At 39.0% G+C, this 144,179-nt stretch overlaps 4 protein-coding genes and 1 non-coding gene across 6 annotated transcripts in view; 4 read left to right on the top strand and 1 right to left on the bottom strand.

Moving 5' to 3' along the window:
• ATG10 (autophagy related 10) overlaps positions 1-12,321 on the top strand; it is a 134,914-nt gene extending 122,593 nt beyond the window's left edge. The window contains exons 6-8 of the mRNA XM_070743103.1: positions 6,045-6,142; positions 7,641-7,756; positions 12,103-12,321. Of these exons, the coding sequence (XP_070599204.1) occupies positions 6,045-6,142; positions 7,641-7,752 (210 nt within the window). The 3' untranslated portion in view covers positions 7,753-7,756; positions 12,103-12,321. The remainder of the gene's footprint in view (positions 1-6,044; positions 6,143-7,640; positions 7,757-12,102) is intronic.
• A 10,177-nt stretch (positions 12,322-22,498) lies between these two features.
• Positions 22,499-22,613, top strand: LOC139163313 (U5 spliceosomal RNA). Its single transcript, XR_011558465.1, has one exon. It is a non-coding gene; the product is annotated as a U5 spliceosomal RNA (small nuclear RNA).
• Positions 22,614-48,245: 25,632 nt separating this feature from the next.
• LOC139162566 (small ribosomal subunit protein uS12) lies at positions 48,246-54,949 on the bottom strand. The gene is made up of 4 exons (XM_070743078.1): positions 54,849-54,949; positions 53,137-53,296; positions 52,134-52,254; positions 48,246-48,436 (listed from the first exon to the last, which is right to left on the bottom strand). The coding sequence occupies exons 1-4, from the start codon at positions 54,850-54,852 to the stop codon at positions 48,290-48,292; spliced, it is 432 nt and encodes a 143-aa protein (XP_070599179.1). The 5' UTR covers positions 54,853-54,949; the 3' UTR covers positions 48,246-48,289.
• Positions 54,950-55,345: 396 nt separating this feature from the next.
• LOC139162567 (small ribosomal subunit protein uS12-like) lies at positions 55,346-58,513 on the top strand. The gene is made up of 4 exons (XM_070743079.1): positions 55,346-55,447; positions 56,521-56,680; positions 58,067-58,187; positions 58,319-58,513. Exons 1-4 carry the CDS (start codon positions 55,444-55,446, stop codon positions 58,463-58,465), a joined length of 432 nt encoding a protein of 143 aa, XP_070599180.1. The 5' UTR covers positions 55,346-55,443; the 3' UTR covers positions 58,466-58,513.
• Positions 58,514-62,781: 4,268 nt separating this feature from the next.
• LOC139159002 (V-type proton ATPase subunit S1-like protein) lies at positions 62,782-93,978 on the top strand. 2 transcript variants are annotated; one of them, XM_070736345.1, is made up of 7 exons: positions 62,782-62,903; positions 78,508-78,548; positions 81,878-81,939; positions 87,542-87,774; positions 89,319-89,369; positions 90,335-90,578; positions 92,789-93,978. In XM_070736345.1, the coding sequence occupies exons 1-7, from the start codon at positions 62,809-62,811 to the stop codon at positions 93,089-93,091; spliced, it is 1,029 nt and encodes a 342-aa protein (XP_070592446.1). In that variant the 5' UTR covers positions 62,782-62,808; the 3' UTR covers positions 93,092-93,978. The 2 variants fall into 2 exon arrangements, with proteins under 2 accessions (XP_070592446.1, XP_070592447.1); XM_070736346.1 differs by lacking the exons at positions 62,782-62,903; positions 78,508-78,548 and having other exon boundaries at positions 81,891-81,965; positions 92,789-93,163.
• The last annotated feature ends 50,201 nt before the right edge of the window (positions 93,979-144,179 follow it).

Here is a 144,179-nt window from a genome sequence, read left to right as displayed (position 1 = left end):
AGGAAAGTGAACACAAGAACAGGGGGACACAATCTGAAGTTAGTTGGGGGAAAGATCAAAAGCAACGTGAGAAAATATTATTTTACTGAAAGAGTAGTAGATCCTTGGAACAAACTTCCAGCAGATGTGATTGATAAATCCACAGTAACTGAATTTAAACATGCTTGGGATAAACATATATCTACCATAAGATAAAATACAGAAAATAGTATAAGGGCAGACTAGATGGATCATGAGGTCTTTTTCTGCCGTCAGTCTTCTATGTTTCTATGTTTCTATAATCTGAATTGGTGAATTAAAATATTGAGAGAAGCAAGTTTACAAACATATAGTGGATAGGCATTATAAGAAAGCCTTTTTGATTTACCATATTTTTTGCACTATAAGATGCACCATCACCCATCAAAAGTGGGCAGAAATATCTGAGGGTTGGTGTTGCGGCGAAATTTGCCGCCACCACTGCCTGTCACAGCTGTCATCACCTGTCACCACTGCTACGTTTCACCGCTGCAAGGGAATGTTAGAGCCTTTCCTGCCGAGCAGCTGATTGACGATTGGATCGGCCTCCCAGAATACCACCAATCAGCTGTTCTAGGTGCAGGGATTGTTGCCACTGCCAATCACTGCCACTTTTTACCACCACCACCGTTCGCCTTGGTGGTGGTAGCAATAGATTATGGCAGCGAATGGCAGCAATAGGCTGTAATCAGCTGTTTGCTGAAGCTGACCAGTTTGTTTGTTGTTTGCTGTAAGGACACTAGCCAGATAGATGCTGGGAGGCAGAGGCAGATATTTTTTCTTGTTTTCCTCCCCAAAAACTAGGTACTGGTCTTATGTTGCCGAGCATCTTATACTGCAAAATACACACATGATAATTACGCACGTGTAATTATCCACAAAATGATTCCATTCTAGTAGAAAACATAATATTTGATATATTTATTCCTGTCCACAAATTATTTTTATTTTTCAAGATATCGGATTGCCTCAGCCAAATTTCAGATAGATATTAATCAGGAGATGATCCACTGAAATAGCAATTTCACTCACAAAAAGTTTAAATTATGACTAATTATTTTCAATTAAATGGGCTTGTGCTTATTGTATATGGATCAGCGTGAGTCATGTTTCCTTTCTGTAACATATACGCAAATCTGACATATGGAAACTATATTTTAACAATTTCTGTGTGTGGAGAATTATTGAACTTGTCTGACACGAATAATAATAAAAACTTAATTTGTTCCGTGACCAGGTTCTTAAATAGAAACGTTCTTAAGTAGAAGCAATTTTTCCCATAGGAATCAATGTAAAAGAAAATAATGCGTGCAAACCCATTAGAAAATAAGTAAAAGCTCAGAATTTGGGTCCAAAACTTTAAGGCTTAAAAAAAAAAGAGGGACTCTGAGGCGGCAAGGAGGAGCACGTGCCTCCAATACACCCAGCGTGAGGCTGCCTCCCATACACTGCTTCCCATATACTGGCTGCTGCTACCTGTGCCTCTTCCTTCCCATGCTGAAGGGCTCCCCTCTCCTTTTGCTCGCTCACTTTGTAGCCGGAGCCTTTCCTTCGCTGTGGTGACTCTTCGGCTGCCCAGAGCGAAGGGAGCATTTCTTTTCTTTGGGCGCTGGCAGAGGTTTATTCCCTGTCCAAGTGCCCAGAGATAGGAAAATACTTTGCTCGCTCTGGACTGCCAAAGCCTCCTTAAGAGTCACCAAAAGGCTCCTCTGGCAGCCCAGATGGCTGGGATTAAAGGGGGAATGGCAGGAAACTGGCCGGGCCTTCATGCCGCTCTCAAATTTCCTGGGAAATATTTCCCGGCTTGGGTTCTTAAGTAGAAAATGGTTCTTAAGTAGAGGGGAAAAATCTTGACCACCTGGTTCTTATCTAGAAAAGTTCTTAAGTACCACTGTAGTTGATTTTCAGTTTTGTACTTTGGAACTTTTAAACCAGTTATATACTTTTCTTTCCTGTGCTGTTATTTGCTTCTTTGATTCTCACCTTCATAGGTAGTTTAGGCAAAAATAAAGTATAAATAGTTATTTCCAGAGATATTTCAAGAGCTATTAGTGCATGGAGGAGCAGAAGAATATTGAAGAATTATTAGAGGATGAACCATTTAATGCACCAAAAGCTCTTGAAACATCATCAAATATTTAGAACAGCCCAATTTTCTACCACATAATACTTCACTAAACATGGGGATCTGGCTAATAGCACAGGCCATCTCACTGTATATGTTTTGATTCTTGCACATTATTTTCTTTCTACAAGAACAGAAAAAGCCATTCTTTTTTAACCTGGCAGTATCTAAGCATGTTAAACAATAACTTTTTCTCCAGTCAGAACAGGAATAAGGGAAAACTGCCTCAATACATTTGAATGGTGCCAGATTGAAACAAGCTGATTGTTAATTTCAATACACTGTCAACACACTGGCTGTTTAGCTGTATCATATTATTACACAAAGGACAAGTCTTGCTGTTTTAGATGGACTGTTAAGAGTAAAAGATGTAGCACTAAACAAATACACACTAATGCTTGGCATGAAAACATAAAACGATATTCAGATGCTGTCATCTGTCTATTACCTTACAGAGATCAAACTTGCACAAGCAATGATTTTGTCTGTGAGACTGTGTAGCAGCAAAGTGGGTCCTTCATGAAGTTTGATAGAAAGACTATTGATGAGTTTGAACTTTTGTGTTGGAGGAGATTCTGAGAATACTGTATATGGATATCCAAGAAACAAAAAGCAATCCAGACTTGTCATTCAAGATACAAATGGCCAGAGAGAAATGATCATATTTTAGATACATTATGAGCAGACCTCTTTCTCTACAGAAAAATATCAGTATAGGAAATGTGAAAAGAAAGGGAAAACAACCAGTATCCAGATGGATAGACTTTATTAATGTGGCAGTGTGTGTATCTTTAGAGCAGTGTTTTTCAACCAGTGTGCCGTGGCACACTAGTGTGCCGCGAGACATGGTCAGGTGTGCCGCGAACCTCAGAGAGAAAGAAAGCAAGAGAGAGAGAAAGAGAGAAAGAAAGAAAGCAAGAGAGAGAGAAAGAGAGAGAGAAAGAGAACAAGAGAGAGAGAAAGAAAGAGAGAGAGAGAAAACAAGAGAAAGAAAGCAAGAGAGAGAGAAAGAAAGCAAGAGAGAGAGAAAGAGAACAAGAGAGAGAGAAAGAAAGCAAGAGAGAGAGAGAGAAAACAAGAGAAAGAAAGCAAGAGAGAGAGAGAAAACAAGAGAAAGAAAGCAAGAGAGAGAGAAAGACAGGGAGGGAAGGAGAGAGAGAGAAAGACAGAGGGAGGGAGGGAGGGAGGGAGAAAGAGCAAAAAAGAGAGGAAGGAAAAGAAAGAAAGAGGGATGGAGAGAGAGAGAGAAAGAAAGAGGAAGGAAGGGAGAGAAAGGGAGGGAGGGAGAAAGAAATAGAGTGAAGGGGAGGAAGAGAGAGAGAGATAATTTTTTTGTCCAAACTTTTTTTAGCCCCACCCCCACCCCCGCTCAATGTGCCCCAGGGTTTCGTAAATGTAAAAAATGTGCCGCGGCTCAAAAAAGGTTGAAAATCACTGCTTTAGAGGACTGAAGGGTCAGGTTGGGTAATCTCTCAGCCTAGAAAAATTATCTCCAATTTTTCACTAAGAGTTGACATTCATTTGATAATACATAGTTAATAATAGATAATGGATGAAATGTTGATAATAGAAAAATTATTGCCAATTTCAAGACTTGGTTCTTTTCCATAAATCTGTCTTTGCAACTTTTAAAAGTTTTTCTGATGCAATAGTAAAGGTTTTTTTTCCAGTTTGGCACTTATTTCATAATGAAAAATGACATCAGTTCATTTATATGAGTAACAGATGGTAATATTTTTGCATGAATTTATAGTTGGGATCTACAGAATTAAAATAAAAGGAACTTAAAACATTTAATATTCTTCTACCTTCAGTTTGGTAACTGTTATAGTTTCAATCTATATTTTTGCACTATATTGCATATCTTTATAAATTCATTGTTAGATTATGTTTTGCATAGTTTTAAAGATGATAAATTTGTCTTACTGACTGGTTTGTTAATTTCCAAAATCTCATTTTTTAACTCTATTGGACTTGTATTCTATGTATTGTATTGTCATTACAGTATTATTATTTATTAGATTTGTATATGCCGCCCCTCTCCGCAGACTGTTGTTGTTGTTGTGAGCCGCCCGGAGTCTTTGGAGAGGGGCGGCATACAAATCTAATAAATCTCAAATCTTTCAGTGTTTCAGATTTTAAATATAAAGCTATAGGATAAGAAAATTTTAATTTCTAGTCAAGTTGAGTATGTTTGATGAGAATTGAAATTGATGAATAGTGATGGCTAACTTTTTTCGATTGTGCACACCTGAACCTCCAAAATGCAATGCGTGCACCCTTGTGCATGCGTCCCTGGAACATGTACACATAACCTGCATGAACCTGCATGCCCCCTTCATGCATGCGTGCGTGACATCCCCACGCTCCCCCATGCATGCACATGTGACCCCTCTGCATGTGCCCCACTCCACACATGTGGTGGGGCCCCACATATGCTCCCGTGCATGCGCATGTGACCTCCTGCACGCACCCCGTGACCCCACACATGCACATGCAACCTCTCCCATCCGTCCCACCCTCATGCATGTACGGCAGAGACCTGAAGACCAGTTGGCTGGTGAACATGCGTGGTACAGCTGAACTGGGGCGATGGCTCGCACGCCACCAAAGAGGGCGCTGTGTAGCACCTCTGGCACACGTACCATAGGTTTGCCATCGCAGATCAAGAGAATCATATATGCTCACCATTTCCAGATAGTGATGAGTTTGTTTATATATTTCAAAATAAAAGACCATTTGATTTGTAGAAAAGGAACAGGCAAAAGTCTGGTGCTGAAATAAGCTGGTAAATGTAAAAATAGTAATCCTATACATAGCTAAGATTATCTTAAATACATTAAATTCATCTTAAATATATGATTATAGTTATATTTTCCATTCTACTTACTCAGTTAAATTATATTTCTCACTGCTATGCTTTTGGGGGTCCAGTTTTTAAAAAGTATGTGAAAAAGGTTTGTGACAAAGTAGCAAATATTTTGTTAGTGCTACCAAACTACAGGAACATAATCAAAATATTTATGAGCCAAATATAAATTCTGATTGCCAAGCCCAATTATGACTAATACAATTTCAATAACACCAATATTGGTTTAGCGCTTAGCAGTAGGTCTGGCCTGAAAGAACAGTAAATCATTTATATTCAGAGTTAAATTTATTCATCTCTGCAAATCCTTTCGCGAATATAAAAAGAAAGAAAAAAGGTAGCTTGGAAATTATTTTAGCAATTATTCTTATTTTAACATGTTATGCATATCCTGCCCAACCCCTGGCATTACTTTCTTGTCCTGGCACTACTTTCTTGTGTGATATTTTAAAAAAATGATTTAAAATGTTGTATATTTGGAATTTACCCTGAGCTTATAATTTTGTTAAACATCTTTAATGTTAAAATGCTAAACAATTTTTTCATGAGTAATTTTTTAACAGTAATATTTAGATGGTACATTTTTAAGATAAATGCAGTATTGTATGAATGTTATCATTATAATTCCAACTTGTATACATTTATAGTTACTTAAATTTTGTTATTTAATCGTGTTTATACTAATATTGAATAGGTTCAGTAGTCTAGGTTTCATGCTTCAGGCTTATTAGATCACCAGTCCTCAACCTTTCAGGCTTGGCAGCCCAGCAGATGGGGGAGAACAGATGGTTCAATGCGAATGGTAGGCTCACTCGCACAAATGGAACTTTGCACATGATCACAAGTGCCGACGTCTTTACATGGGGGACTCCTGTTATTAGAAGATCTTGAGTAATTCAACTTCACTTCATTTCCATTCATTGAAAAAAAAAAGTATATTTTAAAAAATTATTATGGGACAACTTGTGAACTATAAACAATTTTATATACTAAAAATATATTTACACACTTAACCAGATCACCTCTTTTCAGGAACATCCATTACTTGGTCAGCCGTTCTTTGTACTTCATCCCTGCCGGACAAATGAATTTATGTCTTCAATATTATCCAATTTACATAAACAAAAAAAGTGAGTAACATCAGTGTACATTCTCAAACCGAACTTTAAATATTTCATGAAAAAAAGTCAATAGCGTATTTTTGGTGATGAACTAATGCCAAAGAACCATACATGTTTTCTATAGTTACAAAATAAGATGCTTATTCTTAAACTTATTATTATAATGAGTATATAATTTTTATAGTTCCATAGTTCCTACAGTTCCACTGTCATAACTTCAAACAATTGCTGAACGAATGGTTGTAAACCAAGGAGTAATTGGATAGAGTTTCTGTTTTTATAGTATATTTTCTTTTATGTACGTTGAGAGCATATGCACCAAGACAAATTCCTTGTGTGTCCAATCACACTTGGCCAATAAATTCTATTCTATTCTAGTATTTCTGCTATAGTTTGAGCAGCTTGATTTTTGCTTTTTGTTCTTTGCTGGTTTAACACATTCTGATCTTTCTTTCCTTGGCATTATTTCTACAAATCTAGAATACTAGTACACAGTCTTCCTTAGTGACCTCACTTAATGTCCTTACCTATATGTCTTTTTTCCAGATTGTCACTTACAGTTTTATCCAGCTACATTGGCTTCTGTTGCTTTTCTTTTTCTTTGTTAAATTTAGTTACAATTGTGTTTTGAGCATCTTCCCATTTTCTTTCTCTGCCACCTAGTATTGCTTTGCATTGATTAAAGTCTGTTTTCTTAGGTTCAAAATAAGGGTTTGACTATAATCTGATTCTGATAGTAGGGAGCCACCAAGTACAATTCCCCTCTTTGTTATTTTTGCAGTTGGCAGTTCAGTCCTACTGCTGTTCAGGGTTGAGAATTTGAGCTTTCTCATATTTCTCAAACACTAAAAATTTCATTTGAATGCCTGAAATAGAGAAATGTGAGAAGAAAATAAGCTATATTCTCAGTTCATTGTTAGATCATTCATCTATTTGGGTTACTTTAAAAATAACTGGATGCCTTTTAAAATTCATCGAAGTACATTTCTATGGATTTTAAACAATCTTTCCAACATTCCCTTCTAAAAGACATTCAGTAATATGTGACTTTTTGCTTTTATTATATTACAGGCTCCCTGTAGCTTTCAGATCTGTTGAATTTCATTTACAATTTTTGCAGGTTTTTAAAATTTAGAATGGTTTCTTTTCGAAACCCATCCTTTTAGAAACGCCTCCTCCGAGTTGAATGGTCTTCTTATACTTAATTTAAAGTATAAACAATTATAGTAAAACAATTTCACAATCATCAACTAAAAGAGTATATGGTGGTACCTCTTGCAATTAACTCATTCTCTGCAGAGATGTCTAAGAACTGTGTCTATCTCAAAATACGCTGTACTGGAAAGTTTGAATTGCCAATAACATAAATCATTTTACGAAATGTTCTTTTTTATAAGCTGTATGTTATACTATTTTAATAAAAATAGTGCCCAACTTTCAAAGATACTTGGAATATCTCATTACTGCTCCCCTAAATAGAAATGTGCATTTTCTTTTTTCGTTGTAGGAGTGCAAACTACATTATTTCATGGTTGAGTGCTGTTGGCCCAGTAGTGGGTCTCCATCTGCCTTTGAGTTATGCAAAAGCCAGTTTGGAAGAGACTACAGGTGCTGATTAAAGAGGTAAAATATAAGAATGCCTTTCTTCCTTCCTTCCTTCCTTCCTTTCTTTCTTTCTTTCTTTCTTTCTTTCTTTCTTCAGTCATTGTCTGTCTGTCTGTCTGCTTGCTTGTTTGTTCATTCGTTTATTTGTTTATTTTTATGCCACAAGAGACAACTCTAGATGGCTTACAACTAAGAAAACTATAAGATAAAATATTAAAATAAATATTAACATTAAAATGATTAAAAATTATAAAAGATGGGAAGGAACAGAGCAAGACAGTCTATCAGCCACTTCCAGTATGACACAAACAACCCTCATTGGTTCCCCAGGCCAATTAGAAAAGCCAGCTATTCAAACTCTTTCAAAAGGCCAAAAATGTCCCAAAGGTTCTTTTTTAAGAGAGTATTTGGTGGTACCTCTTGCAATTAACTCATTCTCTGCAGAGATGTCTAGGAACTGGATGTTTTTGTTTTTCTTTAAAGACTTTTCACTTCTTATTCAAGAAGCTTCTTCAGCTTTTATTCTGATTCTTAATCTCTGGATGGTGGGGAATGGAAAGATTCATATTAGTTGCAGACATCTGGTCATTTGCATTCTTTTAGAGAGCAGTTGAGGCCTCCTGGAAGTTTATCTGTATTGTCAGGGTCATCTGAATAGTGCAAATGGGTGTGGAACCTTCTTGGAATTGTTGAAAGGACTGTGTTGTAGACTGGAGATAAATTATATCATATCCCTCAGCTCTGTTGAGAGAGGGCTGTTCAATTTTGACATATATGGCCTCTATGACTCCTCTTTCAAACTAAACTGGGGCCAGTGAGGGGTCAAAGAGGTCAAAGAGGCCGTCTATGTCAAAATTGAACAGCCCTCTCTCAACAGAGGGGGAGGCATACAACATCATCTATATCTAAAATGGGAGTATGGATTTTCTAAAATGTGATCTTCTGAGTTTATTGCTTTTATTTTTATTGTATGGATGATATATTTTGTATCTTTCCATTGATTTTACACTTTTTGTTAGAATACTATACACTGATGATTTTTGTGTGAACACTCAAGTTCTCTTTCTGGTGAAGATGAAATTAGAGATAATTTTCATTATGGTTGAGAAACCAGAATGAGATATTTTCCCTGTTTTTCTATAGAGAAAATTTCTTTCCCATGTTATATATAAATGTTATTTATGACACAGTACTTATCACTATGACTAATAAGATTAGTCTCACTTAAGACGAATAAAATCTAGGATGTGAACTGTAATAAAATAAATGAATATGGAAGGATCCTTATTTTTGTCTAGGAAAAAACAAACACATATTGAAGTGATAACTGCCTCTAATCTAAAATTGCTTATTTTTTCCAGAATATGTTTTCAGTTATAGAGTAGAGTCTCAATTATCCGACATGAACGGGCGGGGTGATAGTCGGATGCTGAAAATGTCAGATAATCCAAACTCTATTGTATGTGGCTCACCTTCCCGCTTCACTCCTCGGCTCTCTCGCTCACCCGCTTCACTCCTTGGCTCTTGCTCGCTCACCCGCTTCCCTCCTTGGCTCTCTCTCTCGCTCGCCCACTTCCCTCCTTAGCTCTCTCACTTGTTTACTCGCTTCACTCCTCGGCTCTCGCTCGCTCGCTTTCCTCCTCCCAGCTTGCTTCCCTATCGCAGCTACCATGTTTGGGAGCATGTCTGGAGGGCACGGAAATGCCTACAGACACGCCCCCAAGCATCCGCGACGTTGAATAATCTCAAATGTTGGATTATTGAAGGACGGATAACCGAGACTCTACTGTAGTTATTTCTCTTAAATATTTATGCAGTGAGAAACCGTTTTCAAATGGTAAGGGTCATTATTCTAATAAAGAAAAAGTAAAATTAAAAGTTATCAATAACAGTTTAGATTTATCATTTTCCTCATGTTTTCATTTTGATCTCATTCAAACCATAGTTTCTGATTTTTTCCCCGTTATTTCAGATAATGGAAAAAAATATGGATTTGGGTGAAATATAAAGTGTTACAAGTCTTGTAATTTAATTTATGCTTGAAGCTAAGAATAATACAACAATGGAGACCATGTTGCATTGATATAGTCTAATGCAGTGATTTTCAACCTTTTTTGAGCCGCGGCACATTTTTTACATTTACAAAATCCTGGGGCACACCACCAACCAAAATGACACAAATCAAATAAATAAATAAATACATACATACATACATACATACATACATACATACATACATACATAACCCCCTCGTATATACAATCCCATGTAACATCCCCTTATAAATACAGTCAATCATCAATCATCCCTACTCAAATTTATATCTCATTTCTGGGTACTTCTGTCTTTCCCCCTTTTCTCTCTCATGTTTGTCATTTCTCTCTTCCTCCCTTTTCCCCTCATTCCTTTTCCCTCTCACTTCTCCTCTTTTTCCATCCCTGTCTCTCTCCCCCCCTTATGTGTGTGTGTGAATACACACTGGAACCATTTCCAAAACCAGTTGAGGGCTGGGTTTTTTTCTCTTTTATTCTTTTCAAAAACAGGTGTGGGCTGGGGGGCGTTTCTTATTATTTGGGTGCTTTTTACCATATGCTTCAAGAATCACCCCTCTCTCTCTCTTTTGTTTCTCTCTCCTCTCATTCTCTGCCTCAATCATTTCTCCTTTTTTCTCCCCTTTTTGTTCTCATTTCTCTCTCTCCTTTCCTCTCCCTATCTGTCTCTCTTGCTTTCTCTCTCTCTTGCTATCTCTTTTTGTCTCTTATTTTCTTTCTCTCTCTCTTGTTCTTTCTCTCTCTCTCTTTCTCTCCCTCCCTCTTTCTCTCTCTTTTTCTCACTTTCTCTCTCTTGTTTTCTCTCTCTCTCTCTTGCTTTCTCTCTCTCTCTCTCTTGTTTTCTTTCTCACACTCTTTCTCTCTCTTGTTCTCTCTCTTGCTATCTCTTTCTCTCCCCCTTTCTCTCTCTCTCTTTCTCACTTTCTCTCTATCTTGCTGTCTGTTGCTCTCACTCACTCTCGTTCTCTCTCCGTTCTTCTCAGCGGAGGCTGGCGAAGGTGATATTCAATGTCGGAGGCACGCGGGCGGTTGCGCGTGCTCCCTACCCCCCTGCTAGCCGCTCGGAATATTCAAAATTTAAAAAGCCTTCACCGGTGAAGGTTTTTCTTATTTTGAATATTCCGAGCGGCTAGCAGGGGGGTAGGGAGCGCGCGCAACCGCCCACGCGCCCCCGACATTGAATATCACCTTCGCTGGCCTCCGCTGAGAGAACGCCTGCTCCGTCTCTCCTGCAACCCCCTTGCTGAGAGCCCGGGACGAAAGTGCTCTCGGCAAAGGTGAGACGGGCAGGGCGTGCATTCCGGGTGCGGGAGGAGCCACGCCGAAAGGCAGGAGACAGCGGAGGAGGAGAGGGGGCGGGCGGGGGGCAGCGCCGAAAGGCCGAGGGGGCTGGAGGCACCGTGGGGAGGCAGGGGCGGCCGCGGCTCCCTTCCCTTCTGCTGCCGGCGCCTCCCCGCCCCCCGCGGGCTGGCAGGGGGATGAGGAGCGCGCGGTCGTGAAAAAGGGTGCACGCGGGGGTATTTTGGGGTGCGCTCGCGCACACACGCGCAGCTTTCGGGGAAGCGACGAGAAGCCATGGGCGCGAGGGGGCCGACTTTCAAAGCAACCTTTGCCGGCCTCCCGCGGGAGGGTGCCAATAGCGGCGGCGGCGGGGGGCAATAGCGGGGGGGCGAGCCGCCTTGCGGCACACCTGACCATGTCTCGTGGCACACTAGTGTGCCGCGGCACACCGGTTGAAAAACACTGGTCTAATGAACATCTGAGCATCCAGTTTACAAATAAGTTTTCATTTCAATCAGGAAACATGCTGCTATCGGAATACAAATATTTATTCATATTATAATTTATTTGACTGTGATAAGTGGGGGGAAAGATATTCCTCCCCCAAAACAAGTAAGAGGACTTTATTGGAACAAGATCTGGACAAGTGATTCAAATCGTAGAAAGAATGTAAACAATTGTCAAAAATGTCTGAAACCAGGAAGTTATAACCATTTCTCTATCTTGACTGCTGTTGGAGCTTATGCAAATTAATGAAAAGGAATAATTTGTGTGAACAGTTGCCTTGCTGCAGGACTCATGAACAAAGCTGATAATATAACTTAACATTCTTCTTTTGAAGATTTAGTATGAAAAGTAATCATACAGAATGTTAATAAGCCAGCGCATACATAAGGAAAATTATTATTGGCTACAGCTTCTATTTATAAGCATTATAATATATTGAAAAAGGCTAATATTTATATGACTTATGACCAATTTTATATCATGGTAGGGAATTTTATTTTTCAAGTGTCTTTCCTATTCCTGTAGAAAAAAAGAACTTTGGTATAAAAATGAAGAAAGGGATGCAGCTTTCACCAACTTATAATTTATGGTCCATCAATTAAATGTCTTAGCCTGGGTCCCATACCTGAAATAACCCAGACCTGGAGGAAAGTGACTAAGGAGTCAAAATTGGGTGTGAAAAGAATCTGTTACTTTGTCTGGATGTCATTCTCATAAATAAAGTGTCCACTGCTTTCACACCTACTTGTCTTTCTGTGTGCTATTTTTTTAAAGAAAAACATTGGACCTAAAAAGTAGTATATGTAATAGTCCAATCCAAACCATCTGAAATTTAAGTCCTCTAAATAACATGCATCTTTGTTTTCTGATTTTTTTTCCCCAGCTGGTTTTCTTTTCAACAGAGTTGCATAAAGATAAACTGTGCTTAAAAGTTTACATTATGAGTTCCATGGTTTTATTTACAAGTCTGCTTCATGCCTACAACAATCTAGACAGGCGCACACATGCTTATGTACGGTTGCAGATTACTCTTTCAAGAGGTTAATTAGCAGTCGATGTATGAAACCAATTAGCAGAAAACGGCCAGGTTTTTATTTCAATTATCTTATTTAATTAGTCACTGCCTGATTAATGTCAATTATTTGTCTGAGATGCACCCTTGCATAGTATGTGCCTTCCACTTGGTTTTCGTTTCCATTAGAATAGTATCAGTTGTCAACAAAGTCTGCCTGTTTCTTACTATAGTAAATTGCGTTGATATTCCAATATTGTACTATTCTGATTACAAGTTAAATTTCAAAAGCTCAGTGTGTTTTGAAAATTAAAAAGACAATTCATTAGCCTATATTAGGATGTATTGAGAAGTGGCGGGTTCCATTTACCTGGAAACTGGTGCGCTATGCGCACATCCTCTTCATTCGGGCACCCCTGCACCTGCACATCCTGTGTGCAATTTTGCTTCTGTGTATGTGTAGGAAGCAAAATTGTGCCAAAATCTCACAAGAGGAGGCTCATGCACACATGATTTCAATGATTTATTTATTTATTTATTATTAATTTATTTATTAGATTTGTATACCGCCCCTCTCCGTAGACTCGGGGCGGCTCACAACAATAACAAAGACAATGTAAGAACAAATCTAATAATTTAAAAAACACTAAAAACCCCATTATTAAAAGCAAGCATACACACAAACATACCATGTATAAACTGTACAGGCCCGGGGGAGATGTCTCAGTTCCCCCATGCCTGACGGCAGAGATGGTTCTTAAGAACTTTACGAAAGACCATTTAATCTTCTTGTCATCATGTCCATTTCAGCGCAATCTAATATTTTAGCTATAACCTCTTCTTCCTTGGGGATTTCCTCCCCTTTCCAATTTTGCGCATATATTATTCTAGCCGCAGTTAATATGTGTATAATTAAGTAAAGAATTTCTTTCTTATAGGTCTGATTGGTAACTCCTAATAAGTAAAATTCCGGGGTATTATCTATATCTTGCTTTATTATTTCTTTTAATATTTTCTCAATCATCTTCCAATATATTTTAGCTTTACCACATGTCCACCATTGATGGTAATAGGTTCCTATATCCTTCTTACATTTCCAGCATAATGGGGATGTTTTGGGAAACATTTTTGCTATCCTATTTGGTGGGAGATGCCATCTGTAGAACATTTTGATTTGGTTTTCTTTTAATGAAACTGATTTGGTCATTTTCCAGTTATTAATCCAAACTTTCTCCCATGTATCTATGTCTATTTCCTTACCAATATTTCTACACCATCTTATCATAGTATCTTTTAAAGTCAACTCTATATTTTTATGAGCGATAAGAAATTTATATATTTTCCCTATCATTTTTATTGAATTAATAGTAATTAGATTGCTTAAAAGATTCTTACTTTTATTAAAAATATAAAGAGTTTTATCCTTCTGGTATCTAGATCGAATCTGAGCATAATGCCACCAGTCTATTATTATCCCTTCTTCTTGTAATTTAATCCTAGATTTTAGCTTCATCTGGTCATTTAATAATTCTATAAGTTATTTTCTTGTCTTTTATAGACTTTGGATGCGTTATTGCTTCTAGGGGAGCTAGCCATTCTCGGATATTTAAAAAGTGATTTTTCTTTATGTCTTTCCAAACTTCTAGTAGATACTTCCTTAATGTATGCCTTTTAAAATATGAATGATTTTTTTCCTTATCGTACCATACAAATGCGTGCCATCCAAGCATAAGATCATGTCCTTCTAAGTTAAGTATTCTTTTGTTCTCTAGAGTTATCCACTCTCTAAGCCATGTTAATGCGGCAGCCTGATAGTATAATTTCCAATTTGGAAGGCCAAATCCTCCTCTTTCTTTGATATCTTCTAAGCAGTTCATTTTTATCCTTGCTTTTTTCCTTTGCCATATGAATTTTTTAACTAGGTTTGTTAAAGTTTTAAAAAAAATTCCCCATGGATTTATTGGAATTACCTGAAAGAGAAATAAAACCTTGGGTAAAATATTCATCTTAATTGTTGCAATTCTTCCTAAGAATGATATTTTCAGATTATTCCACATTGCTAAGTCTTTTTTAATTTCTGTTAATAATTTTGTATAATTATCATTTTTTAATGTTATTGTTTTCGCTGTTAAATTTATTCCTAAGTATTTTACCTTTTTTACAGTCTTTATTCCAGAGATGCTTTCTAGTTTAGTTTCTTGTGTTTTGTTCATATTTTTAGTCAAAAAATGTGTTTTGCTTTTGTTTATCTTTAAACCTGCTACCTTTCCATATTGTTCAATAGCTTGCAATAAAGTAGGAACTGTTATTATCGGTTCTTCAATTATGAACGTTAAGTCATCTGCAAAGGCTTGGACTTTATATGTTTCATCTCCTACAGTTAAACCTTTAATTTTAGGATCCGCTCTTATTTTAATTAATAGAGTTTCAAGAATCATGATAAATAACAATGGTGATATAGGGCAACCTTGACGAACTCCCTTATTTATATCAAGTGTTGGTAGTTGATTGTTGTTCAATATTATGTTAGTTGTTTGTTTTGAATATATAGTATCTATTAAGTTAACAAATTTTGGGCCAAATCTCATTTTATTTAGTTGCATTTTTATGAATATCCAATTGACGTTATCAAAGGCCTTTTGAGCGTCTAGAAACATTAAGGATGCTGTCTTGCCTGGATATTGTTCATAATACTCTAATGTATTTATTACTGTTCTAAGATTGTTTTTAATTTGTCTCCCTGGTAGAAACCCATTTTGGTCTTGGTGTATTATTCCATTTATAACTCTTTTGAGTCTGTCTGCATAAATGGCGATAAATATCTTATAATCTACATTTAGTAATGATATGGGCCTATAGTTTTTAATTTTTTCTGGGTCTGTGCCCTGTTTATGTATTAAAGTTGTCAGTGATTCTGACCAAGATTTAGGAATTTTACCCTCAAGTCTACATAGATTGAAGGTTTCTAACATATGGCTTCTTATTGTGTCATTTTCTATCTTGTACCATTCTGCCGGTATGGCGTCTGGGCCTGTGGCCTTGTTGCTTTTCTGTTTTTTAATTGTTGTTAGGAGTTCTTCCATTGTTATTGGTCCATCCATGGTGGCCTGTTGGTCTTCTGTTATTTGTGGTAATTTTGAAGCTTGTAAATAGTTAAAGACTTCATCTTCACTAACATTATCTTTAGCATATAGATCTTTATAAAAGTTATACACAATGTCTGCCTTTCCTTCTGTATCATATTTTATTGTACCATCTTTGTCTTCTAATTTTTTAATTAATTTTGATTGGCGCTGTTTTCTAAGTTTATATGCTAACCATCTGCCTGGTTTATTTGCATGTTCAAAGTAGTATTGCTTTGCTCTTTTAATTTTTTCAGTTATTTGGTTTTGTTCTATAATTCTAATTTTATGTTTAATTACATTTATTTCTGTTTTTAAGTCTCTGTTCTTAATGTGTTGCTGTGATAAAAATTCTAATTGTTTCAATTCATTTATTAATTGTGCATACTTTAATTTATTTTCCTTGTTATATTTTGCAGTATAAGATATTGTTAATCCTCTTATATAAGCTTTAGCTGTATCCCATAAGTTCTGTGGGGTAGTTTCTGAAGTTTTGTTGATTTCAAAAAATATTTTTAATTCCTTTTCGATCCAATCCTTATATTTCTTATCATTCAATATATTTCTATTCATCCGCCAATTATTCTGTTTGTTATTCATTCTCATAGAAACCACTATTGGATTGTGATCGGCCCACGTATTGACGTCTATCTCTACATCTCTTATTTGTTCTGCAACCGTTTTTGGTGCCCATACCATGTCTATTCTTGTCCATATTTTGTGGGGGTTAGAGTAAAAAGTATATTGTCTCTTATGGGGGTATCTTTCCCTCCAAATATCATTTAACAATAATTCCCCTTTCATTTTTTGAAAAGTACTAGGTAGCAAATTCCTTCTTGTCTTTTTGTTTCTTTTCCTTTTATTGTTACCTCTCCCCCCTGAGTGGTCTAATTGTCTATTCGCGATAGCATTAAAATCACCTATTATTAATACATTTTCAATAGCTAGGTCTATTATTGTTTGATGCAAATTTTTATAAAATGTCATTTGATCTTCATTAGGGGCATAAATAGAGACAACAGCTAAAGGTCTAGGTTCAATATCAACTTGTACAATCAATATTCTACCCTCATTATCCTTAAATATTTGTTTGGAATTTATAGAGTTCTCAACATACATCACTACACCTCTTTTTTTTTTATCTGCTAATGCAGCATACATTTTTCCAATTTTTGGATTCAACAGTAATTTTTGGTTATTTTTTTTAAATATGCACTTCTTGTAATATTGTAATTTGAGCATTTTGATTTCTAATTTTAGAAAAAATTTGTTTCCTTTTCCTTGGTTCATTAAGTCCATTGACGTTTACAGAAAAGATTTTTAAATCTTTACTTGTTGTCATTTAGTAGGTTTTTTGGTTTCTCGCTGAGGTTGAACTCTTCTGGCACCTTGGTCCTGCTCTATTACCTGAGCAGTAGCCCCCAGATCTTCTTCTTGCTGAGTTGTTAGTTTTTCCCCTGGTTGTTGTTGAACTAGTTGTTGTTCAACCACTTGTTGCTGGTTTGCATGGTCCCGGCGGCTGATGCCACTATTTTCAAAAAAGTACATAGCTCGTTCTACATTTTCCAATTTGTATCTTGTAGAGCGCCATGTCAGAGAAAGACCTTGTGGGATAAGCCAACGATAGGTTATATTTTCTTTGATCAGAATTCGGGTTAGAAAGTGGTAATCTCTTCTGCTTTCTCTGACACTTCTTGGAACTTGTTTTAGTATTTTTATTTCAACTCCTTGATGTTGGAGTTTGGCAGTTCTTGACCAGTGAAGTATGTCATCTCGCAAAGCTTTTCTTGTGAATTTAATGTGTATCTCTCTTGGAAGATTATGACGACGGATGTAGCTATTCGAGATTCTGTATACTTCATCAATTTCTTTCAGTAGGGCTGTGGGATCCTCTTGGAGTATTCCTCCAATAGTTTCAGCCATAGTCATTTTTAAATCTTCATCTTTTTCCTCTTTTATATTCTGAAATCGAAGTCCATACGAAGCTCGTTGCATCTCCAACTGAGTGATTGATTCGTCATATCTTCTGTATCTTGCATCAGCTCTCCCTTCAAGATAGTCCATTCTTTTTTCATTTTTGTCAGATTTCTCTTCGACTTTTTTGACTCGGTCATCACTTTCTTGTAATGTTTGTTGAATCTCCTTTATCTGGTCTTTCATCTCACCCACATCAACTTTCAATTGGGCCATCTCCATTTTAAATTCCGCCAGGTCTGCTTTTATAGCTTCTCTTTGTTGTGTTGCATCCTCTTTTATGGCCTCTCTTTGTTGGGTGGCTTCCTCTTGAGATTTAAACATAAAGTCCTTCAAAGTGTTCAAAGTTTCTTGTAATGTTGCAAAATTAGACTGCATTGTTTTTTCTTTGTCTTTGTCCTTTGTAGACATGGTTAACACCTGGTGCGACGGGGAGGGGTGCGGTGACCCTTGTGGAGAGGGAATTGTTGCTGTAGTTTGTTTTTTGACCGTTTTGACAAAGGTTGAAGTATTTGACATTGTCTAATTTGAATCCACTCTTTAAAATTTAAAATTAAAATTTAAATTGGTTTAAATTATTTTCCAATTGTATGTAGTAAAAGGAAAAGAATTCCTATAAACTCCAAATCTGTCAGACTATTTTTAACAATTACCCTTAAAATATAATTCAATTACCAACAATTGCCAACAGAATTATTATAATTTTTAAAACTCTAAATATGCAATGCCAAGAAGAGCAGGTGTAAAACTTTTTTTTAAAAAAAAAAATAAGTAAAAAGTAAGAGTTAGAAATGGGTAATCTAGTAGGAGGACAAAGTAAGTAAAAGAAAGGAAAAATATTAGCTATTCATAAAAAATAAAAGAAAGCAGGAAAAAGAAAATTTATGGAAAGGAAAAAGGAGAGGGAGAGAAGAAAGGGGAGAGAATTAATAAAATTAATAAAAGAAGTGGAAGAAATTGTTTTAGGGGAAATAAGAAACAAAAAGGAGGTAATATTTTAATTCAACTAATTAAAATAGAGCAGGAGACCAAGGTTTGTTAACAATGCATATGTTTCAAATCAGGTTTCTTTTAGAATTGGCAGTGCACAGGGGGGAAAAAGAGTCAAGGAGAGATCAAGAAGGAAGGAATAATTATTCAAGAAACACAATATCAATATTATATACTTATGTTCTTCTTATAGGTCCTGTAGTTTTGCTAGAGAGTAAGGATGTAAGTCCAGGTCTCAAAGGATAAAGTTATGTTTAATTTCACTTTCAAGTTCAAAGGGAAAGACAAATTAGTAGTTTTCTTATATTTGAAATGAAGTCAGTTTATTTTCCAAGTTCAAGGCAGGAGCAAAGAAACAAATCCCAAGATGGAGTCAGGTTAAATTTCGTACAGCAAGGCAGATGTTAAAAAGTTCTCAGCAAATAATCCAAAAGGAGTCAGCAAATAATCCAAAGAGGCTCAGCAAGTAATCCAAATAGGTTAATCCAGGAGTAAATAGTCCAAAGGAAAGGTTTCAGTCACTTCTAATTTCCATTTATTTTGTGGTTATTGAGTTATTTCATTGTTGTGGAAAAAAAACAACAAGATGGAAAAAAAAAGGCAGCAAGAGTGTGTTCCTCCGCCTTCAGAATTTAAGCCCGGAACACTATGTTTTTAGCAATCTATCAAAAACAAATTCTAGTCATAACTACTGATTTCCTTTAGCAATTTAAATTTTCTAAATAGTCATATCAAATTTGAGTTATTTTGTTAATCCATAAAGTAAAAAAAATTATTTTTTAAGTTCCAAAGTTCAAGTTCAAGATGGAAAAAATGAAAGTGAAAAAGTTAGATCCGGCTATTATGTGCGGATGAATCCAAACAGGAAAAAACTTTCACCTTCGCCTTATTGAAAAAAAAGAACTTTCACTTAGAACTTTCACGATCCAATCTTCTGCTTTTAAACACGAAACAAGAAGGGTTTTTTTTACCTTAGGTCTTTACTCTGCTGTATTCTTTTCCAGTCAAATTGATTTAGCACTTTCACTTCTTTGGCTTTTTTCTCCTTCCCGCTGGGTGAGGGGAGAAAGCGCTGGCCGATCCTCTTATGGAAAGAGGAGCGGTTCTCCCGTCTCCGAAGCTGCGGGGCGAACCGCTGCCTCCGGAGTCTTGGCGACGGCTCCTCGGGCAGAGGGGAGCCCCCTGTTCTGGGATCGGGCCATCCGGGCCCGATCCGATTGCAAATGCGACCTTCGGAGGGGGTAGAAAGGATCCCAAGGCAGAGCTCTGCCGAAGAGAACCCGATGCGGTCTCCTCCAAACCGGAAGATTAAATGATCAAGAAGATACTAAATTTTATGAAACATGGAACAATGTTTATAAATGGATAGATAAGAAAAAATAAGATATACAGTACACACTTATTTCTAGTTAACTTTTTGTATGTGTTTTTACTTAGGTGATAACAATATCAATACTAGCTTAAATGCATTTTTTGATGATTATGACATAGTAGTTTATGTATAGGTATAAGTATAAGTAACATATTAAGAACTTTGGTCTATATATGTATAATAGTTGAAATTAGTTTAAATGTTTTGTTTGATGAATATGGCATTTTACTATAGTAATTAAGATTATACTAAAGGTATTTTTTTTCTTTTTTTTTTATGACTATTCTATACTAATTTTACCTAATATTCACATTGTATTCAAGATTTGTAAAACTTTAATTCAATTTTACTAAACCTTTTAACATTTAACATATATTCAATTATGTATTCTTTTTCTGTACTTGAATGTACACTTTCAAAAGAAGCGGGGGAAATACACCCCCACTCTATGTTTAGTGTTTGTATGTGTGTCTGTTTATTTTATGAAAATTAATAAAAAAATTGAAAATAAAGAACTTTAAGAAAGACAAGGAGGGTGGGGGCAGTTCTGATCTCCGGGAGGAGCTGGTTCCAGAGGGTCGGGGCCGCCACAGAGAAGGCTCTTCTCCTGGGTCCCGCCAAATGACATTGTTTAGTCGACGGGACCCGGAGAAGGCCAAATCTGTGGGACCTAACCGGTTGCTGGGATTAGTGTGGCAGAAGGCGGTCCCAGAGATATTCTGGTCCGATGCCATGAAGGGCTTTATAGGTCATAACCAATACTTTGAATTGTGACCGGAAATTGATCGGCAACCAATGTAGAATGCGGAGTGTTGGTGTAACATGGGCATACCTTGGGAAGCCCATGATTGCTCTCACAGCTGCATTCTGCACGATCTGAAGTTTCCGAACACTTTTCAAAGGTAGACTCATGTAGAGAGCATTACAGTAGTCAAACCTCGAGGTGATGAGGGCATGAGTGACTGTGAGCAGTGAGTCCCGGTCCAGATAGGGCCGCAACTTGTGCACCAGGCGAACCTGGGCAAACGCCCCCCTCCTGAAAGATGTTTCTCTAATGTGTGCTGTGGATCGAGGAGGATGCCCAAGTTGCGGACCCTCTCTGAGGAGGTCAATAATTCCACCCCCCAGGGTTATGGATGGACAGATGGAATTGTCCCTGGGAGGCAGAACCCACAGCCACTCCGTCTTATCAATGCATGCATAAAAGCAAAAAATCACCAAAATCTCATGCGTGAGAGTGTCCCCTCGTGTGATTTTTGCTTCTGTGCATGTGAAGAAAGCAAAAGCTCCAAAAACTCAAGAAAAGATGGTGCCGCCCGACGGACCGGCACTGGAGCAGTCCCACGCAAAAAACACTAGTGGTGCAGAACCGCCTGTCACACTGGTAGGAACCCACCACTGGTGTTGAGGTAATTTATAGGGTACAGTTAAGACTTGTTCTTAGCTTTATATCTTTTCCTCATATAAATAAAGTTACTATTATATCAGTATGAAAAATATTACACTAATATAATATCTATATAATTTTCAGCCCAACCTTTTCATTTTTCTTCAATTTTTTAATTTTATATTTTGTTATAGAAAACAAATACATGCAAAGCTTACTATTTAAAATATTTTAGAATATCTCCTAATTAGTAAATATATATATATTTGCATCCTTTAAAAAGCTACAGTACAGTTTAATAATTTTGTATGATATATGTTTGCCTTTTTAAACTGAAACTTGTATTTTCTGCCTGTACATACATATTATTATTATTATTTATTAGATTTGTATGCCACCCTTCTCCGAAGACTACATTAAAATACATAGAAGGCAACTTAGAATTGTGATATCAGCGTAGTTTTAAAAGTCATATTTTCATTACTTTGATCTAAATCTGTACAGTATAAGAAAAAAAATCTCTCATATTAGTGACACTACTCATTATATATTCAGGAGGCATGTTGTCTGAATGTCACTTGGTATCTTAATTACATTTTATTGTATAAAATAATTGTAATATGTAATTATGCAATTATTTAACCTATAATGAGCCGAAGTGGCGCAGCAGGTAGAGTGCAGTACTGCAGGCCACTGAAGCTGACTGTAGATCTGCAAGTCAGCGGTTCAGATCTCATCACTGTCTCAAGGTTGACTCAGCCTTCTATCCTTCTGAGATGGGTAAAATGAGGACCCGGATTGTGGGGGCAATATGCTGGCTCTGTTAAAAAGTGCTATTGCTAATATGTTGTAAGCCACCATGAGTCTAAGGAGAAGGGTGGCATAAAAAAACTGAATAAATAAATAAAATAAAATAAATAATTATTTAATGTACTTGAGCCTGTTTAACTATTTTTAATGACAGAATTTCTATCATGATACCTGGCAAGCTAAGTTGGGTCTATCAGTGAATTGCCACCAGATTGCAAAAATTCCTGGCTGCTTAACAGAGTTAATATTTCACTCGACTCTGGTTTCTCTTCAGATCATGCAAATCTTTTGCCTTTTACTAAAGATTTCCGTGGAGAGGAACATTTATGAGTTACGATTAATTTTTTGCAGCTCTGCTTTGGCAGAGCTTAAAAAAAAAATTCAGTGTATGGTACTAGAATTTCAAGGCAGTGTGCTGAAAAAAAGGATGAATATTTCAGTAAATGCAAGGAAAGTATCCAAAACATTTCTATTTTAATACTAATACAAGACTAAGAACCATCTTCTAGAAATACGCTACTTAATTTTACCAGTTTCTGTTAAAGATTTAGATTTAGATTTATTATTAGAGTTGGAAGGGACCTTGTAAGTCATCTAGTCCAATCCCCAGGAGTTCCTACACCATTTAAGACAGATGGCAGTCCAATCTCCCCTTGAAGGTCTCAAGTGTTGGGGCTGTCACAACCTCCGCTGGCAAGCTGTTCCACTAGTTGATCACTCTCACCGTCACAAAGTTTCTCCTCACTTCCAGGTTGAATTGCTAACATGTCAAATATCATATAGCGTATATAATATCTAATAATCATGAAGATATTAGATCTATAAGGGCATATGGCATCGGCCTTACATGGCATCAGATCAGAATACCTACGAGACTGCATTCTGCCGCACGAATCCTAGCGGCCGATTAGGTCCCACAGAGTTGGCCTTCTCTGGGTCCTGTCGATTAAACAATGTCGGTTGGCGGGATCCAGGGGAAGAGCCTTCTCTGTGGCGGCCCTGGCCCTCTGGAATCAACTCCCTCCAAAGATTTGAACAGCTCCCACCCTCCTCGCCTTCCGTAAAATGCTGAAGACTCACCTTTGTCGCCAGGCGTGGGGATGATTACCTCCCCCCCTTCGTTGTTTCTCTGAATTCTGTAGTATGATTAATTGGGTTGAGTGTGTACGAGTGCGTATTTGTGATTTTATGATATTGATTATTTTATATTAATGGGTTCTTTAATTGACTTTTTAAATTTTAATATTAGATTTGTAATGCATTGTACTATTGTTATGTTGTGAGCCGCCCCGAGTCTTCGGAGAGGGGCAGCATACAAATCTAATAAATTATTATTATTATTATTATTATTATTATTATTATTATTATTATTAATCATCATTATATTAGTAGAAATATTTTTTTAGTTATTATCCATCATTCAGGAAATACAGATTCCAATCATAGAGGTCAATATATACAATATGACAAATAGCTGTATACAGAGGTGGGCTCCTAAGATGGAACGGTGATGTGTGCTCGCCCCCGTGGCTCTGAGTGCTAGCGGAGTCCAGTGCAATTCTACTACTGTAGCTGTGCAGGTAGTAGAATCGCGTGTGCCCATGGTTGGGCGCAGTATTTTGCTTCTGAAAGCGGAGGCGACATACGTCACCATTCCACCTTAGCAGCCCGCTTCTGGCTCTACAGTATCTAACCAACGATTAATTTGTTGATCTATTCTACTATTTCTTTCAATATAGAAATACAAAATACACATATATAGTAATATTTATGAATGTTTTTAATCTCATGACTTATTGTTTTATCTAGATAAATACAAAGAAATTAGATTAAATACAAAATAAATTAAAAATAGGAAATTAAGGGAAGGAAAAAGAGAGGGGGAAGGAAAATATGAGATACAAGGGAAGAAAGAAAAAAGCGTTGACTTCTGACTTTTTAGCATAGTACAAGATAACAACTTCATCGCCTCAACTTTTTACTTTTACACATTAGTATATACAGTAATTATCCATTTCCCTAACAACAAATTAACTAATTGTCACAAGTTCAAAGTTTCACTTTTTTCACCCCAAGCAAAAAATCCATAATACAGTACTGTATATCCAAATAAAAAAACATAATTAAATATATTCTCCCCTTTGAATAAAACAATCAATATAACCATTTCATCTTTATCTTCCTTGCTGTGGTAATATGTATTTCTATTTGTATTTAGTAATCTTTATTAACAATTACTATTTACATTAACAAAAATTAGTGTATTCTTTCAAATTATTTAATCCTAAATGTTTTTTTCAAAAAAACACTGCACAATGCTTCTAGATAAAACAATAACATGAAATGTGCTTTTAATGAACATACGGAAATTGTGAATAGGTTCATTCTATGAGATCACTCATGATATACTTATTTATAAATAAATAAATATACTTATAGTGTTCTAGTCACTATAAAATAAAATTCAGTGAAAACTGAACATTAGAAAACTTCTATTTCTATTTTAGAAATATTTCTAAAATATTTCTACTAAGATGAAATATTAAGACCTCTAGGATTTTTAGCTTGGAGTAAAAGTAGATTTAGATAGAGATAGAAAGATAGAATTCTTTATTGGCCAAGTGTGATTGGACACACAAGGAATTTGTCTTTGGTGCATATGCTCTCAGTATACATAAAATAAAATATACATTTGTCAAGAATCATGAGGAACAACATTTTATGATTGTCATAGGAGGTCAAATAAGCAGTGAAGAAACAATATTAATAAAAAATCTTAAGGATACAATCAACAAGTTACAGTCATACAGTCATAACTGGGAGGAATGATGAGAAAAAAAATAGTAATAACAGTAGTGCAGACTTAGTAAATTTAAGGAAGTTTTTTTAAAATCAGGAATAGAAAATATACTCCCACTCTCGTTGAAAGTAAACGCAGCGGACTGAAAAAGGAAGCACTTTCGTTTTTATACAAATGATGATTGGACAAATTAATGTTGGGTCAAACAAATCAGTGGGTAATCATCTCAATGGCTATTTGCCATCTCTGAAATTATGACTGGTCTGGGCTTAAACCCCAATTAGTGTGTAAGATTGTTACTGCTGGCCCTTGGTTATGAGCTTTCTAAATTCCTGTTTGGCCATTATGGGCAGACATATTGTGCAGCAATTGTATAAAACACAGCTTACAATGCAAAAATCAATTACCAACATTTAAGCTGTCAGTAAACATAATTAATTCTTCCTGTACATAGTGGGTTAACTTTTTCTGTACAATGGTTCAGTGTGCACAGAAGAAATATCAATTCATTCCTAGGTCAAGTACAAAAAAATGTAAACAGTTATCAAAGACATTTTACTTACCACTGTGCTATAATATACATTGGATTGTCAAACCACCTGAATTTTATATTTTATTTATTTAACAAATTTTGAAACTGCTCATTTCTCTCATAGAGTAGGCAAAAGGGACAAATTTGCTCAGGAAAGAGAAGAAACAAAACAAAATAATAACATCTAAACATTTGTGTATGTGTTCCATACTATGTGGATGGCTTAAGAGAAAATACATATGAAATACCAGCTAAAATATATTCACAGTATTATTAACAATATTATTAATAGCCTCAGGTTTCAGGAATTAATTATCAAAAGTGAGTTAACTTTAAAAAATTATTAGTAAAACAGAATAAAACTACAGTACCAGTAGGGAAAAAATGACAAATAATAGTTACATAGTGAACAAAATGAAGCTAAATATGTTATTACGGTGCTTAAAATAAACATGACAAAAAATAAAAGCAATTAACAAAGGGAAAGAGAAAATACCTTTATAGTAACTATCAATGGTAATATTTTATTTCATTTATTTTGTCAAGTACACATTGGGTAATTACATAAGTATAACGGTAGGCACGCTGGTACACTTATGCACTCCATTTATTGACCTCTTAGGAATGGGGTGAGACCAACAGTTGACAGTCTAAGAGTAACGTTTTGAGGATTTGGAGAGGAAACCACAGAATCAGCGAGTGAGTTCCAGGCATTAACCACTTTGTTGCTGAAGTTGTATTTTCTACAGTCATGTTTGGAGCAGTCCACTTTAAGTTTGTATCTGTTGTGTGCTTGTGTATTGTTGTGGTTGAAGCTGAAGTAGTTATTGACAGGAAGGACGTTGTAGCAGATTAATTTTATGAACTATGCTTAGGTCATCCTGAAGGTGACATAGTTCTAAATTTTCTAAGCCCAGATTTTCAAGTCTGGTTGCGTAAGGTATTCTGTTTGTTTCTTTGGTGGTTTGTTTGTTTGTTTGATTGATTGATTGATTTTTATGCCGCCCTTCTCCTTAGACTCAGGGCAGCTTACAACATGTTAGCAATAGCACTTTTTAACAGAACCAGCATATTGCCCCCACAATCCAGGTCCTCAATTTACCCACCTCGGAAGGATGGAAGGCTGAGTCAACCTTGAGCCGGTGATGAGATATGAACCGCTGACCTACAGATCTACAGTCAGCTTTAGTGGCCTGCAGTACAGCACTCTACCTGCTGCGCCACCCCGGCTCTGTTGCGAACAGTGGAGTGGAGGACTCTTCTTGTAAAATATCTCTGGACACGCTCTATTGTATTTACAGTAGTCCCTCACCTATCGCTGGTGTTACGTTCCAGACCCGGCCGCGATAGGTAAAATCCGCGATGGGGAATTTATCGACTGATAGTACTTATTTAAGTATTTATATTGTAATTGTTTGGTAACTTTTCATTGTTTTAAGTGTTTATAAACCCTTCCCACACAGTATTTATTTTAGATACAGTATTTAAATACAGTATTTACAATTTTAGATATATATTTTTTGAAAAACCTGCCGATCGAGTTCGGCGGGCTGTTTAAATCTGCCGATCGACTTCCTCAGAAACCCGCGAACCAGTGAAGATCCGCGAATGATTTTTCTCATTAATATTTCTTGAAAACCCGCAATGAAGTGAAGCCGCAGTAGGTGAAGCGCGGTATAGCGAGGGACTACTGTATTTCTAATATGCAGTATGAGTTCCAGAGAGATGAGCTGTATCCAAGGATTGGTCTGGAAAATGTTTTGTGTGCTCTGTCTAGTAATGTAATATTACCCAAGAAGAAGCTATATAAGATTAGGTTAACAACTCTTCATGCCTTTTTGGCAGTGTTGTTGCAGTGGGCTTCGGCACTTAGATAATTAGATATGCGTACTCCAAGGTCTTTGAGAGAGTGAGGGTTGTCTGCAAAGTCTGTCCATTCAGTTTGTATTGGATGATTTGATTCTTTTTGCCAATCAGTAGGCCAAAGCATTTGTTGGTTGAGATTTGGAGTTGCCAGTTGTTCGACCATTCTGACACAAATTGGAGGTCTTTTTGTAGAGTAGCAGTGTTGTCGGTGGTGTTAAAAAGTTTTACACCATTGGCGAAGAGAACACAGTTGCTTATAATGTGATCACAAAGGTAATTTATATAAAGTATAAAGTGTTGGTCGTAGTACGCTGCCTTCATTAAAATAAATTTAGTCTGTAAGGTTATTTTTAAATGCAGAGCACAGAAAATGTTGCTTTACTTTACAGAGATAATTTTAATAGACTCAAATCCTGGATCCATTTCTTAAAATCAGGAAGGTAGGTTTCTTTCTGATGATATAAAATCATATTCTTTCCTATGCCCCAGGCTTAGTACAGCCCAAAACTATTAACAAGATGACAGAGTCCGTGTTTTAGAAATATAGTTCAACATAATATTAAGGTTCTTTAATATTTCTTCCCCAAGTGGTGTTAACAAATGCGTTTATTTGAAACCAAACCAAAAGGTTTGACAAAACCAGCTCACATGAGTTAAATTTCGGTTAGATTTCTGACAACTAGCCCTACATGGCATCGGACCAGAATACCTCCGAAACTGCCTTCTACCCCACGAATCCCAGTGGCCGATAAGGTCCCACAGAGTTGGCCTTCTCCAGGTCCCGTCGACTAAACAATGTCGTTTGGCAGACCCCAGGGGAAGAGCCTTCTCTGTGGCGGCCCCCGCCCTCTGGAATCAACTCCCCCCCAGAGATTAGAACTGCCCCCACCCTCCTTGTCTTTCGCAAATTACTTAAGACTCACCTGTATCGCCAGGCATGGGGGAACTGAGGACCCCCCCCCCCGCTTTTATATTTCATGTTGGTATGTGTGTGTTGCATGGTTTTAAATGATGGGGTTTTATATGTTTTTAATATTAGATTTGTTTCATTGTAATATTGTTTTATTATTGTTGTGAGCCACGCCGAGTCTTCGGAGAGGGGCGGCATACAAATCTAATAAATTATTATTATTGTTATTATTATTATTGTTGTTGTTGTTATTATTATTATTATTATTATTATTAACTCCAACTCAAAAATCTGGACATTAGTTTGTGGTCACGCTAGATTATGCTTTAGCTTCCATTCTGAATGCCTTCAGCCAAATAGCTTTCTACTTGTGGTTCAACATTAAGAGCTTCTCTCTGGTTTTGAAACACTGATCTACATTAACATTTGCTGTTATCTGTAACTGTAGTAGATAATAACAGAAATAAAGAACTAAGAGCTGGCATTAAAAGAAAAGGTGAAAGTTTGAAAACATGTATTACCCTCTTGGGTGGCATAAAAACGCAAAATGGGAGATGTTTAGAATTATGATTGGCTTTACATTTTGCACAAGGATTATCACAGAATATAATGCGAGACAAAAGTGCATCTAATTAGACCCACAGACTACAATATAAAGGAGTTTTATTGCTAACAAAGATTATGGTTACAGTTGCTAAGGCAAGCAAGACTTTTGGCAACTTCCAGCAATAGAAATGAAACATAGAAACATAGAAGACTGACGGCAGAAAAAGACCCCATGGTCCATCTTGGTTTGTATATTTTGATTGCAGGGCTACTAGAGAATACTAAGCTGGGTGGTATGTGAAACTAATAGTGAAGACTGGACTTAATCCCTGGATAGTTCAATGGATTTGCAGCTGGCTGAAGCATAGACATCAGAGAGTTATTGTTAATGGCGAGTATTCTGAGCAGAGTCAGGTTACAAGCGGTGTGCCACAAGGGTCTGTTCTGGGTCCTATTCTTTTTAATATGTTTGTGAGTGACATAGGGGAAGGTTTGGTAGGGAAAGTTTGCCTATTTGCCGATGACTCTAAAGTGTGCAATAGGGTTGATATTCCTGGAGGGGTCTGTAATATGGTAAATGATTTAGCTTTACTAGATAAATGGTCAAAGCAATGGAAACTGCAGTTTAATGTTTCCAAATGTAAAATAATGCACTTGGGGAAAAGGAATCCTCAATCTGAGTATTGTATTGGCAGATCTGTGTTAGCAAATACTTCAAAAGAAAAGGATTTAGGGGTAATGATTTCTGACAGTCTCAAAATGGGTGAACAGTGCAGTCAGGCGGTAGGGAAAGCAAGTAGGATGCTTGGCTGCATAGCTAGAGGTATAACAAGCAGGAAGAGGGAGATTATGATCCCGCTATATAGAATGCTGGTGAGACCACATTCGGAATACTGTGTTCAGTTCTGGAGACCTCACCTACAAAAAGATATTGACAAAATTGAACGGGTCCAAAGACGGGCTACAAGAATGGTGGAAGGTCTTAAGCATAAAACGTATCAGGAAAGACTTAATGAACTCAATCTGTATAGTCTGGAGGACAGAAGGAAAAGGGGGGACATGATCGAAACATTTAAATATATTAAAGGGTTAAATAAGGTCCAGGAGGGAAGTGTTTTTAATAGGAAAGTGAACACAAGAACAAGGGGTCACAATCTGAAGTTAGTTGGGGGAAAGATCAAAAGCAACATGAGAAAATATTATTTTACTGAAAGAGTAGTAGATCCTTGGAACAAACTTCCAGCAGATGTGGTAGATAAATCCACAGTAACTGAATTTAAACATGCCTGGGATAAACATATATCCATCCTAAGATAAAATACAGAAAATAGTATAAGGGCAGACTAGATGGACCATGAGGTCTTTTTCTGCCGTCAGACTTCTATGTTTCTATGTTTCTAATATATTGATCTTTGAGGAAAAAGTTTCGGGATTTTTTTAGTGTTTCGAACACTGCAAAGTGATTGTTCATAATTGGCCAGGGGGTGTAACTGAAGCATTGCTCAACAGATGGGCCAGGGAGCATAACAAGAGAGAAGAAGAAAAAAATGCAGAACCAGAGAACAAAGTTTAATATTGACGTAAAGAGCTGCAAATGAAGAAGACAACTGCACTGGTGGCTATGGGATCTATATGACTGATTCTAAAAAATAAAAAAATGTTCATCAAGCAAACAAGCAAAAATCTGAGATGTCCAATAGCTTCAGTGGATACACACATTGCTTTGGACTTGATTCAGTACAAAGAAGAGCTTCAGAATAAATGAAAGGCACAAATGTTGAACTCATTAAAGCAGTTACATTTGTTTCTAGGAATACATGGTCATCACTATAGGGATAGAGAGAACCTTTCTAGCTGTGGCTTTAGTCACAAGAAGTGTCATCATATTCATCCCATTTCCCTGTGTCTTGCTTTTACATATATTTTTTAGTAATCTTCTTGAACCAATCAGAGCTCAAAGGTTCTCAGGGTATCTCACTATTGCATCTGTTTAACAGAATTAACACACTACTTACCTAATACACAATCACTTTAGAAAAGGTCAGTGAGGATGAATAGGAAACCAAAATCTAAATCCTAGGGAGAAAGATAAAAGGAATTGACATTGTTTAACCATTAGTAGAAAAGTGGGGGCAGGGACATGATAGTTTCATTTTTTAGTTTCAACAAAGAGACTATAAGTGCTTATACAACTTTCAGGCAAAATGTAAACACATGCAGATGTTTGTAGTGGTGGTGCTTGCAGAGGTACTAGATGAGAGAACACATTTTGGAGGGGGCTCGATCAAAATACAACCAAGAAGAGGAAGCAATGGGAGGTACGAGGAGAGCTGAGACATACATTATTTTTTGGACTATAAGATGCACGGGAGTATAAGACATACCAAAATTTCAAAGAGGTAAATAAGAAAAAAAAAGTTTTTGCCCTCCCTGGACCCTAGGAGCATTCTGAAGGCCTCCCAACTCTCTGTGTGTCCTGTTTCTCACAAAACTGGGGCATGCAGTGGGTTTGGGAGGCTGTAGAGTGCTCCTGGAGGGCAAAAACACGATGCGAGGAAGGTTTGAGAAGCCAAAAACTGGTCCTTCCCCGTGCCCCCCCCTTGCAGAAATGGGCCTGTTGTTTAGCAAAAATGGGGGCGCAGAAGCTTTGGGAGGCTTGCAGAGTGTTCATCGGGGCAGGGGATGACAAAAAGGTGATGGGTCCAGGGTTTGGGAGGTGAAAAGCAATGGGGTGCACAGAGGCTTTTGGAGGCCTGCAGAGTGCTCCTGGGGCTGGGGAGGGCTAAAACGTTCCCATTTTGTGGAAAAATGGGGCTATTTTCATGAATAAAGGGGGCCATTTTTTGCCTCCCAAATCCCATGTGTCATGTTTTTGCCCTACCCAGCTCCCAGGAGCACTCTGCAGGCCTCCCAAAGTTTCTGTATGCCCAATTTTTGTGAAAACAGGCCCATTTCCACCTCCGAAACCCACCACACATTGTGTTTTTGCCCTCCCCAGCCCCCAGGAGCACCCCCACTGCTCACTTCTAGGATGTGGGTGAATTCGATGACCTGCTTATTTTGAGTCCATTGATATGGGTGTTGTTTTGAGGTTATTGGAAAATCCTTGGTCAAGTCACATTTATTTATTTATTGAATTTGTATGCCGCCCCTCTCCGAGGACTCAGGGCGGCTCACAACATATATAAAAGCATACTAGTACATCTAATCCAATTAATATAATTAAAAAACCCTAAAAATCCTAAAATAATTTAAAACATTCATTATCATGCACTTCATAAAACATACTAAAAATATTCGTTGGTCAGGGGGAAAGATCTAATGACCCCAGGCCTGGCAACAAAGATGAGTCTTTAAACTTTTTCGGAAGGCAAGGAGGGTGAGGGCAGTGTGAATCTCCGGGGGAGCTGATTCCAGAGGCCCCCCCCCCACAGAGAAGGGTCTTCCCCTAGGTCCCACCAGCCGACATTGTCTGGCTGATGGGACCCTGAGGAGACCAACTTTGTGGGACCTGATCGGATGCTGGGATTCGTGCAGCAGAAGGTAGTCTCGGAGGTAATCTGGTCCTATGCTATGATCATCAAGCTACTCCCACCTAGTCACATGGCAGGCAAGCCATTCCTACCTGGTCACATGACCATCAAGCCACATCCAAAAAATAAGCCACACCCACGGGTGGTAGTAAATTTTTTGGTAGCCCTTCACTGGTTGGGCGCATTATGTTGATTCTGTAAACCGCTCAGAGAGGGCTGTAAAAGCACTATGAAGCGATATATAAATCTAAATGCTATTGCTATTGCTATCTTCGAAGGCCACATAGCCTACAGCATAGAAAAGAAAGAAAACAAAGGCTGAGAACAAAACTTCTATTCTGTGAGTACTTGGGATGGGGAGTCAGGCAAGAGCATTAGATCTTTTATTTAAAGATGAGATGGCAAAATGAAAATGTTTCTCAGTTCATGTAAAAAAGAATAAACATCTGAACTAATAAAGAAAGTAGGCATGAGACCGGTTAGGAAATGATTGAACATCTAAAAAAAGGATTTGTAATATCCTTTTAATTGTTTAACGCAATTATGGATATTAGAAATAAGGGGTTATGAACACCTGTGTGTTTTTGAAGGTAGGTGATGCTGCAATGTTGTTGGATAACAGCCAGAATAATTTGAAGATAATTTTTGAGTATATGATTCAGAACAAAGTATATTATTTTTAATCCTTATATCAAAACATCAAGATAGTTTGAAAGAGAAAATGTAACAAATGATTGTAAACTATATACAGTGATACCTTGTCTTACAAACTTAATTGGTTCCAGGACAAGGTTCCTAAGGTGAAAACTTTGTAAGACAAAACAATGTTTCCCATAGGAATCAGTGGAAAAGCGATTAATGCGTGCAAGCCCAAAATTCATCCCTTTTGGCAGTGCCCGTTTTTGCGCTGCTGTGATTCCCCTGAGGCTCCCCTCCATGGGAAGCCTTACCTCCGGACTTCCATGTTTTTGTGATGTTGCAAAGGAATCCCAGCAGGGGAATCCCAGCAGCGCAAAAACAAGCGCTTCGCTGGCAACGAAAGTCCGGAGGTGGAGTTTCTCAGCAAAGGGAGCATCCATGAAATTGCAGCATCGCAAAAACACCAGAGTCCTCAAAACCCCACCTCTGGACCTCTGTATTTTTGCGATGCTGCGATTTCACTGAGGCTCCCCTTGCTGGGAAACCCCACCTCCGGACTTCCATTGCCACCCAAGCGCCCGTTTTTGCGCTGCTGGGATTCCCCTGCTGGGATTCCTCTGCAGCATCACAAAAACATGGAAGTCCGGAGGTAAGGTTTCCCATGGAGGGGAGCCTCAGGGGAATCCTAGCAGTGCAAAAATGGGTGCTTCGCTGGCAACAGAAGTCCGGAGGCGGGGCATCCCAGCGGTGGCGGTGGGTTTGTAAGGTGAAAATAGGTTGTAAGAAGAGGCAAAAAAAATTTAAACGCCGGGTTTGTATCTCAAAAAGTTTGTATGACGAAGCGTTTGTAAGACGAGGTATCACTGTACCAGCTAACATTTTTTGGACTGTGGCCAAAGCGTGCACCCGCGCCCAAACCCCTAAACTGCAATGCGTATACGCTACACGTGCCCGCTGCAAATGCATAGCAGAGACCTGAAGACCAGCTGACTGGCAGGAGGAACGCATGCACATATGCGGTGGAGCTGACCTGGGATGATGGCCCCACATGCCCAAAGAGAGGATGCGGAGTGCTACCTGTGGCACATGTGCCATAGGTTCGCCATCATGGCTATATACAGGTGAGGAAGAACTAGCAGAAGCAGATAAATTTGGGTATCTGAGGAAAATGGATGGGCAAATTTGAATATATTAAATTGCTGGTGGGAAGATAGTGAGTAATTTGTTTGTTTGTTCAGTTTTTATGGCTGTCCATCTCAGTCAATTACTCTGGATTCAGAAAATGTATTGCAACCACAACACCATGCAGAAGACATGAACATCCCATTATCTCACAATACATGCATAGATTCAACTATAGTTTCAACCAAGCTAAATCCAAAAATGCTAGGGAATTCCTGGAAATTTGGCATTCAGATACATCAGTCATCAATAGACATGTAGCAATAAATCATTCAAATGACAATGAAATACTAAGAATGAAACAAACAGACTAGAACCCATCATCTTCATCAGCCAGCACTGAGATAAATAGGGATTAACATAAGACAAACAAACACAAAATAATATCCTAAGAGTTTTCCTAAATCCACAACTATATTTCTTACAGTATGGGGAAGCCATGGAGCCTTTGCTCTACTTTGGATGGATAGGCATGGTGACCCCTTCTGAACTAGGAGCTGTCAGTGTCAGTAACTCAAACTCTCATCAGATGATTAAACTACTATAATGCACTGTACTTGGAATGACTTTGAAGATGACTCTGAAATTACTGTTAGTTTAAAATGCAGAAGCTTTCTTACAAGTGAGCATGAGTCATTTTAGCAACATAATACAGTAGTCCCTCGCTATACCGCGCTTCACCTACTGCGGCTTCACTTCATCGCGGGTTTCTGAGGAAGTCGATCGGCAGATTTAAACAGCCCGCCGAACTCGATCGGCAGGTTTAAAAAAATATATATATCTAAAATTGTAAATACTGTATTTAAATACTGTATCTAAAACAAATACTGTGTGGGAAGGGTTTATAAACACTTAAAACAATGAAAACTTACCAAACAATTACAATATAAATACTTAAATAAATACTATCAGCCGATAAATTCCACATCGCGGATTTCACCTATCGCGGCCAGGTCTGGAACGTAACACCAGCGATAGGTGAGGGACTACTGTATACAATGCTACTGTGCTGTTTTAGTTGCCAATAAGTCTCTGAGTTCAAAGTGCTGGTTTTAACCTATAAGTGTCGTATACTTTAAGGATTGTCTACTCCAAATTTGATTCTACCATCTAATCTGCTGTGTGCGTAAGAGAGGATATATTTGTGATGTTTATATATCTAATGTTTATGATTGGAAGATTTTATGTTATAATCCTCCTTGAGTTGTATCAAAATTGGCAGTATACAAATAATTGTAATAATAATATGGAAATAATCAATGATGGTACATGAATTCCTGGAAAGATGTTAGGATGAGTAATAAGCTGTTCATTGGTAAGCATCTTTAAGGTAATTTCATGATTGATAACAGCCAACATGGCTTTATCAGAATAAATCATGCAAGACTAATTTTGGCTCCTTTGCCAAGGTTCATTCTAACTGAATTCTAATTCTTGTTCATTCTAAATGAATAGCATAAATGCTATGGATATAATCTTTGATTTCAGTAAAGCTTTTGACAAGGTTCTATGGGGCATTCACATTGACAAGCACTTAAAATATGTGTTGGAAACCATTCAGGACAGATGGTCCACTCCTGTCTAGCTACCTGCAGACAATCAGCATTGATGCTCTATGTCAAGTGGAAAAATGGAAAATAACGGGATTCCATGGGAAATCAGTCTCATTCAATATTTTTATTATTGACCAGGATTTTTATCATATTGGCAGTTTACATAAAACTGTTTTGTCTGGCTAACACCTAGAATGAAACAAACTTGAAATTTAATCTGGTTTAAAAGGAACAAGAAACTAACCTGAAAACAAGTTGAAAATAAATCAGGAGTGTGAAACAACTGCTAGAAGAGCTCATACAATCTGAGTTGCATTAGAAATAAAATGCTACCAATGATACATGAAATCATTACTCTTTACATAAGAAGGGCGAGAATGTGTAGAGCAGTTGTCTCCAAACCTAGCCGCTTTAAGATTTGTGGACTTCAACTCCCAGAATTCCCCAGCCAGGTTTGCTTGGAAACTTTGCTGGCTGAGGAATTCTGGGAGTTGAAGTCTATAATTCTTAAAGCGGCCGAGTTTGGAGACCTCTAGTGTAGAGTATTGTGTATGATTCTTAGCACTCAATTGCTTCCCCCCAAAAGTATTTCCACATAGGAGAGGATACAGCAGCAAAAATGATACAAAGACTTGATAACATAGTATGTGAGAATAGTTTAAAAGATTTTGGGATATTCATTCGTAAAGTACTCATTTCAAATGATCTAAGCCCCAGAGCTCACTGTAACAGCATTATCAGAAAGGCATTAAGAATTGTTAATCTATTCTTGTGAAGCTTCTTCTCTGGTAACATTGTATTGCTAACTAGGGCATACAAAACCTTTGCCAGACCAATTTCCTGAATACAGCTCATCCACCTGGAATGAATCCACACTATATATTGGACATTAACACTATTGAGCGGGTCCAGAGGTATTTCACGAGAAGAGTATGCCATTCCTCTAATAATAGAATCCTTCATGCCACCAGACTTGAAATTCTGCGCTTGGCAACCTGGAACTCCACCGCCTGCAGTCCGATCTAAATACACAAAATTATCTGCTACAACATCTTACTTGTCAACGATTTCTTTAGCTTCAACCACAATAATACATGGGCAAACGATGCAAACTCAAGAGCTCACCCCATACCTAAGAGGTCTGTAAAGGGGGTGTGCATAAGCACACCAGCATGCCTACCATCCCTGTCTTACTGTCCCCATTTATCTATACTTACTTCCATTGTTTGTTTATACCTATACCTGCTATCTTGTACATGTTTGACAGACAAACAAACAAATGAACAAATAAATAAATAAATAAATATTTGGCCTGAAGAAAAGATATAGGGGAGGTGCAATATTTATGTTCAGACACACAAACGCACACACTATTTGCAGATTTTACATAATTGATAATAAATTATATATTTTGAGTAATGACTCCTATGACAGTCATTAAGTTTTGTACCACGATTCTTGACAAATGTATCTTTTTCTTTTATGTACACCGAGAGCATATGCACCAAAGACAAATTCCTTGTGTGTCCAATCACACTTGGCCAATAAAGAATTCTATTCTATCCTATCCTATCCTATCCAATCCTATCCTATCCAATCCTATCCTATCCTATCCTATCCTATTCCTACACAAATGATATAAATTGTCACAAATACTTTAATATTGAAATACATTTAGCTGTTTGTCTGGAATACATTGGATGCAAAATATTTGTCTATTTATGTCCAAAGGAAATCAGCTGTATAACAGACTGAAATGACAGGGTGTTTTTTTAAAAAAAAATCAAGTTTTGATTATAGCTGTTAAAAAGGGAACAGGAACATGAGTACAATACATATTTAGATCTACCTTCAACACCCTTGCTTATTCAGTTTTTATAGAAAATGGTGTACATTTTTGTAAAGAAATGAAATGGAGTTGAAACAGGCTCTAGTAAAATGTGCTTACAATGCTGATCATAATTGGAAACTAATTGGACAAATATGGGCCTGAAAGGGTATTCAGTTAAAGATGTTTGTAAGTCCCTTTCAGAACTTAATTCTAAACATAAGATTAAAGTATTATTGAAACCAAAAGAATTATTTCTTTTGAAACTAATAGGCAAGCAACTAGAAATAAGTCACGGAACATTGTTTTTATATATGACAGTTGACATGAGACTACTATATGCTTGAAATGGAAAAAATTGACAATACCCACAAAGGAGGAATGGTTGGTGAAGATGATAGAATTTGCAGAGATGGCTAAACTGACTTCTTTGATTAGAGGGAAAATATTATTTACATTTATGGTTGACTGGAAATGTCTTACAGACTTTTTACATAAAATGCAAAAAATACACGTATGATTGGTGGTTTTGATGATCAGAAAAAAACAGATAAAAAGAATGACTTGTTTTGTTAGTTATAGAATAAGAGTAACTTTGTAATTGTACTTATATTGTCCCAAAGGAAATTGTAAACTATTTTCTTTCTGCACATTTGTCTTTTATTATTTGTCTGCTTTTATTTTTTATTAGTTCATTAGTTTTTATGTTCTTTGTAAAACTTTCGGTAAAGAGCTATATAAAAAATGTACATGCAAAATTTTCTACAATCCACAGGTTTATAGATTTTAAAGTGTGCATCAATTTTATAGTTAGTTTAGCCGCTGTATGGCTAATCCATGAGTGGCTTGGCTCAACATGTGTAGATGTTAACCATTTTCTGAGAGCAGCAATGCAAAATGCTATCTTCTACCTAACTTGCAGAGAGATACAGAAAGAGTGTAGGAAAGGTGTAAACAATTGTTGAATGTTGAGTATTCTTTTGTGTTCCTTTTGAGGTTTGGATTTTTAGGAAGGTGTATATATTGAGATTATACCAAAGCAATGTTTTCAAATTTTCACACTGGGAAATCCTAGGGATTGAAGTCCACATGACTCAAAGTTGCCAAGTTTGAAAAGTTCTGTGCTAATGGGAGGTGTGACAGCAGAATGTTCAGGAATCCCTACTTTACATGCAGTCCACAGAGAATGTCAATTGTATCATCTACTATATGTTCTCTCTGGGTCCCCCCAGACGCCAACACCAACCAAAAAGAGTATCCAGACACACTGGTAAAAAGCAAAGGCAGTTTATATACTGGAAAGCAAACACAGGTAACAAAAATTGTTCTTACAGACAGGAACACGATGAAGCTTCACAGAGGTTTCACGAAGGCCAGGCAATAAAACAGGATTCTTGCTGGCAAAAACAACACTGGAGATAATAAAACCCACGCCTCCCCCAAGTCTTTCAGCCTTCTAGGCCACAAGCCAAGATCAGAGACGCCAAGAATCGAAGCAAGGTCACAGGACTCCCAGTTGATAACTCTCCACAAGACTGTAAGGACGGGCCTGCCTTTTCAACCCTGCTGAGGAGAACCACATCCAAACCCAGCTGTTGCCAATTCAGGGATGGAAATACCTTTCTAATTGGCCCCTTCTTTGAGCTGCACGTCTCTGCCTCATGTTTATTATAGCCTGTGCGTCTTCATCCAATGAATCCAGGCTACTAGCTGGGGAGAGGCCCCCCCTGGGGGTCTCAGGCTGCTCTCCCTCCTCCTCTTCCTGACGTTCCTCTCCCCCGTCTGCCTGGTCCTCCCCCTCCTGGTCACTGTCCTCCTCCTCTGGGCATGGATCCAGCAGAGCTCCAGCCGGTCCCTGAGGAGCCTCAGGCTGAATAACAACACTATATAACAAAATAATGTGAAATTTAATGCATTCCTGTACTGGAAAACTTGCCAATAAAATTATTTTTTTATTTTTACATGATTATAACTACTGATACAAGATAGGATTATAAAACTATATAAACACAGTCTTTTAAAGTAAATACAGTGATACCTCGTCTTACGAACTCCTCGTCATACGAACTTTTCAAGATACGAACCTGGGGTTTAAGATTTTTTTGCCTCGTCTTCCAAACTATTTTTACCTTACGAATCCGCCACCACCACTGGGATGCCCTGCCTCTGGACTTCCGTTGCCAGACGAAGCGCCCGTTTTGGCACTGCTGGGATTCCCCTGAGGCTCCAATCCATGGGAAACCCCACCTCCGGACTTCAGTGTTTTTGTGATGCTGCAGGGGAATCCCAGCATCGCAAAAACGGGCGCTTCACTGGCAACGGAAGTCCAGAGGTGGGGTTTCCCAGCAAGGGGAGCCTCAGGGGAATCCCAGCAGCGCAAAAATGAGAGCTTCGGCTGGCAAAAGGGGTGAATTTTGGGCTTGCACGCATTAATCGATTTTCCATTGATTCCTATGGGAAACATTGTTTCGTCTTACAAACTTTTCACCTTACGAACCTCGTCTCGGAACCAATTAAGTTTGTAAGACAAGGTATCACTGAATCTACAATCTCTTGGAATTTTGAAAAAATACAACTTCTATATGTAATTGAATAAATGGAAAGGTAAGGGAGCAAGTTAAAATATTGAGGGGAAAGAAACTGAGATGTTCTTTTGTATAGTAAATTAGCTGGGCCGTAGGAAACCTGTTCACTGCAGTTCCAATTTAGAAGCAATATTTGTATTCAGAGCTGGTCTAAAGGAAGTAAGAAACAAAAGGAGACAAGGGGTAATTTTTAATTATCTGTACTCTCATATGTACTGATGAAAATGTTACATAATTAACATTGCTGTAAGGAGATAGTTTTGGAATACTTTGAGACAATGCTCCTTCTACTGATTAGAATTAAGAGTATCACCAACAAAATGCAGATGAATGCAAAAATTTGGTTCTAGTAAGAAATATCCAAAAAGACATACAGTGGTACCTCTACCTACAAACGCCTCTACTTACAAACTTTTCTAGATAAGAACCGGGTGTTCAAGATTTTTTTGCCTCTTCTCAAGAACCATTACCCACTTACAAACCCGAGCCACCGAAACTGTAACCGGAAAAGGCAGGGAGAAGCCTCCGTGGGGCCTCTCTACGATCTCCTGAGAGGAAAAATGTCCGGAAAAGGCGGGGAGAAGCCTCTGTGGCGTCTCTCTAGGAATCCCATGGGAGGAAATGGCCAGAAAGGGTGGGGAGAAGCCTCCGTGGGGCCTCTCTAAGAATCTCCTGGTAGGAAACAGGACTTCCAACCTCCCTGTGGTTTCCCCAATTATTTGCTTTTACTTTGATTCCTATGGTAAAAATTGCTTCTTCTTACAAACTTTTCTACTTAAGAACCTGGTCACGGAACAAATTAAATTTGTAAGTAGAGGTACCACTGCAATTCAAATTTCCACGATCAACTCCTGTGATGGTTGCACTAGTTGTGAATGAATTCCAGCTTGACTGGAATTATAGTGAAATGGTTATAGACATCTGCTGAAGTACTGTATATGACAAGAATTCCTTGCCCTTCCTTCTGCCAAATTTAAATATGAAAAAACCCCCCACTATGGGCCAGTTAAAGCATATTTCAGGTATGGAGTAGATTTTAACATTCTATTTAACCTTCCACCCATTAATCCTCTAAAAATAAACCTTCTGAAAAAAATAATCCTATTATTAGAGATTACAAGATGTACCTAGATTGTATGCCACCGCTACAGTATTGTTCATATTGTCCATCTTGGTGTCTCAGTCTAAGTTGATAAGCCGAAGGGTCACTCATAAAGAGTTTCTGAGCATCCCATTCACCCGAGCATTTATGCTGGACCCTGGGATGAGTTTAGCCTTAGAGGATAACAAAGTACCTGCTCACGGTGTTTTCCCTGAGGTGGCTTGTGGTCATTACAAAACATGTCGCTGTATTTCCTGTTTCCTAGCTAGCTTTTTTTTCTTTTCTCTCCCCCCCCCCCACCCCCCCAATAAAAGCTCAGCACATAATTGACTACAAATCATGCAGCTTAGATCATAGTAGTACTGGGACTGGACTACAGTAGATATTTCTATAGGAAGTAACCATGGTTTGATGCTGGGTTTTTTTTTAAATTGAAATGATCTTAGCAGCTGGGGAACGTGACAGGCAGAACCTCAGGGTAAACTTCTGTGTTTATTTTTATGCACCTGTTTTACAATCAAAATTTTTGATAGGTGTTAGAACTGAATAATGAAATCATCACTTTGTAACTTTAACATTATCCTTTTGAATCTCTTTGTTTTAGAATTACATATGCAAATATGAGATTTTCCTATAAATTAATAAAGATCTATAAGAAGGTACAAAACTATTAGATGAAGGTCAAACAGCCAGATCATTTAATTAATTTATTTTGGCTTTGTAAATCTCCACTTAGCCTCTTTATGTCTAATTCTATCAAATAAAAACTGTGAACTTGGAGAAAATGTAAATAAAAGTGCTCATTGATGGATGCAATATGTATTGGTCGGTTGAAATTTGCTTTCAGTGTAGAGTTAATCTGCTTTAATTTAATATTTTTAAAAAGGGGAAGAGATTACACAAGTGTTACAGTGGCATGATACAAACCAGGAGATAAGCCTCCTAACTTTAGAGTAGGGGATTGGACTAGAAGACCTTTAAGGTCCCATACAATCCTGTTGTTCAATGTTTTATAATGTAAGATGAAGGGACTGGCCTTAGTGATATGGATACTTATTTAGTCAAATAAAAGCTCTGCATACCTCTGCACATTTTTATGACAAGATTGGTGGTGCTAATTAAAAGAAAATTGAGAAGATAAATCTTTCCTTCTTCTTCTGCAAACTGTGAATAAAACCATCCTTTTATTTATTCTGTTATTACACAGATATTACTTCAGTAGTTTTTTTTTACTGAAGCCCAGAGACAAAACCCTAGGATCAATGGTAGTGCAATATTAAGTTTGCTCACCTGAGTGGAAGTAAACCCTAGTTCAACATTTCTCAGTAACAATTACTGTAATAGAATCACAGTGTATTTTTCTGCATTTTCCTGACAAGCATAGGAAAAAAATTGAGCATTGGACTTTCTGAGCTGTTCTGGTTCTAAAGAATAGTATGTCTTATTTTGTTTGTTAAGCTAAATTTGTATAAATGCAATTTAAATGAATACATAATTTCAGACTATTAGATTTGCTTGAGCAAAGGAAGAGAGCTACAGATGACAATAGAAGGCATTATCTGTATCACTTTGCTTCATACAAGAGTCTTGTGGATTGTTGACCATCTGTATATGGTAGCCCCAGTATAAATTAATCCCCAGGACTCAGTTTTAATGTCATTACAGTAAAAATTATTGTATTTATTAAATACATACTTTCAATTTTGGTATCTTTGTTATTCTTTCGTTAAGCAATACATTTGTTCATCTGCAAAACCTTTTCCAAAAAATCAACAATTAACCTTTTGGCTTTCTTTCTTACCTTTATGAAGTTTCCCTCAAATCATCTAATTTGTTACCGTCAACAATATTAGGAAAAGCCCACTCTCTAAAAGATTCTGTTTCCTCTGTTTATAATATGGGTTGAATGGGAAGTCTTATATATTCTTCAAGGTACAGCTGAGATTTTTTTTTCTTTTTTCAGAGAAGGAAATATGACACCACCCAGCAGTAAATGAAAGCTGTTTAGTCCTTTGGTGGATCAAAGTTGAACCGTTGACATCTTGCATCAGTTTCGAATTTTCTCTCAACCAGAATATTAACATTTTAGTCAACAGCTTATGCTTCTTAATATTTCTCAGCACTTTAAGAGTGGCATCTAGTGGTAGGATGCTCTCATATCCCTAACCACAACATTGCTACAAACATTGACAACTTTTACTTGATCGAAGGGTTATGAGCATAAACCCTTCACAGAAGCATGTATGCTCTTCTTACCATTTACATTTTGATTTATAGTTTGTCATACCTGATTGATTTAGGTTAATCAACACATACATCTCATGTAGGGTTGAAGAAAAATAACATTAATTTGATTAAGCAAATAGAAAAGAATTATGAAGCACTATATGCAACTATTATGAAAAAAAAATGAGAAAGAACGGAATTTAATTCAGAAGGAACTGAAAGAAAAAGGCTAGTAATCTGAGCCATTGAGTAGACACTGGATATACAGTGGCAATGAAAAAATTATTGTTTTGGTAGTTTCCAGAAAACTAAAATAGAACACTGTTGATTACATGTGGGGTTCATCCATTCTGATTTCTGAAGGTAGTAATAAAACCTTAAACTGATGTTTGTCTTTAGTTGAGATTCAAATATTTCTGATAGAATAGAAATAATTTAGCAAGAAAATATTATGGTAGGTTGTGAGTTTGGTAGGCAAATTTCCTAAGAATTTGGCAGCAGTTAAGACAGAATCAACCTAGACTACCAGATCAGTTTGCAGTATCTATCCTATAGCCATGGAAGACCTATTTAAGCACCCGAGAGATAGTTAAACTAATATGGCCTCCAATGGAAAATTCAGAGGACAGACCAAGCCAGGAGTAAGGGAAATTTTCTTACCTTGGTTGACCATCAGATTGTTCATAGCGTTTACTTAATTTACTCTTGTTAACTACAGGCCTTTTAAAGTTTGGACACCATGTGGTATGGTTTCCTGCTTAAGCAGGGGTTGTATCAAGACCTCCAGGGTCCCTTCCCATTCTTTTATGTCTATATTCTGGTTGTTTTTGGCTAGAAAAAAGGCATAGCAAGACATTTATCTGCTAAATGTGGCAGTTGCTCGGTGGGAAAAGGACATGAGGTCTCACTATGTTGAATACTATCATGACCGTCTTTTTTAAAAAATGAAATAAGCCCTCAGATTACAGCTAATCTTTAACATAATTGAGTCAGAATTATGGTTGTAAAACATTGTGGTCATTAAACAGTGACTTTAAATGTGACTTTGCTCAATTTTACGATCAAAAACAAGTTCCTTAACCTATAACCTCAGCAATAAGTTGCCACTCTGGATTCCTGGATCCACCAGACCCACTACAAGTAAACTTGCAAACTTTTAAAAACTTCTATTGCAAATATGACCAGAATAATCACTACCTCCTTTTCAAATAGGTCAAGATGATATTCTGTTCCAAATTCTAATGAAGTAGAAGATGTGATAATGGAGACAAATACATGCTCTTTTCTATTATCTCTAAATCAGGGGTGTCACACTTAATTTCATTGAGGGCCACACCAGGACTGTAGCTGACCTCGGGTGTGGGGGGGGGGGGCATGGCAGACTGGATGGATGTGTCCATTTCCCCGCAATGTTTCCTTTTTGCATTGGGTAGACCAGGTTGAAGCCACCCTGGGCTAATCTTTCCTCTTCGCACTGAGCAAACTGGGCTGAAGCTATGCTGGTCTGATCTTTCCTCTTTGCGTTGGGTACAGCAGGACAGCCTTGCAGGCTGGATTCAACCACATTGTGGTCCAAATCCAGTCTGCAGGCCTTAAATTTGACACCCCTGCTCTGAATGGACAAGTCACAATTAACCCTGCTGTTCTGTTCGGGTCGTATGTGACCCGAAGCCAAGTTTGAGTCCCTGTAAAAAATTTTCCCTGCATATCTGAAACTTGAAATTTCATGACTATCCATCACTTCAGGGGTTCTCTCTATGAGAATTTTTTTTGGGGGGTGGGGGGCTTAGTTTTTGCTGGGCAAAAAAAGTTACAAATCTTCTGTTCGGGTCACATACGACCCGGACCGAAAACTCTTCATTTGAAGTGCTTATGTTTGGTCAATTTGAAAACTTTTTTCACTTGGAAAGTAGTCTGAACATTTCTGCACACAATGATATGAAAATTGAAATGAAAAAAGTAAATCTTATTGGTTTATTTTGCAGATATAATGCACGCCCCCCCGTTTTTGTGATTTTTTTTTCAATTTATGGATAGTTTTGCTTGCAAAATGCATTCTATTTTACTAAAGTTGGTGTGGGATTGGTAGCTTGAACATTTCTGAATATAAGAAAAATATAAAGGAACTGAAAAAAATGATTCTTATTTGGTTTTTTAATATCAGAAATAAGGCCTCCCCCCCCCCTCGGCTGCTTGCAACCATTTTCACTTTTTATTTTTTTATCCTCCAAATCCGAAATATTCTTTAAAATCTTAGGCATTCATTTACTCAATTTAACAATGCTGATCATCAAAAAATATTTTTGGGGTGGTGGCTAATTGTTTTCTGGGCAAAAAAAAATCATAACTTCGAGTCTGTTTCTGTTCGTATATGACCGGACCAAAAATAATTTTTTTAGGTACTTGAATTTGATCTTTTTGAAAACTTTTTCAACTGGAAAACTAGTTTGAACATTTATGAACATAATGATATGAAAATTGAACTGGAAAAATTGAGACTTATATTTTTATTTTGATCAAAAAGCCCCTCCCCCCCCATCCTTTTTTAATTTCGTGTCAATTTCTATTTTTTTAAGGCTACAAATCCCTAAGGAATTTCCCCCCAAAAGGTTTGATATACTAAATTGAACATTTCTGAATATAAGAAAAATATAAATGAACTGAAAAAAATGGTTCTTATTGGTTTATTTTTGCCACAAAAAGGCCACCCCCCACCCCCGGCCTTGCTATGTGCCATTATTGTCACTGTTTATACATATTTGTCTAGAAATATTTGGAATATCCTTTTGAAAATCAACCACATTGTAGCCAGAGGACTAATTTTATGAAACAAATCCATTTTACTAAAAAAAAGTATGTAAGTTTGAAATTAACAGCATAATTTTTATATAAATTGAAATAATTGAACACGGGGGGAGGCATACATTTATGTGCAAAATAAACCAATATGCATCAATTTTTCCAGTTCAATTTTCATATCATTATGTTCAGAAATGTTCAAGCTACCAATCCCACACAAACTTTAGTAAAATAGAATGTATTTTGCTAGCAAAACTATCCATAAAGTGAAGACTATTTAAAAAAAACGGGGGGGCATGCATTTCATCAACAAAATAAACCAATATGCATCAATTTTTCAAGTTCAATTTTCATATCATTATGTTCAGAAATGTTCAAGCTACCAATCCCATACCAACTTTAGTAAAATAGAATGCATTTTGCAAGCAAAACTATCCATAAATTGAAAAAAATTTCACAAAAATGGGGGGGGGCGTGCATTATATCCGCAAAATAAACCAATAAGATTTACTTTTTTCATTTCAATTTTCATATCATTGTGTGCAGAAATGTTCAGACTACTTTCCAAGTGAAAAAAGCTTTCAAAAAGACCAAACATAAGCACTGCAAATGAAGAGTTTTCGGTCCGGGTCAGGGTGACCCGGGAACAGAAGATTTGTTACTTTTCTTAAACAGAACAGCAGGGTTAAGGAAACCAAAGTAATTAATTAGTATGCATGTCAACATATTCTACAATAGAGAAGCAATTTTTATTTTAAGAGCATGAAGTGTATCTGCATGTGCAGACTACGTAGTTTTATATAAGTAAAAACAAATTGTTAAGAAATGGACACATTACGCTATTTCTAAGTATTGGAACCACCCCAATATTAAATGCTCCAATATGAAAATCCAATGATTATTATTGAATAAAGTCTTATTTCTATCTGTTGATCTCAACTAATTGGCCATGGCTTCGTTATTCCAGAAATGAATAGGTGTAAACTTACCTGTGTAAACTAGATTTCTTTTTCTATTTCCTGTTTTTAATTACATTTATTCATTTCTTCCACTGTGAGCTAATCACAAAGAGAAATAGGCAAGTTTTGTTGTTGTGCCATCCTGTGGTTGGCCAGATTTTTGCAGTCAAAGATACTAACTATTTCTCTTGCTATCTAAATTTTTTTTTGGCTTTTCCTCCTGATGAAATAAAGGACATGAAAACTTGTGTTGTTTGCTTCCCTTAAAATGTAACTGATCTTCTATGATTTGACAGAATTCCAGTACAGTATACAATATATTCAACTTTGTGATAGAAAAAATATTTTCCATTTCATACATAACCCCCCCCCCCCCCCCAAAGCAAATGGTTGAGCCTGTTCTCTGCTTATAGCTTCATTGGTTCTTCATGGACAACGGCATCCGTGTACATCTTTATGGAGTTTATATATCTTCCCATCACTGAATGATTGTAGGAAACAACCAAAACCAACCACCAGTCACAACAAATGTAACCCTGAGACTATTTTTTTTTTTTAAATTCCAACTTAGAAAACTGGAATAAAATATATTTCAAGCATATCTCAGAAACCTTAAAACGATGGTTAGATTTCTATCTTATTTCTCCTTCAGGAACCAAAGCATTCCAACCTCCATTCCCCATGACAGCTCTGTGATATAGGTTAATTGTAAAATTGTGACTGGCAAGTCATCCCAGTAATCTTCCATGATTGAGATGAATTTGAACTGGGCCTCCTAGGTTCTGATCAATGACTAATATACAACTCTGGTATTGTACTACAAAATCCAATGTGACTGGAATTTTCCAGATCAACTACTGATTACAAATATTGAGCCTGTCATTTGTATAAAAGGTATAATGTTCAAACTATAAAATCTGGCATAATAAAAGCAATGGCCATTTCTTAGGAGCAATGTTTATTATTTTAACAGCAAAAAATATAATTATGATCTGGGTCTCTCCTTTTTGCCTTTGTACAAGGCTAACAAGGAAACGTTTGCCACTTTGACAACCTTGAAACGAACTCCAGGAATGTCACCAACAGCATGTCCTTTTCGACCAAAGCCAGCAACTAGAACCTCATCATTCTCCTAGAATTCAATGAACAAACAAACAAACAAACAAACGTTAATGTCACTCAATCAAAATTTACTAAACATCTAAACAACCTTGAATCTTATGAAGGCTCATTTTGACACATAAACAAAATCCATTACTTATTTTTAAAAGTTGAGAAATGAAAGAATAAGAAAAAACAAAACTTCAAATTTTCTTTTCTTGAAAAATTCTGAATATTAGAAACCAAGTTCATGGTCCAAATAAATATCCCAATAATTGTCCACAGTACTAAGCCTCAGGAAAATGTTTTATTTCAGGGTCCATTGTTCCCCTTCATATAGTCAGCTAGTTATTTTTCTTCTGCTTCATTTTATCCTCTTTATACGTATATATGCAGGTTGCATTGTACATTTGTGTGCGTATAAGAAAGTTAAAGATATTAGTTTATCCATGTACTTTTCTAGGTACCGTATATACTCGAGTATAAGTCGGGTTTTTTTAGCCCAAAAATGGGCTGAAAAACCCGACCTCGACTTATAATCGGGTGACTGACATGTCACCACAAGAGGGCGCAAGCGGCTGAGGGAAAGACAGCCGTCTGCCTTTGCTTCAGCTAGAAAGAAGCGGCAACTGCCCGGTCAAGAAGCAAGAATCCACCTAGCCAAACGGCTTTTTTCTTGTTTAGCGCGGCGTTCAAGTGGTTGGCAGGTTCCTTTGCTTGCACGCAAGAGCCAACCACTCGAACGCCACGCTAAACAAGAAAAAAGCCGTTTGGCTAGGGGGTAGATTCTTGCTTCTTAACCGGGCAGTTGCCCCCTCTCCCAGAACTTCTTTGGAGCTGAAGCAAAGGCAGACGGCTGTCTTTCCCTAAGCCGCTTCCTGGAGACCGCTAAAGATATCGCTCTGGGAGAGGGGGCAACTGCCCGGTTAAGAAGCAAGAATTCCCCCCCCCCCAGCCAAACGGCTTTTTTCTTGTTTAGCGCGGCGTTCGAGTGGTTGGCTCTTGCGTGCAAGCAAAGGAACCTGCCAACCACTCGAACGCCACGCTAAACAAGAAAAAAGCCGTTTCGCTGGGGGGGGGGGGGATTCTTGCTTCTTAAACCTCTCCCAAAGCGATGTCCCAAAGCGGTCTGCGGGAAGCGACCGAGGGAAAGGCAATCGTCTGCCTTTCCTTCAGCCCGAAAGAGGAGGCAAATGCCCCGCCTTCCCCCAGCCGGTTAACTTGAAGCGCTCGGTTAACTGGCTGGGGGAAGGCAGGGCATTTGCCTTCTCTTTTGAGCTGAAGGAAAGGCAGACGATTGCCTTTCCCTCGGTCGCTTCCCGGAGACCGCTTTGGGACATCGCTTTGGGAGAGGTTTAAGAAGCAAGAATCCCCCCCCCCCAGCGAAACGGCTTTTTTCTTGTTTAGCGTGGCGTTCGAGTGGTTGGCAGGTTCCTTTGCTTGCACGCAAGAGCCAACCACTCGAACGACGCGCTAAACAAGAAAAAAGCCGTTTCGCGGGGGGGGGGGGGGATTCTTGCTTCTTAAACCTCTCCCAAAGCGATGTCCCAAAGCGGTCTCCGGGAAGCGACCGAGGGAAAGGCAATCGTCTGCCTTTCCTTCAGCCCGAAAGAGAAGGCAAATGCCCCGCCTTCCCCCAGCCAGTTAACCGAGCGCTTCAAGTTAACCGGCTGGGGGAAGGCGGGGCATTTGCCTCCTCTTTCGGACTGAAGGAAAGGCAGACGATTGCCTTTCCCTCGGTCCCTTCCCGGAGACCGCTTTGGGACATCGCTTTGCTTGCGCCTGCCCCTCCTACAGCGGAGAGAGGCGGCAAATGGCCAGCCCTTCCCCCACCCGCTTAGCTGAGCCCTTTGGGAAGGTGCCGCCTGTCTTCGCTGTAGGAAAGGCAGGCACATCCGAAGCGCGTGGGGAAGTGGCTGTGGGAGGCAACGACATTCCTAAGCCGGTGAGGTGTAGGGGGGGGGGGGGTGGCGAGAAGATAGAAGCAAGAATCCACCCCCCCAGCTTTTCCCCCCTCTCCCCGCAAGAAAAGGAGCCAGCCAAACACTCCAATGCCGCGCTAGAGGGGGGAAAAGCCGATGAGGTGTGTGTGGGGGGGGGGGGGGTGGATTCTTGCTTGTCTTCTCAACACCCCCTCACCCCACCTCTCGGAAAGAGAGCAACAGGAAAGGACGCGGTTTTCTTCTGCCGGGTCGAGGACAAAGCGGGTGTTGAGGGCGGCGGGCGAGCAACATTTCAGCGGGGAGAAAACCCCAAGCTGAGAGTGCCTTTTAAAATCACTCTCCTCTCAGCCTCGGCAAGCTGCCGAGAAGTGGGGTTTTCGGAGTGGGGAGGCAAAAACGCTCAGAATGTCACCAACGAGGCATTTCTCCAAGGGGCGGGGGTCCCTAAACTTTCCTTTAACCCCAGCGGACACAAAGATGGGAATGCGTGGTCCTTGCCAGTCACCCATCTGCGGGGGCTGCTCCGTGCCAAGGCAGAATTAAATTCAACAACCAAAATATTATATTTTTAAAAAACATACTTTTTTGACAGTTTGTTTGCCTTTTAAAACATCTCTCTGGCTGTGCCTAATGTCAACAATAAAATTTTTTGCCAGGTGAATTTTTTTTGGCCAGATTAGCTATGGATCTCACTGAAGAAATTTTAAAGAATACTCAAAATGATTCTTCATTTGCTTTGTAACCTTAAATAAAAAAACAATACAGTATTGACTCTGTAATTTACCCGGGGAGGGGACAGGAGGGGGGCGCAGACAGACAGGAAAGGAAGACAGACAGACAGACAGACAGATAGAGACCTATGACCACAATTGAGCTCAAAATTTGTTGTTAAGCAAAAGCATTGTTAAGTGAAAATCACCACATTTTACTCAATCCATGACATTTCCTAGCTCTAACAGTGATGTGCAAGCTAGGGAAGTACCGGTACATCTGAAGACATGTGTAATGTTCTAGTTATGGTTAACTGTGTGGCAGAAAGTGGACTCTGGGTTTGTTTTCCTATTACAGTGAGGTTGAATGTACCATATATAATTTTACAAGAGCTCTCTCTCTTTCTCTCTCTGTGTATACACATACAGTTTATATAGTAGATAATGTACAGTATATTTTTGTGTGCCTGTGTGTAATATTTATTTACACATATGGCATATATACATAGAATTAAGTATATTTTGGATGTTCAGTAATTGTAAATATAGAGGGAAATTGTATCTCTTTGAGGCAAGGAGAGGTCAAGTATCCTAACCCTAACCCAAACCAGCAGGAGCAGGGGATTAAGGTAAGTACCTAGGTACTTGCAATTTTTTTGCCTATACCTGCCTTGGGGGATATATACCTGTTTACCCTCTTTTAAACTTACAGAGCTAGTTTACTGGCTTTCTTTGAAATAAATATTCTAAAATATTTAATCTACTGATGCCTCAATTGATGTAATTTTATTGGTTTCCATTTTTATAAGTTACCAGTAGCCGCTGCAATTTCCACCCTCGACTTATACAGGGGTTTATAAATTTTCCCAGTTTTTGTGGCAAAAGTAGGCGCCTCGACTTATAGTCGGAGCGACTTATACTCGAGTATATACGGTAGGACATTTTTAGTTAATTGTCTCCCTGTAACTTTTGACAATCTTCTGTTCAAATGTTATAAAGAATTTGAGTCCCAATTATTGTGAAAACACTTTGCTATTTCCTATAGTTATACAGACATTAATTATTAATGATTTACCTCAATGAAGTTCAAACAACCATCATTAGGAACAAAAGCTGTAATCTTCTTCCCATTCTTGATGAGCTGGACTCGGACGCACTTTCTAATAGCAGAATTTGGCTGCTTAGCCTCTACACCACTAAAATGAATATAATGAATGTATGTTTTATTTTTTTTACCATCACAAGCTACATATATTCTTGGCTATGATATGAAAAATATTTTATTTAATGAAAGCATATTTTGCAATCCCCACCACTTTGCACTATGCCTAACTATTTTAGACATGGGTCAGATTCAGCTTCTCTTCCATTGGTGGGAACATTTCTTAAAATCTTTGCAGATTTCTTTTTTTTGTATCTTCCAACGTTTTAGAAAATTCTTCAAATTTCTGGAGCAAATTTTTAAGGAAGGAGAGCACACAAAACTGCAGCAGAAACTGCTGTTTTCCATTCTTTCCATTAGATTTTCTTACAGATCAAAGTATTCCCCAACTGAATGAAGATTTCTGTCTAAACTAAACTGAGCTTTAGTTCAATCCCTCCTATTGATGGGCTGCATGTGAGAAAATAAAAATAATTATGGAAACCCAATCTCATTTATGACAGAAACAGTGAATTGCAAACCAGGCACAAGAAGTATGTCCATGGAACAAGTAATGCCTAATGTAATTTAAGTCTTCAACAGAAAAACTAATATCAAATGTCACTTTAGTCAGAAGATCTGACATTAAAGAAAAAATCCCAGTATTTGATGCTATTTGTATTCTTAACAAAATATATTAATACTTTCAAAAATATATTTCCTAAAATTCTGCTTTGATTACAAAACTAAAAGAGTTAATATTCCCAATATTTGCCTAAGTGCTAGTAACCGGAATGTATTAGAAATATTATTCAGCTAAACAACTGCATTTAATCCATTTATCAGTTCTGCTAAACAGCACAATACACATTAAAAGACACAACATAAAATCTCTTCAATCAAAATCAAGATTCAATGAATTCATAGTGAAACTCACACTTTTTCCAGAACAATTCCCTTGGCATGAGAAGCTCCCCCAAAAGGATTGGCTTTCAAAGCAGTACCCAAATGGGCCTTCTTATATTGCTTGTCATGCCACTTCTGTTCACGACGGTGACTGCGCAGCTTCCTGGCTGTACGAAGTCCACGACACTTGCCTAGAAAATGGTATAATAAGAATTATTAGGAATTACAATTAAGTCTGTACTTTCCATATTTAAGTATAATTTATAAGATTTATTTTTTAAATCTTCTCAAAACTGCACTAAAATTTTGCACAGTATTTTCAAATACTATATCCAGGATTTTATTTTATTTTTTGCAAATTTTAAGAAAGCCTGTGATACCAAAAATGAAATACTTTATGTGAAGTCTTTATAAACAACATCTGGAAGATCCTGTGCTTCAATATCTCACGTTTCCCGTGTGTATATGCACACAAATGCACATAACAAATCTTAGGACTTTTGATCTGGTTTTCTTTCTTCGTAACATTCTAAATTTATTTTAATTTTCTTTTATTTATAAGACATCTACCTACCGGTAGTAACAAATGGGAATTTGTATCATTGTTCACTGCAGAATAAATGGGAATGTCCACATTAACATTAGAGCAAGTCCTGAGTTTTGTAAGCAATCTCACTACGTAAACCAAATATGATCATTTAATTCTTTGTTTTGACCACCCTTCCAAAGCAGCCTGGAATTCCAAAATCCATAATCCAAACCCAGGTTTTTACATAACCAGTTCATAACCCCAATTTCTAAATATTTACACTATTTACAAGGGATTGGGTGGCATAGAAGTCGCCCAATCAGACTTCAAACATAGAAGTCACCCATAGAAGAAGAAAAAAGGGAAAAAAATCTTGTTTTTTAGCAAAGTCAAATTTTCTGTAGGGTGTAGGAAGAGAGAGCCAACCTGTAACTAAGGAGATATTTCCTGACACTGAGAACAATTAACAGGCATTTGTTTTCAAAGTTACAACTGCATTGAAAAAGGGGATATAACTGGGGATTTACACACTTCCAAAAAAGACTCAGCACCTCTTCATCAGCAATCCAGATAATTTATTTGATTGACTGATTCTCCTTGCAGACTCAGGGTGGCTTACAACAATAAAGCCAGTCAGTCAAATAAGTAAGTAAATAAAATAAAATAATGATTCAAACAATATCTAACATAGCAATGTAAAACTAGTAGGCTGATAAAATAAAATTTAAAAAAGCTGTAGCAACGGGTAGGTTGGCAAATGTGTAAATTGTTGAGTGTTTAAGACTTGATATATAATTTTAACTATGAAAGACGATATCTATAAGTTTGTATAGGTCGCGTTTTGTTTTGTGGTATTTATGTATTTTTCTTAATGTAAATAATAAAGTTTATTTAAAAAGAATTAAAAATAAAATAAAGATTCCGAGAATTAGGCCATCCCTGCTGGCAGATTTATTTATTTTTTTTAAAATCTACCATCTCTGACATCTCGTATCAGGGAGCTCTATAGATTAACCACACGAAGGACTAATGTCGGGGCTCCACAAGGAAGGCCTCGTGGTCCTTAAAACAAACGATCGAGCGACGATCGCTCTGAGCAGAGAAGGCGTGAGGGGGATTTTTGCCTGCCCGCCAAAGGCCCTCATCCACCCTCGGGTCCTTCTCCTCTCCCCCAGTTCAGCCTCAATACGACGCCCAAACCCGGAGCACCTCACCCATCGTGTCGTCCGCGGCTCCAGAGGAGGAAAAAAGGAAGGCCCAGAATGCACCGCCTTCCAGGACCCCCTCAATTACCAGGGAGGGGGGAGGCTGTCTAACCGAGAGCCTGTTCCAAAAGCGTCAAGAAACATGGTTGACGAAGCGCGGTGCATGGTGGGAAATTCCGTTGGCGGCCTCTTTTTTCCCCGACAAGCGCCTCATTCCCTCAAGCGTTAGAAACCATACATTTCCAAACCCCTCTTGGCAACATTGGTAGCCGTTTAGGACGGCTTTATTTTTCCAAGGTAGAAATCCAGATTATCTGTGGTGTGTGTGTATGTGTTGTGTGTATGTGTATTTTTGAGGCGTCTCTAAATTTATTAGGGTAACATGTCAGTGGCGTAGTAATCCCACACAGCCCCTCCGCTCGGCCTAACGCGCCCCGGTGCCGTTTCCTCTTTCTTTTCTCAAGTGTAAAAGATAGAATAAAACCCGGCCAATCAGGCTCGGGGAAACGCATTTAACGTGAGGTCTTTGCCTCCGTTACGTAGCGCTGCCGCAAAGGATGGCGGGTCTTTTTTGTCGTCTTTCGGATTCGGGGGCGGCAGCGCGATGGGTGAGCAGAACCGTGACTTTTTGTGGTGCCCCGGTATAAGCCGTCCGTCCCAGTTATCCGGGAAGGAGGAGAGCCGGGACGCTTTAGGGGAAAATTAATATCCCATTTGGTTGCTATCTCAAGCATACGTATACATATACAATCCGAATAAACTCTCAGCTTTATTGGCTGCCTCGTTGCTGTTCTCTTCAGATTTAATTTGTTTAAGCGTCAATAGTTTGCGGAGGTTTCCTTCGTATCCAGCTCGATCTCCCTGCAGCGCCTTTTCGGTTTCCTGGCAGGGCTCCGAGGGAATCTGACTTGGCCGTTTTTTAAAACTTTTAAAATTTAGAATAGGATTAGGATTAAGAATAGTACAGAACAGAATAGAATTCTTTATTGGGCAAGTGTGATTGGACGCACGAGGGATTTGTCTTTGGGGCATATGCTCAGTGTACATGAAAAAAAAATACATTTCTCAAGAATCATGAGGTACAACACTTAATAACTGTCATAGAGTTCAAATAAGCAATCAGGAAACGATATTAATTTAAAAATCGCAAGGGTACAAGCAACTAGTTACAGTCGTACAATCATAAGTGGGAGAAGAGTGATAGGAATGATGATAGAAACTAATGGTAATGCAGCCTTAGTGAATATTTGACAATGGTGGGGGAAATATTTGTTTAGCAGAGTGATGGTGTTCAGGAAAAAAACTGTTCTTGTGTCTAGTTGTCTTGGTGTGCAGTGCTCTAGAGGGTAGGAGGAAGAGCTTTTAGGGTAGGAGTTGAAACAACTTATGTCCAGGATGCGAGGGGTCTGTAAATATTTTCACGGCCCTCTTTTTGATTTGTGCAGTATCAGTTTTCCTTCAAGGAATCCTATCTGTTAATTAAGTTTGACTGCAAGGAGGTTTTGTTTGTCACCACAATAAGTTTCACCAAAAGATCAAGGGTCATCGATGGACTCCAGAATAAAAACTGTGTAAAAACCAACAACCCATAAATATCAGTATTAAAAGGTCCATTGAAATGAGGTCTTTCGGATGAAATCCAGGGGGAAATCCCTCTTGATCTTTAAATTTTCTTTTTTAGGTAAGTGTCGTGGACTTCGTACAGCCAGAAAGCTGCGCAATCACCGCCGAGAACAGAAGTGGCATGACAAGCAATATAAGAAGGCCCATCTGGGTACTGCTCTGAAGGCCAACCCTTTTGGGGGAGCTTCCCATGCTAAAGGAATTGTTCTGGAAAAAGTGTAAGTGAGATCTCACTATTATTAACTAGTATGGGATGTAGTGGCCACCTGAAAGCACCCTTGTAATTATTTACAATTTGATTGTTGTTATTAGAGGTGCTTGGGTACCCTCTGATTCTCCATAAGAATTGCAGCCTTAGGGAGACGATTTGTATTGGTTGTTGGAAGTGAATATTTTTGTACCAATACCTTCAAAAAAAGTCCATAATAAAACGTACATGTTTTTTTAAAAAAATAAGATCTCCAAGGTTGCTGTCTTATCCCAGTTTTTCTAAATGATTTACTTCTCTGTTCCAGTTATTAAAATTAGAAATTACTGTTTGATGTAGGTAATTTACATTTTGGTCTCAGGACCTTTAAATCATTGTAAATCATTGAGAACTCCAAAAAAATTGGTTCATGTCAGTTATTTCAAAGTCTACTGTATTAGAGATTAAAATGGAATAATCTAAACATATTTTACTTATTTGACCTTCTGAAAGGGTCTCAAAAGACCTCTCAGAGTTTCCAGGCCAGTCTTTGAGAACCACTGGTCTACTTAGAACTAACCGTAATAGAACTTTTGCATCTTTTTAAATGTTAGATTTCTTTTTTCTTTTTAAAGCAAATGACAGACTGTTATTTGCCTTAGGATACTTAGAAACAAGCCCCATGAAAGTCAGAGATTTCAGTTTATCTTTTTGAGTTCCATGGGTTTTGTGATATGGAAGTGGCATAGAACTATGGCCTTACCTGTGGTAAATATTTACCTAATTGTATAATTAGATTTTTATGCCGCCCCTCTCCGAAGACTCGGTATCTTTTTCTTGCACAACAAATGAAATTAACATTTCAGCTTTATGCACACTTATTTGGAGTAAGATCCATGGGAAATAGTAAAGAGATAGAGTGATTTCTGGATTTTGCTGTGATTCTACTTAAACAGGACAAGCTGAAAATTGTGCTTTAGTTTTGATTGTCATTTGCACATTGAAAGACAACCTCCAATAAAGGAGTGAAATGCTTCCAGTCCAGATGTGCCTGTTGGTCATCGGAGAGCTGGTCGCAAAGACAGTGCGAGGCTTGGGCCACATACCTGGATGCTGACATTTGGGTTCTTTTACTCTCTGCGCATGCACAAACCTCTCTGTGCATGCGCAGCGGGTAAAAGAACTCAAATGGCAGCGGGTGGGCAGAGCCTCATGCAGCCTTCATGACTGGCTCTCCGACAACTGACAGGCACACCTGAACCGGGAGCATTTCACCCCTGCCACAATATAATATGGTATTATGATCTTATGATTTTGAGTTAAGAACATAAAGATTGTATAATTAGTTGCTAAGCATTATTATTGTACTTTAGAAATGTATTATAACAGCATCTTTATTGTTCAATTCATGTTTTAGTGGTGTAGAGGCTAAACAGCCAAATTCTGCCATCAGGAAGTGTGTTCGAGTTCAGCTTATCAAGAATGGCAAGAAGATTACAGCTTTTGTCCCCAATGATGGCTGTTTGAATTTTATTGAGGTAAATACATTGATGGATATAATTTGGCACATAATTAAAGTGCAATCATTTTTTTTTCTTGAAACCAAAAATTGTAAAATATGATCATGCTTTTATCATCAAGCATTAATTGTTGTCTCATTTTAAACTAGGAGAATGATGAAGTCCTGGTTGCTGGCTTTGGTCGAAAGGGTCATGCTGTTGGTGACATTCCAGGAGTTCGCTTCAAAGTTGTTAAAGTAGCCAATGTTTCTCTATTAGCCTTGTACAAAGGCAAGAAAGAGAGACCCAGATCATAATTCCTGTGATGCTGTGAATGGATCTAATAAACATTTTTACTTTAATAAGTTTGTCTGTTGAGTTTTTCATAAAATGGCCCAGAGTATATTCCTGTAAATTTGTCATGATGCTTTTGACTTGATTCTTACATAATATCCCAGAGTTGCTTTGCTTGTAAGTAGATTCTGCTGAGTTTAGGAAATTTTCATTTGTTTACATCAATCTGAGTACACCTTCTGTTATAAAAGTGGTCCATTTTGAATAAAAAAAACCATTTTATTTATCATTTATTTGTTTAATTTGACTTCTATGCCGCCCCAATCCCGAAGGACTTTTACAGTTTATTTTTTAATACTAATGATTGCTAAGCAAACTATTATATGCCATCCCTCTCTGAAGACCCTATAATATTATAAGGGACAAGCAGGGGTAAACAGAATAAACCATTTAAGTAAATCAAATCTCTATTTTAAACTTTCCATAGCAGATTCCAGGTGCTCGTGGGCCCTGTTTGCATGTGAGCAAAAAAAGTAAAAATATTAGGCAAAAGAGTAATTTTTAGTCTAATATTGATTACACTAATTCAAATTAATTGTTCAAAATTAGAATTTAAATTGGTAGACTTTGACACCATAACTGCCACTCTAACTTCAAAAGATCACTAAAAACAGTCATAACTCGACTACCTGGTCTTGATTTTTTTTTTAATCCCATGTCTATTATTTGAATATTGCAAGGTGGCAAATATTTCTGATACTCCTTCCTACTTTTTCCATCCAACAACCCTGTGACATGTTGAAGTAAGAAAGAGAATAGCCAAACCTGTAGCCAGGATATTTTGTTGTATATCTATACTGCGGCTTCCTGTCTTAGATAGATTTAGTACAAGATGTTTGAGGGTTCCTGTTTTCCTGAGGACATTCCACAGCTTGACTCAACACAATTAAAGGCCTTTCTACAATCAATAAAGCATAGATTGACTTTCTTTCTTTCTCATTTATCTAACTTGCATTATCAAAAACGTGTCTTGTTCTTTGGTCTTTTCTAAAAGCACTTGAATATCTTGTATCTCTCCTCATCTAGGGACCAGTCTATGTTGGAGGATCATAAGTATTATTTTGTAGCATGTGAAATTAAGGATATTGTATGATAGTAGGAGACTCCAAAAACTAAGAAATCCATGTAGAGTTATATCTAAGTAGTTTTCTATATTCCTCCTCACCTGTAGACAGAAATCTTGCCAAACTAAAGTAACTTCTTTCATAATTAAAGAATCTACTCTGAGAATTGCTATGGAGGAACTATCTTGACTCTCCAAACAAACTATACTGTATAAACCTAGCTGTTTCTTGGTCCTCTGGAATGCAGATCATGGGAATCCAGACTACATTCCTTCCTTCCTTCCTTCCTTCCTTCCTTCCTTCCTTCCTTCCTTCCTTCCTTCCTTCCTTCCTTCCTTCCTTCCCTCCCTCCCACTCACCCACCCACCTACCTACCCACCTCCTACTTCAATCTATCAATCATTGGGTCATTCTCTATTCTGTTGCCATAGTGTAGCTTGGGTCTGCAACCCATAGCTCTGGAACCACGTGAGGCTTGCTTATCCCTCTGCTGTGGCTCCCTGTATGTGTCTCAACTGCCAATGTGCAGTACCCATTGGCATGCAATTTATTCAGTTTTTTTACCCCCTTTTTTAGTTCAAAATGTTTTTGTTGCGTGCAGAAAGAAAAAATGATTTTCTCTATAGCAATTCATTGATTTCATAAATGCAACACTTTGTTTTTTTATACCTAGCATAGAGGTATATATATATATATATACAGTATATATATATGCAGTGCTATCTTAGTTTTAGATATCAAAAGGGTTTTGTGGCTCCTGGTGTTTTCTGTGGGGACAGGTCCAAATGACTCTTGAGTGTTCGATCCTGGTCTAGCTAGAGCTAGAACCTTTTCTAGTCAGACTATAGCAACAGAATGGGAGAGGGACACAGTGGCCAAAAGACTGAAAGAGCTAGAAGCTTTGCTAATTCTTTTTTGTTTCTTGCCACATTTTTGTAGATATTCCATTAATTCCGGTAGGTGTCTAATTTGGGAATGACGACACTGCTGATCTAAGTCTTTTGGAAGATTTCCTCTTTTTTCCAAGTCTGTCCATCCCGTGTTATATGTTGTTTCTTGTTTATTCTAACTGAATTTTTTTGTCATGTTACTTTACTTTTTTTGGCTTTGGCTTCTCTTCCCTTTTGTACAATTTCCACCATCTGCTCTGACATCAAAAGCGCTTTCTTTTTTTTCTTGGTCTTTCACAATCTGTTTTCACATTCATCTTGTATGCCCATGATAAGTGTCTCATAGAACATATTTGGCTTTTTATTTCCATTTTAACCATTTGGAATTTTGCATATGAACTGATCTGCTCAAGTCACCAGACTACATCTTCCTATTATGACTGAATATGCTCTGTTTTAGTTCTCAGATCTATAGTGTTTTAGCAAGAGAAATTGGGCCAATCTCTTCTTCCCTCCATATTTGCTTTAATGACTCTAAGCATTATATGCACTTTCATCAAATTCAGTTGGCAGTAAAAGTTTAAAAGGAAAAATATGACAATAGGTGCTCTGAAGAGTAAAACTTATAAATGTTTGCAATTTTGGTCACAAGTATTTTTGTTGCCAGGTATTTTCTGGCATTAGTTCAGATTATTGGCTTTGGCTGCCTAAAAGGATTAGGATCTGTTCACCTGAAGGGTTATTTATTTATTTAGCATGGTAATTGTCTATCTCAACTCAGATTAAGTTATTAAACCACAAGTAATTGTTCTGGGGTCATATGTGCTTTCCAAAGTCTTGAGTACAACCTATAAAGCTTTCCCAAAGTTTGTCAATTTTTAAAAGTATAAAATCTGCAATTGAATTTGATATCTGATGACATTAACTATTTCCACAATAATCATTTAGAAGTATTCTACCATAGTATCATCCAATCATCATTGTGTTAAAATATTAGTAATAAAGGAATCAACTCCCCCCAGAGATTAGGATTGCCCCCACCCTCCTTGTCTTTCGCAAACTTCTCAAAGCCCACCTCTGTCGCCTGGCATGGGGAAATTGATTCCTCTGGGCCGTGTCCGCTTTGTTTATCATTTGTATGAAATGCATGAGTGTTTTTTTATATTAAGGGTTTTAAGTATTGGATTTGTACTGTTCTTGTTGTGAGCCGCTCCGCGTCTGCGGAGAGGGGCGGCATACAAATCAAATCAAATCAAATAAATAAATAAATAAATAAAATATTTAAAAGGCTGTCTATTACTAATATTTTAACACAATTATGATTGGATGCTGGGGTGCTAATATAGTATCTTTTTTTCTCATCTGGGATTTTATTGTAATACTTAACCAAATAATTGATTTTTCAAGTTAAATTTGATTGGCATGCATAGACAATGTAGGCAGAAACATTAACTCTGAAACAAATAAGTACCATTTTTCATATGGCAATTTTTGAACCTTATCCAAATATCTATTGATTAATAATGTAAATTGTTAGATGGCAATATCCGAGAAAAAGAGAGGGAGGGAGGGAGAGAGAGTCTTGTTGATTTTATCATCTTGGCAAACTCAAATATATTGTCCTATTTCATTTTGCTCATAGGCGAGGTGAGTTGACAGATTTCAACAGGAGGGCATGGAAAGTTTTTGTTTGCTAGAGAGGGATGGGGATGGATCACGGAAATTAAAGTGAAGCTGTCCTACTCCATGAACAAGTATATAGAAATATAGAAGTATTTATAATAAGTATTATAATAAGTATTTAACCTTTGCATTGTCCCTTTTTATTCAGTTGTTTTGTGCAGGAGATATATCCAACAGTTTGTATTCATTTTTAAAAACCCACTTTTACAAAAATGTTCCTCCCAATAATCTCCAAAGTAGAAAAAATTGCAGCTAAAGAAACAGTGATCTCACAACTTATACTTTAATTTTATGCACAGGGAAGAATGAAGATAATGCTGCTGTCATGTAGCCTTAATTTAGACAGCTATCTTAATATTAAAATAGAATTTCTGTTAAAAGCTATCTTACGTCTTAGTGGTGGTTCTTCAAGTATTCAACTGCATCTAATCCTCCTCGGATGTGAATTTTAAAGCAGAAAAGGAAGGTGACTGTACGTTCAGTAGAAAATGTCCAAGACAGCCTCTTATTTTGCATAAGGGAGTACATGACAGCTCAGATGGTGCTGAGCACCGCTTCCTATTGGTTGGGTCGGCTGTCTATCTCTGGCTGCTGAAAATACTGGCTCTTGTTTCTTTGCTACACACATGAACAGATGTGCTGGGTCTGGAGGGTCTGATTTATTTCTCAATGGAAAGCAGTGCAATTTTTAGATTTTTATTTCTCCTTTTCTGCGTGCAATTTTCATCATCTATGGACCAATTTCCTGGAAGAATGGAAAGGAGGTCAGTGATTTTAGGAGTGCATGCAAAAAGTGTGGGGGCAGCTGAATGAAAGGTTTATATTTGTGCTTTGGAAGGGTAGTAACAATACTAGTAGCTTGTTCATTCAGGTGTTGATGATTAGGTCAGTGGGGTTTTCCGTTTCTGTTTTTGATGTGTTAATCACAGGCAAATAGTTTCAACATTCAAGATGCTGAGCTTATTTGCTTAAAAACAGCCATCAACCAAAATAGAAGTTCTCTTGATGAAATTGTATTATATATATATGAGAAAATAAACAGTCCTGTTGTGTACAATCTTATACTTAAAACCCAAAAGCTATGAGAGAGGTTAGTCTCTGTTGTACGATTCCTCTTTTGCCTTGATGGTTTGATTTTCTTTCCTTCCGCACTGTTAATAACAGAGATATAAATAAAATAGTGTAGGTGTAAAAGACACAGCCAGAAACAGTGCTGATGATGCTGAAAAAAGAATTTAAAAAAAGATGAAATGAAGCTCATAATATGAATTTTGAGGGAAATTCAGGTTTACCAGAAAATATGCAATCTCATTCTTGTCCCCTGTACACAATTTTATTTGTGCGACATAAAGCACCCTCAAATATTTCCCCAGGGACTTAAGTTGAGGAAAGTTAACAATTATAGAAGGAAAAATAGTTACATAGAGAGATGTGCTTTGCTTCACCATTAAAATGCAGGTCACATTAAGATGAGCCTCATAGCTGTGCCTTGGGGATGGGAGAGAGGTAATGGACAGGTGTTTGTTTTAATCTGTGTTGAATTGTATAGATCTGTAGTTTAGTTAAGAGATGAATTTAAGTACCAGATAGTACTAAAGTACTAGATAGTACTTTAGTTTATATTATCGGGTCAAAAATGCAAGCAGGGGAAAAAAGCCACATGAGTGATGTGTATTAACTTATTGCATTAAATTTGTTTTCAAAAACCTGTCCACTTTTAGGAAAGTATTTCTATATATACATTTAAGTCTCTGGAATGCAGGATTTCTTTAGTTCTGGGCTCATGATGTAAGATAGTTTTTCCTCTTTCTAGTCATTTACTAATCCAAGGCTTAGGGCAGTGATGGTGAACCTTCTTTTAGGTGCAAAAAGTGTCCACACACATTATTTAACGCCCCCCCCATATGTCCCACCCCAGCACATGCCCATGCATCCCCCCCCATACTGCCCCGCCCACCATCCATGCGTTAGATCCATTTGCACCCTCCCAGGCTGTAGAAACTTTCTTATAGCCTAGGGAAGGTGAAAATGGCTACCCCTGCCTTCCCGGAGGCCCTACTGAAGCCAAAAACACCCTCCCAGAGCCTCCATATAGGCTGAAAAACAGCTGGCCAGGACATACATGTGCACAGGAGCTGAGCTAGGGCGACGGCTTGCGTACCAACATATATGGCTCCACGTGCCACCTGTGGCACACGTGCCATAGGTTCGCCATCATGGGTTTAGGGCATGGCATGGGCAGTTTGTTGCAAAAGTGGTTGGGAAAGTGATAGTTTTGGGAATAAATTCTCGTCTGTAGAAGTGACTTGGTAGTTTCTGTACTCCCCTATGTGGATTTTGTTAGTAATTTGGGGGTAATAAAGTACCATTGACATAAAGATTAACAGCGCTATCCTGCAGAATGGCAAGCAGACCGATTCTGTCTATTATTTTTCCCTCTGAAAAGTTGTTATGAATGAAAAATGAAAAAAAATCTGTTGATACTAAATTCTTCTAACTATGTTTTCTCTAAACACAATCTCCAAATCATAAGTGGATACTGGAGGTGATTATTGGTGTCCTTTCTTTACTTTGGTATCTACTCCTGTTCTGGTCTCCAATATCTGAACAAATCTGAATGATTTTATTTGGGGAATATACTTTGTAATTAATGGTGTTTTTGTTATCCTAAGCTACATGAAGTCAGTTTACATTGAAATATCATGGATCTGAATTGTAACATATTTTGCCAAACCCAAGTATCACAAAACTTAATTTTCATCATCATCATCATCATCATCATCATCATCATCATCATCATCATCATCATCAAATGTTAATGCCACGAATGACCTTTACAGATAATATAGTGTGCTCCACTTGTATCCAAATTTCAGGAAAGCAAAGTTTGGCCATGTTTTGTTTTAAGAAGAATTGATTCTAGTTCAGTGATGGTGAACCTATGGCACGGGTGCCACAGGTGGCACATGGAGCCATACCTGATGGCACATGAGCTGTTGCCCTAGCTCAGCTCCAATGTGCATGTGTGTTCTGGCCAGCTGATTTTTGGCTCACACAGAGATTCTGGGAGGGCCTTTTTGGCTTCCAGAGAGTCTTCAGGGGGATGGGGGACGGTAGTTTTACTCTCCCCCATCTCCAGTGAAGCCTTTGGAGCATGGGGACGGTGAAACACAAGCCTACTGGCCCACCAGAAATTGGGAAACAGTCCATTTCCAGCCTCCAGAGGGTTTCCGGGGAGCGAGGGAAGCTGTTTTCGCCCTCACCGGCATTGAATTATGGATATGGGCACTCACGCATGTGCGATAGCCACTTGTTTTTCACCAGATGTACGTATATCCATTTGATTAACCTCCTTGCCTTTTAATTTGGTGCCTTATATAGAATCACTCTGAGCCTTAGCCAGAATACAATATTCCCAAGTACTGACAGCTCATCCTATTCAATGGCATTTGTGCAATTTGACATCTTAGTTCCCTCCTCCAACAGTTCTTGTGACTGACATAATAAAATAATACTTTTGTATACAGTAAATGCTCAAAATTTGGAAAGCTTTTGCATATAGTATAGAAAAATTATACTATAGAAGAATTATATTGTTTCAACATAGATTGACACTATGTCATCAACATAGATTTTAAAAAGTGCACAAAATCACATTAACACATTGAACAAGAAAGAGGCCAAAAGATACCCAGGCTTGATTTATCTAAGTATAGTTTCATATAGACTCCCAGTCGTGATTAATTTAACTTCATTAACTAATGAAGTACTAAGCAATTTCACTAGAATAGAATTTCCCCCCACAAACCCCATTAAAATCAAAAGAGGTCTTCAGGTCAATAAAAATAAGCCTTACATTATGTATTTATTACATAAAGAAAGAAAAAGATAAATGTAAATATAGTTAGATGCAAACAATATTGTCAAATAGTTCAAGGCATGGTTAATAAGAATAGAGGCAAAGAAAATATAATGTAATAGAATCATGGAGAAAATTTTTCTGTGTGGTTGCTAAGAGCTGACAACGACTTGATGGCATATAATCAATCAATCAATTTTAAATGGAAGTCATACACTGTTTTGGTTAGAGCAGAATCATGAAACTTCTATAGAGTAAATGGAATTAAAAAATAAAGTACTGAAATTATTTAGGGTGAAATGGTGTAATAGTACTTTGTCAATTTGCATGAGAATTATAGTAATGGGTTGAAGATTTGAAACAAATGATAAAAATGTAAATGTTCAAGAAAAATCATAAAAATGAAGTCATCAATACCGTATTTTTCAGAGTATAAGATGACCCGGAATATAAGACGCACCTTAATTTTGTGGTAGGAAAACAAGAAAAAAACAATTTTGCCTCTGCCTATTAGCATTAGGATTAGCAGGATCTACACTTCCACTCGGATTTTGATAATGAGCAGCATAGATCTTTTTATCTTTTCTAACAATAAAAATGAATTTTGCTTTCTAAGATTACAGAAATATGAAGTGAGTAAGAAATTACAAGTAGTCATATATGATTGCATAATCTTCTGTGTTTTTGTATTATTAATAAAACATATTAATAGCAGACATTCCTTGACTTTTCATAATCCACTTTTGTTGCATAAGGCAGTTTTCTTATATAAGGTGACTAAGTAAATTTCCCGAGAAATTCCTCCTCGGGTAATCTAGGAACGCTTAGAAGAATAATGAGATTTCTTTCAAGCACATATTCTTCAAATCTTTAATTAGACTTTCTAAGATAAAATACAAGAAATAGTATAAGGGCAGACTAGATGGACCATGAGGTCTTTTTCTGCCATCAATCTTCTATTTTCTATGTTTCTATGTTTTAACATGCATTTCTTGACATTTTTTTCTGCAGAAATTGGGATGGAATTTAACTGGAGTGGGTGGGACGAGGTATGATTTTAATAGAGGCATAAGACAGATTTATCCACACCCAAAATGTCCTAGTCTATAGCCGGAAGCATTGAAAGCTGGGCTTTTTCACAGCAAAGCTCGATACAGAGCCCTTGTATTGGCCCAAAACACAATGCAGCAAAGCCCAATACAGTGGCAGCTGAAGCAGCCCAGGGAACTACCGGTACATTGAAAGTCTTTAAAATGAAATAATTTTCAAATTGAAGATCCACCTCCCAACTGCAAAAAGGGTGTCTAAAATCAGGCTCCAACCAAGGCAGCAAAGGTGCAGGGGCTTGTTTGAAAGCCCAGTAACATGTTTATGAAATGACAGTTCCAGCAGGACTGAAGTGCTGTCTCTTTATCAGGCCTTTCTGAGAGAAAGCCCTGCTTTCAATGCACTTTCCTGCAATGCTTTGGCAATCAGGCTCTATGTCAGTGGTTCTCAACCTTTCTAATGCCGTGACCTCTTAATACAGTTCCTCGTGTTGTGGTAAACCCCAACTCTAAGTCTATCGCCAATTCTTACAACAGAGCTTTAAGCTGATTGGCAGGAAGATCAGAGCGACACCCACACTATAAACGCCTGATTGGTCAGATTGTAAAAATATGTTTCAAGGCACTGGGAATACAGTGGTACCTCGGTTCTCGACCACAATTCGTTCTGGAAGTGTGGTCGAGAACCGATTTGGTTGAGAACTGAAACAATTTAAGATAAATTCCCCTCCTCAGTTGTCTCTCCCTCTAGCTTTCCTGCTTCTGTCCCCATGTCTCTCTCTCTGTGTGTGTAGTTTGCCAGCTTCCGGCTTCAGTTCTCTCGATCGCCCGCTTCTGTCCCTGGCTCTCTCTCTCTCTCTGTGTAGTTTGCCGGCTTCTGTCTTCAGCTCTCTCGAGTGTTCGAGTTCCAAATATTTGTTTGGATTTCAGGGCAAAAGTTTCTTGAATTTCCTGGTCTAATACCAATTTGTTCGAACTGAGAAGTGTTCGAAAACCGAGGTACCACTGTAGAAGCTTTATTTCCTAACACCATGGGAAATTTGTCTTTTTCCATGGTCTTAGGCGACCCCTGTGAAATGGTCATTTGACCTCAAAAAGGGTCCCGACCCCCAGGTTGAGAACCACTGCTCTATGTGGAAGTGAGGATTGCCGCTGCCTGAAACCACCCAAAAATGCAATGCGCGGAGTGGCTGGGCAGGGCTACATTAGGAGTAGAAGACACACTAAGATTTTCACCCTCTTTTTGGGAGGAAAAAGGTGCATCTTATACTCTGAAATATATGGTAGTGTTAGTGTTAGATCCTTGGACACAACAGTTAGAAAGTTGAAAATGCTAAGGTTGCAGCTGTAGATGATATAATTGGAAACTAAAATATAAATGTGGCTTTTTTATTCAGCATTTATCAATTAATGTGGGGAGTGGATTTCTTTGATGATTAGAAGAATGTTGCCTTTATAAATAAAGGAAAAGATATGAAGAACATAACCAGAGGTGTCAAACTCGTGACAGCACGTTATCATGTGACGTATTGCAACTTCTCCCCTTCGCTAAATCAGGAGTGGGCATGGCCAGTGTGTGACCCACCTAATCCATGGTCGTGAATTTGACTCCCCTGATATAAACAAAAGCTAGTTTGTTAAGTGGCGTAATGAAGGTAGTTTTCAAAATTTGGATTCACAAAGTATGAGAAATAATAAGGAGCAAAAACTTTGAAGGATGGTGTGGCTTTACTTCAAGTAAAATATGTGCAGATAGATTTTACTCTCCACCCTTCGCGTAGCAGGTACAGTAATTATGAAACATGAATGTGGAAAAGTTTGCTGTATAAGCATTTAGAGAGAGAGTGTACAGTAAGTTGACTGGGTTTGTGCTGTGTAATACTTTGCACATCTATGAAGTTGAAAATTCATTGATGAATGATATAAAAATAGTATATGATGCAAGTAAAACATTGTATTAAAATATATGGAATTCCTTAATGAACTGAGAAGGGAATAAGACAAAAGTCTGTGTTCCTTCCTTGGATGTTTATTGCATTTATGCATAAATGTGTAAGTATGCATAAGAAATGCATGTGGTGATGTAACACCATAAGGTGTTAGACATTACTACATTTATACTATTAAATGCAGATGATTCTCTGTTATTGCCTGAGAATATGAATGATATTCATATTCAGAGAATATTAGATAGACTGTATGATGCATGTGGAGTTTGGCTCTGAAAATTAATGTATCACAGGGCAGGTAATTGTAGTTGACAGAGAAAATGGAGTGACAAATTATGAGTTATACAAAAATAGCAGAAAAACTACAGTAAGCAAATGAATTCTAGGTGACAGAATGTTTACCAAAGATGGAGAAATAGATTTAAAAAATTCAAGACATGTAAATGTATGTCTTGAAAGATAGTGGGTAGGATTTGGTCTCAACAAGGAATCAATATTTGTTGAAAAAAATAAGCGCGATTATACAAATGCTTCTAATATAAATAATAAATAAATACTTTATTGTCATTGTATGTGTACACACAGTATACACATACAATGAAAGTCACATGATGCCCAGAAACCTGCTCATTTTGTTATGTGGAAGAAAGTTGTGAATGTTGTGAGAAACAGAAAACTAAGTTGAATTCAATGGAAATGGTATAAAGAAATGGATATGATAAGAAGAGATAAAATCAAGAATGAATGGGTGATAAATGTAGAATGTGCAAAACTGAGCGATCAGTGTGAAAGAGGTTTAGATGGTTAAATAAAATATTCAGAATGAACAACTGAATTACAAAATTAATATTTGATAGAGAATGACATAGCTTGACAGGAAGAAAAAGTCCAAGGGTGTCATTGCTTGCAGAATTTGATAAAATTCTCAAAATGAATGGCCAGAAGTTTAAACAAGAAAAAGCTAAGTAGAAAGAACCATGCAAAATGGTTCACAATAATGAGAACTTTAAGTTGAACCACCAAAAAAACATACTCATGAAATCAGGGGTGGGTTCCAAAATGTTTTACTACCACTCTATACATGTGGCTTATTTTGTCTGCGTGGCTTGATGGTCATGTGATGGTGGGCATGACTTCATGGTCATGTGACTGGGTGGGCTTTGCTGGGTGGTCATGTGACTAGGTGGTCATGGCCAAATTAATGTCACTCACAAGGGTTGGAGTTAGGGTGCCTGACCTCTCTTCACCTCAAACTTCTCTGTATATTTACTGCTACTGAACATCCAAAATATACTATTTAATCCTATGTTTATATGCCATACGTATACATACAGTATATATTACACACAGGCACACAAAAAGATAATTATCTACTATGTATACTGTATGTGTATATGCATATACAGAAAGAGAGAGGGAGAGAGAGGGAGGGAGGGTGGGAGAGATCTTCTAAAACTACACATTCAACCTCACTTACTGCATTTGGAAAAACACACCCAGAGTCAATAAAACAAATATTATAGAGAGCCCACTTAAAAAAACACGAATGCCTATAAGCCAGAAGGCTTTCCTAGGTTTTTACCTTAACATTGGCTTCCTATGAAGTTTCAGTAATGCTCTTTCATCCCTCTTCATTTACTGACATCTGAGTTAGTAATGTGATTTTAGCAAACAAATCATTCTTTGTCACAACAGGCAGTTGGGGGCTTATGTGTTTGTACCATCAGATTCTTCATTGTATTAGATGGATTTATGGACTTTTTCTGTAGTATTAAAAAAAGTGGAAAGGGATCAGTAAAGTGTAGATAAACACAATTAGACTTTGACACTTTAATTTAAAAATAACATTGTGGTTTCTACCAGAATACTGGTCCTATTCAGGAAGAAGAGGCAATTCTATGAATTAAATGGATGCATATATGTTGTTTCTTTATAGTAAAAGAACATGCCCTTATCATGCCAAAGTCAGTGCCATGCCATTCATCAAAGGTCTTTCAATTCTCTGTATCTGTTCTGTCTGGGTCACTCCGGAAGCTATGACCAACCCAAAAAGATAAGCCAGACACACCGGTAAAAGTCAAATACAGTTTTATAATGTTCAAGAGAAACGAAGCTAACAGAAAATGTCCTTACAAAGCAGGAAAACACTGGAACTCCAAATATATACACGAAGGCAATTGTCCATGCATCAATATAGGATTCTTGCTGCCAAGACGAGGCTGTAGATACCAGACATACACCTCCCACGGTTCTTCAAGACTGCTGGGCCACAAGCCAGGAACATAGACGCCGAGAAACAATGCAGGTTACAGCAACTCCAAACTGATAACACTCCACATGGCTTCAAGGGTTTGCCTGCCTTATAAACCCTTCCCTGCTAATGAGGACCACACCCAAGCCCTGGTGTTCCTTATTCAATGCTGATAATATTTCTTCAATTGATCCTTCCTTTGATCTAAACGTCTCTGTCGCATGTTAATGACAGCTTGTGCTTCGTCACCTAATGACTCCAAAGACTCCAAGCTACTGGCTGGGGAGAGCCCCTCCCCGAGGCTCCCATGCTGTTCTTCCTCGTCACATTCCTGACTGTACTCTCCCCCGTCCGACTGCCCAGCCCCCTCCTCTTCGCTGTCAGCCTCCTCTGGGCACGGAGCCAGCAGAGACGCAGCTGGTCTTTGATCTGCCTCAGGCTGAACCACAACAGTATCCATTCATCATTCCTATCAATAACATGTCATTGTGGATAAATGGGTGTCATTATAGAATCTTTTACTGAATTACTGAATGGCCACTGATACCTTGAGTACTCAGTGTTATGCTGTTTCCATATTTCAGGATATTGCTTTTGGAGACTGGAACCATCCTCTGGCAGATATGCTTAACTTTTTAAAGTTAAAAATACTTAACTTTTATTTTACCAATGATTTTTCTTCTCAATGGCCTCTTCCTTGTTTTTCCTCTATGAAGGATAAAATATCTGGAGAGTTACACCTTTTCACTCAGGTGAGAAAACTGTTTGGAAGATCTGAAATACCCCCTTCCCCCAAGCTGCTAGAGATAGGAGGAAGTCGCTTTTTCCCACGGCTGTTTCTCCTGAAGGCTCATGTGTCTGTTTTTCATTTTTTGAGAAAGTTCTATGAAACTCTGGATATGTTCTGTATATTTTGATCTTTTGCTCTGTGAACCAAAATATAAAAGAAAAAGAACTCAGAGAAATATTATGTCTGGCTCTTTCTTCAGTCTATAATGATCCTGCAAATGTTTTGATTTACAGTGATTTGGTGCTTGATTAAATATTTCTGGCAAATATATTTGGACACTGAATACAATCTCTACTAAAAACACATACATAGGCAGGTACATACATTAGATGTTCCTAGATCATATGATTTGGCTGCTTATGTATGAATAGGGAACAAAGCCATATTGAAGTGCTCCATTCATAGTATTCTGTCAGTCTATGATGTGGGTAAGGGATTTCATGTGTCCATTAGGACACATGAAATTCTGATGCTCATTGATGCTATATCTGTAGATGTTGTGGAAGGATGGAGACGGTGTTATTTTACGTGTACAATATTAGGAGAAGCTTTTCAATGAGACCATATTCTCTACTTCCATGGTGAATATGCTAATCTTGTTTCCATAAGGTCTGAATGCTTCAATGAGCAAATTAAAGTTTCCCATTTGTGCTCCATTTATTACCTGCTTTCCAAGTAGAAATACTGCTAATTATTTCTGTGTGGAAAAGGCTTAGAAATTACTCTTGCCATTAGGTTTCGAGCCCAGTTATGAATATTTTACTTGTAAACATACTTAGTGCTGGATACATTTTCCTGCAGAGAGAAGAATATTGTTAATTTGGCATAAAACGTGGTTTCATTTTCTGGTGGTTTCTTATTAAGCATCAAAATTGAATTCAGCAAATTTTAAACAAACCCAGGCTGCTTTTCTAGCTGGGAATATAGCATCTGCCAGCTGCCCATTAAACAGCTTTTGCTCTACCAGTTTGCTTAACTCAATTTTCTGGGTTTATGTGGCAAAATGATCCTCATTCAGACTGGACTCACACAAAAGATTCACCTAGGACATGATTGGATGGCTTGTGATGCAATATACAAATAATCCTCAACTTGTAAGCATTCATTTAGTGACCATTCAAAGTTAAAACGGCATTGGAAAAAGTGACTTATAACTATTTTACATACTTACGACTTCGCAACTGACTCATGTTTTTGACATCTGAAGTGCCTTGGTGACATGTTATCAGCTTCTGCAACCTTCTGACAAGCAAAATCAATGGGGAAACTCGATTCATTTAGGAACTATGCTACTAACTTAACAACTGCAGTGATTCATTTAACATTTATGGCAAGAAAAGTTTTAAAATGGGGCAAAATTCAGAAGAAATGTTTCACTTAGCAACAGAAATTTTGGGCTCAATTGTGCTTGTAAGTCGAGGACTACTTGTATCATAAAAATATGAGGTAAGGTAAAGGTTTTCCTATCCAGTTGTGTCTGACTTTAGGGTGTGGTGCTCATCTCCATTTCTTGGCCAAGGTACCCAAATAGACTAACAATCCTGGGTCTAGAAAGCTTAGAACTATGATGCCTAAAACACGATTTAAGTATTGCCTACAAGATCATATGCTGCAATGTCCTACCTTTCAATGACTACTTCAGCTTCAACCGCAACAACACAAGAGCACGCAACAGATTCAAACTTAATATTAACCGCTACAAACTTGACTGTAAAAAATATGACTTTAACAATTGAGTTGTTGAAGTGTGGAACTCATTACCAGACTCAATAGTGTCAACCCCTTACCCCCAACATTTCTCCCTTAGACTATCCACAATTGACCTCTCCAGGTTCCTAAGAGGTCAGTAAGGGGCGTACATAAGTGCACCAGTGTGCCTTTTGTCCCTTGTCCAATTGTCTTTCCTTTATCTCATATATCAGGGGTCTCCAACCGCCGGTCCGCGGACCGGGACCGGGCCGTTGGGGGTTTTCAGCCGGTCCGCAGCACCAGGGCCCCCTCGGCCTTTCCGCGCTGCCCACCGCCCACCCGATTTGCCCCCTCTGCTCCTCTGCCACCTCCTGCCTTTCACCGCAGCTCCTCCCGCACCCGGAACGCACGCCCTGCCCGCCTCACATTTGCCGAGAGGACTTTCGCCCCGGGCTCTCAGCAAGGGGGCTGCATGAGAGGCGGGGCCGGCGGAAGGTGATATTCAATGTCGGGGGCGCACGGGCGGTTTTGCGCGCGCTCCCTATCTCCCTGCTAGCCCACTCGGAATACTGTATTCAAAATAAGAAAAGCCTTCGCCGGCAAAGGCTTTTCTTATTTTGAATACGTATTCCGAGTGGGCTGGCAGGGAGATAGGGAGCGCGCGCAAAACCGCCCGTGCGCCCCCGACATTGAATATCACCTTCCGCCGGCCCCGCCTCTCATGCAAACCCCCTTGCTGAGAGCCCGGGGCGAAAGTCCTCTCGGCAAATGTGAGGCGGGCAGGGCGTGCGCGCGTCACCGCTGAGAAGAACGGAGAGAGAACGAGAGTGAGTGAAAGCAACAGACAGCAAGATAGAGAGAAGGTGAGAAAGAGAGAGTGAGAGAAAGGGGGGAGAGAAAGAGATAGCAAGAGAGAGAGAACAAGAGAGAGAAAGAGCGTGAGAAACAAAACAAGAGAGAAAGAGTGAGAGAGAGAGAAAGCAAAAGAGACAGAAAGAAAACAAGAGAGAGAAAGTGAGAAGAAGAGAGAGAAAGAGGAGGAGAGAGAGAGAAAGAGAGAGGGGGGAGAGAGAGAAAGAGAGGGAGAAAGAGAGGGAAAGGGGGAGAGATAGCAAGAGAGGGAGAGAGAAAGAGAGAGGGAAAGGGGGAGAGAGGGGGGAGAGAAAGAGGAGATAAAGGAAGAGGAGAGAGAGAAAGGAAGAGAAAGAAAGAGGGATAGAAAGAGAGAGAGTGAGAGATGCTCAGTGAGCCTTTCTTTGAAGTTGCCTTTCTTTCTTTCTTTCTTTCTCTTTCTTTCTTTCTTGCTCTTTTTCTTTCTCTCTTTTACCTTTCCTTCCTCTATTTCTTTTCTTTCTCCTTCCTACCTTCTTCCCTCCCTCCCTCCAGTCCTTCCTCTCTTACTCTCCCCTTTCATAAGTTTCCTTGCTTCCTTCCTCTGTTCCTGTCCCTTCCCTCTTTCCTTCTTTCTTCCTTCCTTCCTTCCTTTCCTCCCTTCCTTTCCTCCCTCCATTTCTTGCTTTCCTTTTCCTTCCTCCCTTCTTTCCTCCCTCATTCCCTTCTTTCACTCCTTCCTCTTACTCTCCCCTTTCACACCTTTCTTTGCTTCTTTGCACCCTTCTTCTGTTCCTGTACCTTCCCTTTTTCCTTCCTTCCTTCCCACCCTCCGTCCATTCATTCACCCATTCCTCTCTTGATCGCCCCTTTTACGGCGCCGCTGACAGCTAGCTCCCCCCCCCACCGGGCCATGGAAAACTGGTCTAGCTGAAAGCCGGTCCCTGGTGCAAAAAAGGTTGGGGACCTCTGTCATATATCATATATATTTTCTTCCTTTCATATATCTTCTCTATTTTATATTTTTCTTTATATATATTACCTCATGTCTATTTGTATTGTGTATTGGACAAAATAAAAAAATAAAAAGATATTTTCCATGGTTATGTGGCCAGCTATTCTGACCCAGCTGCCGGACAAAGGAACATAGCACAAACAGTGTCTGAAGACATCTTGTTTTAATAGTGTTGTGATTCCGTCTGAGGCTCCTCAGGGAATGGCTGAACCTCTGCCGGCTCCCTGCTCAGAGGGGGAGGATGAGGAACAGGAGGAGGAGGAGGCGGCCCAGGCAGAAGGGGAGGAGGAATATCAGGCCGAGGGAGAGGGAGAACAGCAAGAGTCCCCCGGGGTGGAGCTCTCCCCAGCAAGCAGCCTGGAGTCCTTAGATGAAAATGCTCAAGCCATCATCGATCACAGGCAGAGAAGAGCAGAACAACGAAGGGGACAATTATCCAGGTACTTCCAGTCCTAAATAGGTAACAGCTGGGTTTGGGTGTGGTTCTCCCCAGAAAGGCTGAAAAGGCAGACCCACCCTTCCTGTCTTGTGGAGTAGTATCTTTGGGAGTCCTGGGACCTGGCTGTGATCTTTGGCGTCTCTGATTCTGACTTGTGGCCTTGAAGGCTGAAACCTTGGGGAAAAAGGCGTGGGGGCTTATTCTCTACAGTGGTGTGTGTGCCAGCAAGAAGTCTGCTGTATTGTCTGGCCGTCAGGACTTTGCTGTGAAGCCTCATAGCCTGCCTGTTGGGAAGAACAGGTTTTTCTCTGTGTTTATTTTTCAAACTATAAAGTGCTTTTGCTTTTACCAGCGTGTCTGGCTGCTTTTTCCAGTTGGTGTTGAAGTCTGGGGGCACCCAGACAGAACAAATAGTAACAGCTATTAGGCTATTAACAACTTAGCAGTTGTTCTAAAGTCAACAAAAGTATGAATCAGTGTCAATTAAACTTCTTAATAGCCAGTAATACTCCAAGCAAAAAGAACAAAAGTCTGAACAAGAGTTTTTCTGATAACAGCAGAAAATCCACACAATCTTACTGGGGTTGGGGGGGTTTATAATTTCCCCCCCTCCACCTTAAGATAAAACATATGTAAATAACAATATCCATATACATATGCCAAATTTCCATATACATATGCCAAATTTCCATATCATTAAGGTGCTTTAAGCAGTTTCTTTACTTTCTACCTTCCCCCTCCCATAACTACATCTCTCCAACATTGAAAGTAGTACACACAATCTTACTGTTGTTGGCAAAATGTCCAGGAGCAATTTGCAGGAAACTGGTCAATTTTCAAATAGGAGCCGGACAGGAGTTTTGACGTCAAAGACAAGGTGCGAAATGAAAGAAGTTGTTTCCTGCAAATTGGTCACTCAGTTTCATCACTTAAATAGGTTATGGGAGTGACCAATTAGCCCCAAACCTACTCCAGAGTAGTTCTTTTCTTGTGAACCATTCCTGCCTTTTGGCAGCTCTGCATGTGCGTGCATTGAGAAGCGGCTCAGCAGGTATATGTATTGATGTATATGTGGAAACTGGAGAGGAAAAAAAAACCTTTTTTAAAAAAGAGAGAACAGGGTCCTCCTCTTCTTCTTCACTCATGGCAACCTTTGAAGTTTCTGAAGGCCCTGGCTGAATCCCTACCTCTGGCACGAGCCTTCTCCAGCCTCCTCGCTGTCCGACTCTGGTACCAGCTGCACAGACTGCAGGCAGATTACAACACCAGACTCCTTGCTATCTAAATAAGCTATCAGCTGCACAGGCCGCTGACTGGCCACAACACCACATAGTTACATATGTCAAAGGAGCCCGGAATGTTATTACCTTCCAACAATAATGGTACCTATTAATCTACTTGCATTTGCATGCTTTTGAATGTGAGTGGTTTGAATAAATATTTATCATGTCTTTCACTCAAGAAAGAAATAGGGACCAGGGAGCTTTACACTGCATCACTCGGCCTCCTAGTTGGCAGTGTTCCAAAAATTGAACAGTAAGAATTCGATACAAAGCTATAAAAAATAAATTGGAATCACTTTATAATATGTAAATAGATATATTGCTCTTGAGTTAAAATGGTATATACAAAATATGCCCCCATTTTGGTGGAGGGGTATGAACGTTGTCGGGTGGTGGGCACTTATAACACTGGGCACACTGTTGTATGTTGTGTGTATGTTTTATTGTTATTTTTTAAAATCAATAAAAATATTTAAAAAACAAAAGACAAAATTTGAACAGTATTTATTGTGCTTCAGCAGGCTGAGTTGTTCCCAAACCATTGCATGTATTTTTGCTACTTGGTCTTGAAACATGAAATATGGTGACTTTTTCTCTTTTCATTTGACTTTCCTGGTTCCCAGATGTACTGAAGTGTGAAGAGTTTTGCAACTGTTTTATTTAAATGCAATAGCTAATCTCTCGTGTATCTATCAGACTAGCGGAAGTCTATTTTAAACTACTGCCAGTGACCTACAAGTTTCTCCACTGCCAGAGTTTCAGCTTTTTAGCCTGAGACCACGAAATGCATTTGTTCACGAGCTACATTTAACCTCCACTTGCTTGGTGTTTAGGAAATTTTCAGAAACAATTCTTAAATGAATATTTAAATCTTGATTTTTATTCATAGATTTAATGTTTTGTTTACTGGATTTGTTTTTAAAATTTTATCCATACTTACCTAGATGCTTACCAGAATGGACAAATATCAAAGATATAAAACAAATCCACTTAACAAATCTATTGATAGTTCTATCACATGAAGCTTCATTCTAAATTTAGTATGGGGAACTTTTTTCCTAAAAGAATAATGTAAACTTTTAAATAGATACATTATTTCACAGATTATATTGCAGTTTGAAAGTAGTAAATATTGCCTTCCTTCAGTTTAAGTAAGGTACATGTTTTTTAAAAAAAATGTTGCTCAAATACTCTTTTTGTTTCTGTTTCTTTGCAGTTTGTTTGAATTCTCTGATCAAGATCTACTCCAGAGAAATGGTAAGGCATTAATAGTCTCCCACAAATTGTCACTTCCTGAAAAAATACAGGTCCAAAAAATTTACAGAGGAGTTTCAGGAGACTATAGGTCACCAATAGTTGGTTTAATTAATTTAAACAGTTTTAACCTTTCTGTTCTGCCAGGAATATCCCTACAGTAGCTTGGCAGCGGTTAATAGCAAAGATGTCTATGTTCAGGGATACAAGCTAAATACAACACCAAAGGAGAATATGCCATGACAAACCAAGCAATATTTCTTAGCATCATCCACTGAAAACAGTTCAAAGAACTGAATCTCATTAGATCTTATATTTCAGTAGATGTTATGGCATGACTCTGCTTTTTACTTTTCCGCTGTTGCAGTGGTTGCATCTAATTAGTATGTAAGGGAGTTATGAATAAAAAATAGGAGTTGTAGCCACTGTGACATCAGAAAACTTTCCTCCTGCTCTCTCCTAATCAGGATAGTCTTGCTGACAGAGGGAACAGCCCTGATGCCTCTGCTCTCTTCCCCCCCCCCCGCCAATCGCTGCTGAGGGAAACAAAATCAAACAGAAATATAGTTCTTGCTGAAAGAACTGACATCGGGGAAAGCACTGAAAACAGAAAGCAGCTCGTTCCGCTGCAAGAGCTGAACCATTCCTCTCCGCCATTCAACTCGACAATGGGGGTGCTTCTATTGGGCCATCTCCCCACCCCAACTGTATGGTTGTGCTTGGCAGGGCAGGGGAGCGCTTTCCCACACTGCCCCCTTCTTTCTCTTGGCCTTGGAGGAGGATGACCATGCTTAGGGGATGGTCCCCACCCCACAAGATCCGCCCCCACCATATTAGTAGCAGCTAGGATAGCTTTTGCTTAAAAATGGAAGGAAACCGAGATTCCAAAAGAAACAGATATACTTAAGAAAGTCTTAGAATGTACTGAGCTCGACATGATGACGAGACGGTTAAATAACCAAGAAGAACCAGAATTTTATGAAGTTTGGCAAAAGGTATATATTTGGTGGGAAACAAAGAAAAAGAGATAAGCTTGCTGTTATATTACTTTGAATATATTTGAATGTAGTAGTTATACTGTATTAGATGGTGATTATTTACAATATAAAATGTAAACTCCTTTTTTTTCTTCTCTTATTTTTTTTAATCTCAGTGTGATTTAATTCATAATTCAAGAATTTCTATATATCTTTTTATAAACTTTTAGATATGTTTTTACTTACTATGTTATAATTGATATTTTCACATATCTTATAGATGGTGTTAAATAACAATAAGATATTTCCTTTCTTCTTTTTTAATACAATGATGACTTCTATTCTGAGCGGAGCAAATGTAGCTCCACTAAATGTTATATTTTATGTTTGTTATGTTTGTCTATGCAAATTAATAAAAAATATTTTTTTAAAAAGACCCGCCCCCCATAGTTCCCTCTAAGCTGAGCAGTGAGCAATTGCTCACTTAAAAATCCTCATCAACTCAGAGTTTTCCAAACCTGCCCAGAAGCCGAGAGGGAAAGAGTGAGAGGGAAGGAGAGAGAGAGGAAGAGAGGAAGAGAGGAAGAGAGAGAAACAGATAGAAAAAAGAGAGGAAGGAAAAGAGAAAGAGAAAGAATGGGAGTAAGGAAGAGAGAAAGAAAATCAAAATCTAGTTTGAAACTAGCTCAACTATTTAAGTGGCATTTTGATATTGATAGAGTTGCCCTATTATGAGCTCACTGTTATAGACACACAGTACAGTATTTTATTTTGAAATTCTCTGAGGCAAAGCAGGGTGGGTTTTTTATTTGTTTGTTTGTTTGTTTGTTTGTTTGTTTGCTTGCTTGCTTGTTTGTTTGTTTGTTTATTTATTTATTTATTTATTTATTTATTTATTCTGTGCCGCCCAGTCCCGAAGGGACTGCCGCTCAGACACTATACTTTTCCGCCCCCCCCCAAAAAAAATTAGAGGGAACACTGCCGCCCCCACCATTCTCTCCTAGCAGTCTTTGCTGCTAGCAATAACAAATATACCAGGGGGAATGTTTGCTCCTGCACTAAGGCTCCAACCATGCCACTGCTATGACAGGTTGACACAGGGAGCCACGGCACAGGGCCCAAAGAGCCATATGATGCTCTGGAGCCTTAGGTTACTGACCACTGGTATAATTAAAGGGCATTTAATGCAGGTAGTCCTTGACTTGCAACCATTCATTTATCAACCATTTAAAGTTACAACAGCGCTTAAAAAAGTAACAACAGATTGTCCTTTTTGATGCCCATTGAAGCAGTCATGTAATTGAGCGCTTGGTAACATGGTATGTATTTATGATGGAGGTCATGCAATCACCATTTCATCACCTTTTTTGTCAGCATATGACATCAAAGTCATTAGGGAAAGCTAGATGTGTTTAATGACAGTATAATTAGTTTAACAATTACAGTGATTTGCTTAACAATTATGGCAAAAAAGGTCATAAACTTATTTAACTTTATTTAATCATGACTTATTTAACAAGCGCCTCATTAGCAATGGACATTTTGGTACTGATTCTGGTTGTAAGTTAAGGACTACCTGTAGTAGACAAATAGATGAGGAGAGAAGATGCTTTGTGTAGTTGATTCACCAGTTTCCTAAACAAGATCCCTGAGTATTAAGAATTGTTCACACTAATAAAAGAAAGTCGAAGACTATACCTCTCTGTGTTCTACGAGCAGTGATGGGCTCCTATGGGAACGGTCAGGAACACAGTTCCGGTAGCAAAATTTGGAGTTCCACCCCAGAGCACCCAATTTGCACTGACAGATGTTGAAAGAAAATGCATAAGCCACGCCCACAGTGTGGTAGTAAAAATTTTGGTAGCCCATCACTGTCTACGACTCTACAGAAGTGGGGAAATCTATTTACCTTCCCTACTGGTTTAGAAGTACATGCTTTTTAAACCTTTACGAATGCACTGAAGGCTTGGCATATGTGCAGAGGGTTAAAAAAAATAAAATGCTGAGATCCGGGTGGGTGGGCGGAGCCTTGTGAGACCACCACTACCGGTTCTCCAAACCACCAGTGGCCACCCCTACCAGTACACCCAATCCAGGCCAAACAGGTAGCATTTCACCCTGGTCTACAATATCAATTATATACAGATGAACATTTAAATATATTATCTTTTTTAAAAGATTGCCTGCCCCAATACACATACATACACACACACACACACACTTTCTTTTTAAAAATATTTTTTATATTAGTCTCCTCTTTGATATAAACTCCCTCAAACTTATAAAAGTTATTTAAATTGTTTATTGCTAGGATTAGTTTCAATTGGAATGTATTGCATGTTGTTTATTTTGTAGGTCGACGGTATGATGGCAGTGTGAAGCCCAAAATTAATTTACAACAAGTAGCAATAACACAGGTATGGAGACACAAGAAAACTGGATAGTAAGTTCTTACATGACAATATTTTCTTTCCAAATTATGTAGCATATTTATTTTCCTTGACCAATTATTTTCAGTGTTATGCAGTATATTTCACCTGGGTTGTATATCTGTATGATTTACTACATATATATTTTTTTAAAACTATATTGATGATACCAGATAAATGCATGGTATGAGTTTGTCTTGCAAGATTTGTCCGTCCAGGACAATCCCCTCCCCCCCCCCGGTACAAATTCGACTGATTGCAGAAGTAGAAAAAGAGACTCAGCTTTCCATGTTGAAAGGATAACTGAGAAATACTCACTTGAAGGTTTTCTGCAAGAAACCATGGATGAGGAATATCTGGTATATCTTTTATATATTTGTAAATGTTTCGTTCTTAATATTACTAATACTCAATTTTCCCCAGAAAGTATTCTAGAATTCTATTACAATTTTGTTTTGTTTTTTTAGTAGCTACAGGTTGTCTTCATCTTAGGGTCAAAATTTCTGTTGCTAAGCAAGATATTTATTAAGAGGATGTTACCCCATTTATGACCTTTCTTACTGTAGCTGTTAAGTGAATTACTGAAGTTGTTAAGTTAGCAACACTGTTGTTAAACTAATCTGGCGTCTCCACTGACTTTGCTTGTCAGAAGATTGTAAAAGAGGATCATATAACCCCAGGGCACTGCAACTGTCATAAATATGAGTCAATTGCCAAGTTTCTTAATTTTGATCACATGACTATGGAGATGCTACAACAATTGTAAGTGTGAAAAATGTCATAAGTCCTTTTTTTTAAAGCGCTGTTGTAACTTCAGTGATCACTAAATAAGTTGTTATAAGTTGAGGAACGCCTGTACTTATCAAATAAATGCCCCATCCTCATAGAAACATAGAAACATAGAAGTCTGACGGCAGAAAAAGACCTCATGGTCCATCTAGTCTGCCCTTATACTATTTTCTGTATTTTATCTTAGGATGGATATATGTTTATCCCAGGCATGTTTAAATTCAGTTACTGTGGATTTATCTACCACATCTGCTGGAAGTTTGTTCCAAGGATCTACTACTCTTTCAGTAAAATAATATTTTCTCATGTTGCTTTTGATCTTTCCCCCAACTAACTTCAGATTGTGTCCCCTTGTCCTTGTGTTCACTTTCCTATTAAAAACACTTCCCTCCTGGACCTTATTTAACCCTTTAATATATTTAAATGTTTCGATCATGTCCCCCCTTTTCCTTCTGTCTTCCAGACTATACAGATTGAGTTCATTAAGTCTTTCCTGATACGTTTTATGCTTAAGACCTTCCACCATTCTTGTAGCCCGTCTTTGGACCCGTTCAATTTTGTCAATATCTTTTTGTAGGTGAGGTCTCCAGAACTGAACACAGTACTCCAAATGTGGTCTCACCAGCGCTCTATATAAGGGGATCACAATCTCCCTCTTCCTGCTTGTTATACCTCTAGCTATGCAGCCAAGCATCCTACTTGCCTTTCCTACCGCCCGACCACACTGCTCACCCATTTTGAGACTGTCAGAAATCACTACCCCTAAATCCTTCTCTTCTGAAGTTTTTGCTAACACAGAACTGCCAATGCAATACTCAGATTGAGCTTTCCTTTTCCCCAAGTGCATTATTTTACATTTGGAAACATTAAACTGCAGTTTCCATTGCTTTGACCATTTATCTAGTAACGCTAAATCATTTACCATATTACAGACCCCTCCAGGAATATCAACCCTATTGCACACTTTAGAGTCATTGGCAAATAGGCAAACCTTCCCTACCAAACCTTCCCCTATGTCACTCACAAACATATTAAAAAGAATAGGACCTAGAACAGACCCTTGTGGCACACCGCTTGTAACCTGTCTCTGCTCAGAATACTCGCCATTAACAATAACTCTCTGATGCCTATGCTTCAGCCAGCTTGAAATCCACTGAGCTATCCAGGGATTAAGTCCAATCTTCACTAATTTATCTATCAGCTCTTTATGTGGAACCGTATCAAAGGCTTTGCTGAAGTCCAGATAGGCAATATCCACGGCACCACCTTGATCCAACACCTTTGTGACATAATCAAAGAACTCAATGAGATTAGTCTGTTATCATGTCTCTGCTATTTGCTGCTATGTTGTAATGATATCTGTTGTCTGCTAGCACAAGTGTGCACAGGACTCTTTGGTACAGTTGTGTCAGCAGGGTGGTTCTAGATTGTCCATTTACCAAGTCTCCTACTAAAACCTCCCATATTCCTGCTCAGTGTGCTACCACAATCCAATTAATTTCAGAGAAATTATCTTCCTGTGCTGCAGTGTTCTTCGACCTTTTTTCTTCAAGGGAACCTTTTGGTGTCGTCAGGTTTCTGGTGGAACCCAGGTTGAAAAACACTGAATTAAGCTGTACATCCTGAAGCTGAAATAGAATTCTTTTATTGGCCAAGTGTGATTGGACACACAAGGAATTTGTCTTTGGTGTATATGCTCTCAGTGTACACAAAAAAGATACATTTGTCAAGAACCATGAAGTACAACACTTAATGATTGTCATAGGGGTCAAATAAGCAATCAAGAAACAGTCAATATAAATCATAAGGATACAAGCAACATGTTACAGTCATGGTCATAAGTGGGAGATCGGTAATAGGAATGATGAGAAGACTAATAGTAATAGTAATGCTGCCTTAGAAGATGGAAGCAGAATCAGCAAGTGCTGCTAACGCATGGGGGGCTGTGGCTGCAGAGTAGCAGAGAGAGGGCAAGAGAGAGAGAGAGAGGAGTGCTGGGCCTGCGCGGGGCAATAAGTGGAGACCATTCGCTCCATTCCACTGGCTTTCCCTCCCCATTTTTTGGTGGCTGTGGGGGCCAGTGGGAGCGTTGGACGCCTACCACTCCTCCTGCCCTCTCACGCCCAAAGTATGAGCATGAAGGGAGTAGTAGGTAGCACTCTCTTACAGTGCCCTGCGCAGGGAAAAGGAAGATAACAAGTTGGCCGCTTGGCCGAGCATGGTGGCGTGTACCCAGGTGTAGGAAGGAGGCATGAGGAGGAGCGGGAGAGAACCTTGAGCTGCCTGGTGCGCCTTGGCCCTGGACTGGGAAGCTCCGCATTGGAGGTACTGGAGAGGCAACTGCTTCATCCATCGTCCTCCTCCTCCTCCTCCTCCTCCTGCTGCTGCTGCAGCCCACGCTTTGGTCCTGCTGCTGCAGCGAGAGGCTAGAGGGGCGCTGCTGCTGCAGTCAGCCCCAATGCCGCTGCTGCTGCCACTCCTCCTCCTGCTTGGCGGCTATTGCTGCTGAGCATGATTGATCTACCGGACACAAGATGGAGGAAGAGGCTGCCCCGCTGCAGAAGCGGGTGGGATTGAAGGGGGGGAATTGCCTTGCCTTGCCATGCCTTCTTATTAAGTTGTGGAACCCCTGGTTGGCCCTTGTGTTCCGTGGAAAACACTACTGTGCTGTATAGAACAAAATTGTGTGAGCTCAACTACAATAACATTGCACATTCTCTGTGACTTTTCTCAGTATTCAAACTTACATTTTTGCTGATAAAGAAATAAAGGGAGACTAGTATAGATCTATATCAAGCTATTTAGCTCTCACCGGCTAGCCATACCCTTGTTGGATTCGGACTTGGGCTGCTTGCCTTGTCAGACAATTGCTTAACCTCTAAACCACAAGTTCTCCTCACTTATCAGCTCAGCCAGCGGAGGGATTAAATGTTTCTGTCGAGTCACCTGGTATACCCAAATATGGGAGGAAACATACTGCTTCTTTTTGCCTTTCAGCCCCACACCAGGCTGCAAAACATACAGTATTTTCAAACTTACATTTTTGCTGATAAATAAATAAAGGGAGACGAATATAGACCTATATAGAGCTATTCAGCTAGCTATACCCTTCTTGGATTCGAACTTGGGTTGCTTGCCTTGTCAGGCAATTGGAGTGGGGCTGAAATCAAAAGGAAGCAGTTTGCTCAATATATATATGTAGAACAAAAGCAGATAGAAAAATAGGACATAGTGTAACAAAATAACAAAAGCAAACAAATTTCTAATAGCTCAGTAATTTATTCTGCTTCTCCTATGAGAAATGAAGGTGTAACAAAAAAGAGTCTTTCTACTATCTTTTAAAAGTCACCTTGAAAGAGTTGAATTTCTTGGCTCCTGATTGGTTCTTCAAATTTGATTTGATAGGACTTTGATAGTCTATGCCAATTTTCTAGACCAGTGATGGTGAACATATGGCATGGGTGCCACAGGTGGCACGCAGAGCCATATCTGCTGTCACGTGAACTGTTGCCCTAGCTCGACTCCAACAGGCATATGTGTGCTGGCCAGCTGATTTTTGACTCACACAAAGGCTCTGGGATTGTATTTTTGGCTTCCAGAGAGCCTCTGGAGCAATGTCTGAATTAGTTGACATGCAGGGGTGGGCTAATGCCCAGACTGGGGGAGTGGGAGTGGAGGAGATGCAGTAGGGTTAGAAAAATATAGCTCCACCCCAGAGCACCCAATTTGCACTGAAAGATGTTGAAAGAAATGCAGGGCGTCTTGCATAAGCCACGCCCACAGTGTGGTAGCCCTTCACTGCTGACACGTAATAAAATTCGTGCTGAAAAGCAATTGTATAAATCTTTCCACTGTTATTAACATTCCTGGCACCGGACCAGATTATCTCAGGGACCACCTTCTGCTGCACGAATCCCAGCAACCAGTTAGGTCCCACAGAGTGGGCCTTCTCCTGGTCCCATCAATTAAACAATGTCGTTTGGCAGGACTCAGGGGAAGAGCCTTCTCTGTGGTGGCCCCGGCTCTTTGGATCCAACTCCCCCCAGAGATTAGAATTGCCCCCACCCTCCTTGCCTTTCGTAAGCTTCTTAAAACCCACCTCTGCTGTCAGGAGATATTCTTTCCCCCTAGGCCTTACAATTTACGCATGGTATGTTTGTATGTATGTTTGGTTTTATAATAAGGTTTTTTTTAGTTGTTTAGTATTGGATTGCTACATGCTGTTTTTTATCACTGCCCTGAGTCTGCGGAGACGGGCGGCATACAAATCCAATAAATTAATAATAATAATAATAATAATAATAATAATAATAGATGGATAAAAATAAGAATAGTGTTTCACTAATGCAGTATTTCACTAATAGCACTTATGTCATTTCCCTCTAACAGTAATTAAAATGATATTTTAAAAAAAAATAGGTTCAGTGAGCTTTGTCTCTACTAATGATTAGACATTTATTACAAAAGTTATCCATATTTTTAGAAACTCTGCTTTTTACTTATGTATTGGGGGCAAACAGTAATTATAATGTCTTATGTTGGGCTTGTCTTTGTTATAATTATGATAACCATTCTGAAACAGGATATTGCTAATTATTTACTTTCTTATTATTACAGTCAGAATTGAGATTTTAGTGTAATGTTCTGGTTTTGGATGGGCTCCATCTCAAAGCAAAGCATTTTATCATTCATTTATTAAATTGAATGTATGTTGCTCTGGTATCTAGTAATTCAAAAGTAAGCATTAGTAGTATGTAAAAAGGAGAACACCAATTGTTATTTCTTACTTGGTTGCATGCAGATTGGCAATTACAATGTAAGCACTGAAGAGAATTTGGAGAAAGAATCTATGATTCACAGCCACTACAATCCTCTGAATGTCACCATTAATGGAAGCCCCTGCATTCTATTCTGGGCCAGAAGAATCATGATTAAGTTTCAGAACCACAGTCAGCTGGATCTAACAGACAAAACATTTGGTGTTCATGCATCGGTGGATGTTGCTGATTCAAACTGCAGCGAAGAAAACGCAATGTAAGATTTATGGAGATTCTCAATCAACCAGGTTGTGCTTGTTCCAAAGACTGGACTGTTTAATTTTTTTTCTTTGAAAATGTTTCATTTCACAGAAGCTTCTTGGATGAGAAGCGAAAGGTTTTCAAACAAAAAAACCCAAGAAAGTTTAATTGCCTTTGGAAAACAAAAAAACACCTTTGGTGCAATGTAAAATTGTACCCTATGTATGAACTAAAATTAAATGTTGTTGTTTTTTTTTAAAAAAAATCAACAATGAAGTGTCCTTGTGGCAGTGAAATAGCGAGCACTGAACTAATTTAATGACTTTAAATGTTCCCAATTATTCTACATGCTGGAGCAATAAAATTGATAAATGCTTGCCATCCTATGTTGTCAGAGAGGTAAATCTGCCAGGTTGTCTGTGCTTTAACTTTCATATAACCCAAGAAAGAAAAAAATAGATTCTGAGATAGATTGAGAAAAAAACATTTTGTGATGTATAGAATCTAAACACTAGACCATGTAGCAAGAAACTTATTCTAAAATTAATTTGGTAATCTTCAAGGTATCATCATATCCTGTGTCTGTGACAAATGCAGTTTATTTTAAGCCTAGTTGTTGTCTGTTCATGGATTCTAGCCATGAAATATAGCTGTAATTCAATTTTATTATGAATGGAATATAGCCCTTACTAGGTACCTTCACTAATGTTATCTTGAGATCCTAGGAATGCCTAAATAAGCACCCTTGGATACAATTGCTGGCTTTTATTCAAGCATTTATTGTACTATAGGAGCTTGGCACAAGCAAAGTGGCACTCTAGTACATTATAGGACAATGATGGCGAAACATTTCAGGACTGGGTTCCCAAACACGCATGTGCATGTGTGCGCACCGGAGTGCCAGAAACCAGGATTTCCAGCATGAACATGCATGCCAGCCAGATGGTCTTCACGCATGCTGGAGCACCAAAATCCAAAGACCAGCAGCTGACACACACATGCCTGCTTTTTGGCTGTTTTCGGGCCATTTTTTTTGGTCATTTTGAAAAATGACAGCTTGAAAAATGTCCCAGAGAAGATCTGAAAATGGCCTGAAAAAGGTCCAGAAATAGCCTCAAAATGGCCACAAATGACCCAGAAAACCGTCTAATATATAGCCTGAAAATGGCCTTATTGGTTGTCTTTCAGGCCAGTCCAGTGCCCAGGAAGACCAGCTGTCCAGCGCATGTGTGCAGCAGAAACCAGGAGAGCATCTGGCAATGTGCATGTGCCCACAGAGAGGGCTCAGCATGTTCCCCTCTGGCACACATGCCATAGGTTCATAATCATGGTTATAGGGCCACATTTTTTTGCACCAGGTTATGATTTAGATGAGCGATGTCTGCAAAAGGTATCAAAACTGCATGTTGCGCTATTATCAAGCTCTGCCCCTTTTGTGTGTTGCGATGGTACCATGTAACCATCTTAAATAATTCTGATGAATTTAAATTTAAATTTACATTCTCTTCTTTCTCTTTCACCTCTGAATAGTGCTTGATTTAATTGTCTTTTTCCGTCTAGGCTTTCACTTAATTTTGGTGACATTGACGATTTGAAAGGATTTGTTATCAGGTATGTTTTCAAATATTATCTTCTTAGTACATTAAAACTATACTATTCGTCTATCATTTCCATTACGATAATGTGAAAATGTGAAAACATGCAACTGTTGCACTAAATGTAATTTCTTTTACAATATAACAGAAGCAAAAATCTGTCAGGGTTAAAGACACATTCATTTCAGTAAAAATATCTATTCCTCAGTTGAAATTATCAGGACTTAACCTTTACTTTGGAAGGCAATATCAGTAGGCACTGTTAGATGTTATCAAAATTTAAGAGACTTAATTTCAAATATAGTTAGTATAGCTCACTTTTGTGCGTTGCAGAGACTACTTATTAAGAGCAAATACTTTATTATCCTGCACTATTATTTTATTTAATCTGATTTCTGCTGTCTTAATGTTTTAATGAAAATGTAATTTTATGATGTTTGGTAGTTCTGTTTCCTTATTTTGCAATGTTATGTATGCTATGCTGGGTTTTCAGTTTAAAATATGTACATATGAGTTATCAAAATTCCAAATTGCTCTAGGAAATTTTGCTTACAATGGTGATATATGTGCTTTACATATTAATATATGTAAATTAGTGCACTACATGAACATCCAGTAAGATTTATCCTCTTATTTTTCTAGTCTTCAATTTAGATCGTGCTTTTAAAGTACTAGACACACAAAATGTCAAGGCTGTTGTATTATTTATCTAGGAATGTATTTATGATAAGGCTTAAAAGGAATACTTACAAACAGCAACAACCTATTCCTTCTTTTCCATTATCTTGATTTTCTGGCCATTTGGAATATTTTTAGTGTTTAACAGTGAAAATGAAGAATTGAAAGGTATACATTCTGGATCAACTAGGAAATCCCATGCAATAATAATATAAAGTTAGTATATTTTTTTGAGATTTATTTACAAATATAAACAAAAGGTGGCAAGATTTATGCAATTATTTTTCTGATTTCCTCTGACAGATTCATTCTGACAAACAGTTATTACAAGTTCTCCATTCAAAATTGGTTTACCTTACACAGAATCCAGCTTATTTACAATCAATCTGTACAAGCAACATTCAACGCAACAAGAATACATGCACCAGCAATCTATTCTTATCATTGTGAACATGTCAGCAACTTGCAAAGATATGATGCACTATTAACACCCAGTTCTGCAAACGATGCAGCCAAGCACTGGGAAGTTACTTTTATTGACTTTCAGGTAATGTGTGGGAAAGCCAATGGAGGCCTTTAAGCAAATACTTAGAAGGCTAGATCTGTGCAATAAGGAAGCTTAAAGAACCTTTCAATGTAGATCAAGACTGTCAAACTCCTGGTCCATGGGCCAGATGCATCACACACTGGCCACATCCATGCCCGGTTTAGCGAAAGGGAAACAAGTCCCGATACGTCACATCATGCCGCCATGACGAAGTGAGTTTGACACCCCTGGTGTAGATCATGTGATTTTCAGATACAGGTAAAGAAGTAAACTTTGAACAAGAAAAGGCAGTCACCTTGTCCTTATAGACTTGCAATGGAAGTCTAAAAATTATTCAGAAGTCTCTCTCTCATTGTGTGAAATAAATGTCTCCAGTTATTAGACATTAGCTGGCATGCTGTTGGGGGCCTACCTATTGTCCTTTTTCAAGACTTACACATGTGAACTATTGAGATTTTATATATGAGACAATTGATAAAAATATCAATAAACTTCCCAAAAGAATGATAGCTGTATCCTAAATGTAAATTAGGGAGAAAGAACATGAGATGATCTAGGACATAATGAAGTTTGAATTATAATATAAAAGCATTTTATTAAAAGTAGCTGTACAGTGGTACCTCGGGATACGAACCCCTCGCCATACGAACAATCCGAGATACGAACCCGGAGTTTGGAATTTTTTTGCCTCTTCTTCTGAACTTTTTCCATCTTACGAACCCGCTATAAAATAACTTCGGCAAAAGTTCGGGTTCGGGTGGCCGCCAAGAAGCCCCGCCGCCTGGCTGTTGCCTTTTGAAACAGCCGGGGGGCTTCTTGGTGTTCTCCCGAATGCCGAACCCGGAAGTTCGACAAAAGTTCGGGGTTGGCGTTCAGGTTCAGGAGGATGTTGAGAAGCCCCACCACCCGGCTGTTAGTTTTTCAAAAGAGCTGCGGAGCTGTCGGGCTGGTCTGGAGGCTGGAAAGGAGGTGGGGAATCCCAATAGGGAATTCCATGGGCGGAGCTTTGACATCACAAAGATGTCCTTCCTGGAGTCCATGCTTCTTCCTGCAAATTCTGGTACGCCATATTGAAATTATTATTTTTTATTATAGTAAATTGATAGATTATATTAATGATTTACATGAACTGAACATTACTAGTTGTTTACTGTTTTCACAACTAGATGTTGTGATAAGATGAAATGGTAAAGGCTCTTATCAGGATATCTAGTTTGGGCTTTCATCTCACTAATTTGGTTTATGTAGATTGCGAGTAGTTCAATTTGTGTCAAGGTGACACTTGAGGAAGTTGCTGAAATTTGCAAAGAGAAGTAAACAAGCCTGTCAAGGAGAAAAACAGCTTAACTATTTCCACAGCAGTTATGTCTGCAGGCTGTGATTGAAAGAATCAGTTTGGCAGTGCAATTGAAGTTCAGACAATTTTTATGTGCATTGCAGAGTCTCTGTTTTAATAAGCTATCTTGCCCCTGGAATTACAATTTTTGGTAGTGTCTTGACTAGCCTTATTTAGCCAAATTCCCTTCAAATGTTAGTAGCAGTGTATCCCAGCTTATTTGGGAAGTCAGTCAAGGGTTAATCTCTGCAATATCACACATATATCTATATATATTCAGTAACCGAGTTGTCGAAGTGTGGAACTCATTACCGGACTCCATAGTGTCATCCCCAAACCCCCAACACTTTACCCTTAGATTATCTACGGTTGACCTATCCAGATTCCTAAGAGGTCAGTAAGGGGTGAGTACAAGTGCACTAGAGTGCCTTCCATCCCCTGTCCTATTGCTCTCCTATATCTCCTATACCTTTCTTCTATTCCTATATCTCTTCTTCTATTCTTTCATTGATACGTTCTATTCCTATATCTTATTTTCTATTATTTCTTAGATATATTTTACTATGAGTATCTCCTCTGTAACCTTCGTCATGTATTTTACTATGTGTATATAGATATATACCGACTAAAACCCTCATTGTGTATTGGACAAAATAAATAAATAAATAAATAAAATAAATATCAGATCCTAATTTATTTTAAAATTCCTCAATGACACAGAAGAAGCTCCCCAGAAATACACTCTGATTTCTATTTCACAAACTGATTGGGGGGTGGGGGAGTAATTTTGATCAGCAATAGTGATCAAAGAATGGCAAGTCCTTGGATTGAAAGGAGAGGTTGTCTTAATTTGACTATTTGATTTTATTCACAGATCCAAGGATTTAACATTGAAGACGGAGAGTTTGCTTATGCAAAAGATTGTGCTTCCCTCTTTCCACCAGCCATTCTAATGGGACTAGTGATGTCACTGATCCTGCTTCTTGTTTTAGCTTATGCTCTTCACATGTTGATGCACTTAAAATCCATTGACAGACATTATGAATGCAAAGCATCTTCTGCTTATTATCCCCAGATGAAAGATATTGATACAGCAGATGAAAAAGAACCCCTGAGAATCAATGGGCACGAAACCTATGAACTTAGAAGCCAACAATATTCTAAAATCTATATCTAACCATTATCCTGGGTGGCTATTCTCATCCCATGGTTAGACAGCAAAGTACTTCAAGAAACCTTTGCAGCTATGGCCTCACAGCACTCCTGAAACAGAATGTCGCAACTTTAATTTTCAATCAAACGACTTCAAGTTCTCATGATTTTGTGGAGATAAAAGTAGAAGTGCTGCAGTGGCGTGCTTCATTACTCATAAAATCAAAAAAACAGATCACATGAATGACTTTGTTATATTTGTCAATAACTAACACAAAAAGCAACCTAGAGATGAAAGGAGATGTTTCATGGCCAGGAATGTTTTTTAGAATTATAATATTGACTGATTAATTAATTGCCTGGAACGTATCTATCAAGGTAGAATTTGCTGCTGTTCTAAAGCTGCCAAATTTTTCTTCCCAATGAAAATAAAATGTCACAGCCAAAGATGCATAACAAAAATAAAGGTCTTCGGATACAGTCTAGCAACATCATGTTCTTTCTGCCATAACCCTCAAGATTCTTAAATAAACTTTTCCCTTTCTGCAATATATAAATGACTTCTATCTTGGTATAGCAAAGAACATTTTAAGTGCTAATGAGCTGAGAAGTGACTATGTGCATCCAAATCATTGTGTCTGGTTACAGTGTGAAATGCAAATGTCAGCCAAACAGCAAACATGTATGGCTTGTGAAGATATTATATTTTGTCAGTCACATCTCAGTGTTATAAAGATTTGCTGTGGATAGCTTATCTTGTGATGCTTTTGTGCCAAGAGGTGTGCTTGGCACTGAACCTTATTCACTTTTGTTGTATTTCATTGAAATTATAATCAGTTTTTGATGTTCCATTCTTCTAATATTGAGCTAATTTTTTATGACATGATTTCTCTGATAAATGATTAAAGAACACTAGACTGTTGGCATTAATTTCAAAACATGTCTTTCAGAATAAGATAAAAGAAAATTAATTTCACTGGGAAACAAAAATTTAGTGTAGCAAACATTGCCTCTGATACTGCAAAAGTATGAGTGTTGTCTTCAGTTTTAATTTCCAAAACCTTGAGAGTCACATTTAATAATGACTTTTTTTTGAAGAAAACCAAACAATTGTTCAAAGGCAGAAAGCCTCTGGTCTCTTGTAACCGTATAAAAAGAATCTATTGTTGTAAAATCTTTTGAATTTTACCCCAGATGTATCCTCTGTTCTATAAATACACCTCCAACACAACGTATCTAGGACAGCAATTAGAATGTTTTAGCCCATGGATGAAGAAGTTGTTTTGAAGACATACTATTGGAACCACTGCATAGGTGGCCAATACTCCTGAAAAAACTGAAACATAACAGATGTATTCCAGTGTAGATATAAATTTTGAAATTACATAAATGTTAAATTTTAAGAAACAGTATCTGGAATCAAGATAAGCCAAGAACTTAAACAAGCCAAGATGAAGCAATGAAGTGCTCTTAATTGCCTTGTAGCATTTTGTGTCCAGAATTTGGATACTATCATAGAACGCAGAGCTGGATTTTGTCTAACACTTTTGTTATCATCATTGTCTTGGGAAGGAGAATGTGGAAAGGTTTCAGACATTAAACAGCATTCTGTTTCCAAGCGTTTTGTTATTGTCATCTACATAACTATGAACATTCATACCAAGTTTCAGGTCCTAACTATTAATAGTTCTCTTTTGTATACACAGTAGTACCTCTACTTACGAACTTAATTTGTTCCGTGACCAGGTTCTTAAGTAGAAAAGTTTGTAAGACGAAGCAAGGAATTCTTGTCATCTACAGTGCTTCAGTGGATGTCTATAACCAGTTCACTATAATTCCAGTCAAGCTGGAATTCATTCATAGCTAGTGTAACCATCACAGGATTTGATTGTGGAAATTTAAATTACAGTGGTACCTCTACTTATAAACTTAATTTGTTCCGAGACTAGTTTCTTAAGTAGAAATGTTTGTAAGAAGAAACAATTTTTCCCAGAAGAATCAACGTAAAAGCAAATATTGCTTGCGATTGGGGAAACCACAGGGAAGATGGAGGCCCTGTTTCCTCCTAGGAGATTCCTAGAGAAGCCCCATGGAGGCTTCTCCCTGCCTTTTCCAGTTACAGTTTTGGAGGCTAAGGTTTGTAAGTGTAAAATGGTTCTTGAGAAGAGGCAAAAAAAATCTTGAACACAAGGTTCTTATCTAGGAAAAGTTTGTAAGTAGAGGCATTCTTAGGTAGAGGTACCACTGTTAAGGGAGAAAGAAAAAAATATTGCACAATTCTAATCCCATATGTTGTTTTATATATTAAAAATAAATAGTATTGATCTCTCAGAGCAGATTACATGTTAAAATTACACAGCAGTATCCTAAAGTTCACTTTTTATATAAATAGAGTAAATGAAACAAAAATAGGACGAAAGCCACAGATTAAAAAATAATAATGAAAACCACAGTATACCCAAAGTAATACAAGGCCACCACACAACATGCTATTATAAATCTATTCGATAGGTTTGGTAAATACCAGATCAGATAGCAGTAAGGCAGCCTCTCCACTCCATACATACAGTTATTCTTTTACTTCTTCTGTTCCTCCCAATTACTTTTTAATCTTTCCTAGGAAAAGAGCCAGACAAATTGATAGTGCATGTTTTACTAGGTTTTGCATTTCCCCTACATTTTTTCCTTGAGTTACCTGAAAGAAAGTAGCAGGAAATTATTCCCACTGCATTCCCATTGCATTCAAGAGTTTGTTCCATTCATTCATTCATTCATTCATTCATTCATTCATTCATTCATTCATTCATTCATTCATTAGATTTGTATGCCGCCCCTCTCTGTAGACTCGGGGTGGCTCACAACACAATAAAACAATTTATAACAAATCTAATAATTTAAAAAACATTTTAAAAAACCCATTATTAAGCAGACATACCTACAAGCATACCATACATAAATTGTATAGGCCCGGGGGAGATATATCAATTCCCCCATGCCTGGCGACAAAGGTGGGTTTTAAGGAGTTTACGAAAGGCAAGGAGGATGGGGGCAGTTCTAATCTCTGGGGGGAGCTGGTTCCAGAGGGTCGGGGCCGCCACAGAGAAGGCTCTTTCCCTGGGACCCTCCAGACGACATTGTTTAGTCGACAGGACCCAGAGAAGGCCAACTCTGTGGGACCTAATCGGTCGCTGGGATTCATGTCAGTCCTACTCAGTCCTACTCAGGTTACTGCTCCTTCCCTTGAACAGAAGAAGTGAACAGCAGCAACAAAAATTGCTGGATGTGATCAAGGGCTCTAGAAGTTGACCTCTAATTAATAGATGCCAACAAGACCTAATGCAGGCCCTATATCAGTGATGGCGAACCTTTTTTCCCTTGGGTGCTGAAAGAGCGTGCACGTGCGCTATGTCGCATGCATGAGTGCCCACACCCATATGCCCGGAGAGGGCAAAAACAGCTTCCCCCACCCCACGGAGGCCCTCTGGAGACCAGAAATGGCCTGTTCCCAACTTCTGTTGGGTCCAATAATCTTGTGTTTCACCCTCCCCAGGCTTCAAAGGCTTCACTGGAGCCGGGGGAGGGTAAAAATGCCCTCCCCCCATGCAGAGGCTCTCTGAAAGACAAAAATGCCCTCCCAGATGTTGTGGTTAGCTCTGGCCCAGCTCCTGCCCCAAGGAATGTGCAGGTGGATGTGGGGGAGACATCCACATGCCGCAGGCCTGTTTTGCTCCCAATGGAATCTGCCGACGAAGTCTCCTCTGACCAAGGAGGCCTGAGTGACAAGGAGGAGGAGAGTTTGGCAGACAGCCCAGGAGGAGATCAATCATCTGTATCATCTCTGGATTCTGAACAAGAATTAATGACACATCCACGTAAGCATAGAGTGATGCATAGGAAACAACAACTAAAGGATTATTACAAGAGAAAATGAGACCACCTGTGGTTGGGTGGTGCTGCTGTAATTAGTGCTGCTGCTATAAATAGCAGTGTGTGGGTTTGGCCGTTGTGGAGAATTATCTGATCGTTGTATTTCATGAATGTCTTGCTGACTCCAGCCTTTGTTTGTTGATTTTTCACCACCTTGAAACCAAAGCAGAGCAAAGTGTGTTTCACTTCGTGGAAGAAGAAGGGCTGTGACTTTCTTCACAGCTGCAAGCTAAGTACTTACGAACTGATAAGGGACTTGTACAAACTACCAGGTTGTTTTGGGACGTGTGCTCTTTGCAATACAAAAAGAGTGCTTAGTTTATTTTGAATATGGTGATAAAGAACATTGTTTTGAATTGTCAAACGTGTGTGTGTCTGAAATTTGTACCTTTGAATTTTTGGGAGGCTCCTACCAGAGAGTCCAGCAGAACACCAGAGCCTTTGTATGAGCCAAAATCAGCTGGCCGGCACACACATGCATGTTGGAGCTGAGCAAGGGCAATGGCTTGCATGACAGCAGATATGCCATAGATTCGCCATCACTGCCCTATATCAATGTAATAACAGAGTTGTAAGGGACCTTTATTTATATCAATAAATGGTTCTCCAAATGCATCCCATGACTGAACAATAAGGCATTCCAGAGATTCCAGGTGGCCCATGATTTACTTTCCATATTAGGAATCAGTAGATCTGCAACAGAGAATCTGCAACATTTATTTATTGATTGATTTTTTCCATTACACAATGAGGGTTATATTGGGTATACATATAGTAAATATATAATGAAGATTATAGAGAATATACTCATAGAGAAATATATCTAAGAAAGACTAGAAGAGAAGAAATAGGAATAAAATGTATCAATGAAAGAATAGAAGAAATATAGGAAAAGAAGAATGGTATAGGAGATATAGGAGAGCAATAGGACAGGGAACGGAAGGCACTCTAGTGCACTTATGCACACCTTTTACTGACCTCTTAGGAATCTGGAAAGGTCAATTGTGGATAATCTAAGGGTAAAGTGTTGGGGGTTTGGGGATGACACTATAGAGTCCAGTAATGAGTTCCACACTTCGACAACTCGATTACTGAAGTTGTATTTTTTACAGTCAAGTTTGGAGCGGTTAATATTAAGTTTAAATCTGTGTTGTTGTGGTTGAAGCTGAGAGTTTAAATAAAAGGTCTCGTTCAATTACTGAAAGGGAGTATTATTAGGGTAAGGATTGTTCTTTCTATGCACTCTATATCTTTCCTCAAACTCAGTTCCATCACTTTAATTATTGCCTAACATTAACCAGCATTTTAAAAAGTCAGATAGTTGAAAAAAGCAAAATATAGTTTTTCTTAATGAACTGTATGAGCCAAGTCAGAGTCAAGCAACCATGCTAATCATAATGCAACCTTTCTGATTTTGTAATTGAGTTATTGAGTGGACCCAATTATTATGGCATGTAAATCATGGCTTTTACTTTAGGATAAATCACAATTTCTTCAGTAAACCATGGTTAAAATAAATTTTAATTCAGCACGAGACACAACTCACCTTATAGAGATAAGAGGGATGAAGTAATCATTATCAACTTCTTAGTACCTGATGTGGTTAGCTCTGGCCCAGCTCCTGCCCCAAGGAATGTGCAGGTGGATGTGGGGGAGATATCCACATGCCGCAGGCCTGTTTTGTTCCCAATGGAATCTGCCGATGAAGCCTCCTCTGACCAAGGCAGTATGAGTGACAGGGAAGAGGGGAGTTTGACAGACAGCCCAGGAGGAGATTATTATTATTATTATTATTATTATTATTATTATTATTATTATTATTATTATTTATTAGATTTGTATGCTGCCCCTCTCCATAGACTCGGGGCGAGATCAATCATCTGTATCATCTTTGGATTCTGAACAAGAATTAATGACACATCCACGCATGCGTAGAATGATGCATAAGATACAACAACTAAAGGATTATTACAAGAGAATATGAGGCCACCTGTGGTTGGGTGGGGCTCGAGTAATTAGGACTGCTGCTATCAATAGCAGCGTGTGGGTTTGGCCGTTGTGAAAGAGTATCTGATCGCAGTTCTTCAGGAATTGTGTGTTGCTGTTTTCTGGACTTTGTTTGTTGATTTTTGCACGCCTTTGAAAACAAAGCAGAGCAACGTGTGTGTGTGTCTCACTTCATTGGAAGTAGAAGGGGTGTGAAGTTTCTTCACAGCTGCTAGCTAAGTACTTAATGACTGCTTCAGGGAAATTGTACAGACTACCCGGTTGTTTTGGGACGAGTGCTCTTTGCAATACAAAAAGAGTGCTTAGTTTATTTTGAATTTTGTGATAAAGAACATTGTTTTGAATTTTCAAACGTCTGCAATTTGTACCCTTGAATTTTCGGCAGGCTCCTACCAGAGAGCCCGGCAGAACAGTACCCAATAGATGTAAGCCCCCAAATGACAAACAATGCTTATCAGACTATGTGCATAAGGAAAATAATAATAATAATAATAATAATAATAATAATAATAATAATAATAATAATAATAATAATAATAGTACAATTGTCAATGATCTGGGCTTTTCAAATAAATGATTGCATTCAAAACCAAATAATAACAAAAATTGTTTTCAAATGCATGCCATGGCTTTTAGTTTAGGATAAATTACAATTTCTTCAGTAAACCATGGTTAAATAAATTCTCATTCAGCATGAGATATTAAAACCAAATAAGTGGTATAAAAATCAGTGTATCTGAATGCTGCATGTTCAGAGAGGAGAAAATGGTTTCTGCTTCTTGATTTGCAAAGAAGAGTACTGAAACCAGCCAGGCTTTTCGCCATCTGGTCAACCTCCACAAATTTTCTGCTGCTTAGAAACGAAAAATTAAAAAGTAAGATCAGTTTAGCACTGGACAGTTAATTTGGTATCTCACTAATGGAAATGGTAGAATATCGTTGAAGGGATTGTCATCTGTCATTAAACTGGGTGCTTGAGAAGCAAATATTTCAAGTTTAAATCTGCACAGGGCAATATATAACACAATGCTTATACTGTACTGGATTTTCTGCCAAAATAATTAGAATACTGTTTGTAATATTTATATGGTACAGCAACAGCATGTGTGTGTGTGCATTTGCCTTTTAGTGGGCTTCTGGAGAGACAAGTTCAAGGCAAAAATCCTTCCTGAAAACATAAATCCAAATGCAGACAATAACAAAAATCTTTGCTCCTTGGACTTTGGCACACAATGTTATTTTCACAATGCAAGAGAGCCCCCTAGTGTCTGTTTGTCAATATTTGTTATTCTAAAGATAACTTCTCTTTATCTTTTATTCCTTCAATTTAATTTGTTTTAATTTTTTTGGTAAAGAATGCAGTATGAGAATAAAACAATGACCGGATTTAGAAATTAACACTTTATAATGGCAGAAATGGAAACAAGATAGTAATATTGTTAACCCAATTTAATAAGAGTTCTTCCATGGGAAAGATGATGGAACATGGCACATGTATGATTCACGGCTCCAATTCTTTACGTTCTTGCAGCACTAGACTACGTTAACATATTTAACATATTAAACATAGTTAGAAGGGACCTTGCAGGTCATCTAGTTCAACCCCCTGCCCAAAGAGGAGACCCTACACCTGTCTCTACCTAGGATTGAACTTACAACCTCCTGATTGTGAGGCAACAGCTCCACCTGTAGACCATAGCAGCCCAGGATGTATTTAGTTTTAGTCCCTTAATTAGATTTTCATAATCAATAAACAGTGGACATTAAAATGCAGCATATTACTGTACTAAGGCACTTAGGCTCCCTATCAGGGGCAGGTTCCAGTTGGATTTCACTACCGGTGTGCATTTGCGCAAGCCCACGCATCCCACCATGCAATTTCACTTCCACGCATGCTCAGGACAACCTAACAAGTTGAAACACAGCTGAGGATCTTCTCAGCTGTGCTTCGGATGAAGAGTAAAGGTTGGCATTAACACGAGGGCAGGCAGGCTTTTTCGATCCTGAGACACCATCTAAGCCCAGAAAATATCACTGAAAATTACATAGGCTTTGGGCTCCTACCAGTGGGCAGCTCTGGACTGCACTGGTAGGAACCCACCACTGCTTCCTATGTTGATTTCTGAAAGAAAACAGCAAGGTTGGGCCTGAAAAATACTACTGTATTTTTCAGAGTATAAGACGCACCCTTTTCCTCCCTAAAAGAGGTTGAAAAGTCAGGTGTGTCTTATACTCTGAATGTAGCTTTTTTCTAAGCTTTTTTCCAGTTCTAACGACGTGCTAATGATTTTCCCAGCTCTTACCTTGCAGGTTCTTTCATTGTTACTCTTTGCGAAGAATGTTTTCCAAGCCCTAAGCCTTTGCAGGGTTTTTTCCATTGCTCTAACTTGCTCCAAATGTTTCTTTGCAGCCCTAACCAGGTGCTAACGATGTTCCCAGTTCTTACCCACTTGCAATCTCTTTAGTTGTTACTCTCTGTCAAGAATGTTTTCCAAACCCTGTCTTTGTAGGGTTTTTTTAATTGCTCTATTTGCTCTGAATGTTTATTTCCAGCCCTAACTAGGTGCTAACAATGTTCCCAGCTCTTACTGGCTTGCAAGTTCTTTCATTGTTTCTCTTTGTGAAGCATGTTTTTCAAGCCCTAAGTCTTTGCAGGCTTTTTTAAATTGTTCTAACTTGCTCCAAATGTTTCTTCCCAGCTCTAACCAGGTGCTAGCAATGTTCCCAGCTCTTAATGGCTTGCAAGTTCTTTCATTCTTGCTTTTTCTGAATAAGTTTTTTTTTAAAAAAGTCCTAATCAGGGGATAAAATAATGTGCTGAAGCTAACCAGTCTAAGGATGCTAGCCAGATGAGTATCTGGTAACCAGATTCTTTTCTCTATTTTCCTCCCCCAGTGCGTGTTATACTCCTGTGCGTCTTATACTCCAAAAATATGGTAGCTTAGTAGATCACTAGAAAATATTAGAGACCAAGTCTCTCTCTCTCTCTCTGCCCCCTTTTCTCTCCTGCTATATTGCCTCTGCAGGTACAGGCATGAACAATACTTCTGCTAGGACAGCTCATAAGGGAAAACACCTGTGGAACCATGCACCTGCATTGGCATCTGGGAAAATGTTTCCACCTGCTGCATTGAGTCTTCTGGACACCATGTTGCCCCCTTGGAGGACAAGGGTCTTTGTCCATTCTTAATCTTTTGCAGAAGGTCCTTCCATTAGTGTTTTGTACAACTCTAATGCGCATTGCTTTAGCCTACTTAAGGTGTGTGAGCAATTAATTGGCACAGGCTTGCCACACTGTCACATTTAATTTAATTACGTTTGACAGTGTGGTAAGCCCTGTGTCAATTATTTAGTACTTAAGACTAATCATTATATAACATTATTATATGGAAGCAGGTGCATATGATATTATTTGAATGTATCTAATGTATGTGTTATTTGAGTGTTCCCTTTATTTTTTTGAGCAGTATATTTGAAAAAAAATGTTGAAAATAAAAGTAGTTGTTAATCGCAGAGTCGTGTCTGACCCATCATGATCTCGTGGACAGCGTTCCTCCAGACCTTTTTGTCCTCTACTAAACCCCCCGGAATCCATTTATACTCACGCCGACTGCTTCAGTGACTCCATCCAGCCACTTCATTCTCTGTCCTCCTCTTCTTCTTTTGCCCTCAATTGTTCCCAGCATTAGGCTCTTCTCCAGTGAGTCCTTCCTTCTCACTAGGTGGCCAAAGTATTTGAGTTTGATCTTCAGGATCTGGCCTTCTAAAGAGCAATGTGGGTTAATCTCCTCTAGTACTAATTGGTTTGGTTGCCTTGCAGTCCAATGTAGCTTTTTCCGAAGCTTTTCCCCCCCAGCCCTAACTAGGTGCTAATGATCTTCCCAGCTCTTACATTGCAGGCTCTTTCATTGTTTCTCTCTGAGAAGAATGTTTTTCAAGCTCTAAGTCTTTGCAGGGTTTTTTTCATTGCTCTAACTTGCTCTGAATAAGTCTCTCTCCAGTCCTAACCAGGTGCTAACAATGTTCCCAGCTCTTACCGTTTTGCAAGCTCTTTTATTGTTACTCTGTGCAAATAAGGTTTTCCAAGTCCTAAGTCTTTGCAGGTTTTTTTTTTTACATTGGTCTAACTTGCTTCAAATGTTTCTTTCCAGCCCTAACCAGGTGATAATGATGTTCCCAGCTCTTACTGGCTTGCAAGCTCTTTCATTGTTATTCTTTGCGAAGAATGTTTTCCAAGCCATAAGTCTTTGCTAATTTTTTTCATTGCTCTACTTGCTTTGAATGTTTCTTTCCAGGTGCTAATGATGTTCCCAGCTCTTACTGGCTTGCAAGCTCTTTCATTATTACCCTTCTCCGAATAAGGGTGTTTTTTAAAAAAAGTCCTAATCAGGCGATAAAATAATGTGCTGAAGCTGACCAGACTAAGGACGCTAGCCAGATAAATATCTGGTAAGCAGGATCTTTTCCCTATTTTCCTCCCCCAAAATTAAGATACGTCTTATACTCCGGTGCGTCTTATGCTCCGAAAAATATGGTAGTATAGCCAAGCTGGATATACATTTCTTCAGCAAAGGCCAGATAGAGAAGATAGGAATTGAAAGAATTGAAAGAAAGGTGGTAGAAAACTAAGCTGGCAGTATATCTGGGAGAAATCCAGTGAACTATCCAGAAGAGAAGGACCCATAATTTCTATAGTAGCTTGATTTGCTAGATTCATCAGTCATTCCTTGCCTCTGTCCTTTGTTTACCAGCCAAAACTTTACTGGTTTTGCTGTGCCTCTGATTTAGAAAAAGATAATTTATCTGCTGCTCCTGTCTAGCACAACCTCTTTAATTAGCTCCTTGTAGATTCATAGCTTGTTTCTCTCTACTGTTTCTTTGTCTTTCTCTCTTTCTGTGATACTCCAATGTGAGAATTTTCCATGTATTGATTTCTCCCATGGAATTCTAAGGTGCCATTTCATGCCCTTTGGCAATGATCTTTGAGCAGCATGAAAGACTTGCTTCAGCCTTTGATCTATTGAAACAGGGCAGTTGTGTTTGTAAGGTTCATCCCCCCTCCCCTTCTTTTAAACAAAAGAAGCTTATATTAAGAAGTATGAACACTGCTGGCAATTTTTTTCTTACAGCTTCTTTTCACTAACTTCTCTCCTTTTCTTCCTGCGCTGTTGTGATTTCCTATTCTTTCAGGAAATATAACAAATAAGGCAGAACAGCTATCACAAGCCTCAGGCATCCATCTTCCAAAGGAAGCCAGGTTATGAATGCCTCAAAGCACCTTAATTTCATCTAAAATAGCACATTGATACAGGTGCTTTATAAACAAAATATATTTTCTAATTAGGTGCACAAAACACAAACTAGAATTTTCTTTCATACAGCCTGCAAATAATTTATCCAGATAACTAGAATGGAGAAACCTGAGAAAGGGTTAGACAAAATATTTTATTGCAAAATAAAAGGTATTTTGTAAGTAGGGTAAATATGTGCAATACATGAATGTTGGTTATGACCAGTGATGGGCTACCAAAATTTTTACTACCACACTGTGGGCATGGCTTATAATAATTAATAATAATAATAATAATAATAATAATAATAATAATAATAATAATAAATAATGAGAATGAGAATGAGAATGAGAATGAGAATGAGAATGAGAATAATAATAATAATAATAATAATAATAATAATAATAATAATTTATTAGATTTGTATGCCGCCCCACTCCGAGGACTCGGAGCAGCTCACAACAGACAATACAAAATTAAAAACAATATTTAAAACCCTTATTAAGAAACAATCATGCAATTCAAACAAATCAAACATAAAGCGGAACAGCCGAGGGGTATATCAATTTCCCCATGCCTGGCGACATAGGTGGGTTTTCAAGAGTTTACGAAAAGGCAAGGAGGGTGGGGGCAGTCCTAATCTCCGGGGGGAGTTGATTCCAGAGGGTCGGGGCTGCCACAGAGAAGGCTCTTCCCCTGAGATCACGCCAGACGACATTGTTTTGTCGATGGAACCTGACATTTTATGCATTTTGTTTCAACATCTTTCAGTGCAAATTGGGTGCTCTGTGATGGAGCTCCAAATTTTGCTACTGGTACTGCGTTCCTGATCATACCTGTAGGAGCCCATCACTGGTTAGGACCTATAAAGCCCTACATAGCATTACTTGCAGGACCATCTCCTGCTGCATGAGTCCCAGCGACTGGTCAGGTCCCACAGAGTCAGTCTTCTCCAAGTCCCATCAATTAGACAATTAGACAATGTCGCTTGGTGGGGCCTAGGGGAAGAGCCTTCTCTGTGGGAGCTCCGGCCCTCTGGAATCAGCTCTCTCCAGAGATTCGTACTGCCCCCACCCTCATTGTTTTCCATAAGAACTTGAAAACCCATTTATGCCTCCAGGCATGGGGTCACTAGACCCTATCCTCTGGCAGATGAGTGTGACCTATGCTTGTTGTTTGAATGTGAACGAATGATTTTTAATGTTCTAGGGTTTTTAGAATAGTTCGTTCTATTAATTGGATTTTAAATGTTTATATTATGTACTGTTTTTTGATATGCTGTGAGCCGTCCTGAGTCCACGGAGAGGGCCGGCATACAAGTCCAACAAACAAACAAACAAACAAACAAAACAAGATTCAACACTTATTCATGAAACACTGCAAAATTCTCGTTTTAAATAGTTTTAAAGGGTCTAAAATGTGTTATGTTTATAACTTTACTATAGGAAGAAAAAAGTCAAGAGCAAAACTAAGAAAATAAGCAACTGAATCTAAAGGACAGCTTTCTGAAATAAAGGGCTATCCTTTAAAATAAAGTATGTACTGTATAAACATAGAAGATTGACGGCAGAAAAAGACCTCATGGTCCATCTAGTCTGCCCTTATACTATTTCCTGTATTTTATCTTAGGATGGATATATGTTTATCCCAGGCATGTTTACATTCAGATACTGTGGATTTAACAACCACGTCTGCTGGAAGTTTGTTCCAAGCATCTAATCCTCTTTCAGTAAAATAATATTTTCTCACATTGCTTCTGAATCTTTCCCCCAACTAAACTCAGATTGTGTCGCTTTGTTCTTGTGTTCACTTTCCTATTAAAAACACTTCCCTCCTTATTTAACCCTTTAACATTTAAATGTTTCAATCATGTCTCCCGTTTCCCTTCTGTCCTCCAGACTATACAGATTGAGTTCATTAAGTCTTTCCTAAAGTTAATTTATTAGTCAATATAGTGACCCTTTAATCCAAGCTCTTTGGCATCCATGTGTTTTTCCCACATCCCACACAACAGTGGGTAATGTCATGCCGATACATATTAAAATGCACTGCCTAAATATGTTGCTACCTGCTTGGAGGAAGAAAATCTGTAGATACAGTGGTACCTCAAGATACGAACCCCTTGTCTTACGAACAACTCAAGATACGAACCCGGGGTTCAGAAAAAAATTGCCTCTTCTTACGAACTTTTTTCGTCTTATGAACGCCAAACCCGAACTTCCGGGTTTGGCGTTCGGGAGGCTGCTGGGAAGCCCCCCAGCTGTTTTAAAAGGTGACAGCCGGGCTGCGGGGCTTCCCAGCAGCCTCCGAACGCCAAACCCGGAAGTTCGGGTTTGGCGTTCGTAACAAGAAAAAAGTTCGTAAGAAGAGGCAAATTTTTTCTGAACCGTTCGGAGGCTGCTGGGAAGCCGTGCGGCTGTTTTAAAAGGCGACAGCCGGGCTGGGGGGCTTCCCAGCAGCCTCCGAACGCCGAACGCGGAAGTTTGGGTTTGGCGTTCGGCTTCTGGAGGTTGCTGGGAAGCCCCCCAGCCCGGCTGTCACCTTTTAAAACAGCCGTGCGGCTTTCCAGTAGCCTCCCGAAGCCGAACGCCAAACCGGAACTTCCGTGTTCGGCGTTCAGAGGCTGCTGGGAAGCCCCCAGGCTGTTTTAAAAGGTGACAGCCGGGCGGCAGCGTTTTTTTGCGGGGGTTTTTTTTGGTTGCACGGATTAATTGACTTTGTTTCCTATGGGAAACAATGTTTCGTCTTACGAACCTTTCGTCTTACGAACCTCCCCCTGGAACCAATTAGGTTCGTAAGACGAGGTATGACTGTATTCTGGTCAAAAACTACCCTGTTTCCCCGATAGTAAGACAGCCCCGATTGTAAGACATATCAGGGGTTTCAGGGGGGTTGGCTAATATAAGCCGTACCCCGAAAGTAAGACATATGTCTTACTTTTGGGGAAACACGGGGGTATTGCCGGGGGGGGGGCGATGACGTCGCTTCCAAGCTCCCCGCGCGCCCTTCGCCTCGCCGCGGTGCCACCGCCTCTTCCCCGGCTTGGCAAAGCGAAGGACGGCGCTGGTCCGAAGCGAGCTGAGCAGGCGGCGGCTTGCAGCGAAGGTGCTCGTCCTAGCAACTGAGTCCTGCCGAGGCTCGGCTGCAAGCGGCCAGCGAGGCCGACCGGCTCCAAGGCGAGCGGCCGTAGCTGCGCCCTCCTTCGCCCGCCTCCTTTCCGGCAGGCAGGTGGGGCTGCCTAACTGCGCAGAGCGGCTCCTCCCCTCCAGACACACGCTTCCCCGACACGCGTCTGCCGCTCCACGTGTGCACGCCGCTTGGAGCCCTGAGGTTGAACTTGGAAAAGGGCTCACAAGGCTCCTGTCCCGCGGCTGCCCTTCTGGACTCTGGGGAGATGCCTTTGGGAACGCGACCCTTTCTATTTTTTTCCAATGTAAGACATACCCCGAAAGTAAGACGTAGTGGTGCTTTTGGGGGTAAAAAGAAAGTAAGACACAGTCTTACTTTCGGGGAAACACGGTAGCTGAGATCTGAAAGCAGTATCCCTTTATTTCTGCAGTGTAGGCCTCTAAAAACTTGTGCATACCTGTTCACCACAGACAAGACTTTCAAGGAATAACTGATCAGCCTGGAGATAAAGCCAGCTAACAATAGAATAGCTATTTTCTGTTCCAGCAGGTGTTTAAATGATCTGCCCACACACACGCTTTTGAGGTCAGGAGGATGTGACTTCTCACTGAAATCTACAAACACAAAGACAGTGTACCACTTCAGGTAAAAATAATAGTTTCCTTGGCTGAAGTCCAGGTTACATTTTTCCAAGCACATAATGCATCTGTTTTTTGTAACTGAAGTATTACCATAATTATTTAAGGCAGACAGAATGAACAAAAACATACTCTACTAAGCAATTCAGCTGCATTTAGATTCTTCCTGTATTTTTGTGGGACATCAGGAGGTGGAAAAAAGTCAAATACTGAATCCTAACTATAATTAGGGTTTCAGTTTCTATTTCTGCTGTGAGTGCATTAGAGAAAATGCTGCTTGTTAAACTGAATTCAGCAGGAAGAAGGACCAAATAATAAGAAAAAACCCTGTAAAATTTGACAAGACAAACATCTGTGGAATTCTTCTGGACTTCTGAATTAAAAAAAGCAAGCTAGTAATGAAATACGAATAATGTAAAGTGGAGCTATATTGTCCCCCTTCACACGGATATTGTATGATTCATTAAAACCATGCTCATTTAACAACTATTGAAACCATAAAACAGGCTATGAAAACAGCAAATTAAATGACAGCATCTCAAATAATTAACGTCAGTTTTTAAATTGTTATTAAAAGTTAATAAGACTAACATTGAAGGAGTTTATACAGCTGCTTGTATTGAGAATGCCTTGTTTTGGCTTGCTCCATAGTGTATGTCTGGGAAGCGGATTAAATCCAACAGAGGACAGCTTGCTTGATATTTATTACTGAGCAGGAATATGAGGGGGTAAAGTGATCTATCAGACATTGAAGTAATTCAGAACTTTCTATAGCGTTATAAACACCTTGAATTTGACCTGGTAGCCAGTGCCAGGTATTCAAAATAGGGTTATCTCTTCAAATGTCCACTTGTCTCAAAGGCAGTCATATGAAGAGTGAGTCACTGCTCACAGTCACTCATGCCCTCATCACCTCGAGGCTTGACTACTGTAATGCTCTCTACATGGGGCTACCTTTGAAAAGTGTTCTGAAACTTCAGATCGTGCAGAATGCAGCTATGAGAGCAATCATGGGCTTCCCCAAATATGCCCATGTTACACCAACACTCCGCAGTCTGCATTAGTTGCCGATCAGTTTCCGGTCACAATTCAAAGTGTTGGTTATGACCTATAAAGCCCTTCATGGCACCGGACCAGATTATCTCAGGGACCGTCTTCTGCTACACGAATCCCAGCGACCAGTTAGGTCCCACAGAGTTGGCCTTCTCCAGGTCCCATCAACTAAACAATGTTGTTTGGTGGGATTCAGGGGAAGAGCCTTCTCTGTGGCGGCCCCGGCCCTCTGGAACCAACTCCCCCCAGAGATTAGAATTGCCCCCACCCTCCTTGCCTTTCATAAGCTTCTTAAAACCCACCTTTGTCATCAGGCATGGGGGAACTGAGATACTTTTTCCCCCTAGGCCTTTACAATTTATGCATGGTATGTTTGTATGTATGTTTGGTTTTATAATAAGGATTTTTTAGTAGTTTTAGTATTGGATTGTTACATGCTGTTTTTTATCACTGTTAGCCACCCCGAGCCTACGGAGAAGGGCGGCATACAAATCCAATAAATAAGTAAGTAAGTAAGTAAGTAAGTAAGTAAGTAAGTAAGTAAGTAAGTAAGTAAGTAAGTAAGTAAGTAAGTAAGTAAATAAATAAGAAATAATTGTAATAATCTAAATTTGAGCTTAATGTTGGGCGAGTCAGGATGACCAAATTGACCCCTTTCCAGAGTGGGGGGGGGATTCACCAAGCTACATTAATTCATGAGCAATCTGAGGAGAAATAAGAGGAAACAAATGATGATCCACACTTTTTGAAGTTTTAACCCAAACTCTGATACAAAGTCACTCTCTAAAAAAATTTCATAATGGTCCTCTACTGAGTATCCTTTCAATTTAGAGATAGCAAATAGAGGGTATCAGAAAAAAAAAATCCCCTCGCCCCTAAAAAAAAAATTCCAGTTTCACTTCTTATTTGTTTTAGCCAGAGGTGGGCTACTGGCCAAATGGGGGGACAGTGGGATAGCAAAAAATAGAGCTCCACCCCAGAGCACCCAATTTGCACTGAAAGATGTTGAAAGAAAATGCAGGGCATCCTGCATAAGCCATGCCAACACTGTGGTAGTAAAATTTTTGGTAGCCCTTCACTGGTTTTAGCCCACTCTCTCTATATCTCATTTCACATACGTGGGCATGGGGTGAGTTTCCATCAGTACGCTGATGACACTCAGGTGTATGTCTTCAGCCCGTGCCAATTCAGTGAAGAGGTGGATGTGATGTGCCGATATCTGGAGTCTGTGAGGGTTTGGATGGGTGTTAACAGGCTCAAGCTCAACCCTGACAAGATTGAATGGCTGTGGGTTCTACCTCCCAAGGACAATCCCATCTGTCCATCCATCACTCTGGCAGGGGAAATTTTGACCCCCTCAGAGAGGGTCCACAAATAGTTTCACAGCTGAGGTTAGAATAATATCTCTTGGCTGTAGTTAGGGGGACTTTTGCATAAGTTTGCCTGGTGTGCCAGTTGCAGGCCTATTTGGACAGAGAGTCTCCCAGTCACTCACACCCTCATTACCTCTAGACTTGATTACTGCAATGTGCTCTACTTGGGGCTATCCTTGAAGAATATTCAGAGACTGCAACTAGTCCAACATGCAGCTGCGAGAGCCGTGTTGAGCATACCTAGATACTTCCACATTAGTTCGGCAGTCCACTAGCTGCCGATTGGTCTCCAAATGCAATTCAAGGTGTTGGTTATTACCTATAAAGCCCTGCATGGCATTGGCTCAATTTATTTATGGTACTGTCTTCTGCCTCACACATGCCCCCTCCCTCCTTGCCTTCCGAAAGAGCTTATAAACTCATCTTTGCCACCAGGCTTGGGACTCTTAGATCTTCCCCTGACCACTGAATGCATTAAGTATGATTGCTGAATGTTTGGTTAATGAGTTAATTTTGGGGGTTAATCTTCTCTTTCTAATTGTTTTTAATATTGTAGTACTAATTGGATTATATTACTGTTCTTTTTTATATATGCTGTGAGCTGCGCCGAGTCCTCGGAGAGGGGCGGCATACAAATCCAAATAAGTAAGTAAGTAAGTAAGTAAGTAAGTAAGTAAGTAAGTAAGTAAGTAAGTAAGTAAGTAAACAAACAAACAAACAAACAAATAAATAAATAAATAAATAAATAAATAAATAAATAAATAAATAAATAAAATATCCCAGCAAATGGTTAGGTTGCACAGAGTTGGCCTCCTCCAGGCCCTGTTGGCCAAATAATATCAGGTTTGGCTCCTTTATGTCACAGATCTAATATTATGAACCTAGATTTTGTTTTTTAGTAGAATAAGAAAAACAAAGGGACATAACTCAAGATACAACTGAAAAATGTTTTTGTTTTTTTTATAATTTTTTTTATTAATATTTAACAAATTTTAATATCACACAACATAAAACAGTGCATAGTGAAATGTGCCCACCACCCGCATACACACACATTCCCCACCACCAATCGGGGGTGTTTCTTGTATAGTCCACTGGACCCAAGAGCAATATATCTATTTACATATTATAGAGTGATTCCAATTTATTTCTTGTAGTTTGGTCTTGGATTCTGCTCGTCATATATTGTCTTACCTTGTCCCACCGTCCCATCAGTTGTCCCAGCTCAGTTTCATTATCCAAATTTATCCTTTTATCCATAATTTCAAATTTAATATGGTCTACCATGTACCTATACCAATTTTGCATTGTCCACTTTGTCGCATCCTTCCAACCCAAAACTATTACTGCCTGAGCGCTTTCTATTGCTGCTTTTTTTATTTCTCTAAATTCTCCCATCGCATTGCTTTTTACTAGACAACTGAAAAATGTTGAACTTGTGCTGCAAAAAAAAAAAAAGATTTCATGAGAAGAAGATAATTTAATTATATCCAAGGTCTCATCAGAAAACCTTGCACTCGTAGAAATCTATATCATTTCATCTTTTCACTATCAAAAGATGAAAGGCAGAGTTTATGCAGAGAAGGCCCAGGCTAGCTTTTCAGGAAGTCTATGTCAGATACAATACCTGAGGCATCATCTTTTGCCTGAACCTGTTTCCTTTCACAGACATGCTTCCGCTTAAAATGGAATATTTTAACTGCCTTGGCTGAAGAATTTGGAATCTGTCCATCCCCCCCTGCCTCCAAATCTACATTTTTATTTCAACCACTGACTATTTAGTGCATGCTTTATTTGTCTAAGAAATACCAGTTAAACTCTTCTGAAGTATTGCTTGCATTACTTTGGTGGCATCTAGCTATTGCAATCTTGATTGATAGGAAGTAGTCAGCCTTATTTCATTCCTGCTGTTTTCTCTACAAAAATAATTTTAGGCTGATCAATCATAGACAGTCTTTTCTGTTAGGAAAATAGTGTAACATGAAGCTTATAAGAATGGAGTATCTCCTTAGAGATGTATTAGATGTATTATAGATGCAACACATAATATCATACTAAAAGGGTTTGCCTGGCATATTTTTCCTTATTTACCTATTCATCTGTCTTCCAATAGACTAGCTAGAGAGACTATAACTGAATGTACCAATTATCACATCATCCAAGAAGAAAATTTTCTATGGACAAAGTCTACTCGTGTCTTCTATAACTTTGTTAACAATAAACTCAAAGACTCTAGATCCATCCCACCCCTTAAAGGACCAAACAACATAGACCATAATGATGAATCAGACAAAGCCAACCTCTTTTACACCTTCTTCAGCTCAGTCTTTGTTAATAACAATGGCACATGCCCAACATTTCCTAGCCGTACCACAAATAACCTCAAATTAATTTTACAGAAGATAACATTAGAAAGACATTACACAATCTAAAAACATCTTTATCCATTGGACCTGATGGACTACGTGCATACTTCTTAAAAAGGCTCTCCTCTACCTTGGCTGAACCTCTGAGCATAATTTTTAATAAATCTTTCTGTACTATCTCCCTACCCACACTATGGTCACTTGCCACAGTCATCCCCATCTTCAAAAAGGGAGATCCAAGCAATGTTGAAAATTACAGACGTATCTCTTTGTGTTGTGTCACCTGCAAAGTCATGAATCAATCATAAACCAATCCATTACACTCCACCTTGAAGCTAATAACCTACTTTCCAACAAACAATTTGGTTTCAGAAAAAAATTATCCTGTAATCTACAACACTGTAAAAACATTTGGACCACTCAACTTAATCCAATTGATGCAATCTATATTGACTTTTGCAAAGCCTTTGATTCAGTTGTTCACAGCAAACTTCTTCTGAAACTTAAATCCTATGGCATCTCTGAACTACTAAATGATTGGTTAACAGCATTCTTTTCTAACAGATAACAAATGGTCAAAATAGGAAGTGCCACTTCTCTTTCTGCTCCTGTCAACAATGGTGTCCCTCAAGACAGTGTTTTAGGACCAACACTTTTCATACTATACATAAATGATCTTTGGGATCGTATCACTAGCAATTGCGTTCTCTTTGCCGATGATATTAAACTATTTAATACCACCAACAACACTGCTACCCTTCAAAAAGACCTTGACCGCGTGGCTGAATGGTCAGAAACCTGGCAACTTCAAATCTCAACCACTAAATGCTCTGTCTTACACATTGGTAAAAAGAATCAGAATACTAAATATAAACTTGGAGGAATTGAACTTATTGATGACCCCCACTCTGTCAAACACCTTGGAGTACTCATATCCAATGACCTAATCCTAGAGCCCACTGTAACAATGTTGCCAAAAAGGCTTTAAGAGTTGTTAATCTAATCCTTCACAGCTTTTTCTCTGGTAATATTAAACTGCCAACAAGAGCTTACAAAACATCTGTCAGGCCAATCCTAGAATACAGCTCACCTGTATGGAACCCACATTGCACATCTGACATCAACACAATTGAGAGAGTCCAGAAATATTTCACAAGAAGAATCCTCCACTCCTCTTCTCACAACAAAATACCTTACTCTGCCAGACTTGAAATTCTTTGATTAGACAACTTACAACTCCGTCGTCTCCATTCTGACTTAACTATAGTTCATAAAATCATATACCAAAATGTCCAACCTGTTAGCAACTACTTCACCTTTAACCGCAACAACACACTAGCACAAAATAGATTTAAACTAAATGTCAACCGCTCCAAACTAGACTGCAAAAAATACGACTTCAGCAATAGAGTAATCAACGCCTGGAATGCACTACTTGACTCTGGGCAACTCTGGGGAGGGGCAACACGTGATGCATCCAGCTTGCAGGCTGTGAGTTTGACACCCCTGTTATAAAATGTGCTGAAATGTGTGTAGCTGTGGTGATTTTGGTACCTGCTGTTAGAGGATGGGAGACTGTGGTGTATCATTGAAGAACTCTTTGTGTTAAATACTGTATATATAACCTCTAATATGTGCAATCATGGTTATTGGGGTTGCTCTCTACCATAGTCCAAATTCAACATAGGGATAAGATTCTCTCTCTGGCATCCAACAGCTATACTTTCCCTTTTTCTTGCCCTAGCTGGTTGTGTTTCCACCTTTCCAATGTGAGATGCAATGGGGAGAACTGGATCATTTTTATATCCTTATTTCTGGGAAGTGATGCATATGGCACACAGAAGGAGAAATTAATGAATGGTCACATGAGACAAATTGGGAACCTGAAAGGATGGGAACTTGAGTGATAGGATCTTGTCCTCCTCCTCCTCTTCCTCTCCAATATCTGGCAGCTAACTAATAAATTTTTTTCTCAGCTGACCCATATTGGTGTTATTCAGATTGAACTGGTTTTGTTTACATTGATAATACTTCTTTCTGCTTATCATACCCTTTTTTCTAAAATTGTATGTCTATAGCTCCTGGCTTCCTTCTTTCATGACATTTAATCTTGAAGGAAGCCTGCTTGTCTATTTCTTAAGTGTTTGCCACTTAGAGTAAGCGTATACTCTACACATTTTAGCCCTTGTCATGCTATGTTAAAACTCCCTTCTTTCATTTATATTCTCAGGGCTATTTTCACCTTTGATAAGCTCTGTCCATCATCCTTTTAATAGCTCAACTATGATGGGAAAATCTACTTAAGAGACTCCATTATCTCTTTGGCTATAAATATAAGTACGTTCTCCTGTAATGATTCTGATGCTGAATTGCTCCTATTGACTTTAATTGAGCTATCAATAAATAATTTGAGGCTAATAGACTGATTTTATCAATTTAATATTGGCATTTCAATCGTATGCTTTTATCAGTGAACTCTTACATACTTAAGTATGTAACTCTTACATACTTAGAATTGGCTCATAATTGGCTCATAAAGTTTCCCATCTATACCTAGAATACGGTAAAGGAAATAAGTTAGATAAGTAAAGTAGGACAGAAAATCTGCTATGTATGATAAAAATACAATTCTTTTATAAAATTGGTTTCACTCAAATAAGCATTTAATATATGAGGCAGATTATAGGGTGTCATTCAGATGGAATAATTGTAACGTATTAGGCTGAGAGTGAACATTGCATCCATACACTCCCTTCTATTGTAGTTCACATGCTTAAATAAAACTTTTATAGGGTTTACTAAGCACAGGTTTTTGTAATATACTTGAATTATAAATAGTGGCATAAATTAGATTTGTGAACCAAGATAAGAATTTATGATGTATTTCAATTGATCTCATGATTCTGTTTACAGTTCAGATTTTTGCAGATGAAGTAGCCATGTAGCATAATTAAATGAAATATAAGTTCCCCTAAAAATTCTGAATAATGCAAGCATAATATGGCCATGAAATTAATAAAGCAGCCAATGTACACAATTTCCACCACCAAAGTAATTATATATTTTGGGTTCTATTGCCAATGTATAATATATACTAATTAATATTTCACTGTTTATCTAGCCTGAATACATCTAACTAAAAGAACATAATACTGCTTGCTCTTAATTGTAGCTATTATGTTGATGGACCACCCAAATATGAGTTCTGCAATTGTTTGCAGAATTTATGCTGTAGGCTACAAAGATTTATCTTGTCACAACATCTGAGTGAAGTAAAAACAACAACAAAAATACCACTGCCACAACAAGTAAACCAAACCAAACCAAACCAAACCAAACCAAACCAAACCAAACCAAACCAAACCAGCAAACAAGAAGAAGAAGAAGAAGAAGAAGAAGAAGAAGAAGAAGAACAACAACAACAACAACAAAAAAAACAACAACAACCCCAGAGCTCTCTGAGATATGTGGTAGTTGTTAATAGATATGTCTGTCTTCCAGTGAAATGAGTGTAAGCTCATTCTACTCAATGGGACAAATTGGTTGTTCTACGACAATCCCCATTGATTTAATTAAAATGGAAACCTGAATTGAATTGAGAGCTAGACATTAACAGCTGTCAGTTTTCAATAATTTCTTCTGTTAAATGAATGTTTATTTACACAAACCATCCTGCCTATGTATATATAGTATACATGTATAAAGTTTATGTAAACGGTGATGGGGTTAAGAGATCATGTATCTATATATCACTTTTATTGCAATTTCCTGCCGTCTTCTTAAGATGTTATGTTATGTAAACCTGCAGAATGTGGGGCAGTGAAAACATCCATAAGAAGACAAAGAGACTGTCATTTAAGTTGGGGAAGCTTATCACTAAGGAGCAATTTCCCCTGTTCCATACAAGTTTATGACACATCCTTTCTTCTGGGCTATTTACAGTAGCTTGTTGACAAGGCACAGATGCTTATTAGAAGCCAAAACGATCCTTGCGCCAGTCTGTCTGTATCCTACTGTTGCAGAGAACAGAGGGAATCAGTAGAGGGCATTGCCTGCCTTTCGTTTTAATAAATAACACAATGCAGGAAATCTCCTAGCTAGCACACGGATCAAAGTTTAGAGGGCCAGTGTGAGACCTCTGGTTTTTAAACAATGTCTGGGAATTTGAATGGAATCAATTTGTAGATTATGTGAATAATGGTGAGAACTCTGAGACAGTATGGTCTTTTTCCTGAAACAGAAGCACTGAAGCAATCATCTAGGCTCTTGCCGTGGACTTCCCTATGTGCACACCATGACAATAGTACAGCAAATATACTCTTGATTAGCTGGGAGTCTAAATAGTATAAAGTGGGCTTTATGTAGATGCTGTTACTAGCTGCCCTGAGTAGAATGGGCAAAACTGCAAGACCCAGAAAATTCTTGTCAAGTCTAACATTAGGGTCAAAGTAGCACTTTTAAAAATCAATGTTCTTAACATTCTCACGAATGCTTGGAAACAATATACATGACTATTTCTGTAAAATTCAACCAGTATTGAGAAAAATGGATAAAGAATGTGAAATCCCTGGGGCTGAATACCCACCTCTGGTTTTAGCCTCCAGGCTCCTAATCATCTTCTAATATGTTATGATATTCTAGGTTCTGGGAAAATTTTTTATTCCAGCTAAAACTGGCAGCTGTGATTTCACATAATCTAGGAGGGTAAAAAGAAATTTGGAAATTTGAACACATAATAATGTTATCTCCCTAATCTATTTTCAGTTACATGGATTGGTCTGGCCATTAGCAAGCTTGATTACTTCCTTCCCTTTGTTCTTCTCATAAGTAGTAAAAGCTCCTCCAACATTTTTATGCGGTTGTCAATCTTAATTTTAAGTATGCTGAATGAAGAGGGCAACACATTCCTCTTTGCTAAACATGTATTTTCCTGTAGATTTATCTTGATGTTCTATCAAAATAATTTCTTTTTTTTAAATGCATTTTTAATGTATACCGTCATACCCAAGGCAGCCTACTTCAGCATCCAGAATAGGAAGCTTTTAAAATACAGCTATCTTCACAACATACTATCAGTGTATTAAAAGAAAAAGATTAACCAGCCAATATCAGCATGTTGCAGAAGAGACGGAGTAACGACTCGGACACAAGAGCTGGATTTAAACTTGGGTCATTTTTATTATAATAAATTTGCATAATTTATTAATTAAATTAGCATAAATTAGCATAAATTTGCATAAATCAACATACTCAACTATGACCCGGAAACAGTGGACCTGCAGGGTCAAACAAACACTTCCGGGGCGGAAATGACGTAAAAGGTCAACATTCCTGGGCAACTATGGGCGTAATCGATGCTGGTCCAGGTGAGGGACCTCTCCCTCACCTGAGACCCTGCCATACACTCGCATGAGGGGGGTCCCGCCGGCTCACCCCTACCCTGGGACTTCAATAGCGGGACCCAAAGACAGGTTCCCCCCAAGTGCGCAGGTAGCACCCACCATGGGCTTGGAGAGAACCTGTCAATCATCCCCAAAGATGCCCAAGGGAGAACGCGCAGTTGCTGAAACCACCCAGATTTCCGCCCCTAACCTGCCACGGAGCGGGGGTCAGATCTCTATCTTGGCCCCCCGACTCCCCCCTCTATCTGCGCCAGCTCACACAGAGACCGCTGCAGGTCCTGTAAGAAAATGGCGTTCCCCTGTTCTGACAGGTGAACGCCATCGGCCCGGTAAAGCCACGGCCGATCTACGGTGATGAGGGGATGGGCCACTACCACCCCACCTAATTCTTTGACAGTTTTTCCCACGGCCTTATTCACCCTACGCCTAACCCGGTGTATGGCCCTAAGGGAAATGGCGTCCCTCCAAACGATCCTTGGGAGGATCTCTGACCACACCACTTGCGTGGTGGGCCATACCGTGCGAAGCCACCGCAGGTCTTCGCGCGCCTGGACGATCAACGGTAGACCGCCAAGCAGGCACAGGTCATTGCCACCAAGGTGCAAGACCAGCCATCTGGGTGCAGCTATGGGCTGCCGACCACCCAGTCCCATCTGGGCGCGACCCTGGGTAGCCGCCCGCCCAGCAGCGCCGGGTACCGCCCGCGAAGGCTGCGTACCCAGCAACGACGGTAGGAGACCCTCCCACCGCATACCCCTCCGGCCCATCCAAACAACATTGACCCACCGTCCCAACGACAGCTGGGTCCCAATGGCGCTTCTGGCTGCTGAGCGGCCGGCCCAGAAGACCATGCTGTGGCCACACAGCAGCGCCGTCGGTTTCTGCCTGGACTGGGAACCTGGAAGAGGACACACACAGAGAGGTTATCTAGCCGAAACCCTGCCCAGAATCCTCAGCGGGCCTAACATAACCCAAATATGCCGCTGACCGCCAGCGGCCGATCTCCTGAATTCTTTGGGCCGGGAAACCAGAAAGTGCCGCGCTAGTGGCGGCGCCGATACGGAACGAATGCGTTCCGTAGCCGGCGGGATCCATGCCTACCTGAGACATAGCTTTAGACACTATCGCCCAGAATTGATACCGAGTCAGGGGGGTGCCATCCTGGTGGACAAAAAGGTACCCACGCCCTGACCCCCGCAAGCCGCAAAAACACTGCAAAGCAGCCACCGGGCAAACAGACTTATCGGTGGCTGCGCTAAGTTCAAGTCTAACCCCTCTGTGTAACTGATCTGTCTTGGAGTTTCTCACCAAAAGGGAGACACCCCCCTGTCTAAAGGTCAGATCAGTAAGCTGGAAAGCACGGAGCGACAAGTCAGACTGCGAGGAGGCCATTGCCTCGCTGACCCTGAGGGCCCCAAAAAACATAACACAAGTCGCTGCCCTAAAAAGACGGGCCTCGTACAGAGAGGCACACAGACTGTCAAATGCCTGATTAATCAAAGACAGCTGCTGAACCGTCAGGGCCTGACGAGTGTCAGAAGGGAACCCCTGTCGCTCCCTCACCCAGCCTTCCAGCATCCTCCAGATGCGAAAATCACCCGAAAAATCACCAAACCCCCCCGCCTTGGACAGAAAGGCGAGGCCGGCTAACCTAGACCTGATAGTCCTAACTGAAAGGCCACGCCCCTTCAGCAGGACACAGAATTCAGCTAGGTGCTCAACCGGGACAGGCCAGCTATGGGGGTAACCCCTACCCTGCCTGAAATCCCCAAACTCCTTACCTGCACGCTGGTAAGCTCGCAGGGTACTAGGAGCTACCGATAAGGCGATCGCCCTGGAGGCCTCGTCTCTCCAGCTCTCGAGAGCCCGCCCAGGCTCCACAGGTGGGCTGGAAACACCTCTGGCGACTCTCGGGCCCACGGGGCCAGGGTCCGAAACCTGGACAACTGACCACGGGACAAGGCGTCAGCCACCCCGTTATCTAAACCAGGGACATGCCTAGCCAAAAACAAGGCGTTCAAAGACAAGGACCTGTGCACAAAATGGCGGACAAGCCGCATCACCCTGTCACTCTTAGAGGACAGGGCGTTCACAACATGGACAACCGCTAGATTGTCACACCAAAAATGCACAGTCTTATCCCTGAACTGCTCTCCCCAGAGCTCTAAGGCCACTATTAAGGGGAAAAGCTCCAAAAAGGTCAAGTCCTTAACCAATGAACAGGCACTCCATTCCGGAGGCCACGCCGACCAGCACCACTGGTCACCTAACACTACCCCAAAACCGCAAGTCCCTGCGGCGTCGGAACACAGCTGCAGCTCCGCTTCCAAAAGAAGCTCCTGCCGCCAAAAAGACAACCCGTTAAAACGTTCCAAAAACTCCCGCCACACGCAGAGGTCAGCCCTGACCCCTGCGCATAAGCGGGTACGATGGTGGGGCAAACTCAGCCCCTTCATCGCATCATACAACCGGCGAGAAAAAGCCCTACCAGGCACCACTACCCGACAGGCGAAATTAAGGATCCCGGCCAACTCCTGGAGCTGCCGGAGAGTAACCTTCCTGCAGCCCAGGACCGCCTCGAGCTTAGACCTAATTTTTACTAACTTGTCCAGGGGCAATCTAGAAGATTGCTCCTCAGAATCCAATTCAATACCGAGGAAGGTAATCCTGGTGGCAGGGCCTTCGGTCTTCTCGGGGGCTAAAGGCACCCCCAATTGAGCGCAAAGGGCTTCGAAGTCCCGCATCAAAGCAAAGCATTGCTCTGATTGCGCAGGCCCGGCCAGCAAGAAATCATCAAGGTAATGAACGACCGACCCCAGGCCACTACGCCTCCTGAGCACCCACTCCAGGAAGGTGCTAAAGCTCTCAAAAAGAGAGCAGGAAACAGAACAGCCCATGGGCAATGCCCTGTCCACATAAAACCCACCTTCGAAATGGAAGCCCAGAAGCTCGAAGTCGCCTGGGTGAATGGGGAGGAGCCGGAATGCCGACTTAATGTCGCATTTACCCATCAAGGCTCCCACCCCACACTCCCTAACCATGGCCACGGCCGCATCAAAGGATGCGTACCGGACTGAACAAAGCTCGTCAGGAATGAAGTCATTCACTGACTCCCCTTTTGGAAAAGACAAATGGTGAATCAACCGAAATTCACCACTCGCCTTTTTGGGGACCACCCCTAGGGGGGACACTCTAAGATTCGAAAAGGGCGGCTCCGGGAAAGGCCCCAGGACCCTGCCCTCGGCAACCTCCTTTCGAATCTTGGCCCTCACAATGTCCTCATGTCCGACAACCGACCTAAGGTTGTCTGACATGAAGGCCTTCCTAACACCCACATAAGGGATCCTAAATCCCTCGGAAAAGCCCCTCAAGAGCAGCTCGGCTCTCGGGCGAGGGTGGTAGTCGACCAACCAACCCTCGAGCACAGACACATTAATTGGGCTGGGCCCCTTTTCCCCCAGCTGGTGGGGGAGGTTTTCCTGGACCCCCGCCCTTCTTCTCCGCCCCTTTCTTGGGGCGGGGACAGACTGAAGCTGCATGGGACCCCCCACAATTCCCGCAGGCATGCTTGTACTTACAAAAGGGACGAAAACACGCCCCTTTTGCAGCAAACTCATGACAAGCGGGCGAGGCCCCCTTGCCAGCCACACCAGGAGTCGCCTTGGCCGGAGAAGCCGTGCCAGGCTCCTCCTCCATGAAGTGCCCACTATCCGTACGCTCACACCCTTCCTTCCCTGACATATGCGTGGCCCGGAACCAAAGGTCCGGCACCACCATATCCCAAGGCAAGTTAGGCTCAACAGCCATCCTCATACGGAAACCCTTATCATAATGGCGCCATATGGTGCCCTTATATTCGAGGTGGGCCCTAGCAATCAAGTCTATATACTTAAACATGGCAGAGGCCATAGCCGGCTGCCTTTGAATCACCACAGACCCGTAGGTGAGAAAAGCATACAGCCAGGAGCTGAAGCATTTCGTCACCTTGGTCTTCTTTGTCTTCTCCCCCGGGACAATCTCTTTCTCCTGCTTAGGAACCTCACGGTTCAAAAGCGAAAAAAGATCCACATATTCACCCCGCCAAATAGCCTCCTTGACCGACGGGTGAAGGTGGCATCCTAGAGGGGTGGACGGCAGTCCGCACGGTATAGCCCCCGCTTTAATACAAGCGAACGGGTCCCACACCGAGTTGGCCGCTACACCGAAAACCCCCGCACCATGGGGGTAGGACAAAACGGGGAGCGGGGGCATGACAGCAGGGGCCGGGGGAACCCACCCCCCTGCACCTGGCACCGCAGGTATCCCCGCAGGACCCGTCCCGGACAGCGGAGCAGGGCCGGCCGCCGGCGGCCCCTGAGGAGGAACCGGCTGTGCCCATACCTGCCCGCAGGTGCCCGTGGAGGACCCCAAAAAACTGGACCCGCTCCCAACCCCCGCCGGGGGAAAACCCGGGGTGGGGGAAGGAAGAAAGGACAGTGGTGTAGTGTGTGGTGCAGCCTCACCTGCCCCGTAAGGGGTTGATGACATCCACGGGTGGCCCATTGTTGCAGGGCCCGGGAAAGCCGCCATCGGCCCTGCCGGGGCCTGTCGTCCAACCGGAGCCATCTGCCCAGCCTGGGCCGCCGCCGGATCTCTCCCCAACGCCGCGGGAACTTGATCGATGGACGCTCCAGGGCCCGCACCGCTCCTCCACTGCTCGAGTTCGTCGAGCCTCTCCAATACCCTGGCCCAAGACATGGCAGGAGAAAGAACAGGTTGAGGGGCAGGAGGCAACGCAACCACCCCCCCTTGCTCGGGGACCACCCCCGCAGTCCCCTCCCTACTGGCCCGAGCCCGGGCAGAAGGCCTAAGAGCCCTCCTGGGGCGCGCAGCCGGTGGAGCCATAGGGGCAGTGGCTGGCCTCTTTTTTGGAGCCATCCCACGTTTCCCAAGTATGCCAGGAGCAACCCAAACAACCTAGGACCGACAGCCGCATAGCAGGCACTTGTCTCCCACCGCTGGGCCCTACCTAGGGCCTAGAACTGGAAAGGGGGAAGCCCCTGCTACCTAAGCCCTCGTGTGGTAATTCTTTCCTCTCAAGGCCAGCAGCGAGCCTCCCTGGACAAGTAGGCCCTAAAGGCCTGCAAGCTCAAAAACCGCCCCAGCCCAGGGCCCCAGACCAAACACCCCCACCGCGCCCTCCTCCCAGCCGGAAGGAGGTTACCAGTCCCCCTCGGGCCCGAGGGGGATCGCTGAAGACAGCTCCGCAGTGGAGAAGATCAGGGGCCTCAACGTCGCTCTGAAGCAGCAGCACTTTTCGCCCCCTCGGCAGGCCACAAAATGGCGGCCGCAACACGAGGGGAACCAAAATGGCGGCCAAGCAGCACCAGCAAGTGTCTGCTTCTTGGCACCAGGTCCGGGCGAAAAGGCTCTCTTCCCGGCCTGCTGTCCCTTAAATAGGGCCAGCAGGCCACGCCCGGACCCGACGTCATGGCCAGCCACGTGGGGAGGGCATTCTCGGCCGAAATCTCGCATCGCGAGATTTCGGCCGAAAACAAGATGGCGGCCGCCATCGGAAGGGTCCGAGTCTGCCCGGCCCTTCCGCAACAGCGCCGTGGGGCCGGTGAGTCAGCCGGCGATATTGTTGGCAGAGATGTGCTATTTTTATATCTCTTTGGTTTACCTTAGAAGTAATTCCGAACTTCTCTTAAGACAAGATAGCCACCCTCCATCCTTTAAAAATACTTCTTGCTTCGGCATTAAAGGCAAGCACAAAAGTAAATATACTTGTTGTGTATGTAAATAGTTTATGTAAATAGTTTAAGGAAATGAGTTAATATGCATACCGGTCGCGGATTGGCTAAACCATGGCCGGGAAATTCAAGAGGCTGTCAAGCCACACCTCTAGCAGGGAAAGTTTTAAAAGGGCAGCGCAGCCGCGAGCTGCCATTCTTCTCCTATACTTTGTATCTACTTGTTCTAGTTATTCTGTTACTGTTATCATCTGATTCCTAATAAAACAAATTGAATTAGAACAGCATCCGTGCATTTATTACTCTCTAACAATACTGAAGCCTGTTGTTCAAGAAAATGCCACAATAAGTACATTCCAATCTTGCTATTAAAAAGATTGTATTGTTTTTTCATTAATAAGGGGCCAACAGCAACAAAAAATATCATTGGCATATTGATATCCATTGATGAATGATTGAGCAAATTAACGGGCTATTATTTTTAGATGCCTGGAATCCTGTTATATAGAAATTGTCACAGATTAACATATGGCCTAGTTCTACCTTTTAAATGATCATAGCAACACATATTGCAATCACATTAGCACATAACAGATGGATTTAGCCCTTGCTTTGGTATGAATCTGGATAAGAAAGTAAGAAAAGCGGGAATAGGAGTTTTATAAATAGGTTAAGGCTGAGGCTTAGTATGGTTTGCATTAAATAACTTACGCTTAATTAGATTAGTTTTTTTTTAAAAAAATAGCAAGCAAGAGGATTTAAAAATAAAATGTTGAAGATGGGATAGCTAAGCAATATGGTTGGGCTAAGTATTTAAGTAAAAAGAAATGCCATATTTGGTATTTGACTCACAGGATTGCTGTGAGTTGGGTGGCTGAATCATTCTCATTGCATCATCATTTCAGTATTACAGCAGCTGGTCAGCTATTAAATCAACAGTACCCTGACATCTTCCTTTCTGAATGGGACATACAGTGGGACATACAGTATAAGAACAATCTTGCTGACTCAACCAAGGTGTTTCTAATCCAGCATTCCAAGTTACCTGCAAACCTCATAGACAAGACTTAAGGGCAATACCCTTCTTTAAATAATGTTAGATGCACTGTTTGCAGCTAAACATACAAAAAAGCATTCCTTATTGAGAATCTGAAGGGAGTATTTGGTCCCCAAGTTCTAGGATAAAATATGAAATATCGTTTACTACTTTTACAATTCTATATAGCTTGAATCAGGTTATTTGATGAAACACCTGTCTTAGTCTACTCATTTAATCCCCTTTTAGAACTATTTAAATTGTTGGCCATCAAATGGCAATTGATTTTACTTTCAGTTATGCATCTTGATAAGTCCTGAATCTTTCTATATTTACTGTAAGATTTATGTGTGTGAGAGAAAATATTTTCAATGTAAAATCACATGCTCCCCAACACCAGCCTTTTCTATCACACTCCCCTTTATAAATTTACTCATTAAGCAAAGGAGCTCTCTGCAGGCTTCTCAGTCCCTCTGTCCACCCTATTTTTGTGAAAAATTGACACATTTTTCTCAAAAACGGGACATGAGGATGGGGCTTTGAATCAGCAAAAACGGCTGCATTCCATGTGTAAGACGGTGTATAAGATTTCCACCTTCTTTTAGGAAGGGAAAAGGTGCATCTTATACTCTGAAAAATATGGTAAGTACTTTCTTATAGTACATTTTTATTATATGGCTAATATCGGCTAACCATTCCTGATGGAAAATAATAATAGCTTTTCTTGTATGGGAAGAATGAGTCTGATGCTGCTTTATGTGTTAATTTCCCTTTTTTAAAATCATGAACATGTAAGATTGAGTTTGAGGGATCCATATTCATAAAGCTATAAAGAGGCATGAAGTGATCTGTAATTTATGTAAAAGAGTCCAAGAGCTGACAAATGAACAAACCAATTGGCCTGTCATTCTGCAGGAAAATGGAGATGTATGAATGTCTCTACTTTTTGTTGATGAAAGTATGTGTAATTTTTCTATGTCAGATCACTGCTGAAATAACGGATGCTTATTTTAGGGCTATTCTTGGATTCAAGAAGTATTTGAGTGGTAATGTAATATGAAATATTACATAGAAAATGTTAATTTATTGAAGCCAGGAAAAGCATGGATGAGAGATGAAGAAGAATCATAAAAGCTTTAGTCTGAAGTTTCCCCCCCAAATAATTTGCTGCTGCAAGTTTCATGGGAATTTTTTTTGGGCATACTTATTTTTCTTCTGGATCTGGAACAAAGCACTTCTTATTTTTATATACATATATATATATATTGTAACTGCAGATTGTTAAAGCTATAAAGATAGTAGGTACCATGTTTCTCCAAGTGTAGTCAAAATGATATATGTATATTTGGCGTTTTCACTAGGCTTTTTTAAAAATACAGTTTGTTACAATAGGACAAATTCAGAAATAAAGCTTCTATAGAAAGTGTAAGAATGAGATGATTTTTAAGAACATGTATATTGTTAATGATCCATGCTTATGAAGACATGCAGAATTACAGCTCCAAATACTATAAATATGGTAACAGGCAGATCTCACAGGCAGAAGTCACAAATAAGATGACTTCTGAGAGTTAATTGTTTAGGTGGAATGTATTCTGCAAGTTATATTACTTCCACTTTCCTTAATTGCAATCTTAGAGCTAAGAAAATATTTTTAAAAAAATTATCAAAGAAAGAAAAGTATTTTAAACATGCTATTGACGAAGAAATTATATTATTTGCAAGTATGTGAAAAATTCAGCTAATTCATACATTATTGCTGAATATATATGTCTGTTCCCCATAAATAAAACTGCCCAGTCAAAACTGGAAAAATTTATGTCGCACTGAAACCACCGTAGACCTTAAGCACAAAGTACAAGTTTTATATATATATTCATTTGAATGAGCTAGACTGCTGCCATGAATGTCTTTAAACATGTTTTGTTGTGAGATAAATTGTTTATTAAAGAGGTTACTATAAGAGTAAATAAACAGGTCTCCCATATTCATCAACGAGAAGCTTACTAATGTGGTTGACTTATATAAGGGTTATCAGTAGTGATGGGCGAACCGAACCCGCACAATTTGGGTCAGTACCGAATTTTGTGGTGTTCGGTATGCTGAACACGAACCCAAATTTTTTTGAAACTTCGGGCAAAGTTCCAGGTCGCATTCGGCGTTCAGAGCTTTGACTTACACCGTCACCATGGAATCCAGGAAGTGATCACCTTGGCATCCTTAGCAACCTGCTGGTATACGTGACGTCAAAGCTCCACCCCCGTAATCTCTTTGTGGGATTCCCTGTTCGGGTTTGGGTTTGGTTCGGGTTCGGCCGAATTTTGCGTAAAGTTCGTCCGAACTTGCCGAACCCGAACACCGTTGGGTTCGCCCATCACTAGTTATCAGTTAACAATAAAACAGTTAAAGGGATCTGCTTGTCCAAGTATAATATTTATTTGAATGGCAGATATTAGAGGCAAACAGAGGAGAGCCATATACTCCATTCTTATCTGATGGCTTCTTTGAGGCATTAGTTCAAATGATAATCAAATTATTGAAATGGAACACAAATCTATATAAATAAGAATGCAAATGTTTGTTTGTTCAAAACCTTAAATCTCCAAAAGTTCTTCACCGATTGCATTGAAATTTTGACACAATATTGCATTCAAATATGCACATGGTTTTAAATACAAGTATTATATAGATATCACACCTGTGACAGGTAAAACCATACAGTTGCTTAAAACAGGACCTTCTTCACCAATTGCTTTGAAATTGTGACACAATGTTTCATTTGAATGCGTACGTGTTTTTATATATAATACATACTAGTATATAGATGTCACACCTGTGACAAGTAAAAACAGCAGCAGTGAAGCTGTATAATGAATTCTTTCATTTCCTATACATGAACGAAGGACCTATTGTCCTAATTACACTGATTGTAGTAGCAATTTGATCTTAAAATGACATAGCCTTGGCTCTTGCATCATCCGGAATAGCTGTGACATTGCTACCAGGTGGAAGAATTGCTAATTCCTCTTTGAAATTGCCATTCAACACGCAACATGCAAAGGTCTCAATAGCAAAGATGTCTTCATTCCTTGCACTGGTATAATTCCAACAGATATGCCATTTCAATTTAAGAGATTGCAATTCCCAATTTGATTGGCATTTACAATCACCATCAACAAAGCTCAAGGCTAACCTTTAGAATTATGCAGTTTAGATCTACAAATGGATTGCTTCTCACATGGACAATTATATGTTGCATGTTCTAGAGTTGGCAATCCAGACAAACCAGACTGAGACACAGCAATGCATGGCTGGATCCAGCTAGTTCATAAAATAAAATAAATATTTAAAAGTGAGTGCTGGGGTAGATAGTCCTCGGAACGCTTTGAAATGGAGGGTTCCTATGGCTACCATTAAAATGCACTGTACAACTTTCTTATACTCATTAATATATTCTATCAATAGAAAAAAAATGACAGCATAACAAATGGAAACTGAACCCCTTGTAACATTCCAAAAACAAGGCAAGGCAGCATGTATTAAAGGACCCATTTGAATATGTTTCACCTAGGAATGTTTGAATATTTAGTAGTGCTCAAAGTAATGAATTGTCAGTCTTTATACTTTTTTCCTCTAAATAAATTATTATTTTTCTCTAGTGACTCTATTTAAGTACACAGAGAGATACTCTATTTTTATATCACGTAAACTCTACCCAAATGGTAAACTATTGGGAATTTATATGACTAAATTTTTAATGGATTCATTTGACTCCTAAAATGAAGCCATTATACAATAATAAATAGTAAAACAAAAACTGATTATTTTGGGACTGCATCTGTATTTTGTTGAATTTTAGCATTATTAACAGCTCTGGATCATAGTAGATAGAAGTATATGTGACTAGCATTAGAAAAATGATAATTTAGGAGGTTTAGTGGATTTAACAAAACACAACTTTGGTTTAACAGAAGTTAAACAATCGGGACTGAGTCTGAAAGAGTATAAATAGTACCCCCATGCCTCAGTTTCCTCTCTTTTGATGAGGGGCGTAAGTCAGACTCTGCATGCAATCTTCGAAAACATCCAGACAATTTATTAACAAAGAACTCATGCACAACTAGATACATGTGAACCAGAACTCAATAACCAGACACACCCAAAGAAAGGGAGGGACTTGGAGGCTAGCTCCACCCTGCAAGGAAGGGCATATCAGGTAAGCCACAATGCCTCTTAGTAGGTGGAGCTAGCCTCCAAGAATGGGACATACCAAAGTAGTCCACCTCTTGGAAGGGTTATCTAAGTCTGGCTGGAACCCCCACAGTTTGGCACCACCTGTTGCAACACCCTTTGGTTGAAAACCACCTTCTTGGAGGCAAAAACACCCAGTTTGTAATGATGGACAAATGGTGTAGGTGAGGATCAAGTGGCTGCACAGCAAACCTCCTCAATTGATGCCCGGGTATTTCACACTGCAGTGGTGGCAGTAGTCCGCATAGGATGTGCAATCACACTGGGAGGATGTGGAAAGGATAACTGGTCATAATACATGGAAATAATGGAATGGATCCAATGCCCCACTGTCGAGGAGAACACCTTCTGACCTAAGGAGGCATCCTTAAACGAAACAAACAGCACCTCCATCCTGCAAAAGTTTGACATGTGTTGAATATGTATGTCTAGTATGACAGAAATAGAGATAAATTACAGCCCGTGTGGACCATAATAAATCATTTAAGAGAGTCGATGGATTAAAAGAGAGAATCAGCTTTCAAACGGAGTTTCTTTTATTACAAAAATTAGAAAATATAAGGAATGCCTTAGGAGGCATCTGAAATATGTCTTACATCATAGCAGCTAGCAGAGAATAAAAAAGACAATATGGAGAATCTGGAGGGGACGGAAATGATGCATGAATGATGTGGCAGGATTTTACACCATAATAGGTGGAGCTAATAAAACACACACTGTTAACTATTTAATTACTGAATAACTCTGAATGTCTCAGAATGTCTCTGGGGCTGTCAATACTCAGCGTGACATAGTACACGTCTCATGTCCAAGAGATGCCACTGTTGTTCAGTGTCACTGTTGTTCAGTGGGAGAAAAGTAAAAGCTGGGCAAAACAATTCCTTGTGTCCTATGGAATTAGGAGTTAACTTTTGGGACAAAGGTGGGACCCAGTCTAAATATCATCCGGTCTGGGTGGAATACGCAGAGGTCACTCCTGATGGAAAGACCAGCCAGTTCAGAGATTCTATGGGCAGATTTTGCTGCTACTAGGAAAACCACCTTATAAGTGAGAGTACATAGAAACAGTCTGCAAAGGTTGAAAGGACCCCTCTGTGAGAACAGTGAGCACCTTGGCCAAATTCCAGGTCAGGTACCTGTGTACCACAGGTGGAAATATGTTAACTCCCCCCCTGAGGAACCTTAAAATTAGAGCAGGGGTCCCCAATCTTTTTACACAGGGGGCCAGTTCACTGTCCCTCGGACTGTTGGAGGGCCGGACTATAAAAAAAAACTATGAACAAATTCCTATGCACACTGCACATACCTTGTTTTAAAGTAAAAAACAAAATGTGAATGTACTATTTAGAGGGGGGGAAGAAGTCTGAAATTTATATATGTTTATGCTTTGTTTTTAATTTTCTTTTGTTGACATCTGATTGGCTATACAAGGTTTTCTTGGCTTATGAAAAATGTATAAAGAAAGAAGGAAGCACTTTGGCATAATGGTTAATAAGTTAGAAATATAATTGGTGTTGCACTTTTTGAAGGAACATTAAGGAGGGAATTTAATTAAAAGAAAATGAATGTAACTGGATGACAAAATTAGAAAAAAAAAGCTTTTGCAACTTTTTTGATGATATTAGTTACTAACAAAATACTGCATTTTATTCATAGAAAATTAGATGGTACACTGTGTTGTTTGAATGTATGTTGCGAGAAATTTTTTTAAAAAAATATACCCCCCCAAACAGTCCTTCCTTTCTCTGTCCCTCCATTCATTTCATTCTTCCTTCCTTCCTTTCTTCCTTGTTCCCTCCATTTCTCCTTCCTTCCTTCCCTCCTTCATTGCTCTCCACTTCTCCTTCCCTCTCCCTCTTTCCCTTTTCTTTCTTTCTTTCTTTCTCTCTTTTCCCTGTGCTCTTGTTGTCACTCACCGGCGGGCTGGATAAATGGCCTCAGTGGGCCGCATAAATTAGAGGGTAAACATAAAGTGAGTCCAGCGATCCACAGGACAGCACCATCGACAAGGCTGCCACCTTGTCATGTTGGGGGCAAGCCTTTTAGCTAATTCCTGCCACAGGAATTTGAGAATGATAATGATGGTTAAATCTACTGGGGAGCACCCTGCTTGTCAACACAGAAGGCTTGCCAGGTAGCTGAATATATACATTCTGTGAACGGCCCTCTAGAGGCCAATATGATCTCAATAATGTCCTCCGGAAACTTGCAATGTCTCAGAGTGAACCGCTCAAGCACCAGGTGGTCAGTTGTAACCAGCGTGGATCCGGATGCTGAATTGAGCAACCACTCTGTTGGAGGGATCCTCCAAGGAGCTGACACTGAGAGGGCTACCAGGTCCATGAATCAGTCTCTGCTGGCCCAATGGGGGGAGGGCAGAAGAACTACCTCGGTCCTCTCCTGCAGTATCCCCTTGATCAACTTGGGAGTCAATGGCAGGGAGAGTCTTTAAAGAGCTCTGCAATTGGCTTGGTCCATGAATCAGTCTCTGCTGGCCCAATGGGGGGAGGGCAGAAGAACTACCTCGGTCCTCTCCTGCAGTATCCCCTTGATCAACTTGGGAATCAATGGCAGGGAGAGCCTTTAAAGAGCTCTGCAATGGGCTTGGGCGATAAGAGCTGTGCTCATCCATCAGCCCACATGAGTAGTCCTGCGATCGGTTTCTGCCGCTGTTGTTTTCTGCTGTAGGTGCTGCTTTTGGCTCTCTCTCTCACACACAGTTCCCAGTTGAAATGATTCAGCTGTAGAGCACTGGTAACAGCTTTCAAGCAAAGCACACTAGCCCAGCCAATTGGCAAGTCAGATAAACGGCTTATTGCTGCCGCATGGGATCGAGCAGCAGGGGAAAAGCCCGTCTCAACCCTGATAGGTGGGCCCTCAATTGGTAGCTTTAGGAGTCTTGTCAGGAGGCTGTGCTGGCTCTCAGGCACAGTCCCCAGCTGGCTAACAGGAATACCCATGCTCCCATAGGTGTGAATGGGACAGTTCCCACTCTCTTCACAGTTGGAATATAGGTATTTAGATGACAAGGTAGCAGGGTCTTCAGCTGGAGGGGCAAGCGACAGCTGGGCGGACACCATGGGCTGCCTTCAGCCCAAATGCGGTGTCAGTGCACTTGGAGAGCTCGAAGAAGGAACTCACAAATTTAGAATCCAGGTGAGAGATAAGGTTGGAGAATTCTGCAACATGGAAAAGCATGCGTTCTTGGCTCAGGACTGAGTCAAAATGGGGGAACTGAGCCACAGGGGTGCTATTTATATTCTTTCAGACACGGTCCTAATTGGCTAAGGGCAGTGTCTTTTCCCTTTCTTCAAGGCTAGCTCCACCTATGATGGAGAACAGGACCATTTCTCATTTACTTTTCTTTCCCTTCATTCCACACGAAGGGAAACATTCCACTGTATACCATAAATGTTGTTGCTTTTAATTGTTTTAATTAATTAAATTAATGTTTATTAAATTACCAACTGCAAACCATTCAAGTGAAAGGTAAAAATCAAAAATAAAAGCCTTGTTATGTTACGTAAAATATTACAAAATACATCTTTATAATTAATATAAATAAAATATACTGTAAAAACAATAACAGAGAAAAATAGTAAAAAAATAACATACATATTTTAGTAGGGCTCAACTAATTCTTTATTGTTTATTATTTTGAACTGCGGCCACAGAAATATACTATATTTTTTTCAACAATTGGAAACCCAATCAAATTATTATACTATTATTACTTAAAAATAAAATAGGCAATGGTAGAATTTTAAAGTTGGAAGGGAATATTTAGTCCATCAAGCCTAACTCCCCACATTGTTATTTATTTATTTATTTATTTATTATTTATTTATTTATTTATTTATTTATTTATTTATTCTAATACACAATGAGAGTTTTTGTGTGTGTGTGTGTGTATATATATGAAAGAAAATCTACGAAAACAAATATATATATATACATAAAAACATGTGACATATATATATATATATATATAAATATATATATATACACACATAGTAAAATACATGATGAAGGTTATAGAGGAGATACTCATAGTTAAATATATCTATGAAAGAATAGAAAAGAAGATATAGTAATAGAACATATCAATGAAAGAATAGAAGAAGAGATATAGCAATGGAAGAAAGGAATAGGAGATATAGGAGAGCAGTAGGATAGGGGACGGAAGGCACTTTAGTGCACTTGTACTCGCCCCTTACTGACCTCTGAGGAATATGGATAGGTCAACCGTAGATAATCTAAGGTGTTGGGGGTTTGGGGATGACACTATGGAGTCCGGTAATGAGTTCCATGCTTCGAGAACTCGGTTACTGAAGTCATATTTTTTACAGTCAAGTTTGGAGCGGTTAATATTAAGTTTAAATCTATTGTGTGCTCTTGTGTTGTTGTGGTTGAAGCTGAAGAAGTAGCCGCCGACAGGCAGGACGTTGCAGCATATGATCTTGTTTAAGGTGTCTTAGTTCTAGGCTTTCTAGGCCCAGGACTGAAAGTCTAGTCTCGTAGGGTATTCTATTGTGTAGGATACTAAATATTTCCCATAATTCTAGCTGTAGCAGAAAAAAATAGAGATTAATATGGTAGTGCAGTGCAGATCTGGATCTTGCCAATTGTGGACTTGGGCAGCTGCTCCCATACAGAATTGATTCAGATCAGGAAAACTGTTGTAGAAGGAAAAATACATATTTCTTCACTAGTGTGGATTTTTTGATTGACTTCAATATCCTGGTCTCAAGCCAAAAGATAAAACCTTCCATGTTAAGGGGGAATCTGAAGTACTCAGCAGCCCATAATCCCAATAAGACCTGGTGGCAAAATAACCAAACAGTGGTGGAATTTTCAATCTTATAATATTAATGATGGGAGACATTTTCCTTATATTAGATAAATTGGATTGGTAATGTGGGGGAAGGATGGGGGATAAAGGGAATAGTTTTGTGTTGCTTTGTGGGAAATTTAGATTCCCCCTGACTTTACTGCAACCAACATCTTTTAATTAAAAAAAAATACTTTTCACTTCAAACAAATGGAGTCAAGGTTTTTCTTTCTTAAGGAATCAGAGTGGGGCAAGTATGACACTCATTTTCAGCACTACTGTTTGTCATTGTATTGATTCCTCTGTTAACAATACTAAATAAATCAGGTCTTTGCTATCAGACATGAAACAAAAAACTGCCAAGCTATCTGTCACCTTCATATGGATGATCAGAAGCTGTATGGAAAACCACTATCTGAAATAGAAATATTTTTTAAAATTAAAGTTTTTATTTATTTATTTATTTATTTATTTATTTATTTATTTATTTGTTTGTTTATTTATTTATTTATTTATTTATTTATTTATTTATTTATTTGATTTGATTTGATTTGATTTGATTTGATTTGATTTGATTTGAATGCCGCCCCTATCCGTAGACTCGGGGCAGCTAACAACAATAATAAAACAACATGTAACAAATCTAGTATTTAAAATAATTTTAAAAACCCTTATTTTAAAAAACCAAACATACACACAAGCATGCCATGCATAAATTGTATAGGCCTAGGCAGTGTTCCCCTCTATTTTTTGGGGGGGTGGGCGGAAAAGTATAGTGTCTGAGCGGCAGTCCCTTCGGGACTGGGCGGCACAGAAATAATAATAAAATTTCCCTCTCGGCTTCTGGGCAGGTTTGGAAAACTCTGAGTTGATGATGATTTTTAAGTGAGCGATTGCTCACTGCTCAGCTTAGAGGGAACTATGGGCCTAGGGGGAAGGGAATATCTCAGTTCCCCCATGCCTGACGACAAAGGTGGGTTTTAAGGAGCTTATGAACTTCGAAAGGTCCTTTCTCCAGCAAAGTGTTGACCTAAAAAAACCTTTCATTGCAGCTCCACAGGATTTTACACCATTAGCATTTAGATGGGAAATGATGATCAGGAAATCCCAGAACTGTAGGTGAACCTGGAGGTTGAAAAATATTCCAGAAAGAGGCATGGCAAATCACTTCCATACCACTGTGAAGAAAATTGAATGAATGTGCCAGGAGAAAAGACCTCCTCCAAGGTTTAATTATCTTTAGTCATATAACTAATATACTATTCTGCCATTCTTTAATCTATTTGGATAGATATTTCACAATATGGTTTAGATTTTACAACCCAAAATTACAGTATTTAGTTTCATATCATCCTTCTTTTAAATTCTGCTGGTGTTTGGAGGGGACAATTTTTATAGACTTGTCAACAACCTGAAATCCATTAATTGGAATGTGTTTGCTAAATTCAGCCATCATTACTGCTTTTTGTCTCCTAGAAATTAAATCTTAATTTGATAAGGTTGTCTATGAAGAATTATAGGTATGCACATGTTGATAATAGCATTCCTTTATTAGTCTGAGTAATCTGTATAACAGTGGCAAGTCCATTTTTAATTCACAGTGAAAGTAAGTACTACATTAATATTAGTACAGTTTGGTCATTGGAACAAGATTTAAATTAATTATTTTTGACCACATTTCCCCCTTCATGAAATATTTAAAATAATTTGATCAAAATCTTTTCCTGACTTGGTACACTTGTGTCCATGTTTAAATAGGTTACATGTTGTATCCTAATAATCTTGGCAAACTACTCTTCCAAATATTTGTGTTTGTAGGTGGGACTTAAAAGATATAATTGAACATATATGCCCTACTCACATGACTTAATATAGAATGTTGATTTAAAAGCTCTGTTGTAACATCTTGTTTGAAATGGTTGCTGACTGATTTTTCTGAAGGGTGTGTACCAGTGCAAATAAAACAGAACGCAATCCAATCTTGGATTTTCTTTCTCACTTCAGCTGATGATTAATATGGTGCATTCATTAGATCTTTACTTAGGTGCTTAACTTGCTTGCTAGATTAAATTTTTATCTTGATTGACCAATTATGTAGAGAGTGGTAGGCTTCCTCCAGTGCAGCTCAGACATTCATTTTATCTGAGATGTTTCAATTTGGACCTGTGTTGAGCATTGAATGAGCTTAAATGGCCCTTTCCAACACAGTTACTATGATTTTGCATTTGATTTTCAGATATAAGATACACTTTACTGTTAATAAAGAAGGAATGTCTCTTCTAAAGGGATGTTCCTTACTTTTAAGTAAAACATTACTTAAAATTAATCAATATAAAAGTTTTTAAATTAATTAAATTGATAAATCACTGGAATAATTCTGGATGTAAAGGTTTTACCTGCAGTTTGATGGTAACAAATCATGGCAAATATAATTAAAATTATATCGTGCTAATTTATTTCTTAATTAATCAATTGATTAAAATGACTTACTAGATGTTGAGAATACTTTTAATGTCCTTTTACTTCCCCTGATTTTTATTGGCATTTCATTATACCTTAACTTCATGGCTTGTCAAGCAGTGATGTATTGCACAATGACTACCTATTCTTATTTAATCTATGCTAAACATGTCTACCTTATTTATACTTTACTGCCTAGAATTTCTTCTGAATCCCATCAAAAGTCCTGCTACATCATGTAAGTCTGAACCATATGTGTTACTGCAGTGGTTGGTAACGTCTGTTTATTTAATTGGTGGGAGTTTCTAACTAGCTAAGTCCAAGACTGAGCAAAAACAAGCAGTTTCATCATACACCATAAAAATGATTAACTTTATCTAAAAAAAGACTTAACCTTTCATTTCATCCAAAAATTGCAATATATTCATAAAACACAACTCTTTTTATTTATTTTTTGGTTATTTGCTTTATTTTTCTTAAAGTAGAATGGTAGAGGAACATTTTTCAATTTAAATTAGGCTATGAAATACATGCCTAAAAATACTTTACCATTTTCCTGGATCATGTTAACTAATGCTTTGGCATTGAGTTCTTGTCTTTTTTTTCCCTCAAAGGATGAAGATTCTAAAATGGCAGGAATCTGGATGCAACTGGACAAAACCAAATTCAGAAAACCCCTTTCCTGAAATATAATTGAGTAAATTGAGTAATTAATCTATCGATAAATACTGTTTATTGTCATGAAACAATCTTTTTTTTTGTCCTGCTAGATGGGTTGTTTTGAGTTCAGCTACTGAAGAGGCAGGAGACTGGAAGTGAAACTTCAGCTCTTTATTGGTATAGTGAACAAACATCAGCTGCTGCCTGCTTTTGGGAGGGATTTAAATAGGGAGCCCTTTTGGGAAGGAGCCAATCAGAGTTTCCCTGCTTCACTTCTTTGTTGGACCAGAGTGAAAACTTCCCAGCTTCTCAGGACATAACAGGTTGGTTAATTATTAGCAGTTTGTATTAGATTATAATAGAACAATTTGAATATGAAGCTCTCTATAAAGGCCCCCAAGAAGCTCTTTTTAAATAGTAATGTATAAAAGTACACAAACACGGATAAATATTTTGATAATATCTTGATCAAGGGGGATATTCTTAGTCTTGAGTTGGGTCAAATACAGAATGGAAAATGTCTTAGCAATATGATTCCCGATGAAACTAATTATGCTCTGAGTTGATTATGATAGAAATTAATTTGTTTTAGTCATTATGTAATACCACCAATACATGTATTCTCTCTCTCTCCCCCCTCTCTCACACACAAACACACACTTGCTGATCTTGGTTCTTTCTTCCCCCTTCAAAAGGGAGTGGTTCATTCTGGCTGTCTGGACATGACTTTGTTAGTGTTTGTCTGTTCACATGGGTGACTCACTCTTGGAATATTAATGGGTGGGATAGGAGCCAAATCAAAGACAATTCCATTAAAGTTTCTGAGTTTGCAGGGTTCTTACAAAATCAACATGCTGTGCAATGTTAATATTTGACCAGTGAAACTGCTGCTTCCCTTCTCCCGATTTTGGCTTTCAGCCACATAAAACACAAGACAGATGTTATGCTTTAGTAGGGTCAGGGTTATCAAGGAGGTGTGATTAATAGCTCATTGGTTTCTTTTTGACACTTCATGTTTTGTTTATTGCCAGGGAAACAGAATTCATTGATAGTCTCGTCTCTGTGAAAAATTCAATTGAATAAACCATAAAGAGAGCAATGTTGAGCTAACCTTTCCTTTCTAACATCCCGAATTGGGCTGAAACCTTCTCTTTTTTTTAAAGCTACTGATACAGATATATGGAAAGTCAGAGGTTAATGTCTTCTCATATAAATTACAAATGCAAATGGAAACAAGGTGTTCCCTACTGTAAAATGACTTACTATCATATGATCAAGGCAAAAAAAGTAGACAGCAGAAACAAGTGACTTTTAGAAAGCCTCAGAGTGATTTGTCAGTCTTTGATGTAGGAAGTTATTTATAACCCACAGCATTTGCTGATTGTGTGATATGGCTTGAGACAGGTATGAATAGTCAAATATTGTATGCAGTAAAATCTGGAGCTTCAAAATTGAAGATTTTTAACGCAAACGCAAGCAATAGAACACAATGATACCGAAATCTTAGATTTTAAAAGAACTGATTATAATAAATGCAGAGAGAACTTGGGAAAGATTCCTTGGATGAAAACCCTAAAGTAGAAAACAACTCAGGAATCTTGGGAAACTCTGAAAAATATGATCATAAAAGGCCAAACTAGCACAATACTGCTGAGAAAGAAAAATAAAAAAACCAAGAAGAAACTAGCTGGCTCTACAAAGATCTCTTTGACAAATTAAAATACAAAAAGGACAAGTATAAAAAATGGAAAAAGGACACATAACTAAGGCAGTATATCAGCAGATAGTCAGAATCTGCAAATACAAAGTCAGGAAAGCAAAGGTTCTGAATGAAAAGACTTTTAACAAAAGTCAAAGATAATTCATACTATCCCCACCTTATTGCCCTTATTGACCTTCTGGAAAGCCATAAAGACCTGGCTTTTCCGACAGGCCTGGGACCATTGACTTTGGGTGGGAGGGGTGATTAGTGAGGTCCTCCCATGAATGTATGGAGGGCTGCAATTATTTTAAATTGAAATGTTTTTATACTGATTCATGTTTGTTTTTGTTGTGAGCCACCCTGAGTCCCTAGGGAGTTGAGTGGCACAGAAATATAATTAAATTCTCTCTCTCTCTCTCTCTCTCTCTCTCTCACACACACACACACACACACACAAAAAAATTTAAATAAATAAATAATAAAATGTTTCTTCAAATATATAAATAACAAGAAAAAAATCAAGGAAACAATTAGTCCACAAAAGCGAGAAGAAAGCAAGGAAGTAAAGGATCAGCATTGTTCTCATTAGCACATGGATGGACTAGAAACAATGGAATGAAACTGCAAGGGAGTAAATTTAGATTAGATATCAGAAAAAAACTTTCTAACAGTAAGGGTGATAAACCAGTGGAACAGTTTGCCACAGGAGGTGGTGGACTCTTCTTCACTGGAGGTCTTCAAACAGAGACTGGACAGTCATCTTTCTGGGATGGTTTAATGAATCCTGCATTGAGCAGGGGGTTAGACCCAATGACCCTGGAGGTCCCTTCCAACTTATGATTTTATGATTCTATGATTCTAACAGGCAAAACAGAGAAAGCAGAGGTGCTTAATTCATTCTTTGCATCAGTCTTCACACAAAAAGAAACTATAGCCCAACCTACCAGAAACATAACTGGAAAAAAGGCTGGAAATAAAAGTTAAAATAAGAAAAAAAATAGTAAGAGAACACCTATTTGATCTTGATGAATACAAATCACCAGGACCTGATGGATTTCACCAGGCAGGCCTGGGGGCCATGAATTGTACATTTTTCATGGCCAAATCAGATTGAATGATATGTATGTTTTGATTGGATTGCTGAATTGTGGGTTTTAACTGGGGTTCCAATTTTTACTTGACTTCTTTTTATTGTTAATTGTACTTTTTTATATTGTTTGTAAGCTGCCCTGAGTCCTTTGAGATTGGGTGGCATAAAAGTCGAATAAATAAATAAATAAATAAATAAATAATAAATAAATAAATAAATATCCTCCCAGAATTCTAAAGGAGCTGGCAGATGTCATCTCAGAACGACTGCACCACATATTTCAAAAATCCTGGAACACCGGGGGACTACCAAAGGACAGGAAAAGAGCTGATGTGGTTCCCATCTTCAAAAAAGGGGAAAACAAACAAACAAAAGACCCAGGAAACTACAGACCAATAAGTCTAACATCAATGCCTGGGAAGACACTAGAAAAGATAATAAAATAATCAGATCTGCCAACTTCTAGAAACAAGTAAAGTAATAACTAGCAGCCAACATGGGTTTGTTAAAAACAGATCATGCCAAATCAATCTATTTCATTCTTCAAAATAGAGACAAAATTAGTAGACCAGCAAAATACTGTGGATTTAATATACTTAGACTTCAGCAACTCTGTTAATCTGAATAGACAATCTATTTTTATATTAGAGAGCTCTTCCATAAGTTAAGCTTTTCTTAATAGATACAAATTATACCATCTCTTTGATGTGGGAGGTATTTTGGAATATATTTCTCAAGTCAATGATTCAATAATGTTATGTAAAATATCTGCTCCAAAGGTTAGCAGTGCACCTGGCGGAAAGGAGATGTTTAACTTTGCAGTGTGTCTTAGTAAGATAGTGCCAACTGGAGGAACAGCTCCAAAACATAGTGAATGTGAATGTAGCCAGTTGTCCCGATGTTATCCTATCACATTTTGATGGGTAATTTTCATATGACACCTCTTTGACTCCAGAATGGGACAACTCACCACAGAATACTTATCATGGCCAACTTGCCACAGTCAACTCACCACTGCCATAGCCAACTTGGCAATGCCAACCTGCCCACAACAATTCACTGTGGGACAACTCAGCAATTCACTTCAATTATTTAAAATAATTGAAAAATATTTTAATTTTTGTCATTCCCATTTCATTTTGTCCCTCCTTTGTCATCCTTTCTTTAATAATTGTATTTCACTATATTAGTGTAACTCTTGTCCTGCATTGAGTTGCCTACAGCAAATTGCCTGTGGCAAATTGACCATGGTAAGCTGACCACGGCACAGTTGCCATTTATTAATTGGATTTGTATGCCGCCCCTGTCCGTGGACTTGTTGTATGCCATGCCAAGTTGTCGTTGATGCCTTTGACCCATTCATTTCCATGGAAGCACAATTATAATCAAACTGGCATAAATTTCATCTGCATAACTAAATCCCTTTTTGCTTTAGCCTGCCTAGATAGGAATCTCCCAACCTGGGCCAATATTTTGGGTTCAAAAGAGAAGGCTTGGACATAAACATTTGTATCAATAAATGGAACAAAGATGCACACTTTTTAATCCCCTGATTTATCTCTATTTTCATTTTGATCTGATTATCTATTGAAGGTATGTTATAGAAGATCATCAAAAATTGATAAGGATGAATCTAAAGATTCTGATAAAGAAAATTCTATTGAACTAACCCAATGATTATTTTTTACTTCAATCAGAATGGTGGCTAGTAATATTTTAATAAAATGTGTTAGCCTGAAAAGGTCCAACCAGATGACTCCTGATTTTTGGCTATGTAGTTTACTCGTCTCCTATAATTTCTATATTTTTTTTCTTATTTTGTTTTAATTAATTTGGCACAATAAAAAACTCTTCAGAAATTCAATTGCTTGTTCAAGAATCAGAACTTCAAAGTTGCTGTCATTATCAGTCATTAGGGAGAGTCCAGGTCCATTTTTAAGATTTATCTTCCCTGTGCTGTTATGTTCAAGTACCATAAACGTCCTTTACTGCGGAAAAATGTAGTAACTGAGACATCAGAAGAAGGGATTTTAAAAGGCTCATTGCCTCTGACTTTGGCCTAATCTAATCTTTTTATCTTCTTGTCTTTACAAATGTCATTCAAAAACCAAATTAAATCCATGAAGTGATGTTGGTAGAGCTACATTGCTAAACTTGAAAAGAAGATTAAAACTTATGGGAAAGAAAATGAATGGCTATGTATTGAAATAACTCTTACAATAGAATTCTTTATAGAATAGAATTCTTTATTGGCCAAGTGTGATTGGACACACAAGTAATTTGTCATTGGTGCATATGCTCTCAGTGTACATCAAAGAAAAGATACATTTGCCGCCCCGAGTCCACGGAGAGGGGCGGCATATAAGTCCAATTAATAAATAAAATAAATAAAGAATCATGAGGTATAACCAGTAATGGGCTGCTGCCCCCATGAGCAGGGACGCAGTGGGGGTAGTAAATTTATGCACTATTTATTGGATATTTAATAGGTTTTTTATTGCCCTTTCTTCTCTAGTGCCATAGTATGATCCTTACTTTTAAAATAGGAAATAATTAAATAGTATATTTTTAACCATAAACGCTTTAATAATTTTCATCATTATCTAGAACTGAACTTTTATAGCAATTAAAGAAAATTGAGCTACTTGCCTAATCTGTTATCATACTGAATCTTATGGGTTCAGTACTAAACCTTAAATGTTACTGTGTTCCTGAACAAATAATGTTGTCTATCATTTGTCCTTTTTGTGGCTATTCAAATAATGTGACTTAGTCAACTAAAAAAGAGTCCAAGCACCTATTTGAAAACCTATCTTGGTCGGTAAGCCACTCCCACCCAATCACATGACCTTTAAGCCAACCCAGTCACATGATTGTGAAGCCACAACCAACCTGGTCACATGACCACCAAGCCACACCCACAAAATAAGCCACATTCATAATGTGTCAGTAAACATTTTGGCAGCCCATCACTGGGCATAACACTTAATGATTGTCATATGGGTCAAGTAAGCAATCAGGAAAAAAAAGCAATATTAATAAAAATCTTAAGGATATCCTCTTTTAAGGATACAATCAACAAATTACTGTCATAGAGTCATAAGTGGGAGGAGATGGGTGATAGAAATGATGAGAAGACTAATAGTATTAGTAATGCAGCCTTAATGAATAGTTTGACAGTGGTGAGGGAATTACAGTAATACTTCATCTTACAAACTTAATTGGTTCCCGGAGGAGGTTCGTAAGGCGAAAAGTTCGTAAGACGAAACAATGTTTCCCATAGGAAACAATGTAAAGTCAATTAATGCATGCAAGAAACCCCTCCCTGCAAAAATGGTGCTCCACTGGGCACCGCTGCCTGGCTGTCGCATTTTGAAACAGCCAGTGGGCTTCTTGCCATCCTCCTGAACCCGAACGCCAAACCCGAACTTTTGCTGAACTTCCAGGTTCGGCGTTCGGGAGGCTGCCGAGAAGTCCCGCCGCCCGGCTGTCGCCTTTTGAAACAACTGGGGGGTTTCTTGGCGTTCTCCTGAATGCTGAACCCGGAAGTTTGGCAAAAGTTTGGGTTCGGCGTTCGGGTTCAGGAGGATGCTGAGAAGCCCCGCCGCCCGGCTGTCAGCTTTGCAAAAGAGCCGCAGAGCTGTCATGCCGGTTGGGAGGCTCAAACGGAGGTGGGGAATCCCAATAGGGAATCCCATGGGCGGAGCTTTGACGTCACGAAGATGTCCTTCCTGGCCGGCCGAAACGTGGTGTTTGAGTGGGAATTTAAGGAATCTATTTTGCTCTCACTCAACATTTGGCATGATTCAATCTTCCAAAGATAAGTCCACTACTTAGTACAATATCCATATCTGAATCTGAAAAGGTGGATTGGATGTTTTGGAATCATAGGGGGAACTGCAAAGGGTAGCCATGTGGTTTCAGGGGAAAATGCATTTTTTTTTAAAGCAGAAAGATGTTACATCTGTGCTTCTACATGCTCTAAGCAACTTCTCCAAATTGTTTTTGAAACAATGAGGCACAGAGCAAAACTGGACTACTAAACAGTAAATGTTGCTATTAATTGTAATTTATTTATTTGTTAATTGACTTCTCCTTTTTTGAGCAGCATAAGTAGTAATTATGCAAGGATACATTAAACAAAAGCAACCATAGCACCATGTAA

The sequence above is a fragment of the Erythrolamprus reginae genome, chromosome 2, assembly GCF_031021105.1.
Source record: "Erythrolamprus reginae isolate rEryReg1 chromosome 2, rEryReg1.hap1, whole genome shotgun sequence".
NCBI lineage: Eukaryota > Metazoa > Chordata > Lepidosauria > Squamata > Dipsadidae > Erythrolamprus > Erythrolamprus reginae.
This window is presented reverse-complemented; position numbering and strand designations above follow the sequence as displayed.

Coding starts and splice junctions, on each gene's coding strand:
- LOC139159002 (XM_070736345.1), top strand. CDS start 62,809: ATGGAAAGCAGTGCAATTTTTAGATTTTTATTTCTCCTTTTCTGCGTG. Junction 78,549..81,877: donor AGATCTACTCCAGAGAAATG/GTAAGGCATTAA, acceptor TTTATTTTGTAG/GTCGACGGTATGATGGCAGT. Junction 90,579..92,788: donor TTACTTTTATTGACTTTCAG/GTAATGTGTGGG, acceptor TTTTATTCACAG/ATCCAAGGATTTAACATTGA.
- LOC139162566 (XM_070743078.1), bottom strand. Junction 52,255..53,136: donor GGAATTGTTCTGGAAAAAGT/GTGAGTTTCACT, acceptor TATTCATTTTAG/TGGTGTAGAGGCTAAGCAGC. Junction 48,437..52,133: donor GTTGTTTGAACTTCATTGAG/GTAAATCATTAA, acceptor ATTGAATTCTAG/GAGAATGATGAGGTTCTAGT.
- LOC139162567 (XM_070743079.1), top strand. Junction 56,681..58,066: donor GGAATTGTTCTGGAAAAAGT/GTAAGTGAGATC, acceptor TTCATGTTTTAG/TGGTGTAGAGGCTAAACAGC. Junction 58,188..58,318: donor GCTGTTTGAATTTTATTGAG/GTAAATACATTG, acceptor ATTTTAAACTAG/GAGAATGATGAAGTCCTGGT.